Consider the following 144,179-nt stretch of genomic DNA (forward strand, 5'->3'; position numbering starts at 1 on the left):
CAGCGCGGCGCTTATGAATACAGTCTCCCCCGATCCCAGCATCTAATTACAGATGCTGTCCGGGCGTGGGGGGAGTCCGGTACATGCATTCCACGTCCGTGATCCGTCAGCCCTACACTGCTGGAGAGCAGATCACCCTAAGGCCATGTTCACACAATGTATGTTTTGCATAAATCACAGTCTTTGTTGCAAATTGCAACAACGGCCGTGATCTATACAAAACAAACGCTGTATGTGAATGAATGGAATCCCAGACGGAGCATATTCTCGCACAACAAACTGACATGTCAGTTTTCTGCGGCTGCTATTCATTGAATAGCGGCCGCACAGAACATGTCAGTTCACACAATGGAGCGTGCAGCCGCACTGCTTCATTGTGTGCAGCAGTGAATTGGGATGTGGGCGCATACTGGGGACCAGACCATACTGGAGACTGGAGACCAGGCTATCCTCACACTGCTGGAGACCAGACCATCATCACACTGCTGGAGACCAGACCATCCTCACACTGCTGGAGACCAGACCATCCTCACACTGCTGGAGACCAGACCATCCTCACACTGCTGGAGACCAAGCTATCCTTACACTGCTGGAGACCAGACTATCCTCACACTGCTGGAGACCAAGCTATCCTTACACTGCTGGAGACCAGACTATCCTCACACTGCTGGAGACCAGACCATCCTCACACTGCTGGAGACCAGACCATCCTCACACTGCTGGAGACCAGACCATCATCAAACTGCTGGATACCAGACCATCCTCACACTGCTGGATACCAGACCATCCTCACACTGCTGGAGACCAGACCATCCTCACACTGCTGGAGACCAGACCATCCTCACACTGCTGGAGACCAGACCATCCTCACACTGCTGGAGACCAGACCATCCTCACACTGCTGGAGACCAGACTATCCTCACACTGCTGGAGACCAAGCTATCCTTACACTGCTGGAGACCAGACTATCCTCACACTGCTGGAGACCAGACCATCCTCACACTGCTGGAGACCAGACCATCCTTACACTGCTGGAGACCAAGCTATCCTTACACTGCTGGAGACCAGACCATCCTCACACTGCTGGAGACCAGACTATCCTCACACTGCTGGAGACCAGACCATCATCAAACTGCTGGATACCAGACCATCCTCACACTGCTGGATACCAGACCATCCTCACACTGCTGGAGACCAAGCTATCCTTACACTGCTGGAGACCAAACCATCCTCACACTGCTGGAGACCAGATCATCCTCACGCTGCTGGAGACCAGATCATCCTCACACTGATGGAGACCAGACCATCCTCGCACTGGTGGAGACCAGACCATCCTGGCACTGTTGGAGACCAGACCATCCTGGCACTGTTGGAGACCAGACCATCCTGGCACTGGTGGAGACCAGACCATCCTGGCACTGGTGGAGACCAGACCATCCTGGCACTGGTGGAGACCAGACCATCCTGGCACTGGTGGAGACCAGACCATCCTGGCACTGGTGGAGACCAGACCATCCTGGCACTGGTGGAGACCAGACCATCCTCGCACTGGTGGAGACCAGACCATCCTCGCACTGGTGGAGACCAGACCATCCTCGCAATGCTGGAGACAAGATCATCCTCGCACTGGTGGAGACCAGACCATCCTCGCAATGCTGGAGACCAGACCATCCTCGCCCTGGTGGAGACCAGACCATCCTCGCACTGGTGGAGACCAGACCATCCTCGCACTGGTGGAGACCAGACCATCCTCGCACTGGTGGAGACCAGACCATCCTCGCACTGGTGGAGACCAGACCATCCTCGCAATGCTGGAGACAAGATCATCCTCGCACTGGTGGAGACCAGACCATCCTCGCACTGCTGGAGACCAGACCATCCTCGCACTGGTGGGGATTAGACTATCCTCGCACTGGTGGAGACCAGACTATCCTCTCACTGGTGGAGACCAGACCATCCTCTCACTACTGGAGACCAGACCATCCTGGCACTGTTGGAGACCAGACCATCCTGGCACTGGTGGAGACCAGACCATCCTGGCACTGGTGGAGACCAGACTATCCTCTCACTGGTGGAGACCAGACCATCCTCGCACTGGTGGAGACCAGACCATCCTCGCACTGGTGGAGACCAGACCATCCTCACTCTGCTGGGGATCCAGACCATCGACACATTGGTGAAGACATGAGAAGGACTTGGGATAAGATGAAGTGATGGGCACCCCACTGATAACTCCTCCTCCTTCTACCAGGGGAGATAGAAGAGAATGGGGTTGAAAACATGAATCATTAGAAAGCTTCTTATTGTACCTTGTGGGATAGCTTTATGTGGTAGCGAATCTGTGATCATTTCTCCTCTCGGGTGTTCTGCGTCATCTGATCTGTGATTATCTGAGAATTCTCGGACAAGCTGCTGCTTTTAATGACATAAATGTGCGCGGTGCGACAGGAACACGTCCAATATCGGCCCATTATCTGTCAGATGTTCCCCATGAGCCCCATGGGACTCCCAGACACCAGGCACAAAATATAATTACACCGCAGACGAGGGAGGAAAAATCTAATCAATGTGTCCTCGCTCCTGTATCAATGTATCCACATGGGCGGATTGTAACTCTGGATCATTGTGTCTGGATTTGCTGCCGGGAAGTAGATTGTAAGCAGTCGGGGTGCTGTTGGCCGGGGTAGCTTTGGCGGTGTAGTGGCTGGTAGGTGGGTGTAGGGTCACTTGGGCACTTATCACGGTAGTCTGGAGTGGCGTTGGTACCCACCCCTGGTCAGACAGGCGCTGCTTCCGCTGGTTTGGATAACTCAAGTGTAACCTGATGTGTAGGGGCAGAATGATAGAGTCCAATAGCTTAACCAGAATAACGTCCGTTTACTTAAGTTCTTCAGTGCAATAAACACAAAAATAAGGCTTCAGTAACTGCAGCTGCAGGCAAAAAGTAGAAGAAGTAATAACTGCAAAAGGGAGCGTAGAGGAGCATCTTAAGGGCCTTGTTCAATGTAGCGGTGTACGCTGCCGGGATAGTGTACTTGATAGGGGAAGAAAAAAAGATACTCGTACTCACGTATCTGACCACCTTATGCCCTACAGTGTCGGGATAACCGTCCTTTTAGGGTAATACAAGGTCCCAGGTCCCTGCGCTGGGTTAAGCAGACTTCCCGAAACTTTTCAGAACAGCTGTGTGTTACAGTAGGATACGTAGGTGTAATCTGCAGCTTTGTCCTGCTGGGGTCAGTACCGAACTTAGGTATACTGTCCTATATCTTGTTGATGGTATCCCTAGCGTGGACAAGGTTATCTTCAGAGAATGTCCTTTTCTACTGAGGGGTCTAGTTCTGTATGATGCTAGCGGTGGCTACTGACTTAAAGGGAACCTGTCACCCCCCGTGTCGGGGTGACAGGCTCCCGACCCCCCGTTAGAGCCCCCTATACTCACCTAATCCTGCCGGGTCCCGCTTCTGGAGGTGGTCGGGTGATAAAGATCTCAGCCACTGCAGCCCGGCGCGCGCGCTGAGAGATGAGTCCAACACCCATAGAGAATGACAGGAGAGTCCAGCGCTCCGTCATTCTCTATGAGCGTTGGACTCATCTCTCAGCGCGCGCGTCGGGGGAAGGTATGTGCAAAACTAGGCATACACACAGTCCTATGCAACGCCACTGACGCCACACACTGAACAAATACTCTAGTATACTGTTCCCAGACTTGGCCATAGTCCAGCTCAGACTCTATGTTCTTTAAATCCTTCTTGTATCGTCATCAATCTTATCCTTAGTATTTTATCGTTGTCCCGGACGAGCCCCCAAACCGGGAGAAATGTAATGAAACCGTGACTTCTCCATCACTGGCCTATGCTTGTAAAGTAGGCCATCTGACAGAACGGCGGCTCCGTCTGAGAGTGCACACATATGGAGGAGTAAATTGCAGAGACTCATGACGGTGCATTAATATGTTCCGGAATTGGATATTCCAGGATGAGCTGTGAGTCTTGCAGATGCTCGGTCTCATCTGTTGCCAGGCTCCACGGCCGCAATCTCATTTTAATCAAAGCCTTGGCTTCTTGATTAAACAGAATAAGGGAGGTTAGGCCGCTTATGTTTGTGTTGTCTGCCGCTATTAGAAGTATAGAGAGTCCTAAATCCATCCCTGCTCCCTCCCTGATGAACTCTATCTATTGTCTACGCCTGTATACCAAGGAGGCGAACCAGTCTGGGGAAGGTGGATACTGCAACACCGGACACATTGTCAGTTCTAAAGAGTTTGGAACAATTCCAAGACTCTAAGGGCCCTATTACACGGGACGATTATTGTGCAAAAAATCGTTAAAACGTTCAAATTTAAACGATAATCGTTGTGTAATTGCAGGCAACGATCGAAAAATCGTTCGTATGTTGTTGATCGTTGATTTAGATCTGAACCTAAAATTATTGTTAATCGTTCGCTTATTGTTCGCTGTAATTCCACATGCGATCGCTCATGTTGCGCATTTTTTCACTAATCGCTCAGTGTAATTGCACATTGTTAATTGTTTTTCTGGGATCAGAAGGAGTAAACGATCATAGTAACCATGGTAACTAACGATTATCGTTCTGTGTAATATGGTGAACGATTTCAGGCTAACGATAAACAATCTCGTTTGCGATCGTTTATTGTTAGTCTTTAATCGCTAAAAATCGCTCAGTGTAATAGGGTCCATTTACACAGAAAGATTATATGACAGATTATCTGCCAAAGATTTGAAGCCAAAGCCAGGAATGGATTTGAAAAGAGAAAAATCTCAGGCTTTCCTTTATGACCTGTTCTCTGTTTATAGTCTGTTTCTGGCTTTGGCTTCAGATCTTTGGCAGATGATCTGTCAGATAATCTTTCTGCGTAAATGGACCCTTAAAAGTGACGGTTTTTTGTCGATAAACGATCTCAGGACTGTGCGAATTTTTGTTTTTGTGCTTTCGTGTTTTCCTCCTCGAGTTTTATCCTTTGGTCTATGGGGCTGTGTCAGGTGTCATTTTTTGCGCCATGATGTGTACTTTATATCATTACCTTGATTGCGTATATGTGACTTTTTGATCGCTTTTTATTACAATTTTTCTGGATTTGATGCGACCAAAAATGCGCAATTTTGCACTTTGGCGGATTTTTTCGCTTATACTATTTACATTGCGAGATCAATAATGAGACAATTTAATAGTTCAGGCGATTACGCACGCGGTGATACCAAATATGTTTATTTATTTTTATTTATAAAATGGGAAAAGGGGGGGGGGAATTAAATTTTTATTAGGGAAGGGGATTTTTTATTAATGAAAAAACTTTATTTTTTTACACATATAGGGACTCCTATATACACAGCACTGATCCCCCATAGAGATCAATGCTGTGTAAATTACAGAGCACCGATCCATTAGATCGGTGCTCTATTGGTCTGGTCTGCTGCAGACCAGATCAGCAGAATATCGAGTTGGGATCAGCGTCATTCCAACACTGAGGCCTGGACGGGAAAGTTAAACAGATCGGCCCTCTGCGATCTGCTCACTAGACACCCGGGATGGGGCACAAAGAGCAGTTTAGATGCAGCTGTCAGCCATGACTGTGCCCACTAATAGTCACGGTCCCAGGATTGTAGCAGCTGAACACTCCTACCTGACCGAGGGCCTACAGTCACGTCCATGGTGTCCCTTATAGCTACGGTTCGGGCAGTGTATAATGTTATAATTTACACACATCTGCTCAGATAAGAAGCCGCCAACCTTGGTCCATGGAGAGAGAGATCATCACGTCTCCGTATTATCAGGTTAATAATAATAATGGCCCAAGTGCCCCCCCCCCCCTCCGGTAATTACGCCGCGTTGAGCTAATGACCACAATTACAGGGATTTGGCACATCCTATAAATAACAGCGGATGGCGGCGACCATGTCTGTAATATCCTGACCTAGACGTGAGCTTATTAATGGACCGTCCAAGAAAAATACACAGGAGAAGGTGCAGAAGAGGAAGATAGAACAGAGAAACACGTCTGGTCAGTGGACGTTTCCATGAAGTATGGTGTGCCCGCATCCTCCACCAATGGAAAGAGGCTGCACATGTCTGGCTTATGAACAAGACTAAGACCAGCCAGGGAGGAGAGAGCCCCTTTAAGTGTCTGGTATCGGGGGACGTCCTGTTATCCCTACAGCCGTGTTATCCATGATCCCAGGTAGGACAGTGGCATCTGCTTCTGACTGATAGCAGCCATACCATGTACAGGACGGACCCCCGGCATCACCGTCTCCATGCAGTCCTATGTAACACCACAGATAACACAGTGATATCTCTGAGTACAGATAATGTAGTAGTCACCTGCAGTCCTATGTAACACCACAGATAACAAAGTGATATCTCTGAGTACAGATAATGTAGTAGATGTCACCTGCAGTCCTATGTAACAGCACAGATAACAGTGATATCTCTGAGTACAGATAATGTAGCTGTCACCTGCAGTCCTATGTAACACCACAGATAACACAGTGATATCTCTGAGTACAGATAATGTAGTAGTCACCTGCAGTCCTATGTAACACCACAGATAACAAAGTGATATCTCTGAGTACAGATAATGTAGTAGATGTCACCTGCAGTCCTATGTAACAGCACAGATAACACAGTGATATCTCTGAGTACAGATAATGTAGCTGTCACCTGCAGTCCTATGTAACACCACAGATAACACAGTGATATCGCTGAGTACAGATAATGTAGTAGCCACCTGCAGTCCTATGTAACACCACAGATAACACAGTGATATCTCTGAGTACAGATAATGTAGTAGATGTCACCTGCAGTCCTATGTAACAGCACAGATAACACAGTGATATCTCTGAGTACAGATAATGTAGATGTCACCTGCAGTCCTATGTAACAGCACAGATAACACAGTGATATCTCTGAGTACAGATAATGTAGTAGATGTCACCTGCAGTCCTATGTAACATCACAGATAACACAGTGATATCTCTGAGCACAGATAATGTAGTAGTCACCTGCAGTCCTATGTAACACCACAGATAACACAGTGATATCTCTGAGTACAGATAATGTAGTAGATGTCACCTGCAGTCCTATGTAACACCACAGATAACAGTGATATCTCTGAGCACAGATAATGTAGTAGATGCCACCTGCAGTCCTATGTAACACCACAGATAACAGTGATATCTCTGAGCACAGTTAATGTAGTAGATGTCACCTGCAGTCCTATGTAACAGCACAGATAACACAGTGATATCTCTGAGTACAGATAATGTAGATGTCACCTGCAGTCCTATGTAACAGCACAGATAACACAGTGATATCTCTGAGCACAGATAATGTAGTAGCTGTCACCTGCAGTCCTATGTAACAGCACAGATAACAGTGATATCTCTGAGTACAGATAATGTAGTAGTCACCTGCAGTCCTATGTAACACCACAGATAACACAGTGATATCTCTGAGTACAGATAATGTAGTAGCCACCTGCAGTCCTATGTAACACCACAGATAACACAGTGATATCTCTGAGTACAGATAATGTAGTAGATGTCACCTGCAGTCCTATGTAACACCAGAGATAACACAGTGATATCTCTGAGTACAGATAATGTAGATGTCACCTGCAGTCCTATGTAACAGCACAGATAACACAGTGATATCTCTGAGTATAGATAATGTAGTAGTCACCTGCAGTCCTATGTAACAGCACAGATAACAGTGATATCTCTGAGTACAGATAATGTAGTAGTCACCTGCAGTCCTATGTAACACCACAGATAACACAGTGATATCTCTGAGTACAGATAATGTAGTAGCCACCTGCAGTCCTATGTAACACCACAGATAACACAGTGATATCTCTGAGTACAGATAATGTAGTAGATGTCACCTGCAGTCCTATGTAACACCAGAGATAACACAGTGATATCTCTGAGTACAGATAATGTAGATGTCACCTGCAGTCCTATGTAACAGCACAGATAACACAGTGATATCTCTGAGTATAGATAATGTAGTAGTCACCTGCAGTCCTATGTAACAGCACAGATAACACAGTGATATCTCTGAGTACAGATAATGTAGTAGTCACCTGCAGTCCTATGTAACACCAAAGATAACACAGTGATATCTCTGAGTACAGATAATGTAGTAGTCACCTGCAGTCCTATGTAACAGCACAGATAACACAGTGATATCTCTGAGTACAGATAATGTAGTAGATGTCCCTGCAGTCCTATGTAACACCACAGATAACACAGTGATATCTCTGAGTACAGATAATGTAGTAGTCCCCTGCAGTCCTATGTAACACCACAGATAACAGTGATTTGTGACTTTTAGAGACATGGAAATCCTATTAGTCTACATGACAGACATACTGGAGGTCACATCACTACACTGGGTGTAGCAGAGCTGAGGGAGTACTGACACTTGGTCCAGGCTGCAAATAAATTCTTCTTCATGTGACATTTGTAGTTATGATTCCCTAGAAAGTGCTGTCCGCCCACGCACACTGCCACCGTGTTTTGTCTGCCGCCTTGTCTGCTGCGCGTGGGCGTCAAATAAATGTCACTTCCATGTAATGAATTTTATTTACGTATAGAGCTCAGAGTCAGACTCTGTACACATGACCCACAGATGCTGCCTGCAGTCCTATGTAACAGCACAGATAACACAGTAATATCTCTGAGTACAGATAATGTAGATGTCACCTGCAGTCCTATGTAACAGCACAGATAACACAGTGATATCTCTGAGTACAGATAATGTAGATGTCACCTGCAGTCCTATGTAACACCACAGATAACACAGTGATATCTCTGAGTACAGATAATGTAGTAGATGCCCCCTGCAGTCCTATGTAACACCACAGATAACACAGTGATTACAGATAATGTATTAGATTGCTACAGGAGGGATTACCAACTTGGGTAGTTCTATTGTGGTGTCCCACCACGAGTGTTACTAGTATGTTACACCCCTCTCAAAGTCTGTACTGTGGTAATGAAGTAGTACCTAAGTTTTGCCACAAGATGTAATCATTGTATGTAACTATACAGCTGCAGGAAACTAAAGGGTTATTGTTTGTTGTGATCTGTACACCAATGAAGACCTTCTCTTCTCTACCTATCTCTAAGCTCCTTTATTTCTATGCTTTCTTCTCCACCACTCACAGGGGACATTACACCTCCTGTAGGAAGTTGTCAAATGGGGAGATGAAGTATACACCTACTCTTAGTCAGTCTTAGTTGGATTTCTGAGCAGAGAAGATGCAAGACAAGTTGGTCCCTGCTGTAGTCCAGCTGGGCCCTGGCTTTGCCAGGTCCCCACTCCAGAACTAGTCCACTTAGTCAGGGTACTGTGCAGAGTAGACGCACATGGGAGACGCAGACACCAGTTTCTTGAAAGCGGCCCTTCTACACACTATGCAGTGTTAAGCTACTCAAGGGAGAGGACAAGTCTGAGAAACACCAACCCACGCCAAGAACAAGTCTCAAAGTGCAGGATAGTATCCTGATAACAAAGGGAACTGATCCAAATAGAGCAAAGTTGCTAGAAGCCTACGTACTCTATTCCGCAGTGCGGGTGTCACCAGGAAATCTTGGCCACTCTGCTTAACTCAGGTAACAAGGTCTGGGGCTTGTGTTATCCTCATAGGGTGGGTCACCCGACACTGGTGGGCAAAAGGTGGTATAGCAAAAAAGGGTCAAAACACGGCCACAAGTAAACGTCTACTTCCAAGTCTTCAGTATTCTACTACTTCTTCTTCTAAAGTTCCGGCAGAGCACGCCTCTACCCTGGGTTGGAACTCTCAGCACACACTTCTCCTCTCTGGACTCTCAGTACAAACTCCTCTCCCCTGTTCTGGACTCTCAGTACAAACTCCTCTCCCCTGTTCTGGACTCTCAGTACAAACTCCTCTCTGCTGTTCTGGACTCTCAGTACAAACTCCTCTCTGCTGTTCTGGACTCTCAGTACAAACTCCTCTCTGCTGTTCTGGACTCTCAGTACAAACTCCTCTCTGCTGTTCTGGACTCTCAGTACAAACTCCTCTCTGCTGTTCTGGACTCTCAGTACAAACTCCTCTCTGCTGTTCTGGACTCTCAGTACAAACTCCTCTCTGCTGTTCTGGACTCTCAGTACAAACTCCTCTCTGCTGTTCTGGACTCTCAGTACAAACTCCTCTCTGCTGTTCTGGACTCTCAGTACAAACTCCTCTCTGCTTTTCTGGACTCTCAGTACAAACTCCTCTCTGCTGTTCACAGCTCTTCTACTCTAAAGGTCCTCAGTACAGCCCCAGTCTTGTCAAGTCTACAGTCCGCTATCAGCTATTGTATAAAGTATTTCTACAGTAAAGAAGACTTATACTTATGGGACTCAGTGGTTATTGCTCAAGCACCTACACAGTTAATACCATATCCTTGGGTCATCTCCCCTTTCTGTGGATGGCAGTACCAACAGTCCGGGTGGGTCCACTCTGGACCACTTTGATAAGTACCCAAGGGACCCCCTCACAATCCGGCGGGTCACCGACCACATGGGAAAGGGTATAGCTCGCCACTCTAAACTAAAAGCAGGTGTGCCTCCATACCTGTGTGCCCACCTGGCACTGGCATCACGACAATGTACGATCTGGCTGAGCTATAATCTGACCAACCACCACAGCAGTGGCGTCACACATTACCATGTAGTAAGTGACCGGCCGACGGCACTCCACACTATTTACTGGTGGCAGTTTACTACCAGACTTGGGGGACTACCTACATGGAGGATACCAATAACTGGGGGGGTAGCTTTAAGCGGCATATCTGCAGGAGGATACTACCTACCATATAGATGCACAGAGAGGGCCCAACTACTATGTGGTGGCATAGAGGGGCCTTATATTATATGATAACATAGAGAGAGCTAACTGCTATATGAGGGCACAGAGGGGCCAAACTACAATATGGGGCACAGGAGAACCTAACTACTACATGGAGGCACAAAGGGCACCTGACTATTTTATTGGGGCACAGAGGGCACCTACTTATTATATTACAGCACAGAGGGCACCTAACTACTACATAGAGGCACAGAGGGCACCTAACTACTACATAGAGGCACAGAGGGCACCTAACTACTACATAGAGGCACAGAGGGCACCTAACTACTACATAGAGGCACAGAGGTGCCTTTACTACTAACGGCGGCTCAGAGGGGGTTTAACTACTATATGGGGGCACAGAGGCGGGGTAACTACTATATGGGGGCACGGAGGCGGGGTAACTACTATATGGGGGCACGGAGGCGGGGTAACTACTATATGGGGGCACGGAGGCGGGGTAACTACTATATGGGGGCACGGAGGCGGGGTAACTACTATATGGGGGCACGGGGGCGGGGTAACTACTATATGGGGACACATGAAGGCTCAATTACTATATGAGCGTAGAGAGGATGCCCAACACTATATATGCCGAAGCAAGGAACCTAATATGGTTTTTTTCTGGCAGATTCTGCAGAGAAGAGTCACAGTCACCTACACAGTGTTGGGGAGCAATGGGCATTTATTCTGGATACACAACATTAATATAATAAACCAGATATTAAGATGAGATTGGCGGAGGATTGTGGGTAGCCCGATGCAGATGAGGCTCAGCATGTGAATTGCCGCGTCTTCTCTGCCTGTGGCAGCTTTCTTCTAATCCTCCCTGATTACTGGCACGAAGACGTCTTCTCACAGGAAGGAATGAGAAGGAAGTCATCACATCTGCTTAATAAAAGTCTCCTGACATCCAGCGTCTGCTGCGTAATAAGATGAAGCTGTGATCCGCAGGACCCTTTACCTTCCTCTAAATCCTCCTGTGATTACAGCTGCCAGGAGGGGAGATGAGCCGTCCGTCTTATGACTATGATAGTGGCATCTAATCCCCGCAATCATCTGGACAGTATTGTATGTCTGCTGAGCCGCCTGTGTGAGGCAGAGCCGAGGAGCAACACTTCATGCCTCGCACCTAACACTGACCTCCAGGGGAAGGGAGCACGACCCCTATATAGAGACCAATGTAATACTCCAGTGTGGCCAAGACCTCCAGGGGAAGGGAGAACGGCCCCCTATATAGAGACCAATGTAATACTCCAGTGTGGCCAAGACCTCCGGAGGAAGGGAGCACGACCTGCTATATAGAGACCAATGTAATACTCCAGTGTGGCCAAGACCTCCAGGGGAAGGGAGAACGGCCTGCTATATAGAGACCAATGTAATACTCCAGTGTGGCCGGGAAGAGCTGAGGAGAAACACTTCATGCCTCGCACCTAGCACTGACCTCCAGGGGAAGGGAGAACGGCCCCTATATAGAGACCAATGTAATACTCCAGTGTGGCCAAGACCTCCAGGGGAAGGGAGAACGGCCCCCTATATAGAGACCAATGTAATACTCCAGTGTGGCCAAGACCTCCAGGGGAAGGGAGAACGGCCCCCTATATAGAGACCAATGTAATACTCCAGTGTGGCCAAGACCTCCAGGGGAAGGGAGAACGGCCCCCTATATAGAGACCAATGTAATACTCCAGTGTGGCCAAGACCTCCGTAGGAAGGGAGCACGACCTGCTATATAGAGACCAATGTAATACTCCAGTGTGGCCAAGACCTCCGGAGGAAGGGAGCACGACCTGCTATATAGAGACCAATGTAATACTCCAGTGTGGCCAAGACCTCCGGAGGAAGGGAGAACGGCCCCTATATAGAGACCAATGTAATACTCCAGTGTGGCCAAGACCTCCAGGGGAAGGGAGAACGGCCCCCTATATAGAGACCAATGTAATACTCCAGTGTGGCCAAGACCTCCGGAGGAAGGGAGGATGACCCTTATATAGAGACCAATGTAATACTTCAGTGTGGCCAGGAAGAGCTAAGGAGCAACACTTCATGCCTCGCATCCAGCACTGACCTCCAGGGGAAGGGAGAACGACCCCCTATATAGAGACCAATGTAATACTCCAGTGTGGCCAAGACCTCCGGAGGAAGGGAGCACGACCTGCTATATAGAGACCAATGTAATACTCCAGTGTGGCCGAGAGGAGCTGAGGAGCAACACTTCATGCCTCGCACCTAGCACTGACCTCCAGGGGAAGGGAGAACGGCCCCCTATATAGAGACCAATGTAATACTCCAGTGTGGCCAAGACCTCCGGAGGAAGGGGGAGCGACCCCTTATATAGAGACCAATGTAATACTCCAGTGTGGCTGGGAAGAGCCGAGGAGCAACACTTTATGCCTCGCACCTAGCACTGACCTCTGGAGGAAATGAGAACGGCCCCCTATATAGAGACCAATGTAATACTCCAGTGTGGCCAGGAAGAGCTGAGGAGCAACACTTTATGCCTCGCACCTAACACTGACCTCCGGAGGAAGGGGGATCAGCCCCTATATAGAGACCAATGCAATACTCCAGTGTGGCCAAGAAGAGCTGAGGAGCAACATTTCATGTGACTACAGTGTCACTATTCTGTTATGTCAGTGCTGTCATCCAGGGGGCGGGGCTGTGACTACCTCTCTATACACATGATATAGGGGCTGGTTGTCAGCAGTAATAGATGAATAGCTGCTCCTGTAGTATAAGGTGTGTGGATCTAATCTATATTGCACCAAATGATAATAGTGCCCTCCAAACAGTAATAATGGTCCATCCCCCCCCCCACACACCTTATAGGACCCTTCTTCTGCCCCCAAATAGCTGTAATGCCCCCCTCCCCCATATTGTAATAAGATCCAGCCAATCAGGTCTTCTCCTCTCTACAGACACGTTGCCTCCAACAGGAAGTAGAAGCCCCCATCTCTTGTAGAGAGCAGGCCTAAAGCTGCTTGTGGTTCCAAGATAGAATGAAACAGAGACACATCAGCTCCAGGCTCTGTCATGTCCTCTTGTAGACTGCTGTACCTGACAATCCGCTGCGGAACAGGAGAGGGTTTTTAAAATTCAGTATGGGGACACAAAGGGGGATCTGATCACTGTATGGGGGTATGATGAGGGCCTAATCATAGTATAGGGGTACAATAAGTTCCTAATCACAGTATGAGGATATAATAAGGGACTAATCACAGCATGGGGGTACAGTAAGGTCCAAATCACAGTATGGGGGTATGATGAGGGTCTAATCACAGTATGGGAGTATGATGAGGGCCTAATCATAGTATGGGGTATGATGAGGGCCTAATCACAGTATGGGGGTATTAAGAGGGCCTCATCACAGTATGGGGGTATGATGAGGGCCTAATCACAGTATGGGGGTATTAAGAGGGCCTAATCACAGTATGGGGGTATGATGAGGGCCTAATGACAGTATGGGGGTATGATGAGGGCCTAATCATAGTATGGGGGTACAATAAGATCCTAATCACAGTATTGGGGTGTGATGAGGGCCTAATTACAGTATGGGGGTATGATGAGGGCCTAATCACAGTATGGGGGCACAATTAGGTTCTAATCACAGTATGAGGGTATAATGAGGAACTAATCACAGTATAGGGGTATGATGAGGGCCTAATCACAGTATGAGGATATGATGAGGGCCTAATCACATTATAGGGGTACAGTAAGGTCCTAATCACAGTATGGGGGAATAATGAGGGCCTAATCACAGTATGGGAGTATGATGAGGGCCTAATCACAGTATGGGGGTATTACGAGGGCCTAATCACAGTATGGGGGTATGATTTGGGCCTAATCACAGTATGGGGGTATGATGAGCGCCTAATGACCGTATGGGGGTATGATGAGGGCCTAATCATAGTATGGTGGTACAATAAGATCCTAATCACAGTATTGGGGTATGATGAGGGCCTAATTACAGTATGGGGGTACAGTAAGGTCCTAATCACAGTATGGGGGTATTACGAGGGCCTAATCACAGTATGGGGGTATGTTGAGGGCCTAATGACAGTATGGGGGTATGATGAGGGCCTAATCATAGTATGGGGGTACAATAAGATCCTAATCACAGTATTGGGGTATGATGAGGGCCTAATTACAGTATGGGGGTATGATGAGGGCCTAATCACAGTATGGGGGCACAATTAGGTTCTAATCACAGTATGAGGGTATAATGAGGAACTAATCACAGTATAGGGGTATGATGAGGGCCTAATCACAGTATGAGGGGAACAATAAGGTCGTAATGACAGTATGAGGATATGATGAGGGCCTAATCACAGTATGGGGGTACAATAAGGTCCTAATCACAGTATGGGGGTACAGTAAGGTCCTAATCACAGTATGAGGGTATGATGAGAGCCTAATCACAGTATAGGGGTATAATGAGGAACTAATCACAGTAGGACTATTATGATGAGGACCTAAGCACAGTATGGGTACAGTGAGGACCTAAGCACAGTCTGGGGGTATGATGAGGGCCTAATCACAGTATAGGGGTATAATGTGGAACTAATCACAGTAGGACTATTATGATGAGGGCCTAACTACAGTATGGGAGAACAATGAGGAACTGGTCATAGTATAAGGGTTATGATGAGGCCCTAATGACGGAATCAGGGTATGATGAGTACTTACTGTATGAGTACATGATGAAGACATAATCACCATATGGGGGTAGAATGAGGACCCAATCATAGTATGAGGGCTTGATGAGGACCTAAGCACAGTATGGGGGTACAATAAGGACCTAAGCACAGTATATGGGTACATAGAACTTAACTTTTTTTTTTTTGGGGGGGGGGGGGGGGGTGTCAGTATCGTCAATAAGAGCGATGTAGATGGGAAGTTTGTATAGCAGTGGGGAGGGTGCTGGAGTGAGAAGCATAAAGCCCCCATTACAAGGAGCGTCTGAGAAGAGCAAATGACAGCAACGATCAGCTGACATCGTTCATGTCGACCGATAATCGCTCTGTGTAATAGGGCCTTAACATCAGTGATGTAAGTAGGGGGCGGGGCTGTGACAACCACTCATAGAGGAATAGCTGATCCCACTTACAGGGATCAGCCTGTTCATGTTTTCCTCCAAAAAAGTGTGTAAATTTGATGGCTGCCTGTTCCCTCCACTAGGAGGCGCTCTGTATGGGGCATATTCAGCTGTATACAGATCCAGTGCTTACATAAGGCGACGTTGTATGTGCTCTATATGTGTTTTATGTATGGTGTGTGCTTGTTATGTGAGTTGTATTTGTGTGCTTTATGTGTGTTATATACCTGTGTGTTATGTATGTGTTTGTTATGTTTGTAATTTATGTTTCTGTGTTATGTGTGTAGTTGTTTTCTGTGAGTTATATGTATAGGTGTGTATTATATTGTGCTGTATGTTCTGTGCCTGCATAAGTGTGTGGTTTATTGTGCGTTATGTGTATTATATGTGTGCTGTGTGTAAAAGTGTGTTTTAGTCTGTATGTGTGTATATAAGTGTGAGTTTTATATGTTTTATATGTTTTATATGTGTGCTGTGTATCGTTTAAGTGCATAACTGTGTGTTTTATTGTGTATTATATGTGTGATGTGTGTTTTCTATGTATATAAGTGCATGTATTATTGTGTATTATATGTGTGCTGCGTGTATAAATGTGTATTATTGTGTATTATGTGTATTATATGTGTGCTGTGTGTATAAATGTGTATTATTGTGTTATGTGTATAATATTGTGTGCTGTGTGTATAACTGTGTATTATGTGTATTATATTGTGTGCTGTGTGTATTATTGTGTTATGTGTATTATATGTGTGCTGTGTGTATAAATGTGTATTATTGTGTTATGTGTATTATATGTGTGCTGTGTGTATAAATGTGTATTATTGTGTTATGTGTATTATATGTGTGCTGTGTGTATAAATGTGTATTATTGTGTTATGTGTATTATACTGTGTGCTGTGTGTATTATTGTGTTATGTGTATTATATGTGTGCTGTGTGTATAAATGTGTATTATTGTGTATTATGTGTATTATATGTGTGCTGTGTGTATAAATGTGTATTATTGTGTTATGTGTATTATATGTGTGCTGTGTGTATAAATGTGTATTATTGTGTTATGTGTATAATATTGTGTGCTGTGTGTATAACTGTGTATTATGTGTATTATATTGTGTGCTGTGTGTATTATTGTGTTATGTGTATTATATGTGTGCATAAATGTGTATTATTGTGTTATGTGTATTATATGTGTGCTGTGTGTATAAGTGTGTTTTATTGTGTTATGTGTATTATATGTGTGCTGTGTGTATAAGTGTGTTTTATTGTGTTGCGGGTATTATATGTGCACTGTGTGTGTGTTCTGTGTATAATTGTGTGTTTTATTGTGTGCTATATGTATTATATTTGTGCTGTGTGTGTATAAGTGTGTAATATTGTGTCTTATGTGTAGTATGTGTGCACTGAGTGTGTGTTCTGTATATAATTGTGTGTTTTACTGTGTGCTATGTGTATTATATTTGTGCTTTGTGTGTAATATTGTGTGTTATGTGTATTATGTGTGTGTATAATTGTTATGTGTATTATATGTGTGCTGTATGTATAAGTGCATGCATTATTGTGTTATGTGTATTATATGTGTGCTGTGTGTATGTATAAATGTGTGTATAAGTGTGTATAATATATTTGTGCTGTGCACGTATTGTGTTATATGTATTATAAGTGTGTTATGAGTGTTCTGTGTGTATAAGTGTGTGTGTTATTGTATGTTATGTATATTATAGTGTGATGTGTTTGTTCTTTGTGTATAAATGTGTGTATTATTGTGTTATGTGTATTATATGTGTTCTGTGTGTATTATTGTGTTCTGTGTTTTATATGTTTGCTCTGTGTATTATTGTATGTTATGTATATTATATGTGTGCTGTGTGTATAAGTGTGTATTATTGTGTATTATATTTGTGCTGTGTGTATACGTGTGTATTATTGTGTGTTATGTGTATTATTTGTGTGCATAAGTGTGTATTACTGGGTGTTATGTGTATTATATGTGTGTTGTGTGTATAATTGTCTTATGTGTATTATATGTGTGCTGTGTGTATAAGTGTGTTATGTGTATTATATGTGTGCTGTGTGTATAAGTGTGTTATGTGTATTATATGTGTGCTGTGTCTATTAAGTGTGTATTATTGTGTGTTATGTATATTATATGTGTGCTGTGTGTATATGTGTGTGTAATGTATATTATATGTGTGCTGTGTGTGTGTGTATGTGTGTGTATTATTGTGTGTATTATTGTGTGTTATGTATATTATATGTGTACTGTGTGTATATGTGTGTATTATTGTGTGTTATGTATAGTATATGTGTGCTGTGTGTATATGTGTGTATTATTGTGTGTTATGTGTGTTATATGTGTGCTGTTTGTATATGTGTGTGTATTATTGTGTGTTATGTATATTATATGTGTGCTGTGTGTATAAGTGTGTATTATTATGTTATGTGTATTATATGTGTGCTGTGTGTATAAGTGTGTTATGTGTATTATATGTGTGCTGTGTGTATAAGTGTGTATTATGATGTTATGTGTATTACATGTGTGCTGTGTGTAGAAGTGTGTTATGTGTATTATATGTGTGCTGTGTCTATAAGTGTGTATTATTGTGTGTTATGTATATTATATGTGTGCTGTTTGTATATGTGTGTGTATTATTGTGTGTATGTGTGTGTATTATTGTATGTTATGTGTGTTATATTTGTGCTGTGTGTATATGTGTGTATTATTGTGTGTTATGTGTGTTATATGTGTGCTGTTTGTATATGTGTGTGTATTATTGTGTGTTATGTATATTATATGTGTGCTGTGTGTGTGTATGTGTGTGTATTATTGTGTGTATGTGTGTGTATTATTGTATGTTATGTACATTATATGTGTGCTGTGTGTATATGTGTGTGTATCATTGTGTGTTATGTATATTATATGTGTGCTGTGTGTATATGTGTGTGTATCACTGTGTTATGTATATTATATGTGTGCTGTGTGTATATGTGTGTGTATTATTGTGTGTTATGTATATTATATGTGTGCTGTGTGTATATGTGTGTGTATCACTGTGTGTTATGTACATTATATGTGTGCTGTGTGTATATGTGTGTGTATTACAGTGTGTTATGTATATTATATGTGTGCTGTGTGTATATGTGTGTGTATTATTGTATGTTATGTATATTATATGTGTGCTGTGTGTATATGTGTGTGTATCACTGTGTGTTATGTATATTATATGTGTGCTGTGTGTATATGTGTGTGTATTATTGTGTGTTATGTATATTATATGTGTGCTGTCTGTATATGTGTGTGTATTACTGTGTGTTATGTATATTATATGTGTGCTGTGTGTATATGTGTATCACTGTGTGTTATGTATATTATATGTGTGCTGTGTGTATATGTGTATTACTGTGTGTTATGTATATTATATGTGTGCTATTAGTGTTCTGTGTGTTTAAGTGTGTGTGTTATTGTATGTTATGTATATTATAGTGTGATGTGTTTGTTCTTTGTGTATAAATGTGTGTATTATTGTGTTATGTGTATTATATGTGTTCTGTGTGTATATGTGTGTTTATTACTGTGTGTTATGTGTATTATATGTGTTTTATATGTTTGCTCTGTGTATTATTGTATGTTATGTATATTATATGTGTGCTGTGTGTATAAGTGTGTATTATTGTGTATTATATTTGTGCTGTGTGTATACGTGTGTATTATTGTGTGTTATGTGTATTATTTGTGTGCATAAGTGTGTATTACTGGGTGTTATGTGTATTATATGCGTGCTGTGTGTATAAGTGTGTATTATTGTGTTATGTGTATTATATGTGTGCTGTGTGTAGAAGTGTGTTATGTGTATTATATGTGTGCTGTGTCTATAAGTGTGTATTACTGGGTGTTATGTGTATTATATGTGTGCTGTGTGTATAAGTGTGTATTATTGTGATATGTGTATTATATGTGTGCTGTGTGTATAAGTGTGTATTATTGTGTGCTATGTGTATAATATTTGTGCTGTGTGTATAAGTGTGTATTATTGTGTGTTATGTGTATTATTTGTGTGCATAAGTGTGTATTACTGTGTGTTATTTGTACTTTATGTGTTCTGTGTGTATTATTGTGTGTTATGTGTTTTATATGTTTGCTCTGTGTATTATTGTATGTTATGTATATTATATGTGTGCTGTGTGTATAAGTGTGTATTATTGTGTATTATATTTGTGCTGTGTGTATACATGTGTATTATTGTGTGTTATGTGTATTATATGTGTGCTGTGTGCAGAAGTGTGTATTATTGTGTTATGTGTATTATATGTGTGCTGTGTGTATAAGTGTGTATTATTGTGTTATGTGTATTATATGTGTGCTGTGTGTATAAGTGTGTATTATTGTGTGCTAAGTGTATTATATTTGTGCTGTGTGTATATGTGTGTATTATATTGTTATGTGTATTATTTGTGTGCATAAGTATGTATTACTGTGTGTTATTTGTACTTTATGTGTTCTGTGTGTATTATTGTGTGTTATGTGTTTTATATGTTTTCTCTGTGTATTATTGTGTGTTATGTATATTATATGTGTGCTGTGTGTATATGTGTGTGTATTACTGTGTGTTATGTATATTATATGTGTGCTGTGTGTATATGTGTGTGTATTATTGTATGTTATGTATATTATATGTGTGCTGTGTGTATATGTGTATGTATCACTGTGTGTTATGTATATTATATGTGTGCTGTGTGTATGTGTGTGTATTATTGTGTGTTATGTATATTATATGTGTGCTGTGTGTATATGTGTGTGTATTATTGTATGTTATGTATATTATATGTATGGTGTGTGTATATGTGTATGTATCACTGTGTGTTATGTATATTATATGTGTGCTGTGTGTATGTGTGTGTATTATTGTGTGTTATGTATATTATATGTGTGCTGTGTGTATATGTGTGTGTATTATTGTGTGTTATGTATATTATATGTGTGCTGTGTGTATATGTGTGTGTATTACTGTGTGTTATGTATATTATATGTGTGCTGTGTGTATATGTGTGTGTATTATTGTGTGTTATGTATATTATATGTGTGCTGTGTGTATATGTGTGTGTATTACTGTGTGTTATGTATATTATATGTGTGCTGTGTGTATATGTGTGTGTATCACTGTGTGTTATGTATATTATATGTGTGCTGTGTGTATATGTGTGTGTATCACTGTGTGTTATGTATATTATATGTGTGCTGTGTGTATATGTGTGTGTATTATTGTATGTTATGTATATTATATGTGTGCTGTGTGTATATGTGTGTGTATTACTGTGTGTTATGTATATTATATGTGTGCTGTGTGTATATGTGTGTGTGTATCACTGTGTGTTATGTATATTATATGTGTGCTGTGTGTATATGTGTGTGTATTATTGTATGTTATGTATATTATATGTGTGCTGTGTGTATCATTGTGTGTTATGTATATTATGTGTGCTGTGTGTATGTGTGTATATTATTGTATGTTATGTATATTATATGTGTGCTGTGTGTATATGTGTGTGTATCACTGTGTGTTATGTATACTATATGTGTGCTGTGTGTATATGTGTGTGTATTATTGTATGTTATGTATATTATATGTGTGCTGTGTGTATCATTGTGTGTTATGTATATTATGTGTGCTGTGTGTATGTGGGTGTATTATTGTATGTTATGTATATTATATGTGTGCTGTGTGTATATGTGTGTGTATCACTGTGTGTTATGTATATTATATGTGTGATGTGTGTATATGTGTGTGTATTATTGTATGTTATGTATATTATATGTGTGCTGTGTGTATATGTGTGTGTATTATTGTATGTTATGTATATTATATGTGTGCTGTGTGTATCATTGTGTGTTATGTATATTATGTGTGCTGTGTGTATGTGTGTGTATTATTGTATGTTATGTATATTATATGTGTGCTGTGTGTATATGTGTGTGTATCACTGTGTGTTATGTATATTATATGTGTGCTGTGTGTATATGTGTGTGTATTATTGTATGTTATGTGTATTATATGTGTGTATATGTGTGTGTATTATTGTATGTTATGTATATTATATGTGTGCTGTGTGTATATGTGTATCACTGTGTGTTATGTATATTATATGTGTGCTGTGTGTATATGTGTGTGTATCACTGTGTGTTATGTATATTATATGTGTGCTGTGTGTGTATGTGTGTGTATCACTGTGTGTTATGTATATTATATGTGTGCTGTGTGTATATGTGTGTGTTTTGTTGTTATGGGGCCGTCAGATGAGCGATGCTCTGTACTAAGCACACAGATCATCACACCTCTAGTTAGTTATAAGGCAATGCTCCGACCCATTAGGAATAAGTGAATGCGGGCAGGTGTCCTCTACATGCTGATGAGTTTTGCTGTATTTCCCTCCTTGTGCCATGAGGCTTCCTACTAACGTATTCCTTCCGTACACTCCGGGCCCTTCTGTAGGCGTGCGGCATGACGGATGAGATTGTCAGGCCCCCACCCCAGTGTTAATGTAAGGGGACTCACGTCGGGGTTGTCGGGGCGCAGGTGGCGCTGATGGAGGTGGCATTTGTTCAGGCAGACGATTATTTTACATATTGATGGAGATTAGAAAGGACAAGGCAGCAAAATAAATCAATCCGCAAATAGCAAGGGAGGACAGGAGCGAGACGGGAGGAGCGGCGGGCGACTGAAAAGAGCAACCGAGAGGGCACAACTCAGGCTCCACCGTAATAGAAGTCTAATTGCCGGCTAATGCCACCGCGTCTGCCCCATCAGCTGCCATTATCACAGCCGCCAGTCACACGGGACCAGGTAATGAGATCCAGCTGAAGATCTGCAGACACCACCCCGGCTGGCACAGGGGCGAAATACCAAGTACTACCCCATCCACAATCTATTCCCGCCATGGTGGGGGTTCCACTCCCATCGCCATAGAGAAGAGCTCTGATAATGTGAGACTTGTTGTTTACAAGGGACGGAGTATGACCCGGGGCAATTCTCTGTCACAAATGCCCCCAGCGGTGGATTATGTGCCATCACTCTGCCCTCTGCTTTTGTCATTGCTTCCTGGTCTCATTACACAAGCATTGCCTGATCGGCCATAGAGGGGATCTGCCTCACCCCGCCACCGGCTGACCGGGTATTCCCTGCCTATTCAGATGTCACAAGTAAGTATTAAAGGGGTTGTCCAGGGACACAAGCCATCTTCTTCTCCCTGGCGCTTCGTCTTCCTCCTCCTCTTTCGAGATGAGAGGGGCCATATATAAAAATCCCTTCTATGTAGGCATCGGGGCAGAGACCGGGGATGCTATTGCTGAAGGGTCCAAAACCTTGTAGGATGAGTTAGATTGAAGATATACTAAGAATTAAACACCCCGACACGTTAAGGTGGATCTCTTTTATTCAAAGATGGCAGCCAGTTTATTTATCCTGGGGGGGGGGGTTTCCTCTAGTAAGGCTCGTGGCAGTACTTCACTGAGGTACAAAAAGAGTTACTTGCATAGCACTGGTGTTTACTTACATAATCTTTAAGAAATTAAACATCTCTACCTGTTTAGAAATAGAGAAGAGAACATAAAGCAGCACTGATCCAATATGATAATGAAATGACTCACCCGGTGATTGTGGGTATTGTACCCCAAAGACCCACATCACCACAGGCCAGGAAGGTAAAAAGGTTACTTGTCCCTCTGGACATCCACAAGTAGAGGCGCCGGTCCAATGCCCGAGCGTAGATCACTACACCGGTGTATAGAAACAGAAACAAAAACAAAAAGAGGGGACCGCGCTCAAGAAAACCAAATTGCTGTTATGGGTATAGAGTCCACTTACTTCACGTGGGGATAGATAACCAGTATCTCATCCCCCTCCAAGAAGGCTGTAGTAAATATTTCCAGAATCTGTGCGGTAATGCAGCCAAAGGTCATATGAACAACCGTTTAATAGACGACGCGTTTCAGTGGCATAGCGGCCACCTGTCTCAGGTCACAAGTTAACAAAGGACGAACATACAATCAGTGAAGTTATAAATACTTACGCCACATCAATTCCGTTTATCACCCTCTTCGGGAGCCGGGGCGGCGCTCCTCTGCCGTGATCTCCGGAAGTGTACGCTGGATGCGTGTCAAGCTGGCCCGCAAACATCACGTCCGCCGTCCAGTGATGTACTGGATTCGGCGGCGTGGTGTGACGTTTGCGGGCCAGGAAGGGGCAAAATCAGTATGGCCTCCACTATTCCAACATGGACCCCAAGTGGTGACACTAAACCTTCTGCCCATAAGTATATGAAGGGAGCATCAAATATCACCAGTAATTGTCTATTGGTTGGTGTTGGGGGAGTGGTGGAGTAAAGCGGCTTCATGGAGACAATACATCTTCTGATTTTAGGAAAGTGAGGACTATGTGTAAACGTTTCTGGAATTAGAGATTATACCACATTCTCCAACATGGACCATTCTTCAGCGTCTGCCGTCTTTGGCCGTGAAAAGGTCATCGGGAGTTTCCTTGATCTCCTCATGGCTCCACGACCTCTTGGGGATGAAGACAATTCATAAAGGTCGCCGGCAATTGATATGAGCTGACATTTCTCAACAAAAGGTTAATAGACTTAACTATATGATTACAGCACGCCCCGCCATATGTAGATATAAGGGAAGGGTCTCGTATATCATTACAGGACCGTCCGCCATATGTAGAGATATGGAAAGGGTCAGATATATCATTACAGGACCGTCCGCCATATGTAGATATAAGGGAAGGGTCTCGTATATCATTACACAACAATCCGCCATATGTAGATATAAGGGAAGGGTCTCGTATATCATTACAGGGCCATCCGCCATATGTAGAGATATGGAAAGGGTCTCGTATATCATTACACAACAATCCGCCATATGTAGAGATATGGAAAGGGTCAGATATATCATTACAGGACCGTCCACCATATGTAGATATAAGGGAAGGGTCTCGTATATCATTACAGGACCGTCCGCCATATGTAGAGCTATGGGAAGGGTCAGATATATCATTACAGGACCGTCCGCCATATGTAGAGCTATGGGAAGGGTCAGATATGTGCGGGGAAGCCAGGCTCGGGGTCCTTTTTTGAACCGCAACATGATTCTTGCATACGGCTCCATTCATTTCCCGGGGACCGGCCCAAACTTAAGCACTGGAGGCCCCCAGTGGTAAGACCCCTGCCACTCTATGATGTGGCTCCATTGATTCTAATGGAGCCGCGAGATAGAGGGGCGGGGGTTTCCTCCCACTGGGGGCAGGCTGGCCCGCCTCCAGTGCTTCACCCCTGGCCCAGTGCCCGGGAATAGATGGCACAGACACCTTTCTATCCATGTGAATAGCTTAAAGCGATTGTACTGATGGTACCCTTTAATATTTGAATGTATGGTCTCAGCTACTGTAGGGCACTGACTGATGTGTGACCCCCTTGGTTCACCTACAGCATAGGGCAGGACCCTTCTCCCCAAGACACCTATATAACACGTAACACATATGGCCCCTTTTATCACACTGCAATATTAACATAGACTCCAGACCTGACTCCCGAAATACTGACTCTGGAGCAGACCTCATACATACACAGCTCAGGCCAGACCCTATAATAAATACAACAACCAGATCCCATATTAAGTACAAAGACCGGACCCCATAATAAGTACAAAGACCGGACCCCATAATAAGTACAAAGACCGGACCCTGTAATAAATACAACAACCAGATCCCATAATAAGTACAAGGACCGGACCCCATAATAAGTACAAAGACCGGACCCCATAATAAGTACAAGGACCGGACCCCATAATAAGTACAAAGACTGGACCCCATAATAAGTACAAAGACCGGACCCCATAATAAGTACAAAGACCGGACCCCATAATAAGTACAAAGACCGGACCCCATAATAAGTACAAAGACCGGACCCCATAATAAGTACAAAGACCGGACCCCATAATAAGTACAAAGACCGGACCCCATAATAAGTACAAAGACCGGACCCCATAATAAGTGCAAAGACCGGACCCCATAATAAGTACAAAGACCGGACCCCATAATAAGTACAAAGACCGGACCCCATAATAAGTGCAAAGACCAGACCCCATAATAAGTACAAAGACCGGACCCCATAATAAGTACAAAGACCGGACCCCATAATAAGTACAAAGACCGGACCCCATAATAAGTACAAAGACCGGACCCCATAAGTACAAGGACCAGACCTCATAATAAGTACAAAGACCGGACCCCATAATAAGTACAAAGACCGGACCCCATAATAAGTACAAAGACCTGACCCCATAATAAGTACAAAGACCGGACCCCATTATAAGTACAAAGACCTGACCCCATAATAAGTACAAAGACCGGACCCCATAATAAGTACAAAGACCGGACCCCATTATAAGTACAAAGACCAGACCCCATAATAAGTACAAAGACCAGACCCCATAATAAGTACAAAGACCGGACCCCATAAGTACAAAGACCGGACCCCATAATAAGTACAAAGACCGGACCCCATAATAAGTACAAAGACCGGACCCCATAAGTACAAAGACCGGACCCCATAATAAGTACAAAGACCGGACCCCATAATAAGGACCAGACCCTAGAATTAGAATAGACACCAGACTAGACCCTAGACTTAGTACAGACGCTAGACTGGACCCCCAATTTAATACAGAATACAGACACTATATGAGACCTCCTAAATACAGGCCCCAGTCTAGATCTCCAGAACAAATACAGACCCCCCATACCCCATACCACATCCCCAAAACTAACAGACCCCAGACCACAGCCTCTAAGCTAACACAGACCCCAGAGGAGACCCCTATACTAATCGCGTCTCTCTGTATAGTCACCTCTCCATGTTCCTGCAGCCTGTACTGAGGACATTGTGGTCACCCGGGGCCAAGAGTCAACAGACTGCACCAATGGGAAGAAGTATTGGGCGGGCGAAGGTGATCTGGGCGATCAGCATGACACAGGCCGATGTTGAGAAGGAAGTGAGCGCCGACCTGTCAGGTGAGCGCTGGCTTCTTCCTGGTCCCTGATCATTGTCTGTGTTATTATACGTACAGTTATCGAGGGTGTGTGTGTGGGGGGGGGGGGGGGGCGTTAGATCATGTTACATTGAGCGATGCGACGCACAACAAACCCTCGCAGCACTGATTGTGTTGTTTCGGCATGTTGACAGATCCCGATCAGCCAACATCGCGCATGTCGACTGATTGTGACCTTTGAACAAGCCTTATTACACCAAGCGATTATCGTGTGGGAAGTATGGCCAATAATTGCTTGATGTAACAGGGCCTTTAGGGTCCTCATAGACCACAGGTCCTATTACACGGGCCGATCAGAGGGAGCAAGCAGGTGCCAACCTGTCAGATCAGTATTAGCAGGTAAGAGTGGGGGGAGGTGCGGGAGGGGCTCCCCGGATGGTCTTTAGATTGTCCAGGGAGCCCATAGGAGATAGCGTTGGTCTGCTGCCGCCGCCGCTCCTATTGCACGGGGCGATGGCTAACAGGCCATCGTTATCCTTAAAAAAAATTTCAACATGTTGAAAGACAAGGATCAGCCAACATTGTGCGTATCGGCTGGTCGTTTCCTTTTACCGTAGCTATTACACCAAGCAGTTATCGGCCGATAATTGGCTGAAAACGGACGATAATCACTTGGTGTAATATGGCCTCAAGTGATTTTTAACAATAAACAATTGCAAATGAAATTACTTATCGTTAACCGGAAATCGTTCACCATATTACACATAATGATAGTCATAGTAGTTACGATTGTTACCATGATCATCTTCTCCATCTGATCCCAGCAAATGAAGAACGATGTGGAATTACGGTGAACGAATGCTGAATTACGATGAATGATTAACGAACGATTTACACTTTTTCGTTGGTCGTTTGATCGTTGCCTGCTTTTACGTGAAACGATTTTCGTTTAAATTCAAACGACATAACGATAATTCACACGATAATCATCCCACGTAATAGTCTTTATATCATTTGGATTTAAACGATAATCGTTTTGCGTAATTGCAGGCAACGATCAAACGACCAACGAGAAATGGTCAATCACTTGTTTGGACCTAAGAATCATTGTTAATCGTTCGCAGATCGTTCCCATAGGTTCTGTAGGTGCAATAGCTGTGAAACGAACGATCAGCGAGGACAGGACGACCGCCAGTAACGATCATCGTTCTGTGAAATTGGGTGAACGATTTCAGGTTGTTCGCCAAAGTAGTGGTTTGAGTCCGTTAATCATTGAAGTTTGTGCAACCTGTCCTGGTGCAACCAAATATCTCCAGATTCTTCCACTCTATCCCCCATCCCTGAGATCCGGCTATGATGATGGGATTGTCTTCCCGCGTCACTGGACGTCGGCTCTCGGCTGCGGAGATTTGCTGTTGACATATAAAGAGGAATCTTCTGGTTTACGTGTTAACAACAGGTGGCTAGGAACTAAGGAAGCACAAATTCCCATGATCCTTCACTAGCGGCATCATGCGGCGTTCCATCGGGGTACCTGGTTGCTTAGTGATAGATTTCTATGTCCTTAGGTTCAGGCGGTGTCACTGTGTCATTTCCTGATGGATATAACAATCCGTCTATGTGGTCTATACCCTCTCACATGTATCATATCCGGCTAATATCATAATCACAGGCTTTACCCAGCAATCTCATAATTACAGAGGATCCAGAGCTCTCCGCATAATCTCCACCACGCCTTTCCCCATCCGCCGGGAACAGAACCGTATTATGGATAAGTGGCTGCGGACACACAGAGAGGTCAATGTCAGGAGGAGGGGGGTATTGTAGACCCCTGACCTATTATATATATAGACCTTAGATCAGGCCTACAATATACAGAACCCAGATCTCACCTCTAAAGACATACATATACTATATATAGAGCCCAGATCAGACCTACAATATACAGACCCCAGATCTCACCTCTAAAGACATACATATACTATATATAGAGCCCAGATCAAGCCTACAATATACTGTACAGACCCTAGATCTCACCTCTAAAGACATACATATACAATATACAGACCCCAGATCAGGCCTACAATATACAGACCCCAGATCTCACCTCTAAAGACATACATATACTATATATAGAGCCCAGATCAGACCTACAATATACAGACCCCAGATCTCACCTCTAAACACATACATATACTATATATAGAGCCCAGATCAAGCCTACAATATACTGTACAGACCCCAGATCTCACCTCTAAAGACATACATATACTATATATAGACCCCAGATCAGGTCTACAATATACAGACCCCAGATCTTACCTCTAAAGACATACATATACTATATATAGAGCCCAGATCAGACCTACAATATACAGACCCCAGATCTCACCTCTAAAGACATACATATACTATATATAGAGCCCAGATCAGACCTACAATATACAGACCCAAGATCTCACCTCTAAACACATATAGACCCCAGATCTACTATATACAGACCCTAGATCTGACACCCAAGCATATACAGACCCCAGATCAGACCTACTAAATACAGACCCTGGATCTACTAAATGCCGACCCCATATCTGACCCCTAAAAACATATGGACCCCACAACAGACCTTCTAAATACAGACCCCAAACCTCAACCCTAAAAACACACATGGGGGAGATTTATCAAACATGGTGTAAAGTGAAACTGGCTCAGTCGCCCCTAGCAACCAATCAGATTCCACCTTCCATTCCTCACAGACTCTTTGGAAAATGAAAGGTGGAATCTGATTGGTTGCTAGGGGCAACTGAGCCAGTTTGACTTTACACCATGTTTGATAAATCTCCCCCACAGTCCTTAGACCAGAATTCCTAAATGCTGACCCCAGATCTGACCCCTAAATATATACAGACCCCATATTAGACCTCTAAAATACAGACCCTCGATCTGACCCCTAAATACATGCAGACCCCAGATCAGACCTCGTAAATACAGACCCCAGATCTGACCCCTAAACACATACAGACAGCAGACCAGACCCTGTACAGACCCCCGACCACCTAGATTAAAAAAAAATTCTGACTGAACCCAGAAGTACAGGAGACCCGAGACCACACTCTCTAAATACAGATTTAAAAATAGATCTTATAAATACAGACCCCAGACCAGAACTTCCAAAAACAGACTGTAGACCTCGGGATAAATATAGATCTCAGAACAGAGTCTCTAAACTAACACAGACCCCCTAATCTAACACAGACCCCAGACCAGACCCCCTAATCTAACACAGACCCCAGACCAGACCCCCTAATCTAACACAGACCCCAGACCAGACCCCCTAACCTAACACAGATATCCTATACTATCACATACCCCAGACCCCCTAATCTAACACAGATATCCTATACTATCACATACCCCAGACCCCCTAATCTAACACAGATATCCTATACTATCACATACCCCAGACCCCCTAATCTAACACAGACCCCAGACCAGACCCTCTAATCTAACACAGATATCCTATACTATCACATACCCCAGACCCCCTAATCTAACACAGACCCCAGACCAGACACCCTTATCTATTACAGACGCCAGATCCCCTAATCCAACACAGACCCCAGACCAGACTCCCTAATGTAACACAGATATCCTATACTATCACATACCCCAGACCCCCTAATCTAACACAGATATCCTATACTATCACATAACCCAGACCCCCTAATCCAACACAGACCCCAGACCAGACCCCCTAACCTAACACAGATATCCTATACTATCACATACCCCAGACCCCCTAATGTAACACTGACCCCAGACCAGACACCCTAAATACAGACCCCAAATCTGACCCCTAAACACATACAGACCCCTGATAAACTACTAAATACTAACCCCAGATCGTACCCCTAAACACATACAGACTGCAGACCATACCCTGTAAATACAGACCACAGACCAAACCCCCTAATCTAACACAGACCCCAGACCCCCTAACCTAACATAGACCTCCTAAACTAACTCCGACCCCATAATCTAACACAAACCCAGACCTGACCCCCTAAACTACCACAGTCCCCAGACCAGACTCTCACCTCTCTATGTTTTATAACAATACAAGCACTAAAACCAATAAGACCACTAAAAGACTAAAACCAATACAAAAGAAACCTGTTGACTGGAAGTTTTGCCACAAGAGTATTGTAACGGTGTGACAGCCCAATAAAAGGTCTATTGTCAGTCAGAGACCTAACATTAAGCTCCTTTCTCTCTATATTAGTTTGGAACCACTGTATCTCTATCTCCAGAAGATCCAGCACGACCATCTATGACCACATTGCAGCTTCTTATGGGTCGGCCTTTAGAGGTGGTGTTGTATAGATGGAAAAGATGGACTTCTAGATTGACATTGACTAATCGTGGTGGAGTAGTAGCATGTATGGCCATGTACTGAAATACATAAGAGCTATAGAAACCTCTCCTGTCCTGACTAGGACCTCTTCAGATCCACCAAGTCCGAAAAGCTCAAGATCTGAGTCAGTCATTGGCGGCTGGCTTCTTATCACCATAGCATTTCCTATAAGCGGAGACCCTGTCCTTTCCTATAGGAGGGAGCTTAACAGGAGACCCTGTCCTTGTGGACACCACCTCTATGACATCTCCACAGCTTCCATATCATCTCCCCTCATTGTTCTCAGGAGAAGATGAAACAGTAACTATTTCAGATGTCTCCTATCAGCTCTGTGACCCTTAATACGATGGTGACCACAACGCTCCATCTCCTTGTAATAACAATAATAATTAACCAGGTAGAATAACAATAATTAACCAGGTAGAGGGCTTGAGGACTGGACCTGGGAGCCATGCGTTACTATTACCACTCTGTCCCAGTATGGGGTCTTGTGGAGCGCTGTACCCGGGACATCCCTCGTCTACAATATCATTCTTATATATAGTATGCTACAGGAACATTATGGATAATAAACTAAAGAAAGAAGAGAAGATAGATAGATAGATAGATAGATAGATAGATAGATAGATAGATAGGAGATAGATGGATAGATAGATAGATAGGAGATAGATAGATAGATAGATAGATAGATAGATAGATAGGAGATAGATAGATAGATAGATAGATAGATAGATAGATAGATAGATAGGAGATAGATAGATAGGAGATAGATAGATAGATAGATAGATAGATAGATAGATAGATAGGAGATAGATAGGAGATAGATAGGAGATAGATAGAGAGATAGATAGGAGATAGATAGGTAGATAGAGAGAGAGATAGATAGATAGATAGATAGATAGATAGATAGATAGATAGGAGATAGATAGAGAGATAGATAGATAGGAGATAGATAGATAGATAGATAGATAGGAGATAGATAGATAGGAGATAGATAGATAGATAGGAGATAGATAGGAGATAGATAGGAGATAGATAGAGAGATAGATAGATAGGAGATAGATAGGTAGATAGATAGAGAGAGAGATAGATAGATAGATAGATAGATAGATAGGAGATAGATAGATAGATAGATAGATAGATAGATAGATAGATAGATAGTGAGAAGAGGAGAGAATGTGACAAAAAGAGGAGAGGAGAAAATCTGGAGAAAATCTGGAGAACAGGAGAAGAAGTGAGAAGAAAGAAGAAGAAATGATGAGAAGAGTCCACGAGAGAAAAAAAAAACAGAATTGTAGAGAAGTATAAGAAGAGAGAAGAAAGAGGAGAAGAAGAAATAATGAGAAGAGTCCATAAGAGAAAAAGAAAAAAATTGTAGAGAAGGATAAGAAGAGAGAAGAAAGAGGAGAAGAAGAAATAGTGAGAAGAGTCCATGAGAGAAAAAGAACGGAATTGTAGAGAAGGATAAGAAGTGAGAAAAAGAAACAAAAGAATAGAAAAAAAGAAGGAGATGATATAGGAAGAAATAAAGAAGGAGAAGTGAGGGGGGAAAGGAAAGGGGTGAGGGAAAAAGGGAAAAGAAAGAATGAGAGGAGAAGACTACAGAAGAGAGGAGGGAGGTAGACAGGAGGAGTATGAAAGAGAGAAACAGGAAAGAGATGAATGAAAGAAGGGATGAAAACCGAGGAGGAGGAGGGAAGATAGGGGAAAGGATTAGAGAAAAAGAAGTGCTGGGAAGGACGAAAGAGATAATCGAAAGAAAGAGAAAACTATAGAGGAGTAAGGAGGAGAAGAAAGGCAGGAGTGGAGGAGAAAAGGAAGAGAAGAGATGAATATAGGAGGAGAGGAGAAGAATAGAACACAGAGGAAAAATTAGGAGAGTTGAGGATGAATGGGAAAGGAGAAGGAAAAAGAGGAGAGGAAGAGAAAAACAGAGAAGGAGATAACGTGATGAACAGAACTGTGATTTAGAGGACAAGACAAAGAGGGGATAAAGGGGGGGGAGGAGGAGAGAATGGAGGAGTACAGAAAAAAGGAGGAGAACGAGAGGAAAGGGGTGAAGAAAGCAGAAAAGAGGAGCAAAGGGAAGAGGAAAAGAGAGAAGTTACACAGGAGGGAAAGTGGGAGAAAAAAACTGAAGAAGAGAAAAGGAACAGAGGAAAAGAAGTGATGAGAAGAGAAGGAGAGGAAAACAAGGAGAGGGGGATACCATTAGAAAGAATAGAGGAAAGAGGAAGAGGAAATATATGAGTGAGGATGGAGAGGAGAGGAAGAGGAAATATATGAGTTAGAAAGGAGAGGAGAGGAAGAGAAAATATATGAGTGAGGAAGGAGAGGAAGAGGAAATATATGAGTGAGGAAGGAGAGGAAGAGGAAATATAAGAGTGAGGATGGAGAGGAGAGGAAGAGGAAATATATGAGTGAGGATGGAGAGGAGAGGAAGAGGAAATATAAGAGTGAGGATGGAGAGGAAGTGATGTAAAGAAAACAGGTGTAGGTGAGAAAAGAAGGAGAAGAGAACACAAAAGAAAATGGAAATAAAGGAGGAAATGTGAGAAAAAACTAGAGAAGGTAAGAAAGGGGAATAAAGAAAGGAAGGAAAAGGAAGGGCAAAAAAAAGAAGTGATGAAACAGAAAAGAGGAGAGGATGAGACTAAGAGAGGAAGGGAGAAGAGGAGAAAAGCAAAGGAGGAGAACAGGAAAAAAGAGAAGAAGGGGAAGTTAAGAGAGAAAAACAGAAGAGTGGAGGAAGGAGGAAGAGATGAAGAACAGAGACACAGGGAGCCAACACAGCGTTATCCAGTGGGGGGCGCTGCAGGCAGATGACCTGGCCTCACACTTGGCACAGCACGCAGATATTACTCCATCATCAACTACTTATAATGACTTTTCAGCGTAGAGATAATCCCAGTGAACAGATGGAGACGTTACCCCAGACAGCAGGGAAAGTAAATGCCCCCCCTCCCCCGACAGACAAACAAGAGGCGCCTACACAGAGGCAAAAACTGAGGCTCACACTACAAATCCCAGCATGAACTGACCCCAGTGCACAGACACAAGCACAAAAGTTGTCACCAATTCATGAACTTTATTTAAAGGAACAGTTCATTGTCCCTCACATTGCACTAAACCCTTCTGGGGCCCCCTCCCCCGATATCAGCTACCACATACAGAACAGGGAGAGTAATGGAAGCCTCCACCCGGGGGCGCTACACTGGGGACACAGCACGGAACACTGGCTTCTCATTGTTTCATCAGAACGACTAGATACCGTGTAAGATTACAGGCACATTACACACGGACACAGCACCGGGGGTCCAACACCCACATCTGAGGGGCTCCAGGAGCTGTAGAACTACAAGTGCCAGTCTGCTCCTCCATAGCTTGCAGGCACTTCTATTTCCACAGCAGCTGCAGCTCTCCAGCCTCCCAGGGTCAGAGCTGCAGACTTAGATCCTGGTCTCCCATCCTCCTTCAGGGTGAACCTGGGATTTTCCTGTCTCCTGGTCAACAACAGGAGAAGTAACATTGTGCAAACAAGTGTGAGCTACCAACTTCTACCAGGAGTCCCTACATCTCCGGAGACCTAGTACTCCCCTCCATGGAGCAGCCCACCAGGAGTCCCTACATCTCCGGAGACCTAGTACTCCCCTCCATGGAGCAGCCCACCAGGAGTCCCTACATCTCTGGAGACCTGGTACCCCCCTCCATGGAGCAGCCCACCAGGAGTCCCTACATCTCCGGAGACCCAGTACTCCCCTCCATGGAGCAGCCCACCAGGAGTCCCTACATCTCTGGAGACCTGGTACCCCCCTCCATGGAGCAGCCCACCAGGAGTCCCTACATCTCTGGAGACCTGGTACCCCCCTCCATGGAGCAGCCCACCAGGAGTCCCTACATCTCTGGAGACCTGGTACCCCCCTTCTATGGAGCAGCCCACCAGGAGTCCCTACATCTCTGGAGACCCGGTACCCCCCTCCATGGAGCCCACCAGGAGTCCCTACATCTCCGGAGACCTGGTACTCCCCTCCATGGAGCAGCCCACCAGGAGTCCCTACATCTCTGGAGACCCGGTACCCCCCTCCATGGAGCCCACCAGGAGTCTCTACATCTCTGGAGACCTGGTGCTCCCCTCCATGGAGCAGCCCACCAGGAGTCCCTACATCTCTGGAGGTCTGGTACCCCCCTCCATGGAGAAGCCCACCAGGAGTCCCTACATCTCTGGAGACCTGGTACCCCCCTCCATGAAGAAGCCCACCAGGAATCCCTACATCTCTGGAGACCTGGTACCCCCCTCCATGAAGAAGCCCAACAGGAGTCCCTACATCTCTGGAGACCTGGTGCTCCCCTCCATGGAGCAGCCCACCAGGAGTCCCTACATCTCTGAAGATCTGGTACTCCCCTCCATGGAGAAGCCCACCAGGAGTCCCTACATCTCTGGAGACCTGGTACCCCCCTCCATGAAGAAGCCCACCAGGAGTCCCTACATCTCTGGAGACCTAGTACTCCCCTCCATGAAGAAGCCCACCAGGAGTCCGTACATCTCCGGAGATCTGGTACTCCCCTCCATGGAGAAGCCCAGCAGGAGTCCCTACATCTCTGGAGACCTGGTACTACTCTCCATGAAGAATCCCACCAGGAGTCCCTACATCTCTGGAGATCTGGTACTCCCCTCCATGGAGAAGCCCACCAGGAGTCCCCACATCTCTGGAGACCCAGTACTCCCCTCCATGGAGAAGCCCAACAGGAGTCCCTACATCTCTGCAGATCTGGTACTCCCCTCCATGGAGAAGCCCACCAGGAGTCCCCACATCTCTGGAGACCCAGTACTCCCCTCCATGGAGAAGCCCAACAGGAGTCCCTACATCTCTGGAGATCTGGTACTCCCCTCCATGGAGAAGCCCACCAGGAGTCCTTACATCTCTGGAGGTCTGGTACTCCCCTCCATGGAGAAGCCCACCAGGAGTCCTTACATCTCTGGAGGTCTGGTACTCCCCTCCATGGAGCAGCCAACCAGGAGTCCCTACATCCCTGGAGACCTGGAACTCCCTTCCATAAAGAAGCCCACCAGGAGTCTCTACGTCTCTGGAGATCTGGTACTACTCTCCATGAAGAATCCCACCAGGAGTCCCTACATCTCTGGAGACCTGGTACTCCCCTCCATGGAGAAGCCTAGCAGGAGTCCCTACATCTCTGGAGACCAAGTACCCCCCTCCATGGAGCAGCCTACCAGGAGTCCCTACATCTCTGGAGGTCTGGTACCCCCCTCCATGGAGAAGTCCACCAGGAGACATGGTACTCCCCTCCATGGAGCAGCCCACCAGGAGTCCCTACATCTATAAAGACCTGGTACTACCCACCATGATAAAGCCCACCAGGAGTCCCAACATCTCTGGAGACCTGGTACTCCCCTCCATGGAGCAGCCCACCAGGAGTCCCTACATCTTTGGAGATCTGGTACTCCCCTCCATGGAGAAGCCCACCACTAAACCATGAAGCTCTGGAGATCTGGTACTCCCCTTCACAGAGTAGTCCACGTGTGTTCCCAACATCTCTGGAGACCTGGTTTTCTCCACCGAACGGTCCACCAGTAATCCCTACATCTCTGGAGACCTGGTCCTCTCCACAGAGCAGTACACTGGTAGTCCCCGAATCTCAAGAAACCTGGTCCATTCCACAAAGCAGTATACCAGTAGTCCCTACATCTCTGGAAACATGGTCCTCTTCACAGAGCAGTTTACTGGTAGTCCCTGAATCTCAAGAGACCTGGTCCTCCCCAATAGATCAGCCCCCCACTAGTCCCTGCTTCTCAGGAGGCCTGGTCCTCCACACCACACACATATAGATGTCCTGGACTAGTAGGTTTAGGGTTTCTCCTGGTGCTCCCAGGGCATGGGGTCAGTCTCTTCTCCAGTCGTGGTGTTCCTTCTGTCCTGCCAAAAGTGTTCCACGTCTGGGAGGATTTTCTCCTCCCTCATTTTGGAGTCTTGAGAAGGTCGGTGCACGGAGGTGGAGTGCAAATCGTGCAAGGAGTGAATAGTGCTGGGCACCATGTCTGAGCCATTCTCTCCTCTGGATGGTCCTGCCCCATCGCATTGTTTGCAGGTGGTCCACACGTTCTTCATCCCTTCCCTGAACTCGTCGGACACGGCCAAAAACACAGCAGGGTTGATGATGCAATTCAGGAACAAGACCACCTGGGCCAGGATCATGAGGGCACTGGGGGGCTGGAGGAGGCCATAGCTGCTGTGCCTGGACCAGATCCACACAATCCACTCAGGAAGCCACATGGCATCAAAGGCCAGGCTGACACTCATGAGCATGGAGGTGATCCTGCGGCTGAGGGTGCGGGGGTTGGGCACCCTGTTCCTCCTCTCCTTCCTTCTCAACGCCCTCATGTAGCAGCAGAAGGAGAAGAACATGGGCACCACATAGGCCAGCAGGGGGTACAGCTTGCTGAAGACATTCATGAAGTTGGAGGCAAAATCCGGGATATCAAAAGTACAAGTCCACCCCTCCTTCCCCATCTGGAGCTGAGTGAAGATCAAGTGTGGAAGAGGCAGCAGAAGGGAGCACGCCCACGAGAAGAGCACGACCACTAGAACCTGTCTCCTGCTGAAGTTCAGCAGCTTCGGGGGGGTCACCACATGCCGGTACCGGGCTTGGGCAATGGCCGCCAGGGTGAAGCTCTTGACGGTCAGGCAGCAGTGCAGGAACCACTCGGTGGTCTTACAGACGAACCCCCCGAAGAGCCAGGACTGCTGCGCGTAGGTGACGACCCTCACCGGGATGCAGAAGAGCACGAGCAGCAGGTCGGTGGCCCCCACGTTCACCACCAGGCAGTTCACCACCGAGCACTTACCCCTCCGGTAGTCGTGCAGGAGGATGGCGACCAGCAGCAGGTTCCCTGAGAAGCCGAGAAGACAGATGAGGGACAGGAAGAGGGGCAGCGCCACCGTCACCTCCGACCCGACTTCAGAAGCCTCCAGATCCCCGGAGAACTGTAAGGAGCCGGAGCTGTTCATGGTCCTGAAGTCCGACGGATGAGAGGAGGAGGAGAGGAGGCGAGGAGGAGAGGAGGCGAGGAGGAGAGGAGGCGAGGAGGAGAGGAGGCTAGTGCTGACACCTGTTCATTCCCGGCTCACATCCAAGTGTCTCCTCCGGGGCGCACACATGCGACAATTCAGCGCCAGATACCGGAGAAGAAGCAGGGACGGTGCGACCACCGGGAGCGGGAGCTGTCCACAAGGTGCGGTGCTGACAGGCTGATCCAAGGGAAGGGGAGGCGGGGAGAGTGCACCGCCCGCAGCTCCATCCCCCCCCCCCCCCCCGACCCCCTCACTCCGCACACTGCCGGCTCTGCTACATCACCAGCTAATGCCACCAGCCCATTGTAGTAATGAGAATTCCCTATTAATCCCCGGCTAACACTAATCCCCGCCGGTAATCGCTCGGCTGCTCCCGGGATAATGAGCGGAGGTGAAGCGGAGCCGGAGGGCTACACGGAGTGACGGGTGCGGGGTGCGGGGAGCGGGTACAGGTGCGGGGTGCGGGGAGCGGGTACAGGTGCGGGGAGCGGGTACAGGTGCGGGGTGCGGGGAGCGGGTACAGGTGCGGGGTGCGGGTACAGGTGCGGGGAGCGGGTACAGGTGCGGGGTGCGGGGAGCGGGTACAGGTGCGGGGTGCGGGGAGCAGAGCGGGAAGTGTTACATCAACTGTGCACGAAGTCAGGAGAAGGTAACTGTGAGAATGTCACCTGCAGTCCTATGTAACAGCACAGATAACACAGTGATATCTCTGAGTATAGATAATGTAGTAGTCACCTGCAGTCCTATGTAACAGCACAGATAACACAGTGATATCTCTGAGTACAGATAATGTAGATGTCACCTGCAGTCCTATGTAACAGCACAGATAACAGTGATATCTCTGAGTACAGATAATGATGTAGCTGTCACCTGCAGTCCTATGTAACAGCACAGATAACTCAGTGATATCTCTGAGTACAGATAATGTAGTAGTCACCTGCAGTCCTATGTAACACCACAGATAACAGTGATATCTCTGAGCACAGATAATGTAGCTGTCACCTGCAGTCCTATGTAACAGCACAGATAACACAGTGATATCTCTGAGTACAGATAATGTAGTAGCTGTAACCTGCAGTCCTATGTAACAGCACAGATAACACAGTGATATCTCTGAGTACAGATAATGTAGTAGATGTCACCTGCAGTCCTATGTAACACCACAGATAACACAGTGATATCTCTGAGTACAGATCATGTAGTAGATGTCACCTGCAGTCCTATGTAACAGCACAGATAACACAGTGATATCTCTGAGTACAGATAATGTAGATGTCACCTGCAGTCCTATGTAACAGCACAGATAACAGTGATATCTCTGAGTACAGATAATGTTGTAGATGTCACCTGCAGTCCTATGTAACAGCACAGATAACACAGTGACATCTCTGAGCACAGATAATGTAGCTGTCACCTGCAGTCCTATGTAACAGCACAGATAACAGTGATATCTCTGAGTACAGATAATGATGTAGCTGTCACCTGCAGTCCTATGTAACAGCACAGATAACTCAGTGATATCTCTGAGTACAGATAATGTAGTAGTCACCTGCAGTCCTATGTAACACCACAGATAACAGTGATATCTCTGAGCACAGATAATGTAGCTGTCACCTGCAGTCCTATGTAACAGCACAGATAACACAGTGATATCTCTGAGTACAGATAATGTAGTAGATGTCACCTGCAGTCCTATGTAACAGCACAGATAACACAGTGATATCTCTGAGTATAGATAATGTAGTAGTCACCTGCAGTCCTATGTAACAGCACAGATAACACAGTGATATCTCTGAGTACAGATAATGTAGATGTCACCTGCAGTCCTATGTAACAGCACAGATAACAGTGATATCTCTGAGTACAGATAATGTTGTAGATGTCACCTGCAGTCCTATGTAACAGCACAGATAACACAGTGACATCTCTGAGCACAGATAATGTAGCTGTCACCTGCAGTCCTATGTAACAGCACAGATAACAGTGATATCTCTGAGTACAGATAATGATGTAGCTGTCACCTGCAGTCCTATGTAACAGCACAGATAACTCAGTGATATCTCTGAGTACAGATAATGTAGTAGTCACCTGCAGTCCTATGTAACACCACAGATAACAGTGATATCTCTGAGCACAGATAATGTAGCTGTCACCTGCAGTCCTATGTAACAGCACAGATAACACAGTGATATCTCTGAGTACAGATAATGTAGTAGCTGTAACCTGCAGTCCTATGTAACAGCACAGATAACACAGTGATATCTCTGAGTACAGATAATGTAGTAGATGTCACCTGCAGTCCTATGTAACACCACAGATAACACAGTGATATCTCTGAGTACAGATCATGTAGTAGATGTCACCTGCAGTCCTATGTAACAGCACAGATAACACAGTGATATCTCTGAGTACAGATAATGTAGATGTCACCTGCAGTCCTATGTAACAGCACAGATAACAGTGATATCTCTGAGTACAGATAATGTTGTAGATGTCACCTGCAGTCCTATGTAACAGCACAGATAACACAGTGACATCTCTGAGCACAGATAATGTAGCTGTCACCTGCAGTCCTATGTAACACCACAGATAACACAGTGATATCTCTGAGTACAGATAATGTAGCTGTCACCTGCAGTCCTATGTAACACCATAGATAACACAGTGATATCTCTGAGTACAGATAATGTAGTAGATGTCAACTGCAGTCCTATGTAACACCATAGATAACACAGTGATATCTGAGTACAGATAATGTAGTAGCTGTCACCTGCAGTCCTATGTAACATCACAGATAACACAGTGATATCTCTGAGTACAGATAATGTAGTAGTCACCTGCAGTCGTATGTAACAGCACAGATAACAGTGATATCTCTGAGTACAGATAATGTAGTAGCTGTCACCTGCAGTCCTATGTAACACCACTGATAACACAGTGATATCTCTGAGTACATATAATGTAGTAGTCACCTGCAGTCCTATGTAACACCACTGATAACACAGTGATATCTCTGAGTACAGATAATGTAGTAGTCACCTGCAGTCCTATGTAACACTACAGATAACACAGTGATATCTCTGAGTACATATAATGTAGATGTCACCTGCAGTCCTATGTAACAGCACAGATAACACAGTGATATATCTGAGTACAGATAATGTAGTAGTCACCTGCAGTCCTATGTAACACCACAGATAACACAGTGATATCTCTGAGCACAGATAATGTAGCTGTCACCTGCAGTCCTATGTAACAGCACAGATAACACAGTGATATCTCTGAGTACAGATAATGTAGTAGATGCCCCCTGCAGTCCTATGTAACAGCACAGATAACACAGTGATATATCTGAGTACAGATAATGTAGTAGTCACCTGCAGTCCTATGTAACACCACAGATAACAGTGATATCTCTGAGCACAGATAATGTAGCTGTCACCTGCAGTCCTATGTAACAGCACAGATAACACAGTGATATCTCTGAGTACAGATAATGTAGTAGTCACCTGCAGTCCTATGTAACACCACAGATAATACACATATATATGTCTCCTGTAGTCACAGCTCCTCCCCCATCAGCAGTAAGTGGGTGAGGTACATGTCCGGAGTCACAGAGATTATTCCAGAGAAGATTCTATTAGCAGAAGAAGGAATCCTGCACATCTATATGTCTGACTGAGAGCTGGAGAGAAGGCCAGAGAATGGGGGACATCCATACCGGCCAACTACTGCCCCCTGGTGGCTGCCCCTGTGTATATACTGAGCATAGACCATACTGCCCCCTGGTGGCTGCCCCTGTGTATATACTGAGGATAGACCACACTGCCCCCTGGTGGCTGCCCCTGTGTATATACTGAGCACATAACATACTGCCCCCTGGTGGCTGCCCCTGTGTATATACTGAGCACAGACCATACTGCCCCCTGGTGGCTGCCCCTGTGTATATACTGAGCACAGACCATACTGCCCCCTGGTGGCTGCCCCTGTGTATATACTGAGGATAGACCACACTGCCCCCTGGTGGCTGCCCCTGTGTATATACTGAGGATAGACCACACTGCCCCCTGGTGGCTGCCCCTGTGTATATACTGAGCACAGACCATACTGCCCCCTGGTGGCTGCCCCTGTGTATATACTGAGCACAGACCACACTGCCCCCTGGTGGCTGCCCCTGTGTATATACTGAGCAGAGACCATACTGCCCCCTGGTGGCTGCCCCTGTGTATATACTGAGCACAGACCATACTGCCCCCTGGTGGCTGCCCCTGTGTATATACTGAGAAGAGACCATACTGCCCCCTGGTGGCTTCCCCTGTGTATATACTGAGCATAGACCATACTGCCCCCTGGTGGCTGCCCCTGTGTATATACTGAGCACAGACCATACTGCCCCCTGGTGGCTGCCCCTGTGTATATACTGAGCACAGACCATACTGCCCCCTGGTGGCTTCCCCTGTGTAATTACTGAGCATAGACCATACTGCCCCCTGGTGGCTGCCCCTGTGTATATACTGAGCACAGACCATACTGCCCCCTGGTGGCTGCCCCTGTGTATATACTGAGCACAGACCATGCTGCCCCCTGGTGGCTGCCCCTGTGTATATACTGAGCAGAGACCATACTGCCCCCTGGTGGCTGCCCCTGTGTATATACTGAGCAGAGACCATGCTGCCCCCTGGTGGCTGCCCCTGTGTATATACTGAGCAGAGACCATGCTGCCCCCTGGTGGCTGCCCCTGTGTATATACTGAGCACAGACCATACTGCCCCCTGGTGGCTGCCCCTGTGTATATACTGAGCACAGACCATACTGCCCCCTGGTGGCTGCCCCTGTGTATATACTGAGCACAGACCACACTGCCCCCTGGTGGCTGCCCCTGTGTATATACTGAGCAGAGACCATACTGCCCCCTGGTGGCTGCCCCTGTGTATATACTGAGGATAGACCATACTGCCCCCTGGTGGCTGCCCCTGTGTATATACTGAGCACAGACCATACTGCCCCCTGGTGGCTGCCCCTGTGTATATACTGAGCACAGACCATACTGCCCCCTGGTGGCTGCCCCTGTGTATATACTGAGAAGAGACCATACTGCCCCCTGGTGGCTTCCCCTGTGTATATACTGAGCATAGACCATACTGCCCCCTGGTGGCTGCCCCTGTGTATATACTGAGCACAGACCATACTGCCCCCTGGTGGCTGCCCCTGTGTATATACTGAGCACAGACCATACTGCCCCCTGGTGGCTTCCCCTGTGTAATTACTGAGCATAGACCATACTGCCCCCTGGTGGCTGCCCCTGTGTATATACTGAGCACAGACCACACTGCCCCCTGGTGGCTGCCCCTGTGTATATACTGAGCACAGACCATACTGCCCCCTGGTGGCTGCCCCTGTGTATATACTGAGCACAGACCATGCTGCCCCCTGGTGGCTGCCCCTGTGTATATACTGAGCAGAGACCATGCTGCCCCCTGGTGGCTGCCCCTGTGTATATACTGAGCACAGACCATACTGCCCCCTGGTGGCTGCCCCTGTGTATATACTGAGCACAGACCATACTGCCCCCTGGTGGCTGCCCCTGTGTATATACTGAGCACAGACCATACTGCCCCCTGGTGGCTGCCCCTGTGTATATCACCAATGGAGGAGCAGGTCCTGTGCTGTGTGTAAGTGTGAACACCGCTGTACTGTCACCAATGGAGGAGCAGGTCCTGTGCCGTATGTAAGTGTGAACACCGCTGTACTATCACCAATGGAGGAGCAGGTCCTGTGCTGTGTGTAAGTGTGAACACCGCTGTACTGTCACCAATGGAGGAGCAGGTCCTGTGCCGTATGTAAGTGTGAACACCGCTGTACTATCACCAATGGAGGAGCAGGTCCTGTGCTGTGTGTGTGAACACCGCTGTACTGTCACCAATGGAGGAGCAGGTCCTGTGCTGTGTGTAAGTGTGAACACCGCTGTACTGTCACCAATGGAGGAGCAGGTCCTGTGCTGTGTGTAAGTGTGAACACCGCTGTACTGTCACCAATGGAGGAGCAGGCCCTGTGCCGTATGTAAGTGTGAACACCGCTGTACTGTCACCAATGGAGGAGCAGGAGCAAGTGAGAGAATTATTATACATTGCACTATTTCTTGAGGCAACAAGGTCCTTTGGTGGGAGGAATTTAGGACCAACCCTGACAATTGCTGTCTTCTTAAAGGGGTTATTCAGTGTTAGAAAAACATGGCCACTTTCTTCCAGAGACAGCACCGCTCTTGGCTCCTGCTCAGGTATGGTTTGCAATTTAGCTCCATTCACTTCAATTGAAATGAGTTATGGTGCGTTTACACAGGCAGATTTATCTGTCAGATCTTTGAAGCCAAAACCAGGAACAGACTATAAACAGGGATCAGGTCATAAAGGAAAGACTGAGAGTTCTCCTCTTTTCAAATCCATTCCTGGCTTTGGCTTCCAAAATCTGGCAGATAAATCTGCCTGTGTAAACGCACCATTATGGTGCGTTTACACAGACAGATTTTTCTGACAGATCTTTGAAACCAAAGCCAGGAATGGATTTAAAAAGAGGAGAAATCTCAGTCTTTCCTTTTTGACCTGTTCCCTGTTTACAGTCTGTTCCTGGCTTTGGCTTCAAAGATCTGCCAGATAAATCTGTCGGTGTAAATGCACTATCACAGAACCTGCACCCAACCTAGAGACGAGAGGTGCTGTCTCTGGAAGAAAGTGACCATGTTTTTCTAACTCTCAATAATTCCTTTAAGGGCTCTAACCTGGACTTCTCCTAATTCGGGATCCAACCCAGGGAGAACAACATAGAGGCCATGTGATCCAGGTGGTTTTCATGACTCTTGGCGCCATGGACAGGTCGGATAGTGACGCCTGGAACACAAAGCTGACCCTGTATCCTCTCCACCACTCTGGGGGTTGTTGACAGTCGGGGTTGACGGGATGTGGTGGTGACATCTTTTATGCAATCCCGATACAACGGGTTTACCGCTCAATTGACCTTCTCCATCTTGATCTTTGTTGAGATATTTGTATTTTTTGAGATATTTTAGATTTATAACAGTCCGGTAGTAATTCGGTCTACTCATACCTGGTTATGATGGAGGACAAGGTATCTAAACCCTGCTCCATAGCCAACCACTGTCCCCCTTAGATTGGTGACCATGAATCTCACCGGGGGAACCGACCAGAACTCCAACTTTAACCCAACAAAAATAATACCCAATACCCAAGGAAAGCCTTCAGTCTTCCTCCTCCCTCCTTGGAGTCATGGCTGACCACTCTTATGGGGCTGTTCAGAGGTCTGACTAGTGGCCCTTGTCTTCTACTTAGAAATTCCCACCTCTGATCACCCCTCTTACGACTTTTATCCCGCCCAAATCAGCCCCTCTCCTGAACGTCCCCCCTAGATCTGTGGTATCCGAGAGGAGAAAACCTTTTTTTCTTCTTAAAGACCACAAACGCAAGCCAAGCAAGAGGTCACCCCTCGTAACATGGGAGGGAGGAAAGAGATCAATGACCTGAGCTACTATACAGTATATCATTGTCCTCCCCCCAAATGTATGGGGGGGATCTGCTGACATTTTACCCATAAGGTCCCCATACATTTTCAATAACTGATGGACGAACAATCAACCCTGGGGGTAAGCTGCAGTGAGAGAACTTTTGCTGTGGCTTATCTCTCTCTGAACAAAAGGGTCAGCTGTGATTTTCTATCATATCGTCTATCGGGTGTTGTTCGGTAGGGCCCCATACACACTAGACTGATGGTGAGTGGCGGCTTCAGCCAACTAAAGTCTAGTGTATGGGAAAACGAAGGGCCAGTTCACACTGAGCAAATTTGGGGAAATTCCATGGTGGACCTCTCCGCTGTGGAATCCCGCCTGCCTCGGTGTCAAAGAGTGGGTCTATGGGAGGGCTCGTGTGCCTCCAGTCTCCACTCATAGACCTCCCATAGACATAAAGTGGGAGACCGAGGCAGGCGGAATTACGCCACTTCTGCTCCGTGTGAACTGGTCCTATGGGAATAAGCCGGACTAGCTGGATTGGCCAGACGGGATGTAACTCCACTAATCTTGTCCTCCAGAGGAATAACACAGGATGGAAGTGTTGGCCCCCGTCCATGGATGGGCCCATGTGGTGGGACTCGGCGCCAACTCTCCAGGATGCCTTCTCCAGCCGGTGGCGCTGTGTCGGTAATATACAGTGTTTCTGAAGAGATGAGTTTTCTAGAGGAGAATTAATGATCTGCTCTCAGATAGGAAACATAAAAGCAAAGAGTTCAGAGCTGTCACCGCCGCCCGCAGCTTGTCATATGGATCAGCCCCAGCTCGCTTTGATGGTGCCAGAGAGATTAAAGGGTTAATGTGATTAGCCGCCTCAATAAACCCTCGAAGCATCAGCTAAGACTCGAGCTGTCCCTATCTCACCCTGACTCCACAAACTCAACGGGAACTCGCCCGCCTCCCTAAAGCTGTGAGGAGACTATAGGCGAGATTAATACAGACGCAGGGATATCGGTGCACTCAGGGATATGCGAACGTCCACTCAGTAACATGCCGACACAAGAGAAGAGACTGTAGTCTTGAGCGCTGCTACAGAAGAGCGATAGACATCAGTGTTACGGGGGAGCCATAGACATCCGTGTTACGGGGGAGCCATAGGCATCCGTGTTATGGGGGAGCCATAGACATCCGTGTTATGGGGGAACCATAGACATCCGTGTTACGGGGGAGCCATACACATCCGTGTTACGGGAGAGCCATACACATCTGTGTTACAGGGGAGCCATAGACATCCGTGTTACGGGGGAGCCATAGACATCTGTGTTACGGGGGAGCCATAGACATCCGTGTTACAGGGGAGCCATACACATCCGTGTTACGGGGGAGCCATACACATCCGTGTTACGGGAGAGCCGTAAACATCCGTGTTACGGGGGAGCCATAGACATCCGTGTTACGGGGAGCCATAGACATCAGTGTTACGGGGGAGCCATAGACATCTGTGTTACTGGGGAGCCATACACATCCGTGTTACGGGAGAGCCATAGACATCCGTGTTACGGGAGAGCCATAGACATTGGTGTTACAGGGGAGTCATAGTTATCCGTGTTACCGGGGAGCCATTGAAATCCGTGTTATAGGGGAGCCATAGACTACTGTGTCACGGGAGAGCCATACACATCCATGTTACGGGGGAGCCATAGACATCCATGTTACGCGGGAGCCATACACATTCGTGCTACAGGGGAAGCATAGACATGTCAGTCATCAGTAGGTAATCCCCCATACCAGAAGGAAGATAGTAACATAGTAACATAGTAACATAGTAAATAAGGTTGAAAGAAGACAAGAGTCCATCAGGTTCAACCTAGGAGAATCCTACTGTGTTGATCTAGGAAGGCGAAAAAACCCCTATGGGGCAGAAGACAACCGCCCCACCACATGGAGAAACTCCCCCCCTCCCCCCCTCCCCCCCCCCCGACTGCAATGGCAACCAGAACAATACCCGGATCAACGTATCACCAGAAATCTAATGCCCATAACTTGTTATATTATATTGTTCAAGAAAAGTATCAAGTCCTCCCTTGAACTTATTTAATGAATCGGCCATGACAACCTCATGTGGCAGAGAGTTCCACAGTCTTACCACTCGCACAGTAAAGAACCCGCGTCGATGCTGATGATGAAATCTTCTTTCCTCTAGACGTAGAGGATGCCCCCTTGTCATTGTTACAGACCTAGGAGTAAAAAGACCACTACAAAGATCTCTGTACTGTCCATTCATATATTTGTACATTGTGATCAGATCGCCCCTAAGACGTCTTTTTTCTAGCGTAAATAACCCCAAGCTTGATAACCTGTCCTGGTACTGTAACCCACCCATTCCCTTAATGACCTTTGTTGCCCTCCTCTGCACCCGCTCCAGTTCACCTATGTCCTTCTTATATACCGGTGCCCAAAACTGTACACAGTATTCCATATGTGGTCTGACCAGTGATTTATAAAGAGGCAAAACTATGTTCTCATCTTTAGCATCTATACCTCTTTTGATGCACCCCATTATTTTATTAGCCTTGGCAGCTGCTGCCTGGCACTGATCACTAAAGTTGAGTTTACTGTCCACCAATACCCCCAGGTCCTTTTCGGAAGTACTTTTACCCAGTGTTTTATTATTTAGCACATAACTGTACTTATTATTTCTATGGCCCAAATGCATAACCTTACATTTATCCACATTAAACTTCATTTGCCATTTCTCCGCCCAAGCCTCTAGCTTCTCCAAATCCCTCTGTAATATGATATTATCCTCCTCTGTACTGATTACTTTACCCAGTTTAGTATCATCTGCAAAAATGGAGATTCTACTCTGTAGCCCCTCTACAAGATCATTAATAAAAATATTAAAAAGAAGTGGACCCAACACTGACCCCTGTGGTACCCCACTAGTAACTAAAACCCAATCTGAATATGTTCCATCAATGACCACCCTCTGTTTTCTATCACACAACCAGTTACTTACCCATTTGCATACGTTTTCCCCGAGTCCCAGCATCCTCATTTTGTAGACCAACCTTTCATGCGGCACAGTATCAAATGCCTTTGAAAAGTCCAGATACACAACATCCACAGCCTCCCCCAGGTCCAGTCTATAACTTACCTCTTCATAGAAGCCGATCAGATTAGTCTGACAGGACCGATCCCTCATAAATCCATGCTGGTGCTGCGTCATAAGATTATTATCATTAAGATACTCTAGTATAGCATCTCTTACAATCCCCTCAAATACTTTACCTACTATAGATGTTAGACTTACGGGCCTGTAGTTTCCAGGATCACTCCTTGACCCCTTCTTGAATATCGGTACCACATTAGCTATGCGCCAGTCCTGTGGAACAATCCCTGTCGTAATAGAATCTTTAAATATTAGGAATAACGGTCTGTCCAACACAGTATTTAATTCTTGCAAAACTCTAGGATGGATACCTTCTGGGCCCGGTGACTTATGGATTTTAATGTTTTTAAGGCGTTTCCCCACTTCTTGTTGTGTTAGGCAGGTGAGATTTATGGGAGGATTAACATTATCCCTAGTCATGTCGTCTGTTATGGGATTCTCCTCTGTGAATACAGTAGAGAAGAATGTATTTAGTAGATTGGCCTTTTCCTCTTCCCCCTCCACCATTACACCCAGATTATTTTTGAGGGGACCAACATTTTCGGTTTTAAGTCTTTTGTTATTTATATAAGTGAAGAACATTTTGGGATTTGTTTTACTTTCTGTGGCTATCCTTCTTTCTGTTGCTATTTTTGCTTCTTTTATTTGCGTTTTACACATTCTATTCTTCAGTCTATAGTTGCTCAATGCTTCCCCACTACCTTCTTGTTTTAGTAGTCTGAATGCTTGTTTCTTATCATTTATTGCACCCCTTACAGCTGAAGTTAACCACATTGGATTTCTCTTATTTCTACTACGTTTATTCCCATATGGTATGTGTAGTTCACACGATTTACCCAGGATGCTCTTAAATATGTCCCATTTCTCTTGTGTACTTTTATTTCTGAAGGCATTGTCCCAGTCTATGTTCCCAAGGTCCTCTCTTAGTTTTTGGAAATTAGCCTTCCTGAAATTTAATGTTTTTGTAGCTTCTCATTAGGTAAATAGTTGACCTCACTGTACAGAGGATAGGTGCCCCCAGTCATGAGTTGCCCTTTTGTAGGTAGATAGGTACCCCTAGTAGTTAGTTACCCTGTAGTAGGTAGATAGTTGCCCTCAGCAATTGTGTCGTCCATATCGATGGCGCCCTACGTAGATGCCCACCCTGTCTGGTCCTTGTCACCACCTATGTGGTCACCGCCTGTGCTATGTTCTCCATAGGATTGTATTTATTCTTGCACAACTCTGACAGGTTGGTGCCTACCAGTGGGGGATTAGTGGCATCAGCCCTATGCCTTCTACTCTAGGAAGTGACTCCCCTCTACACCTTCTACCTTGGTTCATTCCGGCCGCCCATCGTGTGTACAGGGGGCTATAGACAGACCGACCAATGTACCAGATCTGGGGGGAGCAGAATGGTGGCTCCTAATGAAGTGTGGCTCAGCATTCCTGTCACGTCTATAAGACGCGGGTGTATGAGGAGCCCCCTCCCCCGCAGTGACAGACACTGGGGCCACGAGGAGCGCGGCTCAAGATATTAATTGGCTTCTCTCACTTTCGGAACATGAAAGTGCCGAGCGGACAGCTGCCATCGGCTGCTGCAGAACATCGCGCACTCCGACACTCACATTCACTTTGATGCTACATCAAACAATTTATTCCAGGAAGGAATTAGTTAAACATGTGACCCGTCATCCTATGACATCATCAGAACGATCCGGGGGGAAATTATTCATCCTAATGATCAGAAAAGGAAAAATAATAATAAAAATAATAAACTGTGATAGTCCCTGATGTCTGATACGGAGATGTGAGGCTGCTATATAGCGGGAGACACAAGAGCTCACACAACCCATTCATGGATTCCATATGAATGTATGGCGGTTATAATAATGCCAGCCTGATGTCAGTAAGGGAGAGACACAACACTGTACACCAATCATCTCAATAATGCTGCCATACTGTGCACAGTGAGCCTGAGCCATTTCCTCACCCAACACAGAATCCGGACCCTGTATAGGAGCAGTATTATAGTAGTTATATTCCTGTATATAGGGGCAGTATTATAGTAGTATATTCCTGTATATAGGAGCGGTATTATAGTAGTATATTCCTGTATATAGGAGCAGTATTATAGTAGTTATATCCCTGTATATAGGAGCAGTATTATAGTAGTTATATCCCTGTATATAGGAGCAGTATTATAGTAGTATATCCCTGTATATAGGAGTAGTATTATAGTAGTATATTCCTGTATATAGGAGCAGTATTATAGTAGTATATCCCTGTATATAGGAGCAGTATTATAGTAGTATATTCCTGTATATAGGAGCAGTATTATAGTATATTCCTGTATATAGGGGGCAGTATTATAGTAGTTATATCCCTATATATAGGAGCAGTATTATAGTAGTTATATCCCTGTATATAGGGAGCAGTATTATAGTAGTTATATACCTGTATATAGGAGCAGTATTATAGTAGTTATATTCCTGTATATAGGGGGCAGTATTATAGTAGTTATATTCTTGTACATAGGGGCAGTATTATAGTAGTTATATTCCTGTATATAGGAGTAGTATTATAGTAGTATATTCCTGTATATAGGAGCAGTATTATAGTCACTGGCGGAACTACCGCCGTAGCAGCCATAGCGGCTGCTACGGGGCCCCGCCGCATCAGGGGGCCCGTGGCGCGGGTTCCGTGCTCCTCCTGACCCGGTGACTCCTTTCCCCAACCATAAGGAAAAGGAAACACTGGGCCAGGAGGAGCACGGGACCGACCGACAGCGCTCCTGTCAGTCCCCCGTCTGATGCGCGGCTGCCGGGAGTGTAGCGTCCTATCCCCGGCAGCACGTGTATCATAGAGCTCTCTGTGTGCCGGAAGTCGCGGCCGCAGCACAAGCCTACAGAGAGCGCTATGATACGCGCGCTGTCGGGGATAGGATGCGACACCTCCGGCAGCCGCGCATCAGACGGGGGACTGACAGGAAAAAGGCTCGACGGGGGAGCGCGTTGTAAGGTGAGTTTTTTTTTTTTTTTAAAAACCTGCTTTCCGGGGGGGGGGGGGGGGGGGGGGGGGGGGGGGGGGAGGAGAGAGAAGGGGGCATCTATAAGGGGGATGGGGAGAAGAGGGCATCTATAAGGAAGGGGGGGAGAGGGGGACATCTATAAGGAAGGGGGGGAGAGGGGGACATCTATAAGGAAGGGGGGGAGAGGGGGACATCTATAAGGAAGGGGGGAGAGGAGGGCATCTATAAGGAAGGGGGGAGAGGGGGACATCTATAAGGGGGATGGGGAGAAGAGGGCATCTATAAGTAAGGGGGGGAGAGGGAGACATCTATAAGAAAGGGGGGGGGAGAGGGGGACATCTATAAGGGAGGGAGAAGGGGGCATCTATAAGGAAGGGGGGGGGGAGAGGGGGACATCTATAAGGGAGGGAGAAGGGGGCATCTATAAGGAAGGGGGGAGAGGGAGACATCTATAAGGAAGGGGGGAGAGGGGGAAATCTATAAGGAAGGGGGGAGAGGGGGACATCTATAAGGAAGGGGGGAGAGGGGGACATCTATAAGGGAGGGAGAAGGGGGCATCTATAAGGGAGGGAGAAGGGGGCATCTATAAGGGAGGGAGAAGAGGGCATCTATAAGGGAGGGGGGAGAGGGAGACATCTATAAGGAAGGGGGGGAGAGGGGGAAATCTATAAGGACGGGGGGAGAGGGGGACATCTATAAGGGGGGGCAACATAGGGAAAGAGGGGGCCATCTATAAGGGGAAAACATAGGGGAGAGGAGCACGACATAGGGGAGAGGGATATAAAGGGACAACATTGGGGGAGAGGGGTACATCTATAAAGGTACAATATAGGGGGAGAGGGGGCCATCTATAAGAGGACAACATAGGAGGGGCCATCTATAGGGGGGGCAACATAGGGGACCATCTATTAGGGGACAACATGGGGGGGCATCTATAAGGGGGACAGCATGGGGGGCTTCTATAAGGGGGGCAACATAAGGGGGCTATTTATAAGGAGGGGCGACAGAGAGGAGGGCCATATAATAAAATGGGATCACATAGAGTCAGCCTTCCCACTAAATAAGGGTGTAAAGGGGCCAATTCAGATGTGCAGTATAGAGAGATGAGGATGGTGCCAGTGTGAGGAGACTAATATGTTTTTCTGGCAGATTCTGTGGATTTGTGGCTCGGAGAAGGAGATGGAGAAGAAAATGAAAAGGGAAGAACTCCGATCAGAGAAGACGTCCCCTGTAAGTCACCTGATATAACTGCACTGTAATTTATATGGTGTACAGGACCTGTGTAGAGCTCAGTGTGTTGATGGCGTAGTGGTCAATCGAGAGGAGGCGGGCGGGGGGGCAATCAAAAGTTTGCTATGGGGCCCAGCCATTTCTAGTTACGCCCCTGATTATAGTAGTTATATTCCTGTATATAGGAGCAGTATTATAGTAGTTATATTCCTGTATATAGGAGCAGTATTATAGTAGTTATATTCCTGTATATAGGAGCAGTATTATAGTAGTTATATTCCTGTATATAGGAGCAGTATTATTATAGTAGTTATATTCCTGTATATGGGTAGTATTATAGTAGTTATATTCCTGTATATAGGGGCAGTATTATAGTAGTTATATCCCTGTATATAGGAGCAGTATTATAGTAGTTATATTCCTGTATATAGGAGCAGTATAATAGTAGTTATATTCCTGTATATAGGAGCAGTATTATAGTAGTTATATTCCTGTATATAGGAGCAGTATTATAGTAGTTATATTCCTGTATATAGGAGCAGTATTATAGTAGTTATATCCCTGTATATAGGAGCAGTATTATAGTAGTATATTCCTGTATATAGGAGCAGTATTATAGTAGTTATATCCCTGTATATAGGAGCAGTATTATAGTAGTATATTCCTGTATATAGGAGCAGTATTATAGTAGTATATCCCTGTATATAGGAGCAGTATTATAGTAGTATATTCCTGTATATAGGAGCAGTATTATAGTAGTTATCCAATAAGGAGACAAAAGAAGCTTGCACTCACCAGCAAATCGCTGCGATAACGATCCGTTTTATTCGTCTAGATAGACATAAGTGGGGAGGGGAAGTGAAGGCAGGGGCGTCCCCTGCCTTCACTTCCCCTCCCCACTTATGTCTATCTAGACGAATAAAACGGATCGTTATCGCAGCGATTTGCTGGTGAGTGCAAGCTTCTTTTGTCTCCTTATTGGATTTATTGTTCTTTGATGGCTTTGCACCCCTATGCTGCACACCGTTAGCCCAGCATCCTCACATTACTTATCCTAGCTCGTGGGTACGCATGACTTAACCCGGGACTTTGGTGCTAATTCAGACTTCTCTCCCATACATTATAGTAGTTATATTCCTGTATATAGGGGGCAGTATTATAGTAGTTATATCCCTGTATATAGGGGGCAGTATTATAGTAATTATATCCCTGTATATAGGAGCAGTATTATAGTAGTATATCCCTGTATATAGGAGCAGTATTATAGTAGTATATCCCTGTATATACGAGCAGTATTATAGTAGTTATATCCCTGTATATAGGGAGCAGTATTATAGTAGTTATATTCCTGTATATAGGAGCAGTATTATAGTAGTATGTCCCTGTATATACGGGCAGTATTATAGTAGTTATATCCCTGTATATAGGGAGCAGTATTATAGTAGTTATATTCCTGTATATAGGAGCAGTATTATAGTAGTTATATTCCTGTATATAGGAGCAGTATTATAGTAGTTATATCCCTGTATATAGGGAGCAGTATTATAGTAGTTATACACGAACTGGAGAGAATGGAACGGCTGCACATCCCATCTATGGCTGATACTAATGCCGCTAGGACTATATTAAAAAATCAACACCAGAGTGTCTGTATATGAATTGATCAAGCCATATTGCCCCGTGTACCACCGCGCAGGTCCTCTGGTCCACACGGGTCCCTACGCTAACTCCACACCGTGTCGGTCAGCGACCGCCAACCCCGCAAAGCGTGCACATGCAGGGAAGGGGGGCCATGGAACGGCCCTGCAACCCCAATGTCACAGGACCAGACCCAAAAAGCCCCACCAAAACCCAGTTATATTACTGTATATAGGGGCAGTATTATAGTAGGTATATTTTTGTATATAGTAGTTATATTCCTGTATATAGGAGCAGTATTATAGTTGTTATAGTATTTATACACCCTATTTAAATCTTTACAGATACTCTCAGTTATGTTGCTTTGCTTGTACTTATTCCACTGTAGAAGTAGTTGTAAGTTCCTGTCTATAGTTTCACGTAGACTCTTTTGTACTTTCCACCTACAGATCCACCTTCCTCTTTCTCCATTACCTCTATTGGTATATAAGTTGTTTTCCTTTTTTTCAGGCAGAAAGACATAACAAAAACATAAAAATGTCATGTACCTGTCAGTGTGAAGCAGGGGCTGGCTGGCAAATTTTAGCCTGGGGGGCAAGCACACAGCAGTGGCCCATGAGAAGCCAGCTAGCGGCCCATCATTCAAGGACCACTCTGCCCTCACTTATTATTACGCTCCCCACATCAGTGCGAGGAAGGTAGATGGCAGCCATCCAATGCTTCCTCCAGCGGCAATGTTCTGACAGTTCGGATAACACATTCGACCCTTCCATTCATTTGTAAACAGGGATTTCCTACTGCTCGCTGTGAAGAGGTCGGAAGTCACTTTCCTGTATAAGTATATGGGACAGCTCAGCACTGACACGGAACCATAGTCCCATAGACTTACATTGACAAAGTGACTTTTGGCCCCTTCACACAGAGCAGTAGGAACTCGCTGGTCACAAATGAGTACAGGCCTGGGGTGCCATCCACTGTCCCTGCAGTGATGTGAGGAGGGTAATAAGGGCTGGAGTGCTCCTTTATAGGGAACCAATTTGCACAATTGTGCTGATATGGTTTTCAGCTGCACAGTATAGAGCTACTATACAGCTCCCTGAGGCTACCAGCCACTGAGTATAAGATGGTGGGAAAGCTGGGTGACCATATTATACTGAGTATAAGTTGCTGGGAAAGCTGGGTGACCTCCATCATTCTGAGTATAAGATGGTGGGAAAGCTGGGTGACCTTCATCATACTAAATATAAGATAGTGGGAAAGCTGGGTGACCACATCATACTGACTACAATACAATATGCTGGGAAACTGGGGTTTCTGTATTTTCATTATAGTTTGTATCACTTTTGCTAGAAGTCTAAAATTATATTATCACTGGAGTTTTCCTGGGCAATGTCACCAGAAAAAAAATGTTTCATATGTCATAAAAACATATAAATATTTTTTATTGGTCAGAGTGTGAATGTTTAGACAGCAATTAATCAGAACAAACTGAGAGAAGTCCATGCTCTGTATGTTCCCTCAGCTCTGTGTCACATGACTGTAATGGTCACATAATGGAAGTCTTTGGGGACAGGGAGGGGAGTGAGGCTTTGGCAGTTCATGTCCAAAATACCCAACAAAATAGTGCAGCCTGCAGTACTATTGTTATTTGTTCAAATGTGCAGAGTTGTATCTTAGACCTTGATAAAGGTCAGTGACAGACCGAAACACGTTGCGCTATCAAACAGAACAATTGTGTCACATCTTTGTGTGATGCTCCTAATGCGATTTCACTGGTCTCTTGGAAGTCGACCTGCGCTGACCCTCCTACGGGTTCTCCTTTGGTTCCTGTGATCTTTTCTGAGATACAACTCTGCATGTTTCTACCCACCTTCGGTGGCTGCAACCTGAGGGATAGCGCGGTCCCTGTCTGATTGACATCATATACCTACAGTAGAGTTGTGCCTCCACAAGGTGAGTGCGTCCATTTCCCACTGGAATAGTAACACTAGCCCACTACGTTATTGCACCAGGAGGCCCCATCTGTCCTTTTGTTTCCTATTTGTTCAAATTACACCATGCCAGAACCCAGATGTGCCTTATTAATATCAATGGGGCCCATATAGTTCTGTAAGGGTGCATATTGTTCTGTATGGTTCTGTATGGGTGCATATTGTTCTGTATAGGTGTATATTGTACTGTATGGTTCTGTATGGATGTATATTGTACTGTATGGTTCTGTATGGGTGTATATTGTACTGTATGGGTGTATATTGTACTGTATGAGTGTATATTGTACTGTATGGTTCTGTATGGGTGCATATTGTTCTGTATAGGTGTATATTGTACTGTATGGCTCTGTATGAGTGTATATTGTACTGTATGGCTCTGTATGGGTGTATATTGTACTGTATGGTTCTGTATGGGTGTATATTGTACTGTATGGTTCTGTATGAGTGTATATTGTACTGTATGGTTCTGTATGGGTGTATATTGTACTGTATTGTTCTGTATGGGTGTATATTGTACTGTATGGTTCTGTATGAGTGTATATTGTACTGTATGGTTCTGTATGGGTGTATATTGTACTGTATGGGTGTATATTGTACTGTATGGTTCTGTATGAGTGTATATGGTACTGTATAGTTCTGTATGGGTGTATATTGTACTGTATGAGTGTATATTGTACTGTATGGCTCTGTATGGGTGTATATGGTACTGTATGGTTCTGTATGGGTGTATATTGTACTGTATGGCTCTGTATGGATGTATATTGTACTGTATGGTTCTGTATGGGTGTATATTGTACTGTATGGTTCTGTATGGGTGTATATTGTACTGTATGGCTCTGTATGGGTGTATATTGTACTGTATGGTTCTGTATGAGTGTATATTGTACTGTATGGTTCTGTATGGGTGCATATTGTTCTGTATAGGTGTATATTGTACTGTATGGCTCTGTATGAGTGTATATTGTACTGTATGGCTCTGTATGGGTGTATATTGTACTGTATGGTTCTGTATGGGTGTATATTGTACTGTATGGTTCTGTATGAGTGTATATTGTACTGTATGGTTCTGTATGGGTGTATATTGTACTGTATTGTTCTGTATGGGTGTATATTGTACTGTATGGTTCTGTATGAGTGTATATTGTACTGTATGGTTCTGTATGGGTGTATATTGTACTGTATGGGTGTATATTGTACTGTATGAGTGTATATGGTACTGTATAGTTCTGTATGGGTGTATATTGTACTGTATGGGTGTATATTGTACTGTATGGTTCTGTATGGGTGTATATTGTACTGTATTGTTCTGTATGGGTGTATATTGTACTGTATGGTTCTGTATGAGTGTATATTGTACTGTATGGTTCTGTATGGGTGTATATTGTACTGTATGGGTGTATATTGTACTGTATGGGTGTATATTGTACTGTGTGGTTCTGTATGGGTGTATATTGTACTGTATGGGTGTATATTGTACTGTATGGTTCTGTATGGGTGTATATTGTACTGTGTGGTTCTGTATGGGTGTATATTGTACTGTATGGTTCTGTATGGGTGTATATTGTACTGTGTGGTTCTGTATGAGTGTATATTGTACTGTATGGCTCTGTATGAGTGTATATTGTACAGTATGGTTCTGTATGGGTGTATATTGTACTGTATGGGTGTATATTGTACAGTATGGTTCTGTATGGGTGTATATTGCTCTGTATGGGTGTATATTGTACTGTATGGCTCTGTATGGGTGTATATTGTTCTGTATGAGTGCGTATTGTTCTGTATGGATGCATATTGTACTGTATTATTCTGTATGGGTGTATATTGTACTGTATGGTTCTGTATGGGTGTATATTGTACTGTATGGTTCTGTATGGGTGTATATTGTACTGTATGGTTCTGTATAGGTGTATATTGTACTGTATAGTTCTGTATGGGTGTATATTGTACTGTATGGCTCTGTATGGGTGTATATTGTACTGTATGGTTCTGTATGGGTGTATATTGTACTGTATGGGTGTGTATTGTACTGTATGGTTCTGTATAGGTGTATATTGTACTGTATAGTTCTGTATGGGTGTATATTGTACTGTATGGTTCTGTATGGGTGTATATTGTACTGTATGGTTCTGTATGAGTGTATATTGTGTTGTATGGTTCTGTATGGGTGTATATTGTACTGTATGGCTCTGTATGGGTGTATATTGTACTGTATGGTTCTGTATGGGTGTATATTGTACTGTATGGCTCTGTATGGGTGTATATTGTACTGTATGGTTCTGTATGGGTGTATATTGTACTGTATGGCTCTGTATGGGTGTATATTGTACTGTATGGTTCTGTATGGGTGTATATTGTACTGTATGGTTCTGTATGAGTGTATATTGTGTTGTATGGTTCTGTATGGGTGTATATTGTACTGTATGGCTCTGTATGAGTGTATATTGTGTTGTATGGTTCTGTATGGGTGTATATTGTACTGTATGGCTCTGTATGGGTGTATATTGTACTGTATGGCTCTGTATGGGTGTATATTGTACTGTATGGGTGTATATTGTACTGTATGGCTCTATATGAGTGTATATTGTACTGTATGGCTCTGTATGGATGCATATTGTACTGTATTGTTCTGTATGGATGCATATTGTACTGTGAGGTTCTGTATGGGTGTATATTGTTCTGTATGAGTGCGTATTGTTCTGTATGGATGCATATTGCACTGTATGGTTCTGTATGGGTGTATATGGTACTGTATGGGTGTATATGGTACTGTATGGGTCTGTATGGGTGTATATTGTACTGTATGAGTGTATATTGTACTGTATGGTTCTGTATGGGTGTATATGGTACTGTATGGGTCTGTATGGGTGTATATTGTACTGTATGGGTGTATATTGTACTGTATGGCTCTGTATGGATGTATATTGTACTGTATGGTTCTGTATGGGTGTATATTGTACTGTATGGTTCTGTATGGGTGTATATGGTACTGTATGGTTCTGTATGGGTGTATATTGTACTGTATGGCTCTGTATGGATGTATATTGTACTGTATGGTTCTGTATGGGTGTATATTGTACTGTATGGGTGTATATTGTACTGTATGGTTCTGTATGGATGTATATTGTACTGTATGGTTCAGTATGGGTGTATATTGTACTGTATGGGTGTATATGGTACTGTATGGTTCTGTATGGATGCATATTGTACTGTATGGGTGTATATTGTACTGTATGGCTCTGTATGGGTGTATATTGTACTGTATGGGTGTATATTGTACTGTATGGCTCTATATGAGTGTATATTGTACTGTATGGCTCTGTATGGATGCATATTGTACTGTATTGTTCTGTATGGATGCATATTGTACTGTGAGGTTCTGTATGGGTGTATATTGTTCTGTATGAGTGCGTATTGTTCTGTATGGATGCATATTGCACTGTATGGTTCTGTATGGGTGTATATGGTACTGTATAGGTGTATATGGTACTGTATGGGTCTGTATGGGTGTATATTGTACTGTATGAGTGTATATTGTACTGTATGGTTCTGTATGGGTGTATATTGTACTGTATGGTTCTGTATGGGTGTATATGGTACTGTATGGTTCTGTATGGGTGTATATTGTACTGTATGGCTCTGTATGGATGTATATTGTACTGTATGGTTCTGTATGGGTGTATATTGTACTGTATGGGTGTATATTGTACTGTATGGTTCTGTATGGATGTATATTGTACTGTATGGTTCTGTATGGGTGTATATTGTACTGTATGGGTGTATATGGTACTGTATGGTTCTGTATGGGTGTATATTGTACTGTATGGGTGTATATGGTACTGTATGGTTCTGTATGGATGCATATTGTACTGTATGGGTGTATATTGTACTGTATGGCTCTGTATGGGTGTATATTGTTCTGTATGGATGCATATGGCACTGAATGGTTCTGTATGGGTGTATATTGTTCTGTATGGTTCTGTATGAGTGTTTATTGTTCCGTATGGGTGTATATTGTACTGTATGGTTCTGTATGGGTGCTTATTGTTCTGTATGGGTGCTTATTGTTCTGTATGGTTCTGTATGGGTGCGTATCATTCTATCTGGAGCATTTTTGCAGCATCTGCATTTTTTTTCCATTCTTCTCCTTTAGTGATCAGGAGCAGAAACCACAAGTGTGTGTGTGTGTGTGGATATTACTCACATAGGCCAGGTTCACTCTATGTAAAGACAACAGCCATATTTTATAACAATGACCATAGTTGTGCAAAAAATGCATAGTGTGAACCTGGCCATACATACACATACATGTTACAGACAAGTATACATACAGTAGTTCAGTCATCCTGTACATACAGTCACACTTACTTTTGTGCAGTATAACTGGACGTCTTCTGGTACAATTAGGAATCCGAATGCTAATGCTAACAGCCAGAAGTGTGTGGGGGCCCAGCACCCTGAGGGGGAGAAGACAGCAGTCTGGGGGGGGGGGCACACTGCAGCACACTGTACATGACAGGCACAGGTGGAGAGAGGCAAAGCAGCCTGGGGGAGAGGGTGCAGCTATAGGGGGAACAGGGCAGTGGCTACAATGCTAGAAGACTGTGTGTGCTTCTCTCAGCTATGCAGACTCCCCCTTCTCTCTGTCCCGACCTCCCTCCTATCTACAGCCCAGTACCTGACAGGAAGCAGGAGCCTGTAGCTGGAGGAGGCTGTGTAGCTGGAGGAGGCTGTGTAGCTGGAGGAGGCTGTGTAGCTGGAGGTTAGCAGCCAGCCTCCTCCTCACCACACTGTATCATACAGGGAGTAGTACAGGCAGCTGCTGAGGACACATACAGGACCTGCTGGTGGCAGCTGGAGCTAGGGCCCCTATGGTCCCCTCACAGCCAACAGTCAGTGAGTGTGACTGGATGTGAATAATAGGCTGTGCTGCCCTGCCCTGCCGCCACTGCTGTCCTCTACTCCTTCAGAAGAGGCAGGAAGTCCAGGGCCTGGGGGAACATGGTACACGTCCACAGGGGGCGGGGCTTAACGGCTGGGGGGGGGGGGGAGCAGCTTCAGCCCGCATCCCAGGCCGGCCCTGCAGCTTCTTTATGAGTCAGAGAGGAGAGCGCTGGGGCGGTAAGCAGCCTCAGCGCAGCCCTCTAATGTACAGGGGAAGACCGGCCCGGGGGGCAGATGCCACCCTGCCTCCCGGCCCAGCCCGCCCCTGGTGTGAAGCAGGGACAATCATTTTCTCCGCTCTCTTCTGTCGTCTGACACAAAGTCAAGTTCCCACGACTGATCTTTTTAGGTTGTGACTCACAACAATACATCGTGCAGATCATGAGCGATTGCTTTCAGAATATTACTATCCGGCATCTATTCTGTGTATGAGATCTCTACACTTATAGGCTGGGTTCACACTACGTATATTTCAGTCAGTATTGTGGTCCTCATATTGCAACCAAAACCAGGAGTGGATTAACCCTTTGAGGACCAGGCCCAAAATGACCCAGTGGACCGCGCAAATTTTGATCTTAGTGTTTCCGTTTTTCCCTCCTCCCTTTCTAAGAGCTCCAGCACTTTCAGTTTTTTATCTACAAGCCATGTAAGGGCTTATTTGTTACAGGAATAGTTGTACTTTGTAATGGCGTCATTCATTTTACCATAACATGTATGATGGAATTCCAAATATATTATTTATGAAGATATAAGTAGGTGAAATCGTAAGAAAGAATGCAATATGGTAACGTTTGGGGGGTTCCTGTGTCTACGTAATGCACTATATGGTAACAGCGACATGACACTATTATTCTATAGGTCAGTCCGAACACAACCATATGCAGGTTACACAGATTCTCTAATGTTATATATTTTTTTTAAATGAAATCCTTTTTTTTGGCAATTAATTATAAATAAAATGGGCCTATTGTGACGCTTATAACGGTTTTATTTTTTCACCTACGGGGCTGTATGGGGTATCATTTTTTCCGCCATGATCTCTAGTTTTTATTAATACCATATTTGTGAAGATCAGACGTTTTGATCACTTTTTATTAATTTTTTTATATATATAATGTAACATAAAATCGGTAATCCGCGCACTTTTTTCCCTCTTTTCGTGTACGCCGTTTACCGTTCGCAATGACGCTTGTTATATTTTAATAGATCGGACAATTACGCACGCTACGGTATATTATATGTTTATCTATTTATTTATTTTTATATGTTTTATTTATATAATGGGAAAGGGGGGTGATTTCAACTTTTATTGGGGGAGGGGTTTTGGGGTAGTGTGTTAGTGTTTTTAACTTTTTTTTTTTACACATTTGAAGTCCCTTTGGGGGACTTTTACATTCACTACTTGGATTTTTACACTGATGAATTCTATGCCATAGGCATAGCATTGATCAGTGTTATCGGCGATCTGCTCATTGAGCCTGCCTGTGCAGGCTCAGTGACCAGAGCGCCGATCGGACCGCACGGAGGCAGGTGAGAGACCTCCGGCGGCCCGTTTTACCGATCGGGACCCCCGCAGTCATACTGCGGGGGTCCCGATCGGTAAGTGACAGGGGACTCCCCCTGTCACTTACACTTAAACGCCGCGGTCGCGGCGTTTAAGGAGTTGATGACACGCGGCAGCGCGATCGCTGCAGCGTGTCATTACCGGTGAGGTCCCGGCTGCTGATTGCAGCCGGCCCCCACCTGCTGTGAAGCGCGCTTCGCTCCGGAGCACGCTTCATAGCGTGAGAAACACCCAGGGCGTACAGTTACGCCCTAGGTCGTCTGGGGACAGACTTCCATGGCGTAACTATACGCCCTGGGTCGTCTAAGGGTTAAAAACACAGAAAGGATCTGTTCACACAATGTTGAAATTGAGTGGATGGCCGCCATATAACAGTAAATAACGGCCATTATTTCAATATAACAGCCGTTGTTTTAAAATAACAGCAAATATTTGCCATTAAATGGCGGCCATCCACTCAATTTCAACATTGTGTGAACAGAGCCTTTCTGTGTTTTAAATCCACTGCTGGTTTTGGTTGCAATATGAGCAGGGCCGGATTAAAGGGAGGGCTCAAGGGGCACGTGCCTAGGGGCCTCCACCAGCCCAAACCCGGAAGTGGTGTCTGGGAGCCAGTCCCATGCGCAAAAAGCATGTGGAAACCCTACCTGGACACACCACTGGCCACACCGCATGCTGTTCAGGGAGGGAGAGAGGTGTAGGGTTAATCCTGTGTAAGCATCTCCCTCCCGGCAGGCTCAGACTCCCCCCTGGTGGGTCTTTGAATGGATTCTTCCTGTCAAGCTTCCGGGTGCCTGTCTCCTGCCGAGGTCCTCACTCCCCCTTGCACCTCCCCCTCACTGAGGAGAGGACTGCGTGGGACCTTAGCAAGCAAACCTGATCTCTCCAGCAGGGATGTGACATCATGGAGCATGCTGAAGCATCTGTCACAGTGGCTGACAGACTGAAGGAACAGAGAAGAGCCAGAAGAGAGAAGACCTGTCATCTGCCCAGATCAGGTGAGTATAAGGTTTTGTTTTGTATTGGCACATCAGAGCAGGGGTATATACTATAGGGGCATATATCAGAGCAGGGGTATAAACTATAGGGGCATATATCAGAGCAGGGGGCATATACTATGGGGGCATATATCAGAGCCGAGGGCATATACTATGGGGGCATATATCAGAGCAGGGGTATATACTATAGGGGCATATATCAGAGCAGAGGTGTATATATATATATATATATATATATATATATATATATATATATATAGCCTGTGTGCAACATATGGGACATGTAGCCTGTGTGCAGTGTATGGTATATAGTCTGTGTGCAGTGTATGACACATAGCCTGTGTGCAGTGTATGGTATATAGTCTGTGTGCATCCTATGATATATTGCCTGTGTGCAGCCTATAATATGTAGCCTGTGTGCAGTGTAGTGTAAATAGCCTGTGTGCAGTGTATGGTATATAGCCTGTGTGCAGCCTATGATATATAGCCTGTGTGCAGCATATGACATATAGCCTGTGTGCAGTGTATGGTATATAGCCTGTGTGCAATGTATGGTATATAGCCTGTGTGCAGCATATGACATGTATCCTGTGTGCACTATATGATATATAGCCTGTGTGCAGTGTATGATATATAGCCTGTGTGCAGTGTATGGTATATAGCCTGTGTGAAGCATATGACATGTATTCTGTGTGCACTATATGATATATAGCCTGTGTGCAGTGTATGGTATATAGCCTGTGTGCAGTATATGGTATATAGCCTGTGTGCAGCATATGACATACAGCCTGTATGCAGTGTATGGTGTATATATAGCCTGTGTGCAGCATATGACATGTATCCTGTGTGCAGCTATATATGCCATGATCCTTAGAGTACACTCACCGGCCACTTTATTAGGTACACCATGCTAGTAACGGGTTGGACCCCCTTTTGCCTTCAGAACTGCCTCAATTCTTCGTGGCATAGATACAACAAGGTGCGGGAAGCTTCCTCAGAGATTTTGGTCCATATTGACATGATGGCATCACACAGTTGCCGCAGATTTGTCGGCTGCACATCCATGATGCCAATCTCCCGTTCCACCACATCCCAAAGATGCTCTATTGGATTGAGATCTGGTGACTGTGGAGGCCATTGGAGTACAGTGACCTCATTGTCATGTTCAAGAAACCAGTCTGAGATGATTCTAGCTTTATGACATGGCGCATTATCCTGCTGAAAGTCGCCATCAGATGTTGGGTCCATTGTGGTCATAAAGGGATGGACAAGGTCAGCAACAATACTCAGGTAGGCTGTGGTGTTGCAACGATGCTCAATTGGTACCAAGGGGCCCAAAGAGTGCCAAGAAAATATTCCCCACACCATGACACCACCACCACCAGCCTGAACCGTTGATACAAGGCAGGATGGATCCATGCTTTCATGTTGTTGACGCCAAATTCTGACCCTACCATCCGAATGTCGCAGCAGAAATCGAGACTCATCAGACCAGGCAACGTTTTTCCAATCTTCTACTGTCCAATTTCGATGAGCTTGTGCAAATTGTAGCCTCAGTTTCCTGTTCTTAGCTGAGCTGAGTGGCACCCGGTGTGGTCTTCTGCTGCTGTAGCCCATCTGCCTCAACGCTGGACGTACTGTGCGTTCAGAGATGCTCTTCTGCCTACCTTGGTTGTAACGGTTGGCTATTTGAGTCACTGTTGCCTTTCTATCAGCTCGAACCAGTCTGCCCATTCTCCTCTGACCTCTGGCATCAACAAGGCATTTCCGCCCACAGAACTGCCGCTCACTGGATGTTTTTTCTTTTTCGGACCATTCTCTGTAAACCCTAGAGATGGTTGTGCGTGAAAATCCCAGCAGTTTCTGAAATACTCAGACCAGCCCTTCTGGCACCAAGAACCATGCCACGTTCAAAGGCACCAAATCACCTTTCTTCCCCATACTGATGCTCCATTTGAACTGCAGGAGATTGTCTTGACCATGTCTACATGCCTAAATGCACTGAGTTGCCGCCATGTGATTGGCTGATTAGAAATTAAGTGGTAACGTACAGTTGGACAGGTGCACCTAATAAAGTGGCCGGTGAGTGTATGTTCACATGTAGCATATCCGCTATGGATTATACACAGCCTTTAAGTACTTTCTGCTCTTTACTGCTTGAGGTAGTTTTTATGGTTGGGTACTGAAGATGGGACTTAGACTTGCAAGTCCAGGTTCTGCCTGCAATTCACAACTGCATATGCTAGCTGAGGTGGCTAACACAGTGGGCAGGAGAACACAGAAAGTGCTAAAGTGCTGTGTTGTCGCATTGAATAAAGTGGGAACACACCGCGATGCTCACCCTTCCCCCATCCTGTCTCTAGGACCTGGCATCTTCCTCTGCACTGCAGCCTCTAGGGACCATCATATGCAGAACAGAGGAGGATGCTGAGCCATACAGCCAGGAGTGAGGAGGGGTAGGTGCTAAGTCCCCTACAGTAATCAGCCACCTGTATAGATTGCTGTATGGTTTATTGGTGGGGGAAGAAAATGGGGGGGGCCCCCAACAAAATTGTTGCCCAGGGCCTCCACCAACCTTAATCCGGCCCTGAATATGAGGACCACAATACTGACTGAAATATACATAGTGTGAACCCAGCCATTTCTATGAAACACATTGCAACATCTCACTATCGCCTCCATTAGTGATATAATTCAGCTTTTGATTGTTTTATTTCGCTCTCATTCATACTACCTCGAACAATTTAATGATTATTCATAGATTTTGGAGTTTTAACTCCTGTATATTCCACGCAGCTCTGCTATTTTATAATTCTGATTTTGCTCTGATCTTAATCGGAGACTATCTGCTCCTTTTCCTTTCTTTTTTTTTTAGATGTTATTAGTTTAGTTACTTTCCTTTTATGTTATGTGATTTTTGTTTGTATTGATATATATTTTCCTGGAGACATGTTGTTTCCAGAGTGTGCTGAAGATTGTTCTATCTGTACTTACTTTTGTCTTATTTTATGTATAAAATTTTTTTCTTGAAAATCCAATAAAAACATTGTAACTGAACCTAATCACTTTTACCATATAACAAACAAATAATACTATCATATAATGCATCAATACTACTGCCATATAGTACATAAGTCTTGCTAAGCAGATGATACAGTGTATATTACCTTTCAGAACATAAATACTACAGTATATAGTAAATAAATAAAACTACCATGTGGCACATAAATATTACAGCCCTATAATGCATAAATAGTAATACCTGATAACAATAAAACCCAGTAGCTGTGGGATTTCTTTTGAGCCATGACTTCCTCAATGGACATCTTTGCAGTAACATTGGGTTCCATCACCGTTGCTCTTCTCCTCTGATATTCATGGAACTTTACACTTTTCTGGTCGCATGTGGAGGCCAACCTTACAACCAAGTTATAATACCCTCACAATTCTCAATAAACTCACAATGGACTCTCACTAAGACACAACATTGTATCACCCGGGCTTCTCTTGGGTTGTAGACAGGTTCATTGCCCCATTGAGGTTTATTTTATCGGCAGCATTTCAGGTTAGGTTATTGCTGTTGGGTTATTTCTCCTTTGAGATCTTCCCTTTAAATTTCCAACTTTAATTTGACAAAGGGAGCGAGATCTCAGAGATCCATAAATTGTAGCAGCGGCATTATACTGTAAGGAACTAAGAGCTCCTAGGAGAGCCTGGGTCATACAGGAACTCTGCCGTCCATAGGTGATGCCATATATTTATAGACAGACATTTTGAGCAAATTTTTCCTAGACCTGTTATTTCATTCTGAATGTCAATCTGATCTTAACTCACCACCAGGGACAGACTGTAGTAGCAGACCACCAGAGACCAGGGACAGACTGGAGCAGCAGACCACCAGAGACCAGGGACAGACTGGAGTAGCAGACCACCAGAGACCAGGGACAGACTGGAGCAGCAGACCACCAGAGACCAGGGACAGACTGGAGTAGCAGACCACCAGAGACCAGGGACAGACTAGAGTAGCAGACCACCAGAGACCAGGGACAGACTGGAGTAGCAGACCACCAGAGACAGACTAGAGTAGCAGACCACCAGAGACCTGAGACAGACTGGAGCAGCAGACGACCAGAGACCAGGGACAGACTGGAGTAGCAGACCACCAGAGACCAGGGACAGACTGGAGTAGCAGACCACCAGAGACCAGGGACAGACTGGATTAGCAGACCACCAGAGACCAGGGACAGACTGGAGTAGCAGACCACCAGAGACCAGGGACAGACTGAAGTATCAGACCACGAGAGACCAGGGACAGACTGGAGTAGCAGACCACCAGAGACCAGGGACAGACTAGAGTAGCAGACCACCAGAGACCAGGGACAGACTGGAGTAGCAGACCACCAGAGACCAGGGACAGATTGGAGTAGCAGACCACCAGAGACCAGGGACAGACTGGAGTAGCAGACCACCAGAGACCAGGGACAGACTATAGTAGCAGACCACCAGAGACCAGGGACAGACTGGAGTAGCAGACCACCAGAGACCAGGGACAGACTGGATTAGCAGACCACCAGAGACCAGGGACAGACTGGAGTAGCAGACCACCAGAGACCAGGGACAGACTGGAGTATCAGACCACGAGAGACCAGGGACAGACTGGAGTAGCAGACCACAAGAGACCAGGGACAGACTGGAGTAGCAGACCACCAGAGACCAGGGACAGATTGGAGTAGCAGACCACCAGAGACCAGGGACAGACTGGAGTAGCAGACCACCAGAGACCAGGGACAGACTATAGTAGCAGACCACCAGAGACCAGAGACAGACTGTAGTAGCAGACCACCAGAGACCAGGGACAGACTGTAGTAGCAGACCACCAGAGACCAGGGACAAGACGAAACAGTAACTCGGCAGAGAAAATGGACACAAAAGAATTTTCAGAAGCGCATTGGTAAATCATCCCCAGAGAGTCTGAGATAACAAACTACTGGGGACCAGGGACAGTCTAAAGGCCCTATTACATGAGATGATTATCGTCCGTATTCGGCCAATAATCGTCTTGCATAATAGAAGGCAACGATCAGCCGACATGAACGATGTCGGCTGACCGTCGCTGTCGTTTGTTTTTCAACATGTTGAAAGACAAACGACCAGGATAGCGATCTGCTGCAGTCGCCCCAAGAAATAGGAGCAGTGGCAGCAGACGATCAAGCGATCACTTAGACAGCCCCCCCGCACAGCTCGCGGAAGTTGGAGTTGAGAACTTGAGCATCTTAGTCCTCGCTCAACACTACTGGAGACCATTGATAGTTTGAGGTAACAAAACTACTGGGGCACAGTAAAAAATCACTGGGGACAGTCTTAAAGGAGAAGTCCGGCCAAAATAAATTTTTGATATGTTGTTTGTTACTTATGAAAAGTTATACAAATTTCTCATGTACATTAATTATGGGAAATGCACATATAGGGCTATTTCCCTTAATTTAGTAGATCAGGAAGTGTTAGAATTCTCTCAGATCCAGTGACGTCACAACGAAAGGTGAAATTCCTATGGAGTGTCCAGCAGGGGGCGCTCTCTATATAGAAGTCTATGGGACTTTATTATTTCTATGTAATGTAATGTAATGTAGTGTAGTGTACAGTGCTTTATTGAATGAATACATCTGTCCCTGCTCCCCAAAGTATTGTATAAATGTATTCATTCAATACATTAGGATATCACAGTAAGCCCGCCGATTCGCCGCATTCCTGCCGATCTGGACCATATACACTGAACTACAGCTCCCATCACCTGCTTATAGTATGAACAGGTGATGGGAGCTGTAGCTGGGTAATAGATATCACTTGCCTGCGATGCCAATGCTTATGCCGCCGGGCGCCGGGGGGGGGGGAGCTGCTCAGTACACAGGAGCGCTCCCCCCTCCTCCTCCTTTCGGAATACCTTCTCCCTATAGCACTGCTGACTCCCCGCCTGGCCGCCGCTCTCCGCTCTCATATGCCGGCTACCGATGCTTCAGCGCGGACACCAGGATGCATCGGGAGCTGGTATATGAGAGCGGAGAGCGGCGGCCAGGCGGGGAGTCAGCAGTGCTATAGGGAGAAGGTTCCCGGAAGGAGGAGGAGGGGGGAGCGTTCCTGTGTACTGAGCGGCTCCCCCCTGTGCCCGGCGGCATAAGCAGTGGCATCGCAGGCAAGTCATATCCATTACCCAGCTACAGCTCCCATCACCTGTTCATACTATAAGCAGATGATGGGAGATGTAGTTCAGTGTATATGCGGCGGATCGGCATGCAGCGGATTGGCGGGCTTACTGTGATATCCTAATGTATTGAATGAATACATTTACGCAATACTTTGGGGAGCAAGGACACTTGCTCCCCAAAGTATTCCATAGATGTATTCATTCAATAAAGCACTGTACACTACACTACACTACATTACATAGAAATAATAAAGTCCCATAGACTTCTATATAGAGAGCGCCCCCTGCTGGACACTCCATAGGAATTACACCTTTCGTTGTGACGTCACTGGATCTGAGAGAATTCTAACACTTCCTGATCTACTAAATTAAAGGAAATAGCCCTATATGTGCATTTCCCATAATTAATGTACATTAGAAATCTGTATAACTTTTCATAAGTAACAACATATCAAAAATTAATTTTGGCCGGACTTCTCCTTTAACCCTTTGAGGACCAGGCCCAAAATGACCCAGTGGACCGCGCAAATTTTGATCTTAGTGTTTCCGTTTTTCCCTCCTCCCCTTCTAAGAGCTCTAGCACTTTCAGTTTTCTATCTACAGGGCCATGTAATGGCTTGTTTGTTACAGGAATTTGTACAGGTACTTTGTAATGGCGTCTTTCATTTTACCATAACATGTATGATGGAATCCCAAATATATTATTTATGAAGATATAAATAGGTGAAATTGCAAAAAAGAATGCAATATGGTAACGTTTGGGGGGTTCCTGTGTCTGTGTAATACACTATATGGTAACAGCGACATGATACAATTATTCTATAGGTCAGTCTGAACACAACCATATGCAGGTTACACAGATTCTCTAATGTTATAAATTTTTTAAAATGAAATCCTTTTTTTTGGCAATTAAATATTAATAAAATGGGCCTATTGTGACACTTATAACAGTTTTATTTTTTCACCTACTGGGCTGTATGTGGTGTCATTTTTTCCGCCATGATCTCTAGTTTTTATTAATACCATATTTGTGAAGATCGGACGTTTTGATCACTTTTTATTAATTTTGTTTTATATATAATGTAACATAAAATAGGTAATCCGCGCACTTTTTTTCCCTCTTTTCGTGTACGCCGTTTACCGTTCGCAATAACGCTTGTTATATTTTAATAGATCGGACAATTACGCACGCTACGGTATATTATATGTTTATTTGTTTATTTATTTTTATATGTTTTATTTATATAATGGGAAAGGGGGGTGATTTCAACTTTTATTGGGGGAGGGGTTTTGGGGTAGTGTATTGGTGTTTTTAACTTTTTTTTTTTTACACATTTGAAGTCCCTTTGGGGGACTTTTACATACATTAGTCTGATTTCTACACTGATGAATGCTATGCCATAGGCATAGCATTGATCAGTGTTATCGGCGATCTGCTCATTGAGCCTGCCTGTGCAGGCTTAGTGCAGCAGATCGCCGATCGGACCGCACGGAGGCAGGTGAGAGACCTCCGGCAGTCCGTTTTACCGATCGGGACCCCCGCAGTCACACTGCGGGGGTCCCGATCGGTAAGTGACAGGGGACTCCCCCTGTCACACTTAAACGCTGCGGTCGCGGCGTTTAAGGAGTTAATCGCTGCAGCGTGTCATTACCGGTGAGGTCCCGGCTGCTCACTGCAGCCGGCCCCCACCTGCTATGAAGCGCGCTCCGCTCCGGAGCACGCTTCATAGCGGGAGAAACACCCAGGGCGTACAGTTACGCCCTAGGTCGTCTGGGGACAGACTTCCATGGCGTAACTATACGCCCTGGGTCGTCTAGGGGTTAACAACCCTTAAAAGCCAGAAACTAAACACTAAACCAATACATCTGGATTTAAGCCCCAAAACATGGGTAAGACACTAAAGCAAGAGAAACACTGAAGAAAAACTGGAGAATGGGTGACCATGGACAGCATACTATGAGCAGGTCATCTCCCGGGGATCAGGGACGTGGGGGGCCCACTAGCAGATCATGGCTCCTGCTGCCTGTCTGGTACTCTTCTCTATTGCTCCACCTCTTCTCGAGCAGTCACTGTATTTGCCACAGAGGGGATATGTGAGTTTCTTTCTCTTTCTATAGCTTCATGTAAGGGCAGGGATGTGGTAAGAACGTCTCTTCTTCTCTCAGCAGAATTACAGCAGACGAGCCCTGGACCTACAGACGACAATGTGTCCACCTGATGTCCTGTCTCCTGTCTCCATCCTGGGTGTCCTCATAGTCACAGGTAAGTGCACAGGACACACTACCTGCTGATATGTAGATATGGGGAACTGTGTAGCGCCCGGATTTGATGTGGCACGTTGCCCTCATGTGAGCTATGAAGAGTCTGAGAGGGGGAGTAGTACTAGTTAGTGGCCTTCCCCCTTTATAACTGATGGCCGAACAATCGATAGCTCTCTTGTCCTGTCCCATCCTCCCCATATACAGAAACAAGTGAGCCCACTGTTTCTGTGTTCTCTGTGGGGAGGGATAAGCCGCAGCCAGAGAGCTCTCCTAGAACAAAGGGGTCGGGCAGAGATTTACCATCATTCCCGATCCCTATGTCCACCAACATCATCTGTCAATGGACGATCTGGAGGATCCCACACACCTTATACCAAAGGCCGGCCCTGCGAGTGACAGGTATGGCCAACAACAGTGTATAAGTGTATGGGAAACTAAACAATAAGTAACTCATAGTCATAAGTACCACCACTCCTCTCTGATATATGTGTAATATAGATGATATAAACTGCAATACTGCTGTATTCTACAAATAGAAGGATAGATAGATGAATAGATGATAGATAGATAGATAGATAGATAGATAGATAGATAGAAGATAGATAGATAGATAGATAGATAGATAGATGATAGATAGATAGATAGAAGATAGATAGATAGATAGATAGATAGATAGATAGATAGATGATAGATAGATAATAGATAGATAGATAGATAGGAGATAGATAGATGATAGATAGATAGATAGGAGATAGATAGATAGATAGATAGGAGATAGATAGACAGATAGATATGAGATAGATAGATAGATAGATAGATAGATAGATAGATAGATAGATAGATAGATAGGAGATAGATAGATGATAGATAGATAGATAGATAGATAATAGATAGATAGATAGATAGATGATAGATAGATAGATAGATAGATAGATAGGAGATAGATAGATGATAGATAGATAGATAGATAGGAGATAGATAGATAGATAGATAGATAGGAGATAGATAGATAGATAGGAGATAGGGAAATAGATAGATAGATAGGAGATAGATAGATAGATAGATAGATAGATAGATAGATAGATAGATAGATAGGAGATAGATAGATAGATAGGAGATAGGGAAATAGATAGATAGATAGGAGATAGATAGATGATAGATAGATAGATAGATAGATAAATAGATAATAGATAGATAGATAGGAGATAGATAGATGATAGATATGAGATAGATAGATAGATAGATATGAGATAGATAGATAGATAGATAGATAGATAGATAGATAGATAGATGATAGATAGATAGATAGGAGATAGATAGATAGATAGATAAATAGATAGATGATAGATAGATAGATAGATAGATAGAAGATAGATAGATAGGAGATAGATAGATAGATGATAGATAGGAGATAGATAGATAGAAGATAGATGGATAATAGATAGATAGATAGATAGGAGATAGATAGGAGATAGATAGGAGATAGATAGATAGATAGATAGATAGGAGATAGATAGATAGATAGATAGATAGATAGATAGATAGATAGATAGATAGATAGGAGATAGATAGATAGATAGATAGATAGATAGGAGATAGATAGATAGATAATAGATAGATAGATAGATAGATAGATAGATAGATAGGAGATAGATAGATGATAGATAGATAGATAGATAGATAGATAGATAGATAGATAGGAGATAGATAGATGATAGATAGATAGATAGATAGGAGATAGATAGAAAGATAGGAGATAGATAGATGATAGATAGATAGATAGATAGATAGATAGATAGATAGATAGGAGATAGATATAGATAGATAGATAGATAGATAGGAGATAGATAGATAGGAGATAGATAGATAGGAGATAGATAGATAGGAGATAGATAGATAGATAGATAAATAGATAGATGATAGATAGATGATAGATAGATAGATGATAGGAGATAGATAGAAGATAGATAGATAGATAGATAGGCAGATAATAGATAGATAGGAGATAGATAGGAGATAGATAGATAGATAGGAGATAGATAGATAGGAGATAGATAGATAGGAGATAGATAGGAGATAGCGGTCCCACAATGGCAGCACTCTACAACAGAGGGCAGCAGCATGGCAGAGATAAGAAACCTGCTCAGCACACTATGTAAGAAACTAATGTGACCCCTTTAACACAAGCTGCCACGTCCGATGAAAAAGCAACTCATTACAAGGTATAGCGACTGACAATGACGTCCCTCATTATCAGTAGCTGGAATATCCAAGGATAAACTTCCTCAGCCTTTGGATCCAAAACCAGTGATCCAGACTTCAAAGAAAGACTAAAAACTGTTGACATACAAATCCTCTTGGAGACCTGGACCCGGGCAGAGGATGAGTCCCTAGCACCCATGGGCTATAAGGAATTCTCTGTCCCTGCCCAGAAAAACAAAAGTACCAAACAGGGCCGCCGCTCAGGGGGCATAGTGATCTGGTACAAGGAAGAGCTGAAAGATCACATGACAGCAGTCAAACGGGGGGACAACCACATCTGGATAAAAATAAGTAGCTCCATCCTCGCTTCACAGTATGACATCTACCTGTGTGCTATATACATCCCCCCAGCTGAGTCCCCCTACCACAACCCAGACATCTATGAGGTCCTACAAAATGAGGCTGCCCAATTCCAGTGCCAGGGCCGGGTGCTGATCTGCGGAGACCTCAACGCCAGGACAGGTGTGGAAAAGGACTATGTCACCTCCGATGGCAACACATATATCCTAGGAGGTGACTACTACTCAGACTCCACACAGTACGGAACAGCTATGACAGGACTGTTAACAAGAGTGGGAAAAAACTGCTGAACCTGTGCCGGAGCCTGGGACTGTACATCATGAATGGGCGTATCAAGGGCGACTGTTTAGGCCGATTCACGGTAAACTCCCACGTGGGCAACAGTGTGGTGGACTATGCCATCACAGACGCAGACCCCCAAAACATCAACGCCTTCATAGTCACTCCGGACACACACCTCTCAGACCATAACCAGATCCTTCTGTACATGAGATCCACCAAGAGACCCTCCACACAGCCCTGCCAGACGGGTCTCTACAACCTGCCACCATCCTTCAAGTGGCGCAGACAATCTGCCACTAAATACAGGAACGCGACCGACAAGGGGTCACTCTGGCAGTGAAGGACTTTAACAAGATCCTGTACACAATGGCAGAACTAGCAGACCTTGAACAAACCAGCGTCAAGAGACCCTCTAATAAAGACTCCCAGAAATGGTTTGACAAGGAATGCAAGGCCCTACGTCACTCCCTAAGGACCGCCTCAAACAAAAAGCACAGAGACCCCAATGACAAGACTGCGAGGGAAGCCTATGACACCCTACAGAGGAAATACAAGCGCACCCTCAGAGAGAAAAAACAGAGCTACCTCTCCCATAAGATCCACCAGCTGGAGGACTCCCTCCAGGACAACTCATTCTGGGAGACCTGGCATCATATCGGCACAAAGCCCAAGAAAAACTCTCTCCATATCCAAAATGGCACCATCTGGCTCAACTACTTTAGGGACCTCTACAAAAACATCCCTGAAGAAGAGCAAACCCAGGAACAAAAAGAAATCACCACAAAACTGAGGCACATGGAAGAGGCAATCAAGGACTTCAAGACCCCCCTGGACCGGCCAATCACCACACAGGAAATACAGGAGAACATCACTCTACTCAGATGCAGAAAGGCCAGTGGTGCTGACGGCATCCCGCCCGAGATGCTGAAATACAGCCCGCCAGACATCCACGCTGCACTGGCCAAACTGTTCACCCTTGTCCTGAGCTCCGGACACTTCCCACAAGACTGGAACCGAGGCCTCATAACCCCCATCCATAAAAGTGGGGACAAATATGACCCAGCGAACTACCGTGGGATCTGTGTGAGCAGCAATCTGGGGAAGCTATTCATCGGCATCATCAACAGAAGAGTCCTCACCTTCCTCACACAGCATCAGGTCCTCAGTAAAAGTCAAGCCGGGTTCATGCCGAACCACCGCACCACCGACCACATCTACACCCTGCACAGCCTCATCAAGACCCACGTCCACAACACCAAACGGGGCAAGATCTTCTCCTGTTTTGTGGACTTTAGGAAGGCGTTTGACTCAGTGTGGCACCCGGGCCTATTCCTGAAACTCCTGCAGAGTGGGATAGGAGGGAGGACGTATGATGTCATCAAGAGCTCATACACTGGGAACCAATGCAGCGTGAAGGTGAACGGCAAGAGGACAGCTTGTTTCCAGCAGGGCCGAGGAGTCAGACAGGGCAGCAGCCTGAGCCCAACGCTCTTCAACATCTACATCAACGAACTGGCTGCAGCTCTGGAGGACTCCTCAGCCACCGGCCTCCTCCTGCATGACCGTGAGGTGAAGTTCCTACTGTACGCAGATGACCTCCTGCTGCTGTCCCCCACAGAGAGCGGCCTCCAAGAAAGCCTGTCAGTCCTGGAGAAATTCAGCAATACATGGGCACTACCCATCAACTCTAAGAAGACCAAAGTCATGGTGTTCCAGAGGAAGGGTCAGAAAAAAGCCTCCATCTCCTCCTCCTTCACACTAAACGGGTCAGTACTGGAGAACACCAGCAGCTACACGTACCTGGGCCTGGAGCTTAACCAATCAGGGAGCTTCAAGTCTGCCATAGAGGTCCTCAAGGGAAAAGCCAGCAGAACCTTCTATGCCATACGAAAGCAACTGTACCACCTCAAACCAACAGTGAGGGTCTGGCTAAAAATCTTTGATGGCGTCATTGCCCCAATCCTGCTTTATGGCAGTGAGGTCTGGGGTCCGGCCACCTACCCAGACCAGTCAAAATGGGATTCAAGTCCAACAGAGACCTTTCATCTGGAGTTCTGCAAGTACCTCCTCCAGGTCCATCGCAGCACCTCCAACATGGCGTGTCGGGCAGAGTTGGGCAGGTTCCCACTATGGTTCCAGGTACAGAAGAGGGCGCTTTCATTCTGGGCGCACTTACAGAGAAGCAACCCAGACTCCTATCACCACAAAGCCTCCCTGAGCCATGGAGCCCAATGTGCCCCCCAACAGGGCATCCACCACCAGTCCAGCCAAACCCCACAACATGCCCTGACAAAAGCCCAAATAAAGGGGGCGATAGAGACATACCAGGGGCAATATACAGAGGAATGGAGGAGAGAAATAAGTAACTCCCAGAAACTCACCATCTACCAGTCACTACAGAGAGACTACACCATGGCGCCATACCTGGAGAGGCTGCACCACCCCAAACACAGGCAAACCCTAAGCCTCTATAGACTGAGCGCCCACAGCCTGGAGATAGAGACGGGGCGGCACAGACAGACATACAAGCCGCGGGAGAGCCGACTGTGCCGGCACTGTGAGCAGGGAGACCTGGAGGATGAGGCCCACTTCTTGCTACACTGCAGCAAATACTCATCCACCAGGGACACCTACTTCCAGAGACTCTCCACCATCATCCCGGACTTCACCTCCATAGATGAGGAGAGGAAACTCCACATTCTGCTGGGGGAAGAGGAGGCCACCATGGAAGTAGCGGCCCAGTATGTCTCCACCTGCCACCGGCTGAGAGGATTATGAGATACCATGGACTGTTATACGCCCTATTATCCCCCAATCCTACCCCGTATACACCCTCCTCCCCAAATGACCCCCCCCTCTCCCCCACACTCCATCAATTATACTCTGTTGCTTTGGCAATGCTAAATAATTATTTTGGACCTGCCAATAAAGCTTTTTTGAATTGAATTGAATAGATAGGAGATAGATAGATAGGAGGGAGATAGATAGATAGGAGGGAGATAGATAGATAGGAGGGAGATAGATAGATACATAGATAGATAGGAGATAGATAGATAGGAGGGAGATAGATAGATAGATAGATAGATAGATAGATAGATAGATAGAAGGGAGATAGATAGATAGATAAGAGATAGATAGATAGATAGATAGATAGATAGATAGATAGATAGGAGATAGATAGATAGGAGATAGATAGATAGGAGATAGATAGATAGATAGATAGATAGATAGATAGATAGATAGATAGATAGGAGATAGATAGAAGATAGATAGGAGATAGATAGACAGACAGATAGATAGGAGATAGATAGATAGATAGATAATACATAGATAGGAGATAGATAGGAGGGAGATAGATAGGAGGGAGATAGATAGATAGATAGATAGATAGATAGATAGATAGATAGATAGATAGATAGATAAGAGATAGATAGATAGATAGATGATAGATAGGAGATAGATAGATATTGAGGAGATAGATAGATAGATAGATAGGAGATAGATAGATAGATAGATAGATAGATAGATAGATAGATAGATAGATAGATAGATGAGAGATACATAGATAGGAGATAGATAGATAGATAGGAGATAGATAGATAGATAGATAAGAGATAGATAGATAGATGATAGATAGATAGATAGATAGATAGATAGATAGATAGATAGATAGATAAGAGATAGATAGATAGATAGATAGATAGATAGATGATAGATAGATAGGAGATAGATAGATATTGAGGAGATAGATAGATAGGAGATAGATAGATAGATAGATAGAGAGAGATAGATAGGAGATAGATAGATAGATAAATAGATAGGAGATAGATAGATAAATAGATAGGAGATAGATAGATAGGAGATAGATAGATAGGAGATAGATAGATAGATGATAGATAGGAGATAGATAGATAGATAGGAGATAGATAGATAGATAGATAGATAGATAGATAAATAGATAGGAGATAGATAGATAAATAGATAGGAGATAGATAGATAAATAGATAGGAGATAGATAGGAGATAGATAGATAGGAGATAGATAGATAGATAGATAGATAGATAGATAGGAGATAGATAGGAGATAGATAGATAGGAGATAGATAGATAGAGATAGATAGGAGATAGATAGATAGAGATAGATAGGAGATAGATAGATAGATGATAGATAGGAGATAGATAGATAGATAGGAGATAGATAGGAGATAGATAGAGATAGATAGATAGGAGATAGATAGATAGATAAATAGATAGGAGATAGATAGATAAATAGATAGGAGATAGATAGATAGGAGATAGATAGATAGATAGATAGGAGATAGATAGATAAATAGATAGGAGATAGATAGATAGGAGATAGATAGATAGGAGATAGATAGATAGGAGATAGATAGATAGGAGATAGATAGATAGGAGATAGATAGATAGATAGATAGATAGGAGATAGATAGATAGGAGATAGATAGGAGATAGATAGATAGATAGATAGATAGATAGATAGATAGATAGATAGGAGATAGATAGATAGATAAATAGATAGATAGATAGATAAATAGATAGGAGATAGATAGATGATAGATGTGAGATGAATAGACAGGCAGATAACACCCAGTAGTCAGGCACATAAACATCCTTTGCTCCGCACCCCCCACGCTGTGAGGAAAGACAAGGTGTATCTTGCAGAGATATAAGAAGGTTGCAGTTACATGATGTTGGGTGATGTGTGAACTGCGCTCGGTCTGGGGGTCTCATCAGGATGTGGTTTCATATCTATAATGTTTTCCAGTTGAAGGTTTGTGAAAGTGAAAATGCAGTTGTACTCTTCATTCTCTACAGTCTTCAAAGATGAGACCCCCAGTGCGGCCCCCGGAGGAATATTCTCAGTCACAGCTCCCCCGTGTATGGCCCCAGCTCTGTGCCAGCTTCAGGCCTCTAGAATCTTTCCACCCTAAGCTCCTCTGTATCCGCAGTCTCTTTACCTGTGTCTGGTTCAGATGTTATCATTAGAGTCTATACTAATTTATTTGGCCTCACAAATTGAATAAAATTGTCCAAATCTGAAAACATGTGAATGGGACTCCCAACCTCCCCCTCTCAATCCAATGTCAGGCTCCCAAGATAGGTCCCTGCCAGAGGAGCCAAGACAGAGGCTGAAGGGGACCAATGATCTGGATGGGACACAGGAGTCTGAGGGAGATTGGAGGAGGCTGGGGGTTGGAGGGTGGAGTGGCGGTCAGAGAAGAACATAATAGGTTTGGAGGAGGAAAAAAGTCTTGGAGGGCAGAGGGATCTGGAGGAGGACAGAGGGGTATAAAAAGGAAAAACGATGTCTATAGGAGACGTGGAATCTGGAGGAGACACAGGAGCTTGGGGTCACCCAGGAGTCTAGAGGAGGCAGGTGTGTCTGAGGGGGATACAGGAGTCTGGGGTCACCCAGGAGTCTGGAGGAGGAGGGTGTGTCTGAGGGGGATACAGGAGTCTGGGGTCACCCAGGAGTCTGGAGGAGGCAGGTGTGTCTGAGGGGGATACAGGAGTCTGGGGTCACCCAGGAGTCTGGAGGAGGCAGGTGTGTCTGAGGGGGATACAGGCCTTCCAGGCCTTTGTCTCACATTGTGTGTGTTTGCTGAGGACAGGCTGATGATGCAGATAGGGGGCAGGGCGTGATGTCACAGGAGGCGGGGCTGGATCCCCCAATCCCCTGACTGATTCACCATCTCTGACCGACCAGAAGCAGGTCCTGCACTTATTTTACTGATTGTAATGGGGGAGCACTGTGATGATCACATGAGGGAAAGCATTGCATTCTGGGACATGCCAAACTGGGAAGAACAGAAACACAATACAGTGCAAAAACCCCCCAAACAAATGGATTTTTGGTAGTTTCAAAACTGGGATAGACAAGTAAGTAATTCGTTAAGCTTCTGCAGAAGTTTCACTTTTTTTTAACCTCTACCTGGAGTTCCCCTTTAACTTCTATTTATATGGCAAATTCTTAAAAAAAATATCACCTGCTTTACGTTGTAATTCTCCATGACTGTTTCTGACTTTTGAAAAGTTTCTCAGCTCTGGACAATCCCTACTTGTCCTCCTACTGGGTAGTGCAGGACAGGACTGGTCCTCCAGAGCTAGAGACGCTCTATGTAAAGTTCTCAACTCTGGTAGAGAAATGACACATCGGGCTGGTGAAATGTCTTCAGAAAAGACAATCAACCGGACTGGAGAAGTGAGTAGTGCTGGGCAGTGTGAGGATGTCAGCATGGTGAGGGGCTAGCTAGCTCTACGAGACTCTGTGGACTGATACCTTCAGTCATGGAGAATAATTGACAAAAAAGTGCAACAGCAACCTGCAGGTGCAGGGCTTATCGTACATACTCCCCCCAGGGTACACACTATAAAAACCTGCTCTATAGATATTAAAAAAATGAGGATTTAAGCAAACCATTTGATCAAACACAGTGTACCATGTCACCACGTTAAGGAGTCCTCAGAGACATGCCATGTGGCTGCCTCCCTTTGGCTTGCACGCCACCCATGTCCTGGTAAGCACTTGCACATGCAGGTTGCTACAGTGTGAACAAAGATATTGGAGTGCTGGCCAATTTCAGTTTTTTTTCTATGGAGAGTAATTGGGTCACTGAAGTTGTGTGAGGATCTAGGTCTAGGAGACTGTTTGGACTGGAGAAGTGTCGTGGTAGTACTAGGCTGTATGAGGATGTCAGCATGGCGAGGGGCTAGCTTTTGTAGTCACGGAAGTTGTGTGACATGAGCGCTGTGGGAAGCCATAGTGACACCTGCATAGCTGGGTTACGTCCATGTGTTTTTTATTTCTATGCCTTTCAAGGGTTAAACACCCTCTTCATCAGGCATCAGATGATGCCTGATGAAGAGGGTGGTTAACCCTTGAAACGCGTAGCAATAAAGAACATCTGGTTGGCAATAATACTTGGAATCTCTGCCTCTTGATTGAAGTGGAGTGACTGTGTCTGGAGGTTTGAGGGCCAAGGTATCCACCATTGTTGCAAGGTTATTTGGATTTTGGTCCCAATCCCACATCCAGGGAATTCGGAAGGTGGAAGGCAGCAGCCCTCCTTATACACCTACAAGCCTACATTAGAGTCGTGCCTAATACGTACGACCTAACCAGGTGAGTGTGCATTTGTGTGAATTTGCACATGCACATCTCACAGGGTTAATCCGCCTGCACATGCAGCGCCACTGTGTTTTCTTTTCATGTACAATAGTCTATTTAATTTAACAATCCTCATCTCTCTTCCTAGGTTATGTCGGAGCGCTTACCGTCTCTGCTGCTCAACCACAAGTGACTGGATATGCAAATGGATCCATCATGCTTGCCATCTCACACCAAACCAACAGAACGCCAGACTGGTACCAGATCAGATGGACGTTCACCCATCCAAAACATGTGGAATTGATGATCTGCACCAAACGACCAGGCAGCCATAAAATGTTCCCAGAAAATGGATATGAAAGTCGCATGATTGTGGATCCGGTGAGCGGGTCGCTGCTCATTGAACACTTGAAGATGGAAGACAGTGGAACATACAAGGTGTCTGTCATTGATACTGAGCGTACAGAATCGACTGTAATCAACCTGACAGTCTTACCTTATGGTACTAATGGTAAGTACTATAAGCTCTAAGGTCACTATGTGTCTCCCTTTCCTGCAATCTGCTGTTTACTACCTGTTAGTAGGCTTAGGGCCCCATTCCACCGGACGATTATCGTTCAGATTATCGTTAAATCGTTCGAATCTGAACGTTAATCATTCGGTTGAAATGCAGTTAACAATTAACGACCGAACGAGAAATCGTTGATCGCTTTATAAGACCTGGACATATTTTTATCGTTGCTCGTTCGCAAATTGTTCGCATTGAATAAGTGTAAACGATCGTTAAGTAACGATTTTCGTTCCATGGAAATGAGTGAACGTTTTCAGGTCTTTCGCAATAGCGGTCGTTTGAGATCGTTAATCGTTAACGATTATGCGAATGATAATCGTCTGGTAGAATAGGGCCCTAAGTCTATCTGGAATAAAACTAACAAAAAGGAGTAGAGCATAAGTGGAGAGGGGAACTAGAATCAAATAAGGAGAGGATCTAGAGATATCATCTATTAGAATAAGGTCAGAAAGTAGGTTAGATCGAAGGATGGTCATTAGAAGCTGTAAGTCATCTCTAAGGGTCCTATTATGTAAAGTAATTTTTAACTATAAACGATCAGAAACGAGATTGTTTATTGTTAACTTTAAATTGTTCACCATATTACACAATGATAGTTATGATCATTGCTACAGTCATTTACTCCATCTTATCACAGCAAATGAAGGAACAATGTGGCCTTAAACTACACGATTAGCGAACAAATGCGGAATTACAGCGAACTATTAACAATGATTCTGGTGTCAGCACCAAACAAACGATTTCTCGTTGGTCGTTGCTGCCTGCATTTACACGGATCGTTTATCATTTAAATTTGAATGATATTACAATAATCTGCATGATAATCATCCCGCGTAATAGGGCCCTAATAGTCCAATTATTGTTGAAATTTTCGCGATAACGATCGATCAAGTGACAAGTCGTTCATCGTGATCTTTCAACAATTTTCTAAAATCCTTGTTGGTCGTTCGCAGAAAATTTGCAGATCGCTTTTGTCTAAACAGTTTTTCAATGATTCACCCTATGTGTGAGATGGGCTTAAGCGATCTTAAAACGATTGTAATAACGAATTTTTAAAACGATTTATCGTTCCATCTAAACACTGATCGTTATAAAAAAAACCACATCGTTACTTCGAAATCGTTAATCGTTCGATTGCGCCAATTATCGCTCAGTGTAAAGGGACCATAAGAAGCCAGAACTTCCTTGTGAGACCTACAGAAAGCTCTCACCACTACAGTGGTCACAGTGCAGGAGGCGACCATTAAAGATAAGGTCACGCTAGACATCTGCTTGAGTCCTGCCAGAAGTAAACCATGACCATCCAGGTAGAACATGACTTCTACACGCACGGTGCAAGGAAGAGACCACCATTTTTGGGAATATTAGGTTAGAGAAAGATCACACCACTACTGAGATGACAATGCAGGAGTTGACCATTAGAGATAGGGGCACGCTATATAACAGTGGTGACATCTCCGTTTAGGAAGATCATCAGGGAATGGTTAAAATCCAGCCATGAACGCAGGAGACAGGAGGTCTTCTAGACATGTAAAATAGAACAGCTCAAAGACGCAGTCAGCAATGCCACGTCTGCCTACAGCCTGAATGTTTCCTACATGTATCTGCTCCACTTTCTTCCAGTCTAATCTCTCCCTGTCTATATTACACCGGGCTATGTCTGCCATGTGCTATATAGCATCTGGCGCCTGCATTTGATGGAATTAAAGTCTGCGTTATCCTACCGATTGTATGAACAATGTTCTCCCCCCCAACGCCACAGATCGTATAAGTGATATAGGTCACTGATCTCCTTGTAGATTACACCGATTATTAACAAATCCCATTATATCTATCCTATACTGGATTACTGTAGAAGCCACTGGCCCAAGATCAGTCAGAGGTTAAGAGCAGGGCGCTGTTAATCTCATACTGTATGTATTTGATGAAGGGTTTTGGGGGCTGTCTGCCAACGCGCAAATCTATTGTAATCCTTATCAGCATTACTATGGGGGATGAGCATACGAGTCCTGTAATGTTGTGGACTGGCGTGTTGGGCACGGCTATGGTAAATGCGGTTATGCACATAGGACACCATCTCTCATGATCACCGCATAGATGAGTATTTTCAGATCTGGTGGTGGTGGTGTATCTCTCGGAGAGGATATGCCAGATCCTCCTCTCTCCTGACAGCTGTCATCTTTGGATAGTCAGTAAGCTTCCATGCACATTAGGTCAACCACTCTACCAAAATCAATGAATCTTATGTGCCTATAACTGGATACCATGTGCCATTTATACACTGAATGATCACTGCATTAGGAACACCTACTCAAAAGCGAGTTGGTCCACCTTTCTGGTTGATCACAGCTTGCAGACGTGAGAGAATATCCTCCATACTCATCTATGCTAGTTAGAGCCCATTTTTTCTGACCTTATCTCATAGCCCATTCCAGAATATTCTTAACATTTTCAATAGTTTAGGCGAGCCCTCCAGCCACCTCTTAGTGGTCAGTGCACAATGATAGAGCCTTGTTCAGCTTCTTGTCAGAGCCTTGTCTGTCTTCTTCTCATAGTGCATCCTGGTCTCATCTCTTCCCCAGGTAAGTGACACACACAAACCCAGCTGTCCACATGCTGAAAACCATCATCGATTATCCAGGCCGTCTTCTTCCATTGCTCTTGTTCCATTGTTCTGCTGCTTATGTAGACACTTTTGGGGCTCGGAGATTAGCATTGTGGCTCTAATTGGTTAGAGCCCTAAAATCTGTTAGGAACCGGACAGCAGGACAAGACAAACAGTGAGCCCTAAGCTCAGCCCCGCCCACTGTCCTCTACCTATTTGCCACAATCCGCCCTAAAATGGCGGCGAGCAACTGGGCGGCAGTCCCTGCGCTGGCTAGGTGGGACACAAGGACAAGACAGACAGACAAAACACAATAACGAATGGTCAACAGTCCGGGTCACAACAAACGGGCAGCAAAAGTACAAAATCACAATCCGAAGGCAAAGTCAATATACAGGCAGTATGGTCAGGGGCAGGCAGCAAACAAGAATGGTCAGAAAGGCAAAGCAGGGTCGGAATCAACAGAGCAAGAATAGAACCACAGAACCAGGCAGAGACAAGCTCAATAACCGGCAAGGCACAGGCAGAAGCTGCAATCTTAAATAGGACACCAGGAACCAAGTCCAGAAGATGATAGGAGGGACCAGCTGTCAATCACTGAGGCAAAGGCAGGTTAACCGTTATATGACCAGGGAAGCTTAGAAGCACAGACATGGGTGGGGCAGGGAAAACAATTAGCAGACCAGAAGAAATAAGACACAGTTCAGACAGGGCAAAAACAAGGCAAACAAAACACAGAATAAATGGAAGATTATGGCCAAAATCGCAGTCTTTGGCGCAGAGGTCTAATCTTCGCAGCAGAGGGTGGCACTGATGCCTTTTCAGGCGCGATCATGACAAAATCATTGTAATAATTTTAATAAAAATTATAATCATAATCATTAGAGCCACAGTAAGCGTCCATGTCCTTTACGATCTGACTCCTTTCTATCATAGTCATCAGGAACATTTTCAGCAGTTTGCTCTACAGTAACTCTTCTGTTGGATCGGACCAGATAGGCTAGCCTTCACCCCCACACACATCAATGAACTTAAGGCGCCCATCCCGGGAACACCCCAAATGACCACTCTAAGGGTCCTATTACACAGAGCGATTTTTAACGGTTAATGACTAACGATAAAGGATCGTTTACTCCTTCTGTTCCCAGCAAAACAATGAACAATGTGCAATTACACTGAACGATTAGTGAAGAAATGTAGAACTTGAGCGATCGAATGTGGAATTACAGCAAATGATTAACAATGATTTTAGGTTCAGATCTAAATCAACGACATACAAACGATTTTTCGATCGTTGCCTGCAATTACACAGAACGATTATCGTTTAAATTCGAACGATATAAAGATTTTTCGCACGATAATCGTCCCCTGTAATAGGGCCCTAATTCTGCAGATTCTCTGACCTAATTATCTGGAAGCCAAATCTTGTCCCTTGTCACATTCGTTGAGATCATACAGTTACATTTTCTAGCTTGTAACCCACCGTCAAGAACAAACTGGTCACCGCTATATGCCACCCTGACAGGCCCCATTGTCACAATTGTCGTTAGGCGTATATCAGCAGGATAGATTCAGCTAACCTGCTGATAGTTCCCCTATAAAGCCATGACACATCATAGTAAAATATAAGACCCCTTGGCAGATCCAGTGCACAATAACTGAGCATAGATATAAAAAAACCCACAAAAATTACAAAATCCTGCAGACTGTGTTTCATTGCCAGACACTTGAAATACTATTTTGTGTATTCTGGCACTTGGTGAGAACGAGGCCCCTTAGGGATGGAGATCTGTAGTATGAGGCCTGCTGGAGCTGTCACAGGTAGTCACAGATCCATAGAACTTGTCCAGAGCTCCTGCTGACTACTTCATGTGCGATGCCTCCCGGCTCCGGAGCGCTCAGTGGGGATCCTCTCACAGCGAACAATCCAGCAAAGAGGGTGGGGGTGGGGGGATTAAAAGTTCCAGAACTATCCTCCTTTTACTTCTAATTTCCACAGATTGTTAACACATTGGGGCTCTGTTATTAGTGAAATCGTCCCACCCCGGACAAGACGACTCCTGTATCTCCAGCATTCGCCATTGTAAAATAATAATTGCTGTCAGAGACATTTCCATGGTTTACGGTTTAATAAACTCGCTGCACTTGTGTTACCTCCACGCCGCTCCGAGGTTCATTAACGGATAAGAGACACAGCAGCAATTATTCTCCAATTTTACTGAAAATCTCACAAAATAGGAAAAAAACTGCAGCAGAGGAGGCATTCATATACAATAATAAGAGGTCTGGAAATTTCATTACATCCACAGAGAAATAAGATTCTAGTTTCTCATGGAGACGTCAGAGCAAAGTCAGGAGGAGGCCCTGGAAGGGAAATAAAGAAGAGCCTCAGGGGCCACAAATGTCAGCTATTAGCTGCTGAACATCACCCTAGACTGTCATAAAGGGGGGAAAGGCTGAATGGATGAATATATAACTGAGATTCTACAGGGACAACATCTGTGCAGAAGACAAAGAGCAACCAGGAAATAGTTTTGAACAACTAGGTCAAGACATGAAAAGGAGAAGAGACATAAACGTGCTTCCTTTATACAAGAATATAACAACTATAATAATACTGCTCCTATATACAGGAATATAACTACTATAATACTGCGCCTATATACAGGAATATAACTACTATAATACTGCTCCTATATACAGGAATATACTACTATAATACTGCTCCTATATACAGGAATATAACTACTATAATACTGCCCCTATATACAGGAATATAACTACTATAATACTGCTCCTATATACAGGAATATACTGCTCCTATATACAGGAATATAACTACTATAACACTGCTCCTTTATACAAGAATATAACAACTATAATAATACTGCTCCTATATACAGGAATATAACTACTATAATACTGCGCCTATATACAGGAATATAACTACTATAATACTGCTCCTATATACAGGAATATAACTACTATAATACTGCTCCTATATACAGGAATATAACTACTATAATACTGCGCCTATATACAGGAATATAACTACTATAATACTGCTCCTATATACAGGAATATAACTACTATAATACTGCGCCTATATACAGGAATATAACTACTATAATACTGCTCCTATATACAGGAATATAACTACTATAACACTGCTCCTATATACAGGAATATAACTACTATAATACTGCTCCTATATACAGGGATATAACTACTATAATACTGCCCCTATATACAGGAATATAACTACTATAATACTGCTCCTATATACAGGAATATAACTACTATAATACTGCCCCTATATACAGGAATATAACTACTATAATACTGGTCCTATATACAGGAATATAACTACTATGATACTGCTCCTATATACAGGGATATACTACTATAATACTGCTCCCTATATACAGGAATATAACTACTATAATACTGCTCCTATATACAGGAATATACTAATATAATACTGTTCCTATATACAAGAATATAACTACTATAATACTGCTCCTATATACAGGAATATAACTACTATAATACTGCTCCTATATACAGGAATATAACTACTATAATACTGCGCCTATATACAGGAATATAACTACTATAATACTGCTCCTATATACAGGAATATAACTACTATAATACTGCTCCTATATACAAGAATATAACTACTATAATACTGCTCCTATATACAGGAATATAACTACTATAATACTGCCCCTATATACAGGAATATAACTACTATAATACTGTTCCTATATACAAGAATATAACTACTATAATACTGCTCCTATATACAGGAATATAACTACTATAATACTGCTCCTATATACAGGAATATAACTACTATAATACTGCTCCTATATACAGGAATATAACTACTATAATACTGTTCCTATATACAAGAATATAACTATTGTAATACAATTTTATCTTTCTGTTCTCTAGAACTATTTCCGGTGACAGATGTGGGAGGTCACTGCTTTTGCTCCAGTAATAACAGCTCTGTGGACGTTCCCACCTCAGCCTGGATTCTGCTCAGCAGCCGCCTCTCCACTTTTCTCATAGCTCTCCTTGTTTTTCTTGGGATCCATTTTAAGAACAGGAATCGTTCTCGGAGCAGGATGCTGAAAACGTTGCGATCACATCGGGGGCGGTGGTGAGAATCTGAATGCATTGGATGGACAAGATCTCAGACAGAAGATCAGACCTGAGGTGGAGGAAGCCATAGCAACCGGGGCTTGTCTGGGGTCACAGGGACTCTGTGGATTTTGCATCACGACTGGACATGAAGACACATCATCTCTGTAAAATATGTATATAAATATAAAGTGACCAAGAACTGTACCCCACCTTTCCCAGACTCATACCAGCTGTACATATGTAATTATATACAGTATATACCCAGGTTATACCAGCTGTACATATATAATTATATACAGTGTATACCCAGGTTATACCAGCTGTACATATATAATTATATACCGGAGATACCCAGGTTATACCAGCTGTACATATGTAATTATATACAGTCTATACCCAGGTTATACCAGCTGTACATATGTAATTATATACAGTCTATACCCAGGTTATACCAGCTGTACATATGTAATTATATACAGTCTATACCCAGGTTATACCAAATGTACATATGTAATTATATACAGGAGATACCCAGGTTATACCAAATGTACATATATAATTATATATGAGATTCCCAGGTTATACCAGCTGTACATATATATAAAAACTCCTTTAAGAAAAATACACTTCATTTCTCATCTGTTCCTTTCTTCTTTCCTTCACCAACCTAATAAAATTGGCACCTATCATTTACAGCCTAGGATATCCTGACTGACGCACCCACCCCCAACGGCCTCTGTTCTGTCCTCTACCACCACCTACTCTTACCCCCAAATATCCACTAATCTGTGGAAAGAAAGGAAAGATAACAGAAAGCGAGAAAGAAGTAGAAAAAAAATATATATATATATGTATTTTTTCAACCAAACCTTTCCTTTTCTTCCTTCCCTTCAATCACTCTTATCTTCCGGTCGAATCGGTCCCTCACCCCACTCCTCATCTGCCCCTCCACGCTCTAAACACTGAATCTCACTCCTTCTACCATATTTATCCATGTCTACTGAGTGGCCGCTATGGGAAGACGCTCCATCAACCTCTCCCCACCGCCTATCCCCGAGTATATTACCCTCTCTTTGGACCGCACTGATGGCACCCCATTCCACCCCCCACTCCAGTGCCAACCAACCCGATCCTTTATTTACCAAAAGACTGATTTACTATCAACTGCTCAAAAAAATAAAGGAAACACTTAAACAACACAAAATAACTCCCAAGTAAATCAAATTTCTGTGAAATCAAACTGTCCACTTAGGAAGGAATACAGATTTAAAGGCTGGGTTCACACACAGTATATTTCAGGCAGTATTTGGTCCTCATGTCAGGTCCTCATGGCAACCAAAACCGGGAGTGGATTGAAAACACAGAAAGGCTCTGTTCACACAATGTTGAAATTGATTGGATGGCTGCCATATAACGGTAAATAACTGCCATTATTTCAATACAACGGCCATTTTAAAATAACAGCAAATATTTGTCTTTAAATGACGGCCATCCACTCAATTACATTATGTGCCTGTGTTTTTTTAATCCACTCCTGGTTTTGGTTGCAATGAGGACCTGACATGAGGACCAAATACTGCCTGAAATATACTGTGTGTGAACCCAGCCTTAGAATCAATTTAACATGTAATTAGCAAGACACACTCAATAAAGGGGGGTTCTGCAGGTGGGGACCACAGACCACTTCTCACTACCTATGCTTTCTGGCTGATGTTTTGGTCACTTTTGAATGTTGGTGGTGCATGATACGTGGTAGCATGATACGGACTCCAGAACCTACACAAGTGGCTCAGGTAGTGCAGCTCATCCAGGCACATCAATGTGAGCTGTGGCAAGGTTTGTTATGTCTGTCAGCGTAGTGTCAAGAGGCTGGAGACGCTACCAGGAGACAGGCCAGTACACCAGGAGATGTGGCGGAGGCCGTAGGAGGGCAACAACCCAACAGCTGGACCGCTAACTCCAACTTTGTGCAAGGAGGAACAGGAGAAGCACTGCCAAAGCCCTGCAAAATGTCCTCCAGCAGCCACAAATGAGCATGTGTCTGAACAAACGATTAAAAACCGACTCCATGAGGATGGTTTGAGGCCCGGCGTCCACCAATGGGGGTTGTGCTCACAGCCCAATGCCGTGCAGATGTAGACGGCGTGGAGAGCGATCTGCTGCCTTCAACATCCTTCAGCATGTGCGGTTTGGCAGTGGGTCAGTAATGGTGTGGGAGGGCATTTCTTTGGAGGGCCGCACAGCCCTCCATGTACTCGATAGAGGTAGCCTGACTGCCATTAGGTACCCAGAACCCTTGTAAAACCATATGCTGGCGCGGTTGGCCCTGGGTTCCTCCTAATGCAGGACAATGATAGACCTCACGTGGCTAGAGTATGTCAGCAGTTCCTGCAAGATGTAGGCATTAAAGCTATAAATTGGCCTGCCCATTCCCCAGACCTGAATCCAATTGAGCACATCTGGGACATCATGTCTCCTCCATTCACCAACGTCACATTGGATCACATACTATCTAAGAGGTGGTGGATGCTTTAGTCCAGGTCTGGGAGAAGATCCCATAGGAGACCATCGGCCGCCTCATCAGGAGCATGCCCAGGTGTTGTAAGGAGGTCATACAGGCACGTGGAGGCCAGACAATACTCAGCCTTATTGTGACTTGTTTTAAAGGACAACACCCGTGGGACCCCCCCCAAAAAAAAACAACACAGACACACACAGACACCATACTCACCATCCCTCCGGTGACGATCGCCACTCCATTCACCCGCCGCCCGCCTCACCGTCACCGCTGTCCAGCGATGTCTCTGACTTCTGGGTCCTGGGGATGGAAAAGGCTGCCAGTGCGCTTGCGCACCGGCAGCCTTCTCATTGGCTGGAGCGCATCACATGGCTTCCAGCAACCTCAGCCAATCAGGGCTGAGCAAGCTGGAAGCCATGTGATGCGCTCCAGCCAATGAAAAGGCTGCTGGTGCGCATGTGCACCAGCAGCATTTTCCGTCCCATTCACTCTCTATGAAGACGCCGAGGAGGAAGAAGACCCGGACTGCCCCCCGGCTCTGACGTCGTCGTCACCAGATGCAGCCCGGGAGAAGAGGACCGTGACGATCGTAATAGGTAATGTATATATTCTTTAACTTCCGGCCGGGGGGGGGGTCGGGGGTCCGAAAGTGGGGGAGGGGGGGGGCAGACCGGGTATTTAACCACATTACAAAGTTATATAACTTTGTAATGTGTGTTAAATAAGCTAAAAAAAAATTCGTGGGAGTTGTCCTTTAAGGATATTACATCAAAGTTGGATCAGCCTGGAGTGTGTTTTTCCACTTTAATTTTTTATGTGCCTCCAAATCCAGGCCGCCATTGGTTAATAAATGTGATTTCCATTGATGACTTTTGTCTGATTTTGTTGTCAGCACATTAAGCTTTGTACAGAACAAAGTATTCAATGAGAAGATTTGATTCGTTCACATCTAGGACGTGTTATTTGAGGGTTCCCTTTTTTTGAGCAGTTTATGAACCACATTAGAGGATGTACACGAAAAAGCATCAGTGATTGTATGGTCCCACTGTGTAATGGGGATGCGGATTGTGCTTGTTTGTAGTATGTGGGGACACATGCTGCATTTTCTGGTGTTGCTGGGAGGTGCCAGTCTCTGGTATAGATGTCAGGGTACTTTATACAAGACGATTTCTTAAATTTGGCGGCCGTTTGTATAAAAGAGGTAACTGAGAAAATATTATTGTGTTGTCTATCGGCTGCAGAATCTTTTTTTTTAAATTCTCATTGGGGCATTATAGGTGACGACTAATGAAACCGGGCTGATCTCCTCCTTTAGCTTATATTCCCGGAGGCTTTGTGTTGAAATTCTGGTGGCTCTGCGGATCTGTTCATCTATAACCAATATATGGTAGCCTTGTTTTAACAATGTCTCTCTTAAAGAAGATAGGTGGTGTTCTCCATCTTTATCATCAGAACAAATCCGGATGTATCTCAGGACTTGGCTATAGATGATGGACTTCTTTTTGTGATTTGGATGAAAGCTGTTCCATTTTAGATATGGGTGGCCTCTTGGTTTTTTTGTAGATCATTTGTATGATGTTGTTATTTATAGATATAGTTGTGTCCAGGAAATGTATTTTGAGTAGCTGAGTGTGAGTGTAATAGCAAAAAGTAAGCAGTTCCTCCCCAGATGCTGTCCAAATTATGAGTAGATCATCTATGTATCATAAATAGGCTAAAGGTTTGATCATACAAGTCATTAGGAGCTTCTCCTCCAGTTTGGCCATGAAGAGATCGGCATATTGGGAAGACATTCTGCTCCTCGTGCATTGGAAATACATGTATTCCCCAAAACAAAAATAGTAATGGTGAATTGTGTTGTTGTGGCTTTGTTGTGTTTCTGAAGGAAGTGTTGGCAGGCAGCAATGCCATCTTCATGGGGGATGGTTGAGTGGAAGGTGTCTACACCCATGGTTGCCAATATGATATCCTGTGGTAATAGGCCCAAGGCTGACAGGTTGTAGAGAATATCGGTGGTGTCCTGGACGTGTTTGTCTTACCAAGGGCTTTGAAATGTTTTCAAGCCAGCCAAAAAATGGCTTCTGTTAATATCCCAATACCAGAGATGATTGGTCTCCCTAGATTACTTTCTTTATGTATTTCTGGTAGGATGTAGAAAGTCCCCATTTTGGGAGTGTCCGGTATACGGTTCAGTAGATTGGTAGTTGTAGAGTTGAAGTTCCTTATGAGGTTTAAAAGTAGCTCACAACGTACTCTATGTATGTAGTATAGAATGTATCACTCATATCATCCCTATTGTGGTGGTATAGACAGATCCTCCAGTCTTTCTTCTATGGAGTGTACAGGTTATTGTGGTATATACAGATCCTCCAGTCTATAGAGTGTAGAGTTATTGTGGTGGTATAGACAGATCCTCCAGTCTCTGCTCTATGGAGTGTACGGTTATTGTAGTGGTATATACAGATGCTCCAGTCTGTGCTCTATGGAGTGTACGGTTATTGTAGTGGTATATACAGATCCTCCAGTCTCTGCTCTATGGAGTGCACAGTTATTGTGGTGGTATATACAGATCCTCCAGTCTCTCCTCTATGGAGTGTACAGTTATTGTGGTATATACAGATCCTCCAGTCTCTGCTCTATGGAGTGTACAGTTATTGTGATGGTATATACAGATCCTCCAGTCTCTGCTCTATGGAGTGTACGGTTATTGTAGTGGTATATACAGATCCTCCAGTCTCTGCTCTATGGAGTGTACAGTTATTGTGATGGTATATACAGATCCTCCAGTCTCTGCTCTATGGAGTGTACGGTTATTGTAGTGGTATATACAGATCCTCCAGTCTCTGCTCTATGGAGTGTACGGTTATTGTAGTGGTATATACAGATCCTCCAGTCTCTGCTCTATGGAGTGTACGGTTATTGTAGTGGTATATACAGATCCTCCAGTCTCTGCTCTATGGAGTGTACAGTTATTGTGGTGGTATATACAGATCCTCCAGTCTCTGCTCTATGGAGTGTACAGTTATTGTGGTATATACAGATCCTCCAGTCTCTGCTCTATGGAGTGTACAGTTATTGTGGTGGTATATACAGATCCTCCAGTCTCTGCTCTATGGAGTGTACGGTTATTGTAGTGGTATATACAGATCCTCCAGTCTCTGCTCTATGGAGTGTACGGTTATTGTAGTGGTATATACAGATCCTCCAGTCTCTGCTCTATGGAGTGTACAGTTATTGTGGTGGTATATACAGATCCTCCAGTCTCTGCTCTATGGAGTGTACGGTTATTGTAGTGGTATATACAGATCCTCCAGTCTCTGCTCTATGGAGTGTACAGTTATTGTGGTATATACAGATCCTCCAGTCTCTGCTCTATGGAGTGTACAGTTATTGTGGTATATACAGATCCTCCAGTCTCTGAAGTGAATAGTTTACTGTGGTCATACGGACAGATCCTCCAGTCTCTACTTGGGAATTGTGCAGCTCCTTCCGGGTGACCTTTGCTATTTGTTCATGCCTTCCTTGCCTGGTCTCACGGTTTTGGTGGACACCCGCTTTTGGTGAGTTTTTTTGTTGTTGTGGTACCATCTTATTTTAATTAACCCAACTGTGACTTCTCAACAACTTTGTCCCTGACTTGTTTGGAGATCTCCTTTGTCTTCATGGTGTTTGGTTAGTAGTGTTTCTTAATGGTGTTGCAGCTTTAAAAAAAGGTATATACTATATACTCACAGACCATATGGCACTTAGATTGCACACAGGTTGACTTCATTTCACCAAGCATGTAACTTTTGAAGGAAACTGGTCACGACAGAACTTTTTAGGAACCAAATACATAGGTTTTTTTTTATATACATATTTATTTTTAAAAATGTTCACTTCACCAGCTTAGACTAGTTTGTGCAGAAGCTTCACACACAATTCAGACTAAGATGATGATGATGATAATAATAATAATAATAATAATACATAGTTGTAATGTAACTAAATAAGCAAGAAGCCAAAGGGGGGTGAATACTTTTGCAAGCCACGGTAGTCCCCACATTACAGTGCACAATACTGCAGACATTCAGGGCCCTTATAATACTGCCATAGAACGCCTACATATAGTGAAGGGTTAACAGTAAAATGCTGGCTGCGGACTCCAGCCATGTCATGCTGTGACAGGAAGCAGAAGCAGGTCGGACCACCGCAAAATAATCAGAAGCCATAACCACTTCCTCCACTGTACCGAGAACGAGGACCATAAGAATTGTAGGGAGCAGGACAATGAGGACTCCAACATCTGAATTATACTTGCTAGTGACATATATCAGAACCAGAGAACTGACTACTGACCCCAACAACCACCACCTGACTACTGACCCCAACAACCACCACCTGACTACTGACCCCAACAACCACCATCTGACTACTGACCCCAACAACCACCATCTGACTTACAGAACCAATGTCCACCACCTGACTACTGTGCCTAACCAGTGGACCAACCACAATCTGAATAGTGGTCTCAAGCTGCTGTGTGAGCTGCACTAGTGCCCCAGATGACAGAGGAGGGGCAGATGTTCAGGGGTCAGTATACAGGACACATCTGTGATATCACACACACCACACAGTATACAGGACACATCTGTGATATCACACACACCACACAGTATACAGGACACATCTGTGATATCACACACACCACACAGTATACAGGACACATCTGTGATATCACACCCACCACACAGTATACAGGACACATCTGTGATATCACACACACCACACAGTATACAGGACACATCTGTGATATCACACACACCACACAGTATACAGGATATATCTGTGATATCACACACACCACACCGTATACAGGACATATCTGTGATATCACACACACCACACAGTATACAGGACACATCTGTGATATCACACACACCACACAGTATACAGGACACATCTGTGATATCACACACACCACACAGTATACAGGACACATCTGTGATATCACACACACCACACAGTATACAGGACACATCTGTGATATCACACACACCACACAGTATACAGGACACATCTGTGATATCACACACACCACACAGTATACAGGACACATCTGTGATATCACACACACCACACAGTATACAGGACACATCTGTGATATCACACACACCACACAGTATACAGGATATATCTGTGATATCACACACCACACAGTATACAGGACACATCTGTGATATCACACACCACACAGTATACAGGACATATCTGTGATATCACACACACCACACCGTATACAGGACACATCTGTGATATCACACACCACACAGTATACAGGACACATCTGTGATATCACACACCACACAGTATACAGGACATATCTGTGATATCACACACACACCACACAGTATACAGGACATATCTGTGATCATACAACATACGGTATACAAAAAGCGACAATATAGAAACCTTGGTGATATGGTGACATCTACTGGTAAATAAAGAAAATGCATCTGAAGTGACTGAAAGAGCCACAATATGAACTCACCTGACCTTAGGAGGAACCCCCGATCACCCGCTGTGTATGAGGGGTCCCCCCCGATCACCCGCTGTGTATGAGGGGTCCCCCCCGATCACCCGCTGTGTATGAGGGGTCCCCCCCGATCACCCGCTGTGTATGAGGGGTCCCCCCCGATCACCCGCTGTGTATGAGGGGTCCCCCCCGATCACCCGCTGTGTATGAGGGGTCCCCCCCGATCACCCACTGTGTATGAGGGGTCCCCCCCCGATCACCCGCTGTGTATGAGGGGTCCCCCCCCCGATCATCTGCTGTGTATGAGGGGTCCCCCCCCGATCACCCGCTGTGTATGAGGGCCCCCCCGATCACCCGCTGTGTATGAGGGTCCCCCCCCCCCCGATCACCCGCTGTGTATGAGGGTCGCCCTGTCAATATCATACCTAACAGGCTCAGATACACAGTACAGCAGTCAGTATCACACATGACAGGCTCAGATACACAGTACAGCAGTCAGTATCACACATGACAGGCTCAGATACACAGTACAGCAGTCAGTATCACACATGACAGGCTCAGATACACAGTACAGCAGTCAGTATCACACATGACAGGCTCAGATACACAGTACAGCAGTCAGTATCACACATGACAGGCTCAGATACACAGTACAGCAGTCAGTATCACACATGACAGGCTCAGATACACAGTACAGCAGTCAGTATCACACATCACAGGCTCAGATACACTGTACAGCAGTCAGTATCACACATCACAGGCTCAGATACACAGTACAGCAGTCAGTATCACACATGACAGGCTCAGATACACAGTACAGCAGTCAGTATCACACATGACAGGCTGAGATACACTGTACAGCAGTCAGTATCACATCTCACAGGATTAGATACACTACCAGCAGCCGGTATTACACATCACAGGATTGGATACACGCTCAGCACTGTGGTACATGCCGTTTCCCGCCTGAATCTCTTCTGTTTCGGGTGAGTGTTGTATCTGCGGGGCGTTGTCTCCATCTGGTGGTCACAGCTGGTAATGACACCCACAGCTGCTTCTCACCATAACGCTCTGGTGTCCCGCAGAGGGAGCTGCTGTTTGGTCTCCAGTAAGATGGCGGCGGCCTGACAGAGCACACGTGACCCGGGTGTCCGTGAACTATGTGACGGGTCATGTCCTCCCGGATCCCCCCGACGGCGCTGACCCTCAGACAGGTGACCCGGGGGGGAGTGCAATATAATGGAGGATAAGCCCTGTAGTGTTATATAGAGGAGGATAACCCTGTAGTGTAATATAGAGGGGGGATGGACCCTGTAGTGTAATATAGAGGAGGGGGGATGGGCCCTGTAGTGTAATATAGAGGAGGGGGGATGGGCCCTGTAGTGTAATATAGAGGGGGGATGGGCCCTGTAGTGTAATATAGAGGGGGGGATGGCCCCTGTAGTGTAATATAGAGGGGGGGGATGGGCCCTGTAGTGTAATATAGAGGAGGGGGATGGGCCCTGTAGTGTAATATAGAGGGGGGATGGGCCCTGTAGTGTAATATAGAGGGGGGATGGGCCCTGTAGTGTAATATAAAGGAGGGGGGATGGGCCCTGTAGTGTAATATAGAGGGGGGATGGGCCCTGTAGTGTAATATAGAGGGGGGGATGGCCCCTGTAGTGTAATATAGAGGGGGGGGGATGGGCCCTGTAGTGTAATATAGAGGAGGGGGATGGGCCCTGTAGTGTAATATAGAGGGGGGATGGGCCCTGTAGTGTAATATAGAGGGGGGATGGGCCCTGTAGTGTAATATAGAGGGGGGATGGGCCCTGTAGTGTAATATAGAGGGGGGATGGGCCCTGTAGTGTAATATAGAGGGGGGGATGGGCCCTGTAGTGTAATATAGAGGGGGGATGGGCCCTGTAGTGTAATATAGAGGAGGATGAGCCCTGTAGTGTAATATAGAGGAGGGGGGATGGGCCCTGTAGTGTAATATAGAGGGGGGGATGGGCCCTGTAGTGTAATATAGAGGGGGGGGGAATGGGCCCTGTAGTGTAATATAGAGGAGGGGGATGGGCCCTGTAGTGTAATATAGAGGGGGGATGGGCCCTGTAGTGTAATATAGAGGGGGGATGGGCCCTGTAGTGTAATATAGAGGGGGGATGGGCCCTGTAGTGTAATATAGAGGGGGGGATGGGCCCTGTAGTGTAATATAGAGGGGGGATGGGCCCTGTAGTGTAATATAGAGGGGGGATGGACCCTGTAGTGTAATATAGAGGGGGATAAGCCCTGTAGTGTAATATAGAGGAGGGGGGATGGGCCCTGTAGTGTAAAATAGAGAAGGGGGGATGGGCCCTGTAGTGTAATATAGAGGGGGATAAGCCCTGTAGTGTAATATAGAGAAGGGGGGATGGGCCCTGTAGTGTAATATATAGGAGGGGGATGGGCCCTGTAGTGTAATATAGAGGGGGGATGGGCCCTGTAGTGTAATAAAGAGGGGGGATGGGCCCTGTAGTGTAATATAGAGGGGGGATGGGCCCTGTAGTGTAATATAGGGGGGGATGGGCCCTGTAGTGTAATATAGAGGAGGGGGGATGGGCCCTGTAGTGTAATATAGAGGAGGGGGGATGGGCCCTGTAGTGTAATATACAGGGGGGATGGGCCCTGTAGTGTAATATAGAGGAGGGGGGATGGGCCCTGTAGTGTAATATAGAGGGGGGGATGGGCCCTGTAGTGTAATATATATGAGGGGGATGGGCCCTGTAGTGTAATATAGAGGGGGGATGGGCCCTGTAGTGTAATATAGAGGAGGGGGGATGAGCCCTGTAGTGTAATATAGAGGGGGGGATGGGCCCTGTAGTGTAATATATAGGAGGGGGATGGGCCCTGTAGTGTAATATAGAGGGGGGATGGGCCCTGTAGTGTAATATAGAGGGGGGATGGGCCCTGTAGTGTAATATAGAGGGGGGATGGGCCCTGTAGTGTAATATAGAGGGGGGATGGGCCCTGTAGTGTAATATAGAGGGGGGTGAGCCCTGTAGTGTAATATAGAGGGGGGATGGGCCCTGTAGTGTAATATAGAGGGGGGATGGGCCCTGTAGTGTAATATAGGGGGAGTGATGGGCCCTGTAGTGTAATATAGAGGGGGGGGGGGCTGTAGTGTAATATAGAGGAGGATGAGCCCTGTAGTGTAATATAGAGGGGGGGGGCCCTGTAGTGTAATATAGAGGAGGATAAGCCCTGTAGTGTAATATAGAGGGGGGATGGGCCCTGTAGTGTAATATAGAGGAGGGGGGATGGGCCCTGTAGTGTAATATAGAGAAGGGGGGATGGGCCCTGTAGTGTAATATATAGGAGGGGGATGGGCCCTGTAGTGTAATATAGAGGGGGGATGGGCCCTGTAGTGTAATAAAGAGGGGGGATGGGCCCTGTAGTGTAATATAGAGGAGGGGGGATGGGCCCTGTAGTGTAATATAGAGGAGGGGGGATGGGCCCTGTAGTGTAATATAGAGAAGGGGGATGGGCCCTGTAGTGTAATATATAGGAGGGGGATGGGCCCTGTAGTGTAATATAGAGGGGGGATGGGCCCTGTAGTGTAATAAAGAGGGGGGATGGGCCCTGTAGTGTAATATAGAGGGGGGATGGGCCCTGTAGTGTAATATAGAGGGGGGGGGGATGGGCCCTGTAGTGTAATATAGAGGGGGGATGGGCCCTATAGTGTAATATAGATGGGGGATGGACCCTGTAGTGTAATATAGAGGGGGATAAGCCCTGTAGTGTAATATAGAGGAGGGGGGATGGGCCCTGTAGTGTAATATAGAGAAGGGGGGATGGGCCCTGTAGTGTAATATAGAGGGGGGATGGGCCCTGTAGTGTAATATAGAGGGGGATAAGCCCTGTAGTGTAATATAGAGAAGGGGGGATGGGCCCTGTAGTGTAATATATAGGAGGGGGATGGGCCCTGTAGTGTAATATAGAGGGGGGATGGGCCCTGTAGTGTAATATAGAGGGGGGGATGGGCCCTGTAGTGTAATATAGAGGGGGGGGGATGGGCCCTGTAGTGTAATATAGAGGAGGGGGATGGGCCCTGTAGTGTAATATAGAGGGGGGATGGGCCCTGTAGTGTAATATAGAGGGGGGATGGGCCCTGTAGTGTAATATAGAGGGGGGATGGGCCCTGTAGTGTAATATAGAGGGGGGGATGGGCCCTGTAGTGTAATATAGAGGGGGGATGGGCCCTGTAGTGTAATATAGAGGGGGGATGGACCCTGTAGTGTAATATAGAGGGGGATAAGCCCTGTAGTGTAATATAGAGGAGGGGGGGATGGGCCCTGTAGTGTAATATAGAGAAGGGGGGATGGGCCCTGTAGTGTAATATAGAGGGGGATAAGCCCTGTAGTGTAATATAGAGAAGGGGGGATGGGCCCTGTAGTGTAATATACAGGAGGGGGATGGGCCCTGTAGTGTAATATAGAGGGGGGATGGGCCCTGTAGTGTAATAAAGAGGGGGGATGGGCCCTGTAGTGTAATATAGAGGGGGGATGGGCCCTGTAGTGTAATATAGGGGGGGATAAGCCCTGTAGTGTAATATAGAGGAGGGGGGATGGGCCCTGTAGTGTAATATAGAGGGGGGATGGGCCCTGTAGTGTAATATAGAGGGGGATGGGCCCTGTAGTGTAATATACAGGGGGGATGGGCCCTGTAGTGTAATATACAGGGGGGATGGGCCCTGTAGTGTAATATAGAGGAGGGGGGATGGGCCCTGTAGTGTAATATAGAGGGGGGGATGGGCCCTGTAGTGTAATATATATGAGGGGGATGGGCCCTGTAGTGTAATATAGAGGGGGGATGGGCCCTGTAGTGTAATATAGAGGAGGGGGGATGAGCCCTGTAGTGTAATATAGAGGGGGGGATGGGCCCTGTAGTGTAATATATAGGAGGGGATGGGCCCTGTAGTGTAATATAGAGGGGGGATGGGCCCTGTAGTGTAATATAGAAGGGGGATGGGCCCTGTAGTGTAATATAGAGGGGGGATGGGCCCTGTAGTGTAATATAGAGGGGGGATGGGCCCTGTAGTGTAATATAGAGGGGGGGTGAGCCCTGTAGTGTAATATAGAGGGGGGATGGGCCCTGTAGTGTAATATAGAGGGGGGATGGGCCCTGTAGTGTAATATAGGGGGAGTGATGGGCCCTGTAGTGTAATAGAGGGGGGGGGGGGGCTGTAGTGTAATATAGAGGAGGATGAGCCCTGTAGTGTAATATAGAGGGGGGGGGGGCCCTGTAGTGTAATATAGAGGAGGATAAGCCCTGTAGTGTAATATAGAGGGGGGATGGGCCCTGTAGTGTAATATAGAGGAGGGGGGATGGGCCCTGTAGTGTAATATAGAGGAGGGGGGATGGGCCCTGTAGTGTAATATAGAGAAGGGGGGATGGGCCCTGTAGTGTAATATATAGGAGGGGGATGGGCCCTGTAGTGTAATATAGAGGGGGGATGGGCCCTGTAGTGTAATAAAGAGGGGGGATGGGCCCTGTAGTGTAATATAGAGGGGGGATGGGCCCTGTAGTGTAATATAGAGGGGGGGGGGATGGGCCCTGTAGTGTAATATAGAGGGGGGATGGGCCCTGTAGTGTAATATAGAGGGGGGATGGACCCTGTAGTGTAATATAGAGGGGGATAAGCCCTGTAGTGTAATATAGAGGAGGGGGGATGGGCCCTGTAGTGTAATATAGAGAAGGGGGGATGGGCCCTGTAGTGTAATATAGAGGGGGGATGGGCCCTGTAGTGTAATATAGAGGGGGATAAGCCCTGTAGTGTAATATAGAGAAGGGGGGATGGGCCCTGTAGTGTAATATATAGGAGGGGGATGGGCCCTGTAGTGTAATATAGAGGGGGGATGGGCCCTGTAGTGTAATAAAGAGGGGGGGATGGGCCCTGTAGTGTAATATAGAGGGGGGATGGGCCCTGTAGTGTAATATAGGGGGGGATAAGCCCTGTAGTGTAATATAGAGGAGGGGGGATGGGCCCTGTAGTGTAATATAGAGGGGGGATGGGCCCTGTAGTGTAATATAGAGGAGGGGGGATGGGCCCTGTAGTGTAATATACAGGGGGGATGGGCCCTGTAGTGTAATATAGAGGAGGGGGGATGGGCCCTGTAGTGTAATATAGAGGGGGGGATGGGCCCTGTAGTGTAATATATATGAGGGGGATGGGCCCTGTAGTGTAATATAGAGGGGGGATGGGCCCTGTAGTGTAATATAGAGGAGGGGGGATGAGCCCTGTAGTGTAATATAGAGGGGGGGATGGGCCCTGTAGTGTAATATATAGGAGGGGGATGGGCCCTGTAGTGTAATATAGAGGGGGGATGGGCCCTGTAGTGTAATATAGAGGGGGGATGGGCCCTGTAGTGTAATATAGAGGGGGGATGGGCCCTGTAGTGTAATATAGAGGGGGGGATGGGCCCTGTAGTGTAATATAGAGGGGGGATGGGCCCTGTAGTGTAATATAGAGGGGGGGATGAGCCCTGTAGTGTAATATAGAGGGGGGATGGGCCCTGTAGTGTAATATAGAGGGGGGATGGGCCCTGTAGTGTAATATAGAGGAGGATCAGCCCTGTAGTGTAATATAGAGGGGGGATGGGCCCTGTAGTGTAATATAGAGGAGGGGGGATGGGCCCTGTAGTGTAATATAGAGGGGGGGGGCCCTGTAGTGTAATATAGAGGAGGATGAGCCCTGTAGTGTAATATAGAGGGGGGGGGGCCCTGTAGTGTAATATAGAGGAGGATAAGCCCTGTAGTGTAATATAGAGGGGGGATGGGCCCTGTAGTGTAATATAGAGGAGGGGGGATGGGCCCTGTAGTGTAATATAGAGGAGGGGGGATGGGCCCTGTAGTGTAATATAGAGAAGGGGGGATGGGCCCTGTAGTGTAATATATAGGAGGGGGGATGGGCCCTGTAGTGTAATATAGAGGGGGGATGGGCCCTGTAGTGTAATATAAGAGGGGGGATGGGCCCTGTAGTGTAATATAGAGGGGGGATGGGCCCTGTAGTGTAATATAGAGGGGGATAAGCCCTGTAGTGTAATATAGAGGAGGGGGGATGGGCCCTGTAGTGTAATATAGAGGAGGGGGGATGGGCCCTGTAGTGTAATATAGAGGGGGGGATGGGCCCTGTAGTGTAATATATAGGAGGGGGGATGGGCCCTGTAGTGTAATATAGAGGGGGGATGGGCCCTGTAGTGTAATATAGAGGGGGGGATGGGCCCTGTAGTGTAATATAGAGGGGGGATGGGCCCTGTAGTGTAATATAGGGGGAGTGATGGGCCCTGTAGTGTAATATAGAGGGGGGGCCCTGTAGTGTAATATAGAGGAGGGGGATGGGCCCTGTAGTGTAATATAGAGGGGGGATGGGCCCTGTAGTGTAATATAGAGGGGGGATGGGCCCTGTAGTGTAATATAGAGGGGGGGATGGGCCCTGTAGTGTAATATAGAGGGGGGATGGGCCCTGTAGTGTAATATAGAGGGGGATGGGCCCTGTAGTGTAATATAGAGGAGGGGGATGGGCCCTGTAGTGTAATATAGAGGAGGGGGGATGGGCCCTGTAGTGTAATATAGAGGGGGGGATGGGCCCTGTAGTTAATATAGAGGGGGATGGGCCCTGTAGTGTAATATAGAGGGGGGGATGGGCCCTGTAGTGTAATATAGAGGGGGGATGGGCCCTGTAGTGTAATATAGAGGGGGGATGGGCCCTGTAGTGTAATATAGAGGGGGGATGGGCCCTGTAGTGTAATATAGAGGGGGGGGCCCTGTAGTGTAATATAGAGGAGGGGGATGGGCCCTGTAGTGTAATATAGAGGGGGGATGGGCCCTGTAGTGTAATATAGAGGAGGGGGGATGGGCCCTGTAGTGTAATATAGAGGGGGATGGGCCCTGTAGTGTAATATAGAGGAGGGGGGATGGGCCCTGTAGTGTAACTATAGCCAGGGGGGGAGATGGTGCCCCTGTAGGTGTAATATAGAGGAGGGGGGATGGGCCCTGTAGTGTAAGTATATATGAGGGGGGGATGGGCCCTGTAGTGTAATTATAGAGGGGGATGGGCCCTGTAGTGTAATATAGAGGAGGGGGGATGGGCCTGGTAGTGATAATATAGAGGAGGGGGATGGGCCCCTGTAGTGTAATATAGAGGGTGGGATGGGCCCTGTAGTGTAATATAGAGGAGGGGGGATGGGCCCTGTAGTGTAATATAGAGGGGGATGGGCCTGTAGTGTAATATAGAGGGGGGGATGGGCCCTATAGTGTAAATATAGAGGGGGGATAGGCCCTGTAGTGTAATATAGAGGGGGGATGGGCCCTGTAGTGTAATATAGAGGGGGGATGGGCCCTGTAGTGTAATATAGAGGGGGATGGGCCCTGTAGTGTAATATAGAGGGGGGATGGGCCCTGTAGTGTAATATAGAGGGGGGGATGGGCCCTATAGTGTAATATAGAGGGGGGATAGGCCCTGTAGTGTAATATAGAGGGGGGATGGGCCCTGTAGTGTAATATAGAGGGGGGATGGGCCCTGTAGTGTAATATAGAGGGGGGGATGGGCCTTGTAGTGTAATATAGAGGGGGGGATGGGCCCTGTAGAGGGGGGGCTGTAGTGTAATATAGAGGGGGGATGGGCCCTGTAGTGTAATATAGAGGAGGATCAGCCCTGTAGTGTAATATAGAGGAGGGGGATGGGCCCTGTAGTGTAATATAGAGGAGGGGGATGGGACAAGTAGTGTAATATAGAGGAGGATGAGCCCTGTAGTGTAATGTAGAGGAGGGGGATGGGCCCTGTAGTGTAATATAGAGGGGGGATGGGCCCTATAGTGTAATATAGAGGGGGGATAGGCCCTGTAGTGTAATATAGAGGGGGGATGGGCCCTGTAGTGTAATATAGAGGAGGGGGGATGGGCCCTGTAGTGTAATATAGAGGAGGGGGGATGGGCCCTGTAGTGTAATATAGAGGAGGGGGGATGGGCCCTGTAGTGTAATATAGAGGGGGGGATGGGCCCTGTAGTGTAATATAGAGGGGGGGATGGGCCCTGTAGTGTAATATAGAGGGGGGATGGGCCCTGTAGTGTAATATAGAGGGGGGATGGGCCCTGTAGTGTAATATAGAGGAGGGGGATGGGCCCTGTAGTGTAATATAGAGGAGGATGAGCCCTGTAGTGTAATATAGAGGGGGGATGGGCCCTGTACTGTAATATAGAGGGGGGGATGGGCCCTGTAGTGTTATATAGAGGGGGGGATAGGCCCTGTAGTGTAATATAGGGGGGGTATGGGCCCTGTAGTGTAATATAGAGGGGGGATGGTCCCTGTAGTGTAATATAGAGGGGGGATGGTCCCTGTAGTGTAATATAGAGGGGGGATGGGCCCTGTAGTGTAATATAGATGGGGGATGGGCCCTGTAGTGTAATATATAGGAGGGGGATGGGCCCTGTAGTGTAATATAGAGGGGGGGATGGGCCCTGTAGTGTAATATATAGGAGGGGGATGGGCCCTGTAGTGTAATATATAGGAGGGGGGATGGGCCCTGTAGTGTAATATAGAGGAGGGATGGGGCCTGTAGTGTAATATAGAGGAGTGGGATGGGCCCTGTAGTGTAATATAGAGGGGTGATGGGCCCTGTAGTGTAATATAGAGGGGGGGGGATGGGCCCTGTAGTGTAATATAGAGGGGGGGATGGGCCCTGTAGTGTAATATAGAGGGGGGGATGGGCCCTGTAGTGTAATATAGAGGGGGGATGGGCCCTGTAGTGTAATATAGAGGAGGGGGATGGGCCCTGTAGTGTAATATAGAGGAGGGGGGTGGGCCCTGTAGTGTAATATAGAGGAGGATGAGCCCTGTAGTGTAATATAGAGGGGAGGATGTGCCCTGTAGTGTAATATAGAGGGGGGGTTGGGCCCTGTAGTGTAATATAGAGGGGGGGGATGGGCCCTGTAGTGTAATATAGAGGAGGATAAGCCCTGTAGTGTAATATAGAGGGGGGGGGGGGGGGAATGGGCCCTGTAGTGTAATATAGAGGGGGGGGGGATGGGCCCTGTAGTGTAATATAGGGGGGGTGATGGGCCCTGTAGTGTAATATAGAGGGGGGGATAGGCCCTGTAGTGTAATATAGGGGGGGATGGGCCCTGTAGTGTAATATAGAGGGGGGATGGGCCCTGTAGTGTAATATAGAGGGGGTGGGCCCTGTAGTGTAATATAGAGGGGGGATGAGCCCTGTAGTGTAATATAGAGGGGGGATGGGCCCTGTAGTGTAATATAGAGGGGGTGGGCCCTGTAGTGTAATGTAGGGGAGCAGGATAATACATAGAGGATATTATATAGAATTGGTTTAGACCTCTGTGGTGTAATATACAGGTATATAGCACAGTACATAGTACCTCCTCTTATATCACTGTTATAATATGTCATTAACCCTTTGTGTCCCCAGTTCCTGGTCCGGCAGCAGGTGCTCGCTCTGTACCGGAGGATCCTCCGCACCGTGCGCCAGATCCCCGATCCTGCCGACCGCAGTTACATGAGGGACTGGGCCCGGGGGGAGTTCAGAAGGAACAAGGCGGCCAGCGATGAGGTGAGGGGTGATGTCTGTGCTCCAGGGGTGTCAGGGGGTGATGTCTGTGCCCCAGGGGTATATACAGGGGTTTCAGGGGGAGATGTCTGTGCCCCGGGGTATATATAGGGGGAGATGTCTGTGTCCCGGGAGTATATACAGGGGTGTCGGGGAGATGTCTGTGCCCCGAGGGTATATACAGGGAGTGATGCCTGTGCCCCAGGGGTATTAGGGGATGATGTCTGTGCCCCGGGGGTATATACAGGGGTATCAGGGTGTGATGGCCTCTCGTCTCCTCCGCAGATCACTATACGGATGATGATCACACAGGGCGAGCGCCAGGCCCAGGAACTGGAGAGAGCTCTGCAGCTGGCCAAGTCCTAGAGCCCAGAGACCCACTGTCCACCATCATACAGAGGACCAACTGCCCCGGGTGCGGACCCCATGTGTGTTCAGTGTGCTGCCCCTTATCTGGGGTGTCACCCCCCCCCCTTCCCTGTCTGTATGATCACATGACCTCCTATGAGACTTATACAGGGGATGAGACCACCAACTGCTCTGGGCAGGGACCCCATGTGTGTACACTGTGCTGCCCCTTATGCCTGTCTGTATGATCACATGACCTCCTATGAGAATTATACAGAAGACATCATGGCGGAGACCACTAACTCCACTGGCCGGGACCCTCACGTCTGACGGTCTCACAGTTATGAATTTCTTTCATGAACACAAATACACATTTATATTTCCATATTCTGGTGGCTCCTGCGTCACCTCTTTTCTCCTGGACACGTCCGTCATTAAGGTCAAGGAAATAATGGCTATTGTTATACTAATTCCGGGGGTAATTTGGGGGGAGGGTGCTGCCTCATATGCTGCCGGCGTCCTGCAGGTTCCCCATCACTTCTGTACCGCATTAGACATTTTATAACATGTTAGAGCATTGTTAACCCTCCGGTATCTGGATACTTTTGGTGTAGTTACAGGTAAGATACAGCAGAAGAGAAACCTACAAGGGAAAGAAAGATCCACAACAATATGTGTAATCCTAGAGAGGAAAGCCATAGCAGTCATCCACCTGGACCTTCTCCATTACTTCATGCTTCTTCTCCATCACTTTGTCCTCCTTCTCCTTAGGTTAAGCCATGGCTTAACCTGAGCAGGGGGCCTATTCTGTGTGTGTCCCTCTCCCCTGAGAATCTAGGGGTCTAATATAAGGGCCCTATTCCACCAGACGATTATCGTTTGCATAATCGTTAACGATCTCAAACGACTGCTATTGCGAAAGACCTGAAAACGTTCACTCATTTCCATGGAACGATAATCGTTACTTATGATCGTAATTGCAATCGTTTTTTCTTAGCTATTTATTCGCTAATGCGTTCGCATCTATTGCGAACGACCGAACAATGTCTTATTCAATGCGAACGATTTGCGAACGAGCAACGATAAAAATAGGTCCAGGTCTTATATAGCGATCAACGATTTCTCGTTCGGTCGTTAATCGTTAACTGCATTTCAACCGAACGATTATTGTTTAGATTCGAACGATTTAACGATAATCTGAACGATAATCGTCCGGTGGAATAGGGCCCTAAGTGATCTGTTGATTGATTAGATCAATGCAATTCATCGATCTGTTAGATTGGCAACCTGATGGTAAACGCTGCCTGTGGCAGACCTTATCCGCGGATCAGACCCAGCTCCTGAGCCCACGTCATACTCCCTCACCCATGCCATAAATGTACATCTAACACCGGAAAAAAATTTTGATAATCCAGCATCATCTTTACAAATCTATGACATTATATGCATATTGTAAACTGGCACCTGCTATATTATAGGACTTTTACACTTAAAGGGGTACTCCAGTGTGGGGGCACTTTTTTACTGGGACCGGGGAGGAGGTGGCCGAGGAAAAACACTTCCACTCACCTCCCCGATTCCAGCGGCGGGTCCCGCATCGTGGCGCTCCGGTGCCCGGTTCATGGACGCTTCCGGGTGTCTGACGCAGGCCCGAGATGTGACGTCTCAGGTCCGCTCAGCCACTCAGTGAAGGAGGCGGGATCCGTTTCAAGTCCAATCAGATCCCGCCTCCTTCACTGAGTGGCTGAGCGGACCTGAGACGTCACGTCTCGGGCCTGCGTCAGACACCCGGAAGCAGCCGGGCACCGCAGAGCCGCGATGCGGGACCCGCCGCTGGAACCGGGGAGATGAGTGGACGTCTTTTTCCTTGCCCACCTCCTCCCTGGTCCCAGTAAAAAAAAAGTGCCCCCACACTGGAGTACCCCTTTAAAGGTACCCAATCAGCTCGATCGTGATCAGAATCATAGTATAGAGCTACTTTGAGTATAGAGCCCAACATAGGAGCAGAAGGGAGGGCGGGAGGGTTGGCGGACCACAGAAACAAGTTAGGATTGGAGCTAGCCATATTTTTTTCTACCACCGCTCATATGTTATAGGTTAAGTAGGACAACCACATAGGGGTCCGTCTAAGAGCCCAGTAATAATGAAGAATATTGGGGACCGCCAAGCTATTGATAGTTTATTTTGTGTTGTCTGCCCCCTGAGGACCTGGGATGAAGCCTACCTGATCGATGATGGGAGCCAGAACCCTAAGCGATTAGCCAACAACTTAGTGTACAATTTTAGGTCTGAATTTAGTAGGGCAATGGGCCTATAGTTAGAGCGTTCTTTAGGGTCTTTGTCAGGCTTAGCGTATAAGCGTTATGTAAGAATGGAGTAGAGTGGGAGGCGCATGTTTCCTTTGCAAGAAAAAATTAAAGAGTGATAAAAGACTGGGCATAAGTTTGGAAGAGAAACCATCAGGACCCAGGGACTTTCCAGCTGGTGAAGATTTCAGCACCTCCTGGAGCTCTTCATGAATGGTGGGAGAGTTCAGTTCCTCAGGGGCCCCGGAGGAGAGGGTCGGAAGCTTACAGCTCCTGAAGAATTCCTGTCTTGCGGGGCCCCCGGAGACTAAGCGTCCGATCTTTCGCTAAGCATACTAGCCAGCAACGTGTGGGCTTTACCTTTTTCATAGAGACTCTGCTTAGACTCCAACAGTATCCGTTCTATGCATTAAGATATTAAGGCGTGCTCTAGCCACAATCAGCCTATGTAAGACCTCCGAGGAAGACCAGGGGGGGGGGGGGGAGATGTAGACTGAATTAGGTTTAGACCTCTTCTCCTCACATGGTCTAGCAGGTGACATAGAGGCTTGCTTGCTTATTAGCCTGAGCTAGACTAGAATGATCCAGCCCTCTGGGAGGAGGCAGGTGGACTTGGGAGACTCCTCCCTCAGAACCTTCCAATAGTCTGATGGAAGACCATGTGACCAAGGTTTCATACATTCTTCACATGTGATCTACCCTAGGTTATAGTGTATATAGATATTTGCACATCCTAATCCTCCATTGTATGCCGAAATAGCTGTGTAACATAATATGGCAGACTATAATATTAGGTTCAAGATAACCAAAGATATGGAGACATTTGGTGAGAGATTCCTCAGCCACACAACAACGTTAGACTACAGCAGCTAGGGCCTAGGTACTGGGACACTGCAGTGATACCAGGGCAGAAGATGGGATTCATGGTCTGATACTATCAGGGAAGGTGAAGTTCTATCAGGATAAGGATCAGGCAGAAGGTCAGGGCAGGCGGCAGCAGTAGGAGGTCAGGAATAAGCCTCGTGAAGCGCCATGCTGTAGTGAGGTAGAGAACTACACAGACACGTAGCAGAGCTGAGGTGCCCCAGGAACAGCCATGGTGGGTTTGTAGGAAGACCTGAATAGGCATCTTATCCATAGGAAAGAGCTGAGCTGGTGACAGACATATTGGATGTAATGGTTTGTTTTCATCACAGGTTCTCTAGAGTTACTCTAAGAAAATATTCATAGAATAAGAAGATAAAGTTATGGAGTTGAATATAGATGTTGTTCTGAGGTTATTATTCTCCAGTATTCTCCTGCTGCTTCTATATCAGTCTCAGGTAAGACTTATAAGCTGCGTTGGCCTGGCATCCCCCATCCTCTGTGCTGAGGATCTGCAGCTGTCTCTGCCCGTACTGCCGGAGGAGACCCCAACTGGGACATGGATTGGTCTTCTGTCCACTCGGCCTCTTACCTCCTTCTTCTCCTGATGCCTGTTGTCTCCTATGGCGGTGTAGTGCAGGATTTATCCTCATATTATCAGGTTTCTGGAATCAGGACAGTGTTTGAGTACGAGTATTACCAGGAAGGAGACATGGTGATCGGGGGTCTGGTTTCTGCTCACGATAGAAGCGTAGAATTTGCAAATGTTGATGGTAAATCCATCTCATACAGTATCTGCGGGTTGTAAGTATCGGTGGTCTGGGGGCTGTTATGTGTTGTTCAATATTTTTTTTTATTACTTTGGGTGATGTTCATGGAGGTTGGCCTGACTGACTGACTTTCTAGGCTTTGCCGGGGGGTGTATCTCTTTGTTTGCCAACCTTTGACTTGTTCTGAGTCTATCACCTATTTCACCAATAATGTAGACTGTCCTATTGAAGAGAGTGACAAGGAGACTGACAATGACAGCAGTTCTTTAGTGTTCAATGTAGAGCCGTACCGGGAGCCGTCAGCCGCAGGTTGTCCTCAGCCCTCACTGACTGTGTAACACTCAGTTGCTGTGGTATAAACTCCTTGTTGCATCAGTGTTTGGCTCAATCGTGCATGGTCCGTAATTGTAGGATCACACTCAATGAGCCATCCACAGTCAAAGGTCACGCTCTTTTGAGGAGGTAGAAAGTCTATGGAGCCTCTAGGCAAATGCATGGATAATGGCATCCATCGTGGTGTGCACAAGTGGGGATCCACAAGTTATGTTTGATCTGTACATGGGGCCGCTGGCTGTTTGTTTAAGGGAGTGTAGCGATGTAGCCAGGTGCGGGGTGGGAGGGGATAAGGATAAAATCTTATTGTATGCGGACGATGTGCTTGTTTTCATCAAGAACCCATCTGAAGGATTACCGAGGGTTATGACAGTAGTGGAGGAATTTGGTAGTCTGGCTGGATTCGGGGTGAATTGGGAGAAATCCTCACTGTTAATGCCGGTCAAGAGAGAGGAGGATTTGGGGGTAAAAATCTGCAATGAAGTAAGGAGGTATGTCAACCTCCAAATTAAGACCATTTCGAATAAAATAAGATTATCGTTAATTAAAATGGTGATTTTTCAGCAAATTTTGTATTATTTGAAGGCAGCCCCCGTCTGGATACCAGATATATGGTTCAAGAAAATCACAGTAATGCTGAATAGGCTGGTGTTGGGACGAAAAAAAACTGCGAATTAGGTATGGGGTGTTGTCACATATGGAAGGGGAGGGTGTCTGTCCTTGCCGGAAATGGGGGAAGGTCCTTGGATGTTAAGTCACATGTGGTGGTGGACTGTGTGCGGGGGGACATGGGGGGAAGGAAAGTTTTGTCTAAAATTTATAGAATTTTGGTAACACAGGAAATGCTGCCTCAACTTGAAAGGGTTAAAAAGCATTGGGAGGTAGCATTGGGTGCTGTTGATGATACAACATGGGAGGTTAGCAACAGTCGTACATCATGCAGTCCCTCTCACAGGTAGATTTTTAAAAAAGATCTTTTATTGGTTATATCATACCCCGAGAAGACTAATGTTATATGATAAAGACGAGAGGGTTGGGTGTAGAAAAAATGTGGTAAGATAGGAGGGGATCTGGTTCATTTGATTTGGTCTTGTCTGAAAATTTTGTCGTGGTGGATAGAAATTTGTAACTTTATGAAACAGGTAATGCGGATGGAAATTCATAGTTTATCCTCAAAAGCAGAACTTTTTGTTGGGGGGTTTAATAGAAGATGGTGAAGTTAATTCTCTAATTAATAAAATTCTTGGGTGTGCAAAGGTGGTGATAGTTAGAAATTGGATGGAGGTTAACCCCCCCAAAGATTGATCAATGGAAAGGTGTAGTTAACAAAATAGGAATCTATGAGGAAATTGTAGCTAGGAAGTCACAAAAATCTTTCCAGAAGATATGGATAAGGTGGAAGTGTTTTTTTTCTGCGCTGCTCTCCCCGGTTGGGGGTGGGTAGGGAGATTTGCTTTATTCTATGTTTTAACGTGGAGATTTGTAACTAACGCATTGTGTAATAAAAATTTCAAATAAAAAGAAAATAAAAAATAAATCACAAAAATGAAACTTAATGTGATTTCTCCCTTGACAGTGAAAGCCCAAACACATTGTGGCTGATTTACTAACGTGTTCCCGTCAGAATCTTAATAAGCTTTGTCCCTTTTCCCTGTCAGTTTGCTGTTTTGATGTATTTACTAAAGGTGTGCGACCCAATTTTTCCAAAAACCGGACAAACCCTTGATTTTTGTCCAAAAAGCCACCAAGTGGACTTGTCATGGATGTGTCCTTTCAAACCCGCCCCAACCAACAGATTTACTAAGCAAACCGTCATTTTTTTATTGTGTTTTCTATTCTAAAAAGCAACCACTTCTAGTGTGGTGGGGTGGTCAGGATTTCATTTTGTGCTTCGTAAAACCTTCCAGATCTACATAGGGCGTGCGCCACATTGATGAATTTGGTGCGAGAGACCAGACACAAAGACAGCATAACCACTCATAATTAGCAGATTGTAAGTAAGTGAGGCCCATTGTGACTCACCGCACTACCTCACTAGAGAAATACGTAAGATTGAATAGGGTCTTTATAGCCTTACGTTGACAGTTTTATGTTTTTTTTTTTCAGTATTGATATAGAAGTCTATAGAGCCATCCTGGCCTTCATCTTTGCAGTTGATGAAATTAACCAGAACCCCGACCTTCTGCCTAATATCACCCTGGGTTATCACATATTTGATACATGTGCAGATCCCAAGAAAAATGTATACTATATTCTCCGAATACTGTCAGGGAAAAGGAAGATGGTTCCTAACTACTCCTGTGTGGCTCGGGGTGAAGTGGCGGCTTTTGTCGGTGACTCTGGTTTTCTTACTAGTCATGTCATGGCTCAGCTCCTCAGCCTGTACAAGTATACACAGGTAAGGGGTTCGTCATAGCATTGCTTCTGCAAAAATCCATCCCCTTCAGTGAGGTGTGGAGAAAAGAATTGGGGAGAGAAGTGCAAAGCCCCCCGCTTCTCCTGACTGATTATTAATGATCAGTGGGATCTGAACCCCCACACCCTGACTAATCAAAACTTTTAACATGTCTCCGTGACTGGTCAGTACCTTTTTCTTTTAAAATGATAGTTATGTTATAAATAGAGATGAGCGAACCAAGTTCGAGTTGATCTAAACCCGAACATTCAGCATTTGATTAGCGGGGGCTGCTGAAGTTGGATAAAGCTCTAAGGTTGTCTGGAAAACATGGATACAGCCAATGACTATATCCATGTTTTCCACATAGCCTTAGGGCTTTATCCAACTTCAGCAGCCACCGCTAATCAAATGCCGATAGTTCGGGTTCGGATGGACTCCAGCTGCTCCAGGTTCGCTCATCTCTAGTTATAAATGATCGCTGTCATGACTGCTGAGTAACCTCCAGCTATGTTTAACCCCCCCCCCCCCCAACCTGCAATTAATTCCCCTATCTACCCCAACTATCCCCTTCTTCAACATATCCCACAAAAACCACGGACATTTATGTTAGTGTTGGAGTAAATGGCCATAACAACCTCTTTATTAACTCTGACTCCACTTTTGACGTGGCCTCCAACACCTCCCTACCACAGACTGTCATGACCAGATTCACACCAATTCACTACCAAATTTAGTAAAGATGGAGGCCAAGATGGTGGATGCACATGTTAGTTAACAGTACTGTCACTTGGCGGGAGTATGGAATTATCTATTATACTTTGTGCCCCGTCCAATCACCTGCAAGCCCCTCTGTGATGTCAGCACCCCGCCTCACTCTCTATATAAACAGCAGTGCCTTATGGCCAATTCCTGAGCCTCTCAAAGAGATAAACAAGGGCGAAGAAGACGTTTCTACATTGGATCCACAATCTGAAGTTATATGAAGAAATTCCAAGAACATCTAAGATCCATCAGGAAAGGCCAAGGATGTCACCGCCTCATAGAGCATATAATGACACATCACAACAGTCCCCCTGAAACTTTATCTTGTGCACCAATTTAGAGTGGGGACCCCGGAGCTGGCTGACACAAGCTTCTCCTGAGAAAGGAGGCTAAATGGATTGCTAGGACTGATGCCATTGGAGGCCTGGGACTGAATGACAGGAATGAACTAAGTGCATTCCTATAGTCCCTACTCATCTCCTGACTCATAGTTTCTATGCCCCCCTTTTCCTCTGCCCATATCCTCCCCCATCCTTCCTCCCTTGTGCCATGGCCATCACTATTCCTACCTGGCCTCACTTGCGGCATCCCTGCATTATGTATGCCGCCGGTACCGACCACCCAGACGCACCTGTATGAGAGTGTTCTTCTCTTCCCCCCATCCTACAGTGATCCACTCTGCAGTGACTATAGTGAGGGGACTGACTGTCTAGCTAGGTGCGCTCCCTCTGTATGCCAGCTGCACGAGTGCATCGCTATGGTCCCGCTACTCCTGGCATCATGCATCCGCATGCACTGGTTATCCCCTCAGCTTTGTGACAGGCATTACTGCTTTCCCCTATTGCCAATGTGCAGAGTCCCAATCAGGGGGATGCTAAACTATATTCTCTACCTCTATTCTCTGCCATCCGCACGATCGCGGTGCTGTTGTCCAGTATCCTGTAGTTGGTGGCAGGCTTCCAGATGATACTCTGCAGTGCCGCCTTTATCCACACGTCTGACCAACAAATCCGGTCTAGATTTGAGCCAAGTCATGGCTCATTGTTCCTGAATGGTTAAATTTAACCCCTTAACGACATCGGGCGTAAACTTACGCCCTCGCGCCCTGGTACTTGGCGCATCAGGGCGTAAATTTACGCCCGATGTTTCCCCGACCGCTGCGTGTTCACACACAGCGGTCGGGGAAGATGGCCTGCTATAAATCATAGCAGGCCATCTTAGCTTCACGGCACGGGGGGTGGTTAACACCCCCCGTGCTTACGATCGCCGCTATAGGCTGATCAATTCAGATCAGCCAATAGCGGCGATCGGAACCTTTCCGGGTCATCGGCGGATGACCCGGAAAAAAATGGCGGTCGGTGCTGTCCGAGGACGGCACCGACCGCCATTACTGTAAAAAGTAATGGTGATCGCCGTGCCACCGGCCCGATCGCCGTGAACGGCCGGCCGGTACCGGCCGGCCATTCACGGCGATCGGGCCGGTGGCACGGCGATCAGAGTCCCACAATATAGTAAATACCTGCCCTGGACCCCTCAGCTAGGCAGCCGAGGGGTCCAGAGCAGGTATTTGTACATTACTCACCTGTCCCGGGCTCCTGATCGGCGTCTTCCGGGTTCGCGGCATCCTCGTCTTCGTTCGGGTCTTCGGCTTCTTCCGTGACGTCACGTTCGGCTTCTCTCGGCTATTTTCGGCTCCAGCGTCGGCTCTTTCCGTATTTTGCGCTCTGCTGCCCTCTAGCGGCTGATATGTGTAATACACTTATCAGCAGCTACAGGGATGTTCAGAATTTTTTATTTTTTTTTTTCAAATTTTTTTTTTTCTATTTTCCGCACCCTATCGCCGCTGAGTGTTGATCAGCATCGCACGAAAGTGCGCTGCTAATCAGCAACTCCTCCTTTTTGGCGTAGGGTGTTTTTTTTCTATATTCTACTGCCACGGTCTGCTTATAAGTGCCGGACATAAGTGCGGCATTTATCAGCAACTCCTTTGTTGGCGTAGGTTTTTTTTTTATACTTACTGTAAAAAAACACGTAAAAAACACTACATTACACCACACTACATTGAATAAAGTTTGACACTACACCACTACATACCCCATATACTAATCCCCGTATAAAGATGGCCCCCTGGGTGTTTTCGGCGTCAGAGGGATACGTTATTATTACCTCCGACACCGAAACAGCCAGTGAGGATGAATGGGGGGTCCTTCGTTCCTCCATTCATCCTCATCATCCTCATCCTCCAGTGACGTGTCTGGGGGTAGTGTAGCGTACGCTGCCCCCCAGACACATCTTTTCCGCCAGTACCGTCCCAATAAGAGATGACGGTATGGAGTGAAATTCTACAAACTCTGTGAGCGTACCTTAGGGTACACTTACAGATTTCGGGTACGTGCACACTGCGGAATGGCGAAGGATAACCCTTCGTGCATTCCACAGCTGGCACCCGCCGGCGGACTGATGCAGGCATGTGTCTCCACCCGTGTCATAGAATCCATTCTATGCACGGGCGGATTCCATCGTCCATCCAAAGAATGAACACGTTGGACGGAGAGCGGAATCCGCCCGTGCATAGAATGGAGTCTATGACACGTGTGGAGACGCGCGCCTGCATCAGTCCGCCGGTGGGTGCCAGCTGTGGAATGCACGAAGGGTTATCTGTCGCGATTCCGCAGTGTGCACGTACCCTTAGGGTGTATGAAGGAAGGGACACCCGAATCCAGCCCCCAGATGCCCCCCCCCCCCCTCGGAGTTAGTGGGGAGATCGTCCGGGAACTGATCTTCCCACTGCTGGATAAAGGTCACCACCTGTACGGGGATAACTTTTATACCAGCGCCCCCCTCTTCCGGTCCCTCGCTGCCCGAGCTACTGTAGCTTGCGGCACGATCCGAACATATCAGAAGTAGTAATAGCGCCCTAATATTTAGCAGCCATGGAGCGGACCCAGCGCTTCTGGATATGAAGGACCCCGTATCGCACCAGGGCAACATTTTCCAGGTGACGTCCCCCACACTGGAGAAAGGGAGACCCCAGAAGAAGTGCAGAGTGTGGTGTAACAGGGGGATCAGGAAGGACAACATTTTCCAGTGTGACGCCTGTCCTGATCACCCCGGCCTCTGCATACTGGATCGCTTCAAGGCGCACCACACGTCATTGGGGTTCTACATTATCTAAATTCTGTCCCTTATTCCTATTTCAGGGGTCACGTTGATCCAGGGATTATTCTGATCGCCATTATGGAGTCGGGAAGGAATTTTTCCCCTGTGATGAGGCTACTGTCGTCTGCCTTACGAGGGTTTTTTTTTGCCTTCCTCTGGATCAACACAGGTTGAATTTGATGGACACCTGTCATTTTCAACCTTATAAACTAATAATTGGCCTAATACCCCCAAATAAATTAGAATTGTCCCTTTTCCCCAGCTAAGTAGGTATGGCCACCATTCCCATTAGAGGAGGCCATGATGCAATTACAAAGCCTCTGTGCGGCCAGGACAGTAGAAACCCCCCACAAGTGACCCCATTCTGGAAACTACACCCCATAAGGAATCTAAGAAGGGGGGCAGCGGGGATATGGCCCCCTGGTGACGGCCACATTTGGGACGTGAAAATGAAAAAAATTGTATTTTTTATTTTCTCGGCACATGTTCTACGTAAGTGCCCGTCACCAGTGGGGTCCATATGCTCACTGCACCCCTTGTTGGATTCCTTATGGGGTGTAGTTTCCAGAATGGGGTCACTTGTCGGGGGTTTCTACTGTCCTGGCAGCACAGGAGCTTTGTAATTGCGACATGGCCTCCATCCTCCATTCCAGCCTCTAAATGGCGTTTTGTCCCTTTGGTGACTTGCCCTGTGCCCATATGGCACATTATGTCCACATGTGGGGTATTTTCGTACTCAGGGGAAATTACCCTACACGTTTTGTGTTCATTTTCTTTTTTAACCCCTTGTGGAAATGGAAAAAAATCAAGACTAGACCAACATTTAGTGTAATTTTTGTAAAATTTTTACTCTAAATCATTAATCTTGTCATGTTTTTTCATTTTCACAAGGGGTTAAAAGATAAAAAAAACATTTAATGTGTAGAGCAATTTCCCCTGAGTTTGGAAATACCCCACATGTGGACATAAAGCGCCATGCGGGTGCAGGGTAAGCCTCCGAAGGGAAGAAGCGCCATTTGGTTTTTGAAGGCTGGATTTGGATGGAATGGATTTCGAGGGGCCATGTTGCATTCAAAAGGCCCCTGTGTTGCCAAGACAGTTGAAACCCCCCACAAGTGACCCCATTATGGAAACTGCACCCCTCAAGGAATGTAACAAGGGGTGTAGTGAGCATATGGACCCCACGGGTGACGGACACAAATGTGGAACAATGTGGCGTGAAAATGAAGTATTACATTTTTTACACTATAATGTTGGTTTAGCCTTGAATATATCATTTTCACAAGGGGTTAAAAGAGGAGAAAAAAAACTAAATGTGTAGCGCAATTTCCCCCGAGTCCGTAAATACCCCACATGTGGACATAAAGCGCCATGCGGGTGCAGGGCAAGCCTCCGAAGGGAACGAGCACCATTTCGTTTTTGAAGGCTGGATTTGGATGGAATGGATTTTGAGGGGCCATGTTGCATTCAAAAGGCCTCTGTGTTGCCAAGACAGTTGAAACCCCCCACAAGTGACCCCATTATGGAAACTACACCCCTCAGGGAATGTAACAAGGGGTGTAGTGAGCATATTGACCCCACTGGTGACGGGCACAAATGTGGAACAATGTGGCGTGAAAATGAAATATTACATTTTTTACACTATAATGTTGGTTTAGCCTTGAATTTATCATTTTCACAAGGGGTTAAAAGAGAAAAAAACACACAATATGTGTAGAGCAATTTCCCCCGAGTCCGTAAATACCCCACATGTGGACATAAAGCGCCATGTGGGCGCAGGGCAAGCCTCCGAAGGGAAGGAGCGCCATTTGGATTTTGGAGGTTGGATTTGGCTAGAATGGATGATGAACGCCATGTCACATTTACAGAGCCCTCCTGCTGCCAAAACACTGGAAACCCCCCACAAGTGACCCCATTCTGGAAACTGCACCCCTCAAGGAATCTAACAAGGGGTGCAGTGAGGATATGGACCCCTTGATGACGGGCACATTTGTGCCATGAAAGTGAAAAAATGAAATTTTTCCCTTTCACGTCACATTGTTCCACATTTGTGCCCGTCACCAGTGGGGTCCATATGCTCACTGCACCCCTTGTTAGATTCCTTGAGGGGTGTAGTTTCCAGAATGGGGTCACTTGTAGGGGGTTTCCAGTGTCTTGGCAGCACGAGGGCTCTGTAAATGCGACATGGCCCTTGAAATCCTTTTCAGTGAAATTCAGCTTCCAAAAGCCAATTGGCGCTCCTTCCCTTTGGAGGCTCGTCCTGCGCCCCCTTGGCACTCTATCGCCACATGTGGGGTATTTCTGTACTCGGGAGAAACTGCGCTACACATTTTTTGTCTTTTTTTGCCTCTTATCCCTTTAAGAAAATGAAAAATTGAAGGCTAGAACAACGTTTTAGTGTAAAAAATAAATTTTTCTTTTTTCACGCCATATTGTTCGGAAAATCTGTGAAGCACCTGTGGGGTCCAGATGCTCACCGCACCCCTTGTTACATTCCTTGAGGGGTGTAGTTTTCTAAATGGTGTCCCTTTAGGGGTGTTTTTTAGGTTTTGACACCCCAGAGCCTCTGCCAACCTGAAGTGGTACAGTCAGAAATGACCAAATATAACGGAGGCGTTGAAATTCACTAGGCGCTCCTTTGTATCTGAGGCTTGTGGTTGCGTCAAATAGCGCAATAGGGCCACATATGGGGTATTTCTATAAACTGCAGAAACGGGGCAATAATTATTGGGGTGCATTTCTCTGGTAATAGGTTTATAATTATGAAAAATATTGGATTACAATAAAATCTCTGCACAGAAAATTAAAATTTTCAAATTCCTTACACACTTGGCTTTTATTTCTGTGACTCCCCTAAAGGGTTTAAACACTTTATGGATATGCTTTTGCAGAGTTTGGGGGGTGCAGTTTCTGAAATGGGGTGCTTTGTGGGGCTTTCTAACATACAGGCCCCTCAAATACACTTTAAACCTGAACAGGTCCCTAAAAATATCTGATTTTGAAATTTTACTGAAAATTTGGAAATTTGCTGCTAATGTTTTAAGCTTCCTATCGTCTAAAAAAAATGAAAGATAGTTTAATAAATGCCGCCAACATAAAGTAGACATGTTGCTAATGCTATTTAATATATAATTTATGTGGTATAACCACTTTCTGTATACGCAAAGAAGTTTCAAAGTTGGAAAAATGCATTTTTTCACATTTTTTCACCTTATTTGGGTTTTTTTCATAAAGATTTGTTATGAGTATCGACTCCAATTTACCAGAAATGTAAAGTACAATATGTCACGAGAAAACAATCTCAGAATCAGCCGGATAGGTAAAAGCATCCCGAAGTTATTAATGACTAAAGTGACACTGGTCATATTCATAAAATTTGTCTCTGTCATTAAGGCCATTTCAGGCTCTGTCCTTAAGGGGTTAAACAAGGTTTGGTATAAACAAATGCCTTCCACTTCATGTAGAACAGATCAATCGGGCTGCCAGGTGTAACCTGAGGAGCGAAGGTAGAAGAGTTGCCTGGCCCCGTTCCCACTGAGCAAAGGTAGCCACCTTTGCTCAGTGGGAGCGGGGCCTAATGGAGGTCACCAGCTTTCCCAGCATCCTGTAGTCAGTATGATGGAGGTCACCCAGCTTTCCCAGCATCTTATACTCAGTATGATGGAGGTCACCCAGCTTTCCCAGCATCCTATAGTCAGTATGATGGAGGTCACCCAGCTTTCCCAGCATCCTATAGTCAGTATGATGGAGGTCACCCAGCTTTCCCAGCATCTTATACTCAGTATGATGGAGGTCACCCAGCTTTCCTAGCATCCTGTAGTCAGTATGATAGAGGTCACCCAGCTTTCCCAGCATCTTATACTCAGTATGATGGAGGTCACCCAGCTTTCCCACCATCCTATACTCAGTATAATGGAGGTCACCCAGCTTTCCCAGTATCTTGTAGTCAGTATGATGGAGGTCACCCAGCTTTTCCCCCATTTTATACTCAGTATGATGGAGGTCACCAGCTTTCCAGTATCTTGTAGTAAGTATGATGGAGGACACCCAGCTTTTCCAGCATCCTATAGACAGTATGATGAAGGTCACCCAGCTTTCCTAGCATCTTGTAGTAAGTATGATGGAGGTCACCCAGCTTTCCTAGTATCTTATACTCAGTATGATGGAGCTCACCCAGCTTTCCAGCATCTTGTAGTCAGTATGACGGAAGTCACCCAGCTTTCCCAGTATCTAGTAGTCTGTATGATAGAGGTCACCCAGCTTCCCACCATCCTATACTCAGTATAATGGAGGTCATCCAGCTTTCCCAGTATCTTGTAGTCAGTATGATGGAGGTCACCCAGCTTTCCCACCATCCTATACTCAGTATAATGGAGGTCATCCAGCTTTCCCAGTATCTTGTAGTCAGTATGATGGAGGTCACCCAGCTTTTCCCCCATCTTATAATCAGTATGATGGAGGTCACCAGCTTTCCAGTATCTTGTAGTTAGTATGATGGAGGACACCCAGCTTTCCCAGCTTCCTATAGTCAGTATGATGAAGGTCACCCAGCTTTCCTAGCATCTTGTAGTAAGTATGATGGAGGTCACCCAGCTTTCCTAGTATCTTATACTCAGTATGATGGAGGTCACCCATCTTTCCAACATCTTATAGTCAGTATGATGGAAGTCACAGAGATTTCCCAGTATCTAGTAGTCAGTATGATGGAGGTCACCAAGCTTTCCCACCATCTTATACTCAGTATGATGGAGGTCACCCAGCTTTCCCAGTATCTTGTATTCAGTATGATAGAGGTCTCACAGCTTTCCCAGCATCTTGTAGTAAGTATGATGGAGGACACCCAGCTTTCCAAGTATCCTGTACTCAGTATGATGAGGGTCACCCAGCTTTCCCAGTATCTTTTAGTAAGTATGATGGCGGTCACCCAGCTTTCCCAGCATCCTATAGTCATTATGATGAAGGTCACCCAGCTTTTCTAGCATCTTGTAGTAAGTGTGATAGAGGTCACCCAGCTTTCCTTGTATCTTATACTCAGTATGATGGAGGTCACCCATCTTTCCTAGTATCTTACACTCAGTATGATGAAGGTCACCCAGCTTTCCAGCATCTTGTAGTCAGTATGATAGAGGTCACACAGCTTTCCTAGCATCTTGTGTAGTAGCCACTATAATGGAGGTCACCCAGCTTTCCCAACATCAACAGAGGGGGCGCCAAAAGAAAATTTCGCACTGGGCGCCATCTACCCTAAGGCCGGCCCTGATCCTATACTTGTAACACCAAACAGCACGCTGTATTCTCTACCTGTAACACCACACAGCACACTGTATTCTCTACCTGTAACACCACACAGCACTGTATTCTCTACCTGTAACACCACACAGCACTGTATTCTCTACCTGTAACACCACACAGCACTCTGTATTCTCTACCTGTAACACCACTTAGCACTGTGTTCTCTACCTGTAACACCACACAGCACGCTGTATTCTCTACCTGTAACATCACACAGCACTGTATTCTCTACCTGTAACACCACACAGCACGCTGTATTCTCTACCTGTAACACCACACAGCACGCTGTATTCTCTACCTGTAACACCACACAGCACGCTGTATTCTCTACCTGTAACACCACACAGCCCTGTATTCTCTACCTGTAACACCACACAGCACACTGTATTCTCTACCTGTAACACCACACAGCACACTGTATTCTCTACCTGTAACACCACACAGCACGCTGTATTCTCTACCTGTAACACCACACAGCACGCTGTATTCTCTACCTGTAACACCACACAGCACTGTATTCTCTACCTGTAACACCACACAGCACACTGTATTCTCTACCTGTAACACCACACTGTATTCTCTACCTGTAACACCACACACGACACTGTATTCTCTACCTGTAACACCACACAGCACACTGTATTCTCTACCTGTAACCCCACACAGCACACTGTATTCTCTACCTGTAACACCGCACAGCACTGTATTCTCTACCTGTAACACCACACAGCACACTGTATTCTCTACCTGTAACACCACACAGCACTGTATTCTCTACCTGTAACACCACACAGCGCTGTATTCTCTACCTGTAACACCACACAGCGCTGTATTCTCTCCCTGTAACACCACACAGCACGCTGTATTCTCTACCTGTAACACCACACAGCACTGTATTCTCTCCCTGTAACACCACACAGCACGCTGTATTCTCTACCTGTAACACCACACAGCACGCTGTATTCTCTACCTGTAACACCACACAGCACACTGTATTCTCTACCTGTAACCCCACACAGCACACTGTATTCTTTACCTGTAACACCGCACAGCACTGTATTCTCTACCTGTAACACCACACAGCACACTGTATTCTCTACCTGTAACACCACACAGCACTGTATTCTCTACCTGTAACACCACACAGCGCTGTATTCTCTACCTGTAACACCACACAGCACGCTGTATTCTCTACCTGTAACACCACACAGCACGCTGTATTCTCTACCTGTAACACCACACAGCACTGTATTCTCTACCTGTAACACCACACAGCACGCTGTATTCTCTACCTGTAACACCACACAGCACTGTATTCTCTACCTGTAACACCACACAGCACGCTGTATTCTCTACCTGTAACACCACACAGCACACTGTATTCTCTACCTGTAACACCACACAGCACTGTATTCTCTACCTGTAACCCCACACAGCACACTGTATTCTCTACCTGTAACACCGCACAGCACTGTATTCTCTACCTGTAACACCACACAGCACACTGTATTCTCTACCTGTAACACCACACAGCACTGTATTCTCTACCTGTAACACCACACAGCGCTGTATTCTCTACCTGTAACACCACACAGCGCTGTATTCTCTCCCTGTAACACCACACAGCACGCTGTATTCTCTACCTGTAACACCACACAGCACTGTATTCTCTCCCTGTAACACCACACAGCACGCTGTATTCTCTACCTGTAACACCACACAGCACGCTGTATTCTCTACCTGTAACACCACACAGCACACTGTATTCTCTACCTGTAACCCCACACAGCACACTGTATTCTTTACCTGTAACACCGCACAGCACTGTATTCTCTACCTGTAACACCACACAGCACACTGTATTCTCTACCTGTAACACCACACAGCACTGTATTCTCTACCTGTAACACCACACAGCGCTGTATTCTCTACCTGTAACACCACACAGCACGCTGTATTCTCTACCTGTAACACCACACAGCACGCTGTATTCTCTACCTGTAACACCACACAGCACTGTATTCTCTACCTGTAACACCACACAGCACGCTGTATTCTCTACCTGTAACACCACACAGCACACTGTATTCTCTACCTGTAACACCACACAGCACTGTATTCTCTACCTGTAACACCACACAGCACACTGTATTCTCTACCTGTAACACCACACAGCACACTGTATTCTCTACCTGTAACCCCACACAGCACACTGTATTCTCTACCTGTAACACCGCACAGCACTGTATTCTCTACCTGTAACACCACACAGCGCTGTATTCTCTACCTGTAACACCACACAGCACGCTGTATTCTCTACCTGTAACACCACACAGCACGCTGTATTCTCTACCTGTAACACCACACAGCACTGTATTCTCTACCTGTAACACCACACAGCACACTGTATTCTCTACCTGTAACACCACACAGCACGCTGTATTCTCTCCCTGTAACACCACACAGCACTCTGTATTCTCTACCTGTAACACCACACAGCACGCTGTATTCTCTACCTGTAACACCACACAGCACGCTGTATTCTCTACCTGTAACACTACACAGCACGCTGTATTCTCTACCTGTAACAGCACACTGTATTCTCTACCTGTAACACCACACAGCACGCTGTATTCTCTACCTGTAACACCACACAGCACGCTGTATTCTCTCCCTGTAACACCACACAGCACACTGTATTCTCTACCTGTAACACCACACAGCACACTGTATTCTCTACCTGTAACACCACACAGCACACTGTATTCTCTACCTGTAACACCACACAACACACTGTATTCTCTACCTGTAACACCACACAGCACTGTATTCTCTACCTGTAACACCACACAGCACACTGTATTCTCTACCTGCAACACCGCACAGCACGCTGCAGCCCCTCTTTCTCTTCTTATCCATATTTTTGTGAATACGCTGCAGTACTGCAGTGAGGCTCCAACATGTGTGAACTTAGCCCTAATTTCACTGCAGAGTTTTAAACAATTAGTAAAGTTGCAGCACCTGCTTCTGGCCGGTCAGAGATGGTGAATCACTCAGGATATTGGGGGATCCAGCCCCGCCTCCTGGGACATCACGCCCTGCCCCCTGTCTGCATCATCAGCAAACACACACAATGTGAGACAGAGGCATGAAATATTTGTCTCCTAAGGGGGGGGGGGAGCAGAGAGAGCAGGAGACAATGTGAATTGGCACAGAGGCCATTTATCTTCACTTCTTGGATGTCTATCAGCTACCAGTGACCTCCTAGAAAAAGCTCAGCGCGAAACGTGCGTTGGAGGGGGACGTGCACACTTCCATACCACAGGTAATACCAGCATTATGTTACTTCACCTCCAGTTTGGCCACTATTGAGGATTTGGGCATCATGCAATCACTGTTGTCACTTTATAGGCCTGAGGGTGTTGCAATGTGTCTCTTGGAAAATAGTCCACTGGGTATCATGTAACTTAGACCCATTGTTTACATCTTACATCATACCGCCTTCACATTTATACATTCATTTATCCTGTGGGTGGTTGTTTTTTGTGTGTGCAGCCATTGGCTCCTTTTAACCAGTTCATCTAGTATGTATTTTATGAATTTCTGAATAATAAAGTTGTTAATATGAATTAATACATAGTGTTGTCCGTTTTTGTAGGATTTGCAGCTACCAGTGTGGCAGAACCGCACAGATATGGTAATACATTGTATAGACACATCTATATAACTTTTAATGTACTTTTAATAGAAAAAAGTTTTCCTTATTTGAAGTTCCCCTTTAAACATAAGCACGTTCGCATCCTGCAACCTTGGTATGGGATAGAGAGGACAATGGGCCACATGTATCATCCGGCGAACGGATGATTTTCGGCGGAAAGTGCCGATTTGCGTATTTTTTTTATACGCAAATGGCCGATTTGCGAATAAAAAATTCGCAAATCGGCACTTTCCGCCGAGTACGCCAGGGGGCGGAAGAGGGGCGTGTAGTGGGCGGAACGGAGGGCGCGGACTCAGAGTCCGCGCGATTTACCATCCGTTCCGCCAAAATGTACGCCGAGACCCTACTCCAGTCCTCAGCTGGCGTAGGTTTTCGGCGGTGCGCACCGGCGCGCACGGGATTTATGTAGAGGCAGTCCACCTCTACATAAAGCCCCGTACCGCCTGAGCTGCGGGGGCATTTTTAAGTCCGGCGTAAAAAACGCCGGACTTAATAAATGCCTCCCAATGTGTTCAGGGTTCACCATTGGTCATATCCCATACTTCAGCCTCAAAGCAAAGACTTCACATACAGGTAACTATCTAATTTTCCCTCCCTCGAATCTCAATCAAGTCTTGCCACCCCATCACCACCACGTCTGTGTATGGGGACAGGGCCCACAATGCTAAAACTTTAAGCTGTTCACTGAATGACGGAACAGAAAAAGCTTTAGAAACTGGTCCAGCTGGTTGTGTCTGCAGATTCTTCCAGCAGGACGGTGTTTGCTCACACGACCGCCCCACTTCGCCTCACCCGTATACTGTATATCAGATTACAAGGACATTGTATGATATACATGACATACTCCGTAAGGTAATGCCCGACAGAAAAATGTTTCTCTGTAAAGAGATGTGTAAATGTGTCTTCTTTACATTGTCTTCCTACCAGTAGCTTGAGCAAGGATAGCAGCCAGATGAAGTGTACCTGTCATGACTCCCACTGACGGATCAGCGGCAAGTTCCTCCTTTAATTCAGAAGTTCAGGTCTTCTTGGACACCAACAGGCAATGAGACCATAATATGTGCACAGTAGAAACCTTATCCTTGGGTCATCTCCCCTTTCTGTGGGTGGTGGTACCGATAGTCCGGGTGGGTCACAACTCCATTCCGGATAAGTACCCAAGGGACCCCCTCACAACCTGGCAGCTCACCAACCACAGGGGAAAGGGTAAACAGTAGCTCGCCACCCTGAACTAGAAGCAGGTGTGCCCCTATACCTGTGTGCTCAACTGGCACTGGCCTCACGACAGTATACCATCTAGCTGAGCTACACTTTGACCAACCACCACAGGAGTGGCGTCACACGGTACCATCTAGTAAGTGACACACACCACACACCACATGTAGAGGAGGGGACCACTGGAAATTCTGGAAGCAAAATGTCATAGTTTATAATCAATGATCCCCCCATTCTTAGCTCCAGCTGTTGTAGATCTGCACCATTTGAACATTTCTATGGGGTTTATATTGTTTTTTTTATTGTATTCTTCTAATTTTTTCTTCTGACTGGTCTGCTGGGTAGTTTGCGGGCATTATTTTTCATTATTTTAGGTCATGCTCCTCCTGATTTTAAATGTACTTTCAGTTGCTCATACTCAAGACCAGGTTTTATTTCCATGCGAGGGGTTACACTCTATTTTGTCTTTATTAACAAATACTGGGAATGGCAGAGTCACATACACCCATGAACCTACCCAGCATCTGTTCTTTTTACTACTCTGGCTCCTTCTTGGACTGGTTATTTTCTAGATCTGAGAGACTGGTGTCGACTTATGCTTCTCTTGGGGCTACAGGTCTATGCTTCTGGTCTTTTTGTCTGCCTACCACATGCTTACTTCATAAGGATTGCTGTATGTTGTTGTATTGCTGGGAGGCACACAGAAATTTAGACCCCTGTGGTCCTCTTGGGGTGTGTGGAGTGGGGTTGGGGAGGTTCAGGCTGGTGACGCTGGGTTCCCGAATTGTTACCCAAGCGCACCTGGCCTCCCTCTTCCTTCCAGGACAAACATATCCATGTATGTGTGGCAGTGAAGAGTAGAATCTTGCACCTCCCCCCCCCCCCCCCCCCCGAGGAGTGCTTGCGTTCCTTAACCAAAGAGCGGAGTCTAAGGAGCTCACAGTTTCCACTAGTGCTCACCGCAAAGCAGGATGGACTTTGCTGTGGGAAAGTCCCAGGTTACTACCCTCAGGAAAGGACCTTGGTGACCACTGACTGGAGAACTGAGTGCTGGAGTCAGGGACTAGGTCCTCTTCCTCTGTGGTTGAAGTGCAGCATGCAGCTAAAGGACATAGTTCAGACTAGAGCTGAGCTGGAAATAGGAATGGTTGGAGATCCAAATAGCAAGAACATCGCTAGGAAGTGGTGGATAGCCAGGGAGCGCAGACTGACAAACAACAGGAGAACATGCTGGAAGACTCCAGAGCCTGTGGGCTGAGCTTATAAATACAGGTGGAAAGGCACATGTCTGCCACTAGAGGGAGCCCAATCCTCCAGGAGGCCAACTCAGAGCACGAGAAGCTGAGAGAAAGTGAGATGGTCAAAGGGCAGTGCGACCCAGAGAAGGTAGGGCTAACGGCCACGGCCACATGCCATTACACCCCTTACAAGCTGTGCTCGAACTCCTGCCTCCTCTGGAACACATCATTTAGGAACCTGGGTAAGCTGGAAGGTGTCTTCTTTAAATTCACATGCAGTATACTTCTAGGTATATAATACTTATAATACTATATGATGTGGTAGACAACTGATTTTACCAAATTTGCTTCATGAGAAAATCCCTTTAAGTTCCCATTATGAGTCATATTCTATATTTGTCTTTCCTGGGACTCTGTTTACCAGTGACGTCTGAGACGGGCGTGGAGCCGTCCTGTGATTGGCTGAGCTGTAATCCAGCTATCACATGAGCTCTGCTTCCTCTATGATCAGATCCTTGTGCCGTCCGCTCTCAGGTGACTATTACAGGACAGGTGGAGGGGATCATTATACAATACTGACAGATTATAAGTCAATGAATCTTGTCTCCTCCAGGCTGTATATTCCTGACTGAAGAACGTCGACTCATTCTGCACAATGCAGAAACATGGAGGTTAGTGCTTCAGTAGTCATGAGAAGTCTCCTCTGATAGAGTCACTGTATATATATATATAATCAGAGATGGGTGAGGTAGGGAAATACGATTCTCAATGCCGATGGGGGCGATGTGAGTGGGAATAATCCATGTAATATAAGACGAGACTGAGATCTTCTTCCTTAGTGTCCCTGTAGAATCAGTGTCTGTTGTACTTTACACCTTATATCTTTCTCCATTATGAGAATAGAAAATGACAACTTAAAGGGGTATACCATAGAGCAGAAAAGCTCCTACCTGTTCTGCTCTCCGGCCCTGCGCTTCCTCCCTTTTGTCTAGAGGGGTGTGGGTACACGTTTCGGGTGACATCAGGCAGCTATTGGACATTGTGTGTGGGCTTGGTTCCGCATACACCCATGCCCCATCTCATCCTGGATACTTCTCAGACGGCCAGAGCCAGGAAATGGACCAGCTAGGAAGTTTTCTTCTCCCCTGACCACGGAGCTCATGAATGATGATGCCAGGAGTCCTGAGATCCAGTCCATAGCACACAGTCCATGCCTGTGTAGTGGCAGGACCCGGACACTGCAGCTGAGAATGGGAGCTGAGTTGCAGTTACATATCACTGCCACTACACTGTGAATGCCTCCTGCCCCGTTCATCAGTTGATCGGTGGGGTTGTCGGAGTGTCAGCACCCCGCAGATCAGTGACTGATGATTCTTTAACAATTCCATGTATACAAGCATCAAGTGGATAAAGCTGACAGAGACTTATGGGCAAAATAGACAGTATCCACAGGGAAGGTCATCAGTCACTGACCTGCAGAGCCCTGACCCCCCAACAACCCCGCCGATCAACAGGTGATTGGGGCTGGAAACAAATGGCTCCATTCACTGTGTAGTGGTGGTGATGCGTAACTGCAACTCAGCTCCCATTCTCAGCTGCAGTAACCAGGTCCTGCCACTACACAGTGAGAGGAGACAACAGCTTCTGGCCTCGTTTACCTGTAGCGTAGACAGCACATAGCTGGTCAGCTATCCTGCGGCTAGTGCATCAGACTGGAAAGCCCCTTTAGGACGCATTCACACATGTAGATATGGAAGCCCTGTAGACACGTTCTATAGCCATGGACTGGACCTCTGAACTCTTGACAGTATGATTCATGAGCTCGCGGGTCCATGCACGGACAATACCTACAAAACGCGTGAATGTGGCCTAAGTCCTAATTCTCAGCTGATGAATATGTTCATCGGTAGCTGGATCGTGACGGGTCGAGATGAGTGAACCAAACCTATGGAGAAGGTAAGACGTTTATTAACCTCTTAAAGGTTGGGGTCAGCGCAAACTAAAAACTCAGGTGGTTTGTTTCCCCCTCGATACACAAACATCAATGACTGAACAGGCTGTAAGATACACATGGTTATTTCCACCACAGTACAATCTCATTGAGAACATCTAACCATAGGGTTCCCCTACCAAATCAGCAGAAGGACAGGTGAGTCCATGGAGGAGGGGGGCAAAGCCGCCTGGATCATGTTACTGAGTATCATATGTCTAAGTAACCAGCTGCGGCTTGAGAAGGATGTAAATGTGTTTATCTTACAGCCCCTCCCCGCTATCAGTAGAGAGGACTCTACCCTTGGTATTTTTATAGGTAACCCTTTAGGTACACTAAAGATTTAGGGGACTGACAAAACAAGTCAAACATTTTTGTGCTGCGGCCCGCCTGCAATGTGGGCAATATTTATCATAATTTACGCTGCTTTTTGGCATGAATTAATGCAAAATCTACGTCAGCTCGGAGCTGGTGTTGATTTCTGAGTCTGGCGTACAGCAACTTTGGGGGGGCGCAGGATTTATCACACCTCTTGATAAATCTAATGGCGCAAATGAGGTGGGACATTCTGCCTATGCTTGTTGTCAGTGAATAGCGGATAGGAGAGAATACACAGCAAATACAGTACACGACAACCTTCATCTTCAGAATGACCTGGAATACTTGTGGATACAATGGTTATAACGATCATTTTCCAACATGCGAACGTTTATCTTCCGATGTACGCAACTGCGTAAGTTTCCTCCCACCAATTTGAAAGAGCCAATGAACGTGTGGGAAAGGAAGGGCACATCAGGTAATGTAGTAGCCATGTTCACTACTGGCATTACTGTGATTGGCTGTACGATTAGTGTAATTACTTACATTGCGTACATGCTATAAAAACGCAACGCCCTATCAGTGTCGGGACCACCGCCAGAAGGCATTTTCCCCGAGTTGTGATGGCACCACATGACTCGGAGAAAAATGCCTGTCCCGGACGATAGACTGTTTACTCAGCCAATCAGTGACTGGAGCTACGTCCTGCCCCAGTCACTGACTGGCTGAGCGGCCAGTCCATTAGCCGGATCCTAGAGATCCCAGAGTGCGGCGGAGGTTTCGGAGCAGTGATCCGTGGGTGAAGAGGCATGGGGAGCGGTAGATCTTCCATGATACAGTTTCACTGGAGCTGGAACCTTTTACGTTTTTTATAAATTTCGCCCACAAGCCAATCATCCCAAACTTTTTGTGAGTCGTGTAGGTATGAATCCAGATGAGTATGTAAGGGGTGCAGGTGGATGGCGACAAACTCACTCTGACAGCTGAGTAATGTTGGGATAACTTTACTGTAGATAATTCAGCAGTACAACCAATTCTTTAACTTGTATAACAGGTAGATTCTTACTGAACAGGAACACTGTCTCTTTATGAAGCTAGGTAAGTAGCAGGGAGGATATCACTTCAGTCTATGTGGTGTAGCACAACTATATACAGTCTCTCAGGGGGCCCCACTTCCTGATTCTGCTGGTAACAATGGACTCCCCTGCAGCACCAGCTCTGTCTCCCCTGAGCAGTACCTTCCTCCTTGCTGCAGTGATGAGGCTGGCTGGACACTCCTGTGTCAGTGTCTCTTTGTCCCAGGTGCTCTGCACTCCACTTGCTAGCACTGGGCTGTGTTGCTCTCTTCCTTCACTGCTGCACACTGCTCTGTCTGCTGTAGCTCTTATGGACCTGGCTGAGCTGTCCTGCTTTCTGTGGATCACCTTGTCACAGATCTCTTTAGCTCTGCCACAGGTCACTGCCCTTGACCTCCAGCACTGGAATCTTCTCTCTCTACAGGAACTGGGTGCGTGACACTTCCTGAGTCTCTGGCTTTTCCTTCCCCAGTTACCTCTGTTACTCCTAGCTGGGAACTGACTCCCTCTGCTGGACGGAGGTGATAACATCCAACCTCTATGCTCTAATACTGCAGCAGAACCTTCTGGCATTACACCTTCCCCCCCTCGTTTGAGGGTAGCCGTCCCGGCAACCTGCATACTTAAGACATAGTCCTCATAACGTGCAGGCATCCTTCCAAAGTTAGCACGTCCAGAATGTCTTAGCTCAACTGAAGGCTCCACAGAGGGAGCGTTGTTCTCTTGCTGCATATCTTCCCTTCTTTCCAAGGGGGTTGGATCTGGTTGGGGTGGTACCCACCATTCCTCTTCCCCAGAGGGTACCGTGGGCATGTTGATACTCTCTGGCTGGGGTTCAGGAACTCTTCTCAGAAAAGTGCATGGTCTAAGCATATTTCGATGCACTATGCGCATCGGTCCAGTTGCACCCTCCGGTCTTACCTCATACACTGGTATGGTTGGGTTGGGTTGCCGGATCACCTCATATGGCGTGACTTCCCACCGCCACTGCAGCTTTCCAGCCCTTCTGGCTGTGCGATTGCGTACCATTACCCGATCTCCCACCTGTAACGGCAACTCCTTCAATTTCTTGTTTGCTGGTAATGTGCGGGGGCCAAGGCGCTGGGCGACCAGGTCGTACATTTCTTGTACCTTCTTCCGATGGTCTCCCATCCAAGTCTCAGGGGTCCACCCTTCACCTTCTCCACTGTTAGGCATCATCATGGTCAGAGGGCATCTCCCATTTCTCCCAAACATCAACAAGAAGGGTGAATAACCGGTGGCTGAGTGTAAAGTGTTGTTGTACACCCACACTAACTCTGCAATGTAGTCTGGCCATCTCTCCTTTTTCTGTTCCTCCAGTGTCCTCAAGAGCTGTAGAAGGGTTCTGTTCAGGCGCTCACATGCGCCATTTCCCTGTGGATGGTAAGGTGTTGTGCGTGTCTTCCGAATCTGGTACAACCGACAGAGCTCCTCTATCACTCTTCCTTCAAAGCAAGCCCCTTGGTCAGAGTGCAGTTGTGTAGGACAGCCATAAGGCAGAATGAAATTTTTCCACAGGCACTGTGCTGCTGATTCAGCAGTTTGGTCCCGGGTGGGGACCGCTACAGCAAACTTCGTAAAGTGGTCCACCATGACCAGCAAATACTTGTATCCTCTCGGGGACTCTCCTACTGTAAGATAGTCCATCATCACAAGTTGTAGTGGGTAGCTTGTCTGTATAACACCAATTGGGGCCTGCTGATCCCCAGCTCTTGCTAGGTTGCAGTTTCGGCAGCTTCTGCAAATGTCCTGGGCCACCTTTTGTGAGTTAGGATGATAGAAGAATCTCTGTAGCCATGCCCAAGTCTTGGCAGGTCCAAAATGCCCTTTCCTTTCATGCATCCACTCAGCTACGTTCCTTACCTCACTATCTGGTATTACAACTTGCCAGGTGGGACCAATCTCTGTGGGGAGTTGTACTCTTCTGCATAGGACTCCCTCGCGGAAGGTCAGACGGCCCCTCTGCAGCCACAACTTCTTTCCAAATGATGTCAAGGTCTCACACTCCCTGTACGCTGGCTGGTGATCAGTAAGGAGCCATTCTCTTACTCTGGCAATTTGTGGGTCTTGCTGTTGGCAGTCCTGCCACTCCTCCATGGACCTTCCCGCAGTGATCTCGACAGCCTGCTCCACCCCCTGAACCGGAGCACTCTTCAGTGGTTTAGGCACTTTCATGAAATTGGGGGTCTCGACCTCTTCCCGCTCTTTGTCTGTGGGGCCACTGGGATTCTCCAACGGGTTACGAGACAAGGCATCTGCATTAGCATTACTCCGCCCTGGCCTGTATTGTGTCTTGAAGTTAAATTTACTAAGTCGAGCTGCCCACCGCTGCTCCAAGGCACCCAGCTTGGCATTATTCAGGTGAACCAGTGGGTTATTGTCAGTCATCAACACAAACTCGACTCCTGTCAAGATGTCCGCAAACGTTTCTGTCACCGCCCACACCACTGCCAGGAGCTCAAGTTTGAAGGAGCTGTAGTTGTCGGGGTTCTTCTCACTCTCCCGCAGAGTTCTGCTGGCATATGCTATTACTCGTTCTTGACCATCTTGCTCTTGGGTCAGTACAGCTCCAAGTCCCCTCAGGCTTCCATCAGTTTGCAGCACAAATGGCTTTGTGAAATCAGCATAGGCCAGGATAGGGGCACTGGTCAACAATTTCTTCAGCTCCCTAAAGGCCAGTTCGGCCTCCTCAGCCCAGACGAATGGCTTTCCTTTTGTATCTCCAGGCAAGCACCCCTGGAGGAGCGCATACAGAGGCGCTGCTACCTGGGCAAACTCCTTGATGAATCGCCGGTAATATCCAACCAGCCCCAGGAAGGCCCGAAGCTCACTGCTGTTGCTGGGTGTGGGCCACTGTTTAACGGCCTGAATCTTTGAGTCTATGGGCTGGACTCCTTGCCTTGTTACCACATGACCTAGATACTCAATGCTCTTCTGGAACAAGTGGCACTTAGTGGGTTTTAACTTCAGCCCATGCTCCTCTAGGCGGCCGAGGACCACGTCTAACCGCTCCAAATGTTCCGCAAAACTTGATGAAAAGATGATTATGTCATCTAGGTAGATCAGCAGGCATTCAAAATTCAGATCACCCAAGCACAGTTCCATTAGCCTCTGGAATGTAGCTGGTGCATTGTTCAGTCCAAAAGGCATGCGGAGGAACTCATACAGTCCCATAGGTGTAACAAAGGCAGTCTTCTCTCTGTCTTTTTCTGCCATTGGCACTTGCCAGTACCCACTTGCCAGGTCAAGGGTAGAGAAGAATTTGGCACGGCCTAGCGCTGCCAAGGATTCCTCAATTCGAGGTAATGGGTAGGCATCCCGGACTGTACATGCATTGAGGCGCCTGTAGTCAACACAGAATCGCAGGGTCCCATCCTTTTTCTTTACCAGCACAATTGGTGAGGCCCAGGGGCTCCTGCTAGGCTGAATGATGTGACTTTCCTGCATATGTTTCAGCAGGGCCTTGACCTCCTGATACAGTGCTGGGGGTATTTGTCGGTACCGTTCCCGTACTGGTCGAGCATCTCCAGTTGGAATTTCATGTTCAAGCGTCTGTGTCTTCCCAAAGTCTGCTTCGTGCCGGGAAAAAGCATTTGGGTGAGATCCCAGGACCCTGACTAACTGCTCCCTCTCCTCGGGAGTCATCTCTGCACCTTCCAAATGTACTTCGTTCAAGAGCTGCCCTCCTGTAGTCCTGACAGCTTCAGTTCTTACTTGGCACAATGTCAGGGTGGTGGTGGCCATATCAGTTGACTTGATGTGCCAGCTAGGCTCCTGTATGGCTTCAACCTCCTCAATAGGAAACACATCTGCCACCAGTTCTCTAGGTGCCAATACCACACTGTGGCTGTTAATGTTCATTATTCTCATCAGGACTTGGCCACTCTGGACTGTGCACAAGGTTCGTCCCACTGCTACCCCTTCTTTCTGTAGCACAGGCTCTACCATCACTGTAGCTCCTAGCAATTGGTGGCTGGTGCCCACTGGTAGGGGTACTACTACTTCATGGCCTGCTGGCACTTCCAAAGAAGTTGAACAGGGTACTCTCACACATCCCACTTTTCCTACAAGGCAGGACAGGGTTGCCTGCATCCGGCACTGTTTCAGCGATCTCTGGAGGGCCACTTGTGGAGGTTTCAGGTTTGGGACATTCTTCCAATACTTGGGACCCAGCTCTTGAGCCATCAGACCATCTAATTCTTTTAACACATTCATTCCCAATATCACAGGGACTTCTGGGTCCATTGCACTCTGTACCACCACCACTCCTTTCTTCTTCATAAATCGTCCCCAAAGCTCAATGTCAACTTGCATGACTCCAACTATTGGAATAGGCAGACTATTGGCAGCTTTAAGATTTACCCATTCTGTACTTCCCTGGTGCAAGGAGGAGGGAAAGTAAGTCTCAAAGACTTTCCTGGCCATTGTCGTCACTTGTGACCCCGTGTCTAGTAGACAGGACAGTTCTATTCCATTAAACTTGGCTCTAACGACTGGACTTTCTCCTACTAAGTCCATAGCTTCCAGAAGGGGGCACAAATATGTACTTCCTCCTGCGATTCGCCCCTCAATCGCAGGTGGAACTAGTTTAAATCTCTCCTGTTGCTGACAAAGCCACGGTTGGGGCAGTTTCTGGCTAGGTGCCCCTCCTGATTACATGTCCAGCATCTTCTTGCAGGTTGAGCCTCTCTGTAAGACTGTCTGGATGCAGGACAGGACTCCCCTCGGTAATGAGTCTGAGGTGCAGCCCTCTCCACTGTTATAGTCAGTGCCTCCTTGAGTTCTCTAATCACTTCTTCCAATGATGAGACACGTGCCTCCATACTTTTCTCTTTGACTGGCAGCACCTCTGCTTGCTGGGCTATTGTGACAATAGTACCTTGTTCCTCCTTTTCCAGAGTAATAGCTTCCTTAAGCACCTCATGTAAGGTTGAGTGTGGCTCTAGCTTGAATCTCTCACGTAGGGTTCTCCTTAAAGGCTGGCTCCTCAGGCAAGAAGAAACTGATCACGCAACACTACTTCCGCATTAGTAAAGGAGGTGGCTCCCCGTCCTTCTTTTCTTTGTAATGTGGCCATAAGCTCTTGCAAGCCATTTGCATACTGGGGCAATGACTCATCTTCCCCCTGATATCTGGTGAAGAATTTCTTCCTCAGCATAGCTTCAGATGTTGTATCCCCATACACATCTTCAAGGATGCTTGAGATCTGTTCAAACGTCTGTCTCAGCCTTGCTGGCTGTAGCAATACTGTTTTTCTGGCTTCCCCTTCTAATGTGTTCAAGGCTAGCTCTGCTCTCAGATGTGGGGCAATATTACACAGGCGTGCGGCTCCCTCCAGCCTCTCTCTCCAGTCCTCTAGTAACACACTGGATCCATTAAACTTAGGCAGATGACTCAGTAGCGCCCCCACTGGAATCATGGGCTGCATGCCGCTAACAGATGATGTTGCGCCTTCTGTCGCCATATCCATTTCCATCCTGCCGACTACGCCACGTGTAAGGGGTGCAGGTGGATGGCGACAAACTCACTCTGACAGCTGAGTAATGTTGGGATAACTTTACTGTAGATCATTCAGCAGTACAACCACAACTCTTTAACTTGTATAACAGGTAGATTCTTACTGAACAGGAACACTTTATGAAGCTAGGTAAGTAGCAGGGAGGATATCACTTCAGTCTATGTGGTGTAGCACAACTATATACAGTCTCTCAGGGGGCCCCACTTCCTGATTCTGCTGGTAACAATGGGCTCCCCTGCAGCACCAGCTCTGTCTCCCCTGAGCAGTACCTTCCTCCTTGCTGCAGTGATGAGGCTGGCTGGACACTCCTGTGTCAGTGTCTCTTTGTCCCAGGTGCTCTGCACTCCACTTGCTAGCACTGGGCTGTGTTGCTCTCTTCCTTCACTGCTGCACACTGCTCTGTCTGCTGTAGCTCTTATGGACCTGGCTGAGCTGTCCTGCTTTCTGTGGATCACCTTGTCACACCTCTCTTTAGCTCTGCCACAGGTCACTGCCCTTGACCTCCAGCACTGGAATCTTCTCTCTCTACAGGAACTGGGTGCGTGACACTTCCTGAGTCTCTGGCTTTTCCTTCCCCAGTTACCTCTGTTACTCCTAGCTGGGAACTGACTCCCTCTGCTGGACGGAGGTGATAACATCCAACCTCTATGCTCTAATACTGCAGCAGAACCTTCTGGCATTACAAGTACAACAGACCCGTTGCCTGTCTTCTCTCCACATACATCTGCTGTTTACAGGCGAGATAAGTGTATAAGCTATCACAGAGAGGAATAAATTCATAAAACAAGAGGCTGCACCCTGGGAGCAGAGGAGCGGCGCAGGTGTTAACCCCTTCCTCCCCATTTGTCAGGACATTATATGTGGTTACCTCTATGATATCTGCCTATGCTGTACAGCAACAAGAGCCAAAAATAAAGACTTCCTAATGGATTATATAGATTTGGCAATAAGATTAAGCTGAACGTTGTCTTTTTCAGGCGCCGCCACTGACGTCACCAGGAATATGCACAAAAACTGCAAAATGCTGAACCAGAACTGCCGCTGCCTCAGTAAGTCTTCTCCTAGAAAGTACAATATGTGAGGGCACTCTGCTAGAAGGTGGTGCCCATGGCGGGTTACCCCAACCATACAGGGAAGAAAATCCTTTGTTTGCAGTTTACATCCCATTAGTGTCGATTATCGCAGAACGTGTTTCTACTCAGTTGTCTTCATTACCTACAGAACCGCTATATATACACACAAGGAAACCGCCAAATGGTGCCAAGTGATGATGTCACCAGACCCGGGCATAACAAAGTAACAATATAAACAACGTAACATACAATGTATAATCACACAATAAAGTCGGATTCTTCTACATGCAGTAACAATGTAAACATAAAGTGTTTGTGTCCAGCCGAGTTGGACATATTGTATGCACAGAGTGAAGAGAGATATCCCAAGTGCGGCCTTATGGTAGACGGCACCCTGTGTGGGATTTGCTTTTGGCACCCACCCCCAAGACACATCACATCAGAATCTTAGAATCAGCAGGACATAAGACCAGAATGTATGCCCCCCTGTGCTGCTGTGCCCCTATAGTAGATGTTCCCCTGTGCTGCTGCACCCTCCTCCCATTGTTGATGGCCCCCTGTGCTGCTGCTGCTCACCCTATAATAGATGGCACCTTGTGCTGCTGCACCCCCCTTGTACATGTCCCCCAGTGCTGCTGTGCCCCCTATAATAGATGGCCCCCTGTGCTGCTGCACCCTTCCCCATTGTAGATGGCCCCCTGTGCTGCTGCACCCCCCCCCCCATTGTACATGGCCTCCTGTGCTGCTGTGCCCCATATAATAGATGGCCCCCTGTGCTGCTGCACCCTTCCCCATTGTAGATGGCCCCGTGGGCAGCTACACTCAGCCCCATTGTACATGGCCTCCTGTGCTGCTGTGCCCCCTATAATAGATGTCCCCCTGTGCTGCACCCTTCCCCATTGTAGATGGCCCCCTGTGCTGCTGCACCCTCCTCCCATTGTTGATGGCCCCCTGTGCTGCTGCTGCTCACCCTATAATAGATGGCACCTTGTGCTGCTGCTGCTCACCCTATAATAGATGGCACCTTGTGCTGCTGCACCCCCCCCTTGTACATGTCCCCCAGTGCTGCTGTGCCCCCTATAATAGATGGCCCCCTGTGCTGCTGCACCCTTCCCCATTGTAGATGCCCCCTGTGCTGCTGCAACCCCCCCCCCCATTGTACATGGCCTCCTGTGCTGCTGTGCCCCATATAATAGATGGCCCCCTGTGCTGCTGCACCCTTCCCCATTGTAGATGGCCCCGTGGGCAGCTACACCCACCCCCATTGTACATGGCCTCCTGTGCTGCTGTGCCCCCTATAATAGATGTCCCCCTGTGCTGCTGCACCCTTCCCCATTGTTGATGGCCCCCTGTGCTGCTGCACCCCCCCCCCATTGTACATGGCCTCCTTTGCTGCTGTGCCCCCTATAATAGATGGCCCCCTGTGCTGCTGCACCCTTCCCCATTGTTGATGGCCCCCTGTGCTGCTGCACCCCCCCCCCCATTGTACATGGCCTTCTTTGCTGCTGTGCCCCCTATAATAGATGGCCCCCTGTGCTGCTGCACCCTTCCCCATTGTAGATGGCCCCCTGTGCAGCTACATCCACCCCCATTTTGCATGGCCTCCTGTGCCCTCTATAGTAGATGGCCCCCTGTGCTGCTGTTGCCCCTCCCCGTTTATGCTGACAGTATGTAATTACCGCTGCTTTTATACAATGTACCCTTTTAGTATCTTTATTGCACTTTCCATTGTGACACAATCAGTTTTTTATGCTTGTCATGTTTATACTTGGTTCCCTTCAAGGGGCTTTCCAGTATGCTTGGGGGTAGTGAATAAATATTTAAAAAGTACATTAATACTCCCCTACCTAAAGGCTCTGCAGGTGCCGAGTCAATGCCTCCCAGTCCCTGCTTCCTCGTTCCGAGTGACGTGTTCTACCTGAAAGATGTTTTCAGGGACACTGCTGTGGCCAGTGATTGGTAAAACATGGAAATTCCTGTGAGGATGACTTGTCATCAGAAACAAGTAGGGACCAGTAAGCAGTGTCGGGGCAGCAGCTGTGGTGGATAGGGGTAGGTGGGTACACAACCCTTTAACACTACGTTAAAGATCGGGAACCCTCTTGGCTAAAACCCAAAAAGACAAAGTGCCAACTCACTGAAATGAGAAGTGAGTTACAGATCTACAAAACTATGGATTCTTGGTGGTTTCATCGCTGGTGTAGACTGGTTAGCATTGCAATATACTTATATTTTTTTTTTTTACTTTAATCCCAGACACTCAGTTACTGGCCGTGACGGAAGAATTTGATGTAAAAATCGCTCCCGTTCAGGAATCTTCGTTTGATTTTCATAAAATGGCAAAAATCTGTGGAAAACTGAATAACGTCACTAATATCGCCTGTAGTCCCGATCGGTCCCTGTTCTGTGTCCATGATGGAGATCTGTACTCTGGGCCATTGCCTTCCAAAGAAGGCTCAGACTGGTTCAGTACCGCAAAGAGAGTTGGGAGAGGTGGATGGGATGAGTTCAAAACCATTTTCTTTCATCCCAATGGAGTTTTCTATGGAACAACAATCAATGGAGACTTGTACAAAGGTCCAAAGCCCAGCAATGAACATGTCAACTGGCGTCAACACGTAGCCACCAAAATAGGAAGTGGTGACTGGCACGAGTATGGAGCCCTGTTCTTCCATTCAAACGGGGATCTTTATGCTGTGTGCAAGGATGATACCCTTGTGAAGGGGAAACCACCGACTGGCCCCGGGAATTGGCGGGCGTCCACGACGAGAATTGGTAAATGGGGCTGGCTGGAGCTCACCCACTTCATGGCTATCAGTCCTGAT

The 144,179-nt window shown here is 46.0% G+C and overlaps 3 protein-coding genes and 1 long non-coding RNA gene across 6 annotated transcripts in view; 2 read left to right on the forward strand and 2 right to left on the reverse strand.

Annotated features, from left to right (window-relative positions):
* Positions 1–37,139: 37,139 nt before the first annotated feature.
* LOC138796643 (G-protein coupled receptor 151-like) lies at positions 37,140–38,455 on the reverse strand. The gene has a single exon (XM_069976268.1). The coding sequence runs from the start codon at positions 38,451–38,453 to the stop codon at positions 37,293–37,295; it is 1,161 nt and encodes a 386-aa protein (XP_069832369.1). The 5' UTR covers positions 38,454–38,455; the 3' UTR covers positions 37,140–37,292.
* Positions 38,456–50,865: 12,410 nt separating this feature from the next.
* Positions 50,866–99,493, reverse strand: LOC138796646 (uncharacterized). 2 transcript variants are annotated; one of them, XR_011363776.1, is made up of 3 exons: positions 99,275–99,493; positions 90,222–90,505; positions 50,866–50,920 (listed from the first exon to the last, which is right to left on the reverse strand). It is a non-coding gene; the product is annotated as an uncharacterized lncRNA (long non-coding RNA). The 2 variants fall into 2 exon arrangements; XR_011363775.1 differs by lacking the exon at positions 50,866–50,920 and adding an exon at positions 88,442–88,552.
* On the forward strand, positions 99,455–109,327 carry LYRM2 (LYR motif containing 2). The gene is made up of 3 exons (XM_069976270.1): positions 99,455–99,590; positions 108,818–108,958; positions 109,241–109,327. Exons 1-3 carry the CDS (start codon positions 99,549–99,551, stop codon positions 109,319–109,321), a joined length of 264 nt encoding a protein of 87 aa, XP_069832371.1. The 5' UTR covers positions 99,455–99,548; the 3' UTR covers positions 109,322–109,327.
* A 22,508-nt stretch (positions 109,328–131,835) lies between these two features.
* The window catches only part of LOC138796647 (tachylectin-2-like), a 12,808-nt gene continuing 464 nt past the window's right edge, over positions 131,836–144,179 (forward strand). The window contains exons 1-4 of one of the 2 annotated variants that reach the window (XM_069976271.1): positions 131,836–131,892; positions 131,972–132,029; positions 141,259–141,330; positions 143,611–144,179. The exon at positions 143,611–144,179 is cut by the window's right edge and continues 464 nt beyond it. In XM_069976271.1, the coding sequence (XP_069832372.1) occupies positions 132,014–132,029; positions 141,259–141,330; positions 143,611–144,179 (657 nt within the window). In that variant the 5' untranslated portion in view covers positions 131,836–131,892; positions 131,972–132,013. Of the gene's footprint in view, positions 131,893–131,971; positions 132,030–132,975; positions 133,315–141,258; positions 141,331–143,610 lie in introns of those variants that run through there. The other variant, XM_069976272.1, reaches the window with a different exon arrangement.

Source organism: Dendropsophus ebraccatus, chromosome 7, assembly GCF_027789765.1.
Source record: "Dendropsophus ebraccatus isolate aDenEbr1 chromosome 7, aDenEbr1.pat, whole genome shotgun sequence".
In the NCBI taxonomy this organism is placed as follows: domain Eukaryota; kingdom Metazoa; phylum Chordata; class Amphibia; order Anura; family Hylidae; genus Dendropsophus; species Dendropsophus ebraccatus.

What these genes read in the sequence shown, in the direction of transcription:
- LOC138796643 (XM_069976268.1), bottom strand. Translation starts at nt 38,453, where the DNA reads ATGAACAGCTCCGGCTCCTTACAGTTCTCCGGGGATCTGGAGGCTTCT.
- LYRM2 (XM_069976270.1), top strand. Translation starts at nt 99,549, where the DNA reads ATGTCCTCCCGGATCCCCCCGACGGCGCTGACCCTCAGACAG. An exon ending in CGGCGCTGACCCTCAGACAG is followed by an intron (nt 99,591 to 108,817) that starts GTGACCCGGGGG and finishes TTGTGTCCCCAG; the next exon opens with TTCCTGGTCCGGCAGCAGGT. An exon ending in ACAAGGCGGCCAGCGATGAG is followed by an intron (nt 108,959 to 109,240) that starts GTGAGGGGTGAT and finishes TCTCCTCCGCAG; the next exon opens with ATCACTATACGGATGATGAT.